Source organism: Microcebus murinus, chromosome 18 (assembly GCF_040939455.1).
Source record: "Microcebus murinus isolate Inina chromosome 18, M.murinus_Inina_mat1.0, whole genome shotgun sequence".
Lineage (NCBI taxonomy): Eukaryota > Metazoa > Chordata > Mammalia > Primates > Cheirogaleidae > Microcebus > Microcebus murinus.
This window is the reverse complement of record NC_134121.1, coordinates 57,326,611-57,464,217: the sequence shown is the minus strand read 5'-3', so window position 1 is coordinate 57,464,217 and position 137,607 is coordinate 57,326,611. Positions and strand designations below refer to the sequence as shown.

The 137,607-nt window shown below is 48.0% G+C and overlaps 8 protein-coding genes, 4 long non-coding RNA genes and 1 pseudogene across 21 annotated transcripts; 6 read left to right on the top strand and 7 right to left on the bottom strand.

Moving 5' to 3' along the window:
* The first annotated feature begins 221 nt into the window (after nt 1-221).
* SUMO2 (small ubiquitin like modifier 2) lies at nt 222-14,044 on the top strand. 2 transcript variants are annotated; one of them, XM_012778794.3, is made up of 4 exons: nt 222-385; nt 2,289-2,420; nt 10,077-10,148; nt 13,800-14,044. In XM_012778794.3, the coding sequence occupies exons 1-4, from the start codon at nt 365-367 to the stop codon at nt 13,860-13,862; spliced, it is 288 nt and encodes a 95-aa protein (XP_012634248.1). In that variant the 5' UTR covers nt 222-364; the 3' UTR covers nt 13,863-14,044. The 2 variants fall into 2 exon arrangements, with proteins under 2 accessions (XP_012634248.1, XP_075850855.1); XM_075994740.1 differs by lacking the exon at nt 10,077-10,148.
* An 11,391-nt stretch (nt 14,045-25,435) lies between these two features.
* Nucleotides 25,436-40,698, top strand: JPT1 (Jupiter microtubule associated homolog 1). 2 transcript variants are annotated; one of them, XM_012778773.3, is made up of 5 exons: nt 25,436-25,631; nt 33,838-33,980; nt 34,305-34,402; nt 35,218-35,236; nt 40,431-40,698. In XM_012778773.3, the coding sequence occupies exons 1-5, from the start codon at nt 25,576-25,578 to the stop codon at nt 40,577-40,579; spliced, it is 465 nt and encodes a 154-aa protein (XP_012634227.1). In that variant the 5' UTR covers nt 25,436-25,575; the 3' UTR covers nt 40,580-40,698. The 2 variants fall into 2 exon arrangements, with proteins under 2 accessions (XP_012634227.1, XP_012634225.1); XM_012778771.3 differs by lacking the exon at nt 25,436-25,631 and adding an exon at nt 25,876-26,218.
* On the bottom strand, nt 35,403-45,153 carry LOC105878928 (uncharacterized). Its single transcript, XR_001157527.2, has 3 exons — nt 44,659-45,153; nt 44,402-44,561; nt 35,403-37,364 (listed from the first exon to the last, which is right to left on the bottom strand). It is a non-coding gene; the product is annotated as an uncharacterized LOC105878928 (long non-coding RNA).
* A 45-nt stretch (nt 45,154-45,198) lies between these two features.
* NT5C (5', 3'-nucleotidase, cytosolic) lies at nt 45,199-46,669 on the top strand. The gene is made up of 5 exons (XM_012778768.2): nt 45,199-45,479; nt 45,656-45,756; nt 45,839-45,899; nt 46,070-46,184; nt 46,290-46,669. The coding sequence occupies exons 1-5, from the start codon at nt 45,303-45,305 to the stop codon at nt 46,469-46,471; spliced, it is 636 nt and encodes a 211-aa protein (XP_012634222.1). The 5' UTR covers nt 45,199-45,302; the 3' UTR covers nt 46,472-46,669.
* ARMC7 (armadillo repeat containing 7) lies at nt 46,665-64,204 on the bottom strand. 5 transcript variants are annotated; one of them, XM_075994739.1, is made up of 4 exons: nt 63,791-64,204; nt 63,555-63,698; nt 63,367-63,376; nt 54,391-58,654 (listed from the first exon to the last, which is right to left on the bottom strand). In XM_075994739.1, exons 1-4 carry the CDS (start codon nt 63,879-63,881, stop codon nt 58,501-58,503), a joined length of 399 nt encoding a protein of 132 aa, XP_075850854.1. In that variant the 5' UTR covers nt 63,882-64,204; the 3' UTR covers nt 54,391-58,500. The 5 variants fall into 5 exon arrangements, 4 of the variants coding, with proteins under 4 accessions (XP_012634223.2, XP_075850853.1, XP_075850854.1 ...); XM_012778769.3 differs by lacking the exons at nt 54,391-58,654; nt 63,367-63,376 and adding an exon at nt 46,665-48,052; XM_075994738.1 differs by lacking the exons at nt 54,391-58,654; nt 63,367-63,376 and adding an exon at nt 47,742-48,052 and having other exon boundaries at nt 63,619-63,698.
* Nucleotides 64,205-67,041: 2,837 nt separating this feature from the next.
* Nucleotides 67,042-80,889, bottom strand: SLC16A5 (solute carrier family 16 member 5). 4 transcript variants are annotated; one of them, XM_012778762.3, is made up of 6 exons: nt 80,701-80,889; nt 79,514-79,687; nt 76,343-76,584; nt 73,314-73,457; nt 70,313-71,122; nt 67,042-68,737 (listed from the first exon to the last, which is right to left on the bottom strand). In XM_012778762.3, exons 3-6 carry the CDS (start codon nt 76,539-76,541, stop codon nt 68,490-68,492), a joined length of 1,401 nt encoding a protein of 466 aa, XP_012634216.2. In that variant the 5' UTR covers nt 76,542-76,584; nt 79,514-79,687; nt 80,701-80,889; the 3' UTR covers nt 67,042-68,489. The 4 variants fall into 4 exon arrangements, with proteins under 4 accessions (XP_012634216.2, XP_012634219.2, XP_075850851.1 ...); XM_012778765.3 differs by having other exon boundaries at nt 79,514-79,666; XM_075994736.1 differs by having other exon boundaries at nt 79,514-80,889.
* On the top strand, nt 73,415-77,436 carry LOC105878929 (uncharacterized). The gene is made up of 5 exons (XR_001157528.3): nt 73,415-73,500; nt 73,685-73,783; nt 76,131-76,206; nt 76,335-76,446; nt 77,013-77,436. It is a non-coding gene; the product is annotated as an uncharacterized LOC105878929 (long non-coding RNA).
* Nucleotides 80,890-81,020: 131 nt separating the features above from the next.
* On the bottom strand, nt 81,021-85,544 carry LOC142861875 (uncharacterized). Its single transcript, XR_012912983.1, has 3 exons — nt 85,456-85,544; nt 85,102-85,283; nt 81,021-82,237 (listed from the first exon to the last, which is right to left on the bottom strand). It is a non-coding gene; the product is annotated as an uncharacterized LOC142861875 (long non-coding RNA).
* A 9,553-nt stretch (nt 85,545-95,097) lies between these two features.
* LOC105878919 (E3 ubiquitin-protein ligase TRIM65-like) lies at nt 95,098-101,205 on the bottom strand. Its single transcript, XM_020280884.2, has 8 exons — nt 101,078-101,205; nt 100,911-100,954; nt 99,988-100,658; nt 98,817-98,912; nt 98,402-98,635; nt 97,325-97,487; nt 97,045-97,107; nt 95,098-95,703 (listed from the first exon to the last, which is right to left on the bottom strand). Coding segments are annotated over exons 1-8 (1,830 nt in total). The 5' UTR covers nt 101,080-101,205; the 3' UTR covers nt 95,098-95,146.
* Nucleotides 101,206-101,527: 322 nt separating this feature from the next.
* LOC105878923 (uncharacterized) lies at nt 101,528-109,767 on the top strand. The gene is made up of 3 exons (XR_012913106.1): nt 101,528-101,645; nt 108,825-108,989; nt 109,098-109,767. It is a non-coding gene; the product is annotated as an uncharacterized LOC105878923 (long non-coding RNA).
* Nucleotides 109,768-111,877: 2,110 nt separating this feature from the next.
* KCTD2 (potassium channel tetramerization domain containing 2) lies at nt 111,878-127,171 on the bottom strand. Its single transcript, XM_012778760.2, has 6 exons — nt 126,796-127,171; nt 124,698-124,806; nt 122,046-122,137; nt 117,999-118,094; nt 115,436-115,561; nt 111,878-114,722 (listed from the first exon to the last, which is right to left on the bottom strand). Exons 1-6 carry the CDS (start codon nt 127,132-127,134, stop codon nt 114,693-114,695), a joined length of 792 nt encoding a protein of 263 aa, XP_012634214.1. The 5' UTR covers nt 127,135-127,171; the 3' UTR covers nt 111,878-114,692.
* Nucleotides 127,172-127,316: 145 nt separating this feature from the next.
* Nucleotides 127,317-133,762, top strand: ATP5PD (ATP synthase peripheral stalk subunit d). Its single transcript, XM_075994734.1, has 6 exons — nt 127,317-127,464; nt 129,755-129,885; nt 130,488-130,584; nt 132,052-132,123; nt 133,349-133,411; nt 133,561-133,762. Exons 2-6 carry the CDS (start codon nt 129,764-129,766, stop codon nt 133,690-133,692), a joined length of 486 nt encoding a protein of 161 aa, XP_075850849.1. The 5' UTR covers nt 127,317-127,464; nt 129,755-129,763; the 3' UTR covers nt 133,693-133,762.
* On the bottom strand, nt 128,740-129,141 carry LOC105878921 (large ribosomal subunit protein eL22 pseudogene; annotated as a pseudogene).
* Nucleotides 133,763-137,607: the final 3,845 nt, after the last annotated feature.

Genomic DNA, 137,607 nt, shown 5'->3' with positions numbered 1-137,607 from the left:
GGACAATACAGCCCCGCCCAGAGCAAGGCGCGCCCCCGCGGAAGGCCGGGTGCGCGTGTCCGCGCCTCTTCCCGCCGGCCCGGAGGACGCCCGGCCCAGGCCGCGGTGGCGCGGGGCGGGGGATGGGGGTGGTTATGTAAGCGTTGCGCGCTCCCGCGAGGCTGCAACCAATCGGAGGCCCCGGCGGCTCGTGCTCGCGCACGCAGGGTGGGGGGAGGGAGCGCACGACGTGCGCGCTCCCTCTCCCTCGTCCACCGCTGCCGCCTCCTTCTTCTGCCGCTCCTGGTGGTGCTTGTGTGCTCGTTCGGTGCGGACCTGGTACCTCTTTTGTGAAGCGGCAGCTGAGGAGACTCCGGCGCTCGCCATGGCCGACGAAAAGCCTAAGGTGAGTTCGGCGCCGGCCTCCTTGCCTCGCCTTGCTGCCGGGGTCACAGCGCGGGCCGGGGTCCGGCCCCAGCCACCGCGGGCTGCCCGCGCCTTCCCGGGCCCCCCATGGGGCGGCCGCGGCTCAGGCCCGGGCGCTCCGCGCCATTTTCCTCCCTCCCTCTCTTCCTCCCTCCCGCGCCGGAGGAGGCCCCGCCGCCCTCCCCCGCCCCCAGCGGCCTCCGAGTGCGCGCGGAGCGTGAGTTGGGCGGGCGGATCGCAGACGCCTGCGGGCCCGGAGCGGGGCTTCTCGGCCCTGCCGGCCGGGCGCGCGTGAAGAGGCGTTAGGGCGCGCGGGGTCCGCATCCTCCTTGGACCCCGCGCCGGGTGCTGCCGCCTCCGCGGTGGCGGGGAGTCCCCTCAGCCTGGCGGCTCACTCCTCAGGGTGGGGGCCGCGGATGTCTGGGGACCCCTGTCCCGGCCTCGGCCGGCCGTGTGAGGGCTCGGGGCAAATCAGTGGGCTGCTGATGGTTGGGAGCCGGGTGCCTGCGGGCCGTCCTCGGGCCTGGAGGTCCGGGGATTCCCGGGGAGTATTTCCCACTTTAATGGCCTCAGGGGGACGAGGGGGGAGGGGCGGCGGCGGCTTTTGCCTGGGTGCCAACGAACCCCCTAACCTGCGAAGACTGTGGATTCGTGAAGTTGGAGGCACAGGTACGAGCAGAGAGACTTTGTAGAGCTTAACTTTTGGATGCGGCTTAGGAGGGAGACTTGCAGTGAGGATTAGGGGACACATCATCAGGACACATGAGACTTGCTTCTTTTGGTTTGTTTAGTGACATCCCCCCCCACCTCCGGGCCTTTATTTTCTGAAATGAGTTAGGGGCTACATAATTCCTTCCTTCTACACTTGATTTTGGAGAACTTCGGGTTGGGTTGAAATCTACTAGGAAGACTTACAATGAAACTGTGTATTTGATCCCTGACAACAAAGGGGAGGGGAGAATGAGAGCTCTTCGCTGAAAATAAACAAAAATGAAGCTGTTAATAGAGGCAAACGTTAATCGTGGTTCTTTTATTACCACTGCTCCAGAGAGAATCAGAGGATATTCCTCAATTGAAATTTAAAAAAAAAAATGGGGATTGGGTTTAAGTCATTAATCTGAGTTTAGTAAGTTTTTAACAAGAGAATAGTAATGAGTTTTGAATTGCAAGCTCTAGATTTATTTTTATTTTCTTGCATTCTCATTTATCACTTGTACTTAGTGCTTTGGATAAAGAAAGGATGCTCTTAACTTTCTGGGGAGAAATATATTTTAGAAGTGATATAAAATATGACATTTTAGAAAATTCAGCTTTAATGAGAATGTAATAAATTGAGTGAGACCTATCTTTAAAAATCTGGCCGGGCATGGTGGTTCACGCCTGTAATCCTAGCACTTTGAGAGGCTGAGGTTGGGAGGATTGCTTGAGGCAAGAAGTTCGAGGCCAGCCTGGGCAAAAGCTGGCCTCTACAAAAAACAAACAAAAATTAGCCAGGCTTGGCAACACACCTGTAGTCTCATCTACTCTGAAGGTTGAGGTACAAGGATAACTTTAACCCAGGAGTTTGAGTTTGCAGTGAGCTATGATCACTCCAGGCTGGGCAATGGAGGGAGGACTTGTCTCAAAGAAAAAAAAATATATTGCTAGGATAGTATTGCACATAATCTTTTCTGTTTCTGTGACAGCTATCTAATACTGTTGCTGCAGGATTTCTCATCTTCCAGATTGATTTCAGCAGCTGAAAACAGCTGTACACTGTTTTTATCATACAGAATGAGAAACCTGTTGATTTCTGAAGCAACTTGGGCTGTTGCTTTAAATGGTGTTTTTTTTTTTTTTTCCTTCACATTTTCCAAATTATATTTTTATTTTTCTTTCAACAGGAAGGAGTCAAGACTGAGAACAACGATCACATTAATTTGAAGGTGGCGGGACAGGATGGCTCTGTGGTGCAGTTTAAGATTAAGAGGCATACACCACTTAGTAAACTAATGAAAGCTTATTGTGAACGACAGGTGAGGAATTGATGCGGGCAGCAACTGAATAAAACTATTTTTAAAAAATCTTATTTTCTTGACAACAAACTAGACTAGCACAATATTACGATGACTATTTTTGGTAGGATGAATGTGCACTTGGCATGTAAGTTTTATCATTACTTGGTATGTTGATTCTTTATGAGAACTCTTAGTATGGCGTTTGCTTAGTATTCCATATGATTCTAGACCTGTGCTAGAAATGCATCAAATTATATTTCCAACACTTGTTTTTTTTCCTCCAAGGGAATGTAAATTTATGTTTACAAGAAAATGAGTGAACTTGGTAAAATTTCTCCTCAGGTTCTTTTTTTATTCATTTACAATTTTTCTTGGCTGGAGGTGGTGGCTCATGCCTGTAATCCTAGCACTCTGGGAGGCCAAGGTGGGAGGATCGCTCAAGGTCAGGAGTTCAAAACCAGCCTGAGCAAAACCCCATCTCTACGAAAAATAGAAATAAATTAATTGGCCAACTAAAAATACATATAGAAAATTAGCCAGGCATGGTGGCGCATGCCTGTAGTTCCAGGTACTCTGGGAGGCTAAGGCAGAAGGATTGCTTGAGCTCAGGAGTTTGAAGTTCCTGTGAGCTAGGCTGATGCCAGGACACTTTAGCCCACGACCCAAGAGAGTGAGACTGTCTCAAAAATAAACAAATAAATAAATAAATAAGATTTTTCAGGCTGGGCACGGTGGCTCACGCCTGTAATCCTAGCACTCTGGGAAGCCAAGGCAGGCAGATTGCTCGAGGTCAGGAGTTCAAAACCAGCCTGAGCAAAAGTGAGAGCCTGTCTCTACTATAAAAATAGAAATTCATTGGCCAAGTAATATATATAGAAAAACTTAGCCGGGCATGGTGGTGCATGCCTGTAGTCCCAGCTACTTGGGAGGCTGAGGCAGGAGGATTGCTTGAGCCCAGGAGTTTGAGGTTGCTGTGAGTTAGGCTGATGCCATGGCACTCACTCTAGCCTGGGCAACAAAGCGAGACTCTGTCTCAAAATTAAAAATAAAATTTTTCTTGTGTAAGAACATTTGAGTATTTTAATCAATTTGGAAATAAAATTAAATGTGAGTTTAAGGACATTGCAATTTTCCTGAAGTGTATACATTGTGATACTTGGTTTTTTACACTAATTGAATAGTGGAGGTCAGAAAAATTAACCCCACTCAGCCAAGCATAAATATTACTATATTATATGACATTTGCATTTTACCCAGAAAAATAGTGTATAGACATCAAGAAGAGGAAGTAGAAAATTCTGCTCTCTTGATTTGAACAGATGTTGGGAGGTAAATGCAAGCTTTTACTAAGACAAAGGAGATTCTTTTTGTGATATTGGATCTGTAACCAGACAAAAGGGCAGCTTTAAAGATGACTTTACAAGTAAAACAAAACTGATACCTAGATCAGTTAAAATAACAATAACCTAGCAGCAGAAGTATTTTTCTTATTCTACAGTGAATGTATAATATAATAGTTGAGGAAATCATTTGTTTAGGCTAGAAGAACTTACCTACATTGTAAATTGTCCTAAAATATAGGCTCAAACTGAACAAGGTTTGAACCTATACAAGTTGGAAAATTGAGTTTGAGCTGTTACATGTGTTTTCTACATGACACCTAAGGGTGTTTGAAAGAAACAGTGAAGTCATAAATTTCTCTTTGTAATTTTATGCCTAATTTATTTATAACATAGTATCACAATATAGTACTCATAATTCTTTTTCTTTATATGTAAGCCTTAACAGTTCCTTATAAAGACACTACCTTTAATATCCTCTTCTTTGAAGCATTTGGTGAAATCCCATAAGAGTAAATACAAACTTTTAAATTGCGCTAAAAAAATGTGTGCACAGGCTTCTTTCATATATGAACACTAGTGCCCCTTCAGGTTACAGGGGAATTTCAAAAGGTGATCATTTTATAGAACTTAATTTAGCAAAACCTCATAAAAAGTAGAAATTCATGCTTCAATTTGGTGGTTTTGAACAATACTCTCTGCATCTTATGTAACTTTTCTATAGTTACTACAAAATTTTAGCTTTTAAATGGTCATATTTTTTAACACTTACTATGAAAACTTTCAAATATGGAGCAAAGTGGAAAGAATTTTATGGTGAATACCCATATGCCTACCACCTATTTTAAACCATTTACATTTTATTATACATACCTGTTGATATCCCTTATCCATCCTAAAATGGTCTTTTTTTTTTTTTTTTTTAAGACTTCCCATGTTAATCGTAGGGGTCCCAAAGGAGCGTTTTATTTATCTGATATTTACCAGATGCCTATCATGTGCTGGGGGATTATACTAGGTGCCAGAAAAACAACACATAGCATATTCTTTGTATTCCAGATTATCTTTAGAGGAGATTTTCCTATGAGGTTGAAAGTTACCAGGTCAGTCAAATGTTTGCATTTTCCTGCTGTGTTAAAATCAAGTTAGTGTATTATCTAGGGTAAATAAAATTTTCCTTGAATTTTCCTAGTTGTTAGGTTTAAGATTGGGATAATATTTGACTAAGCTTGTTAGAGTCACTCTTTAATTTGGACTGAAGGAAACAGAAACACTGGTAGACTGTAAAAAAATTAAATTCTACTTATGTGTTTGTACGTAAATAGGATTTGAAGATCAGTTATAGGAAGAGCTTGGAAAGATACTCCCATCTCTTTTAAGTTGGGAATAACCTGAGAGTTCTGAGTAATAAGATCCCTGTTTGCTTTTCAAATGATTTCTCTCAATCTAAGGAAGAGGGAATTCAAGTGTCATAATTGGGCTGTGATTGCCTGCTTCTTAAGAGTAGGTACAGGCTATCAAAAGACTAACATATTTATCTCATCTAATTTTCATAGTTATGGGGGGGTGCAGTTGAAAATTTCTGACCAAGGATTTCCTGTCAAGATTAATTGAATGTACATATTTACTTTCTGATGCATTTGACATCATATCTCTGGGGGTGTTTTAGTGGACTGTGCATGTAAAAGAGGACTTGATTTTTATCCCTAGAAATCTATTTTTTCTCTGGTATTCCCCCCCCCCCATAAATGGTACCATTCTACATCTAGTTATTGAATTCAAAACCTCGGGTGTCATCCTTGATGCTCTTATAACTCATAAAATCTGTCAGTAAATTTTGTTCTCTGCTTAAATCTGTGATGTCGAATACTGCTAAACCAGACATTCACATATCCTGCAACCATTTTATTCTGTCATGTTCAGTTACTATCTCAGAACCATGTCTGACTATCCTATCTTTTTTTTTTTTTTTTTGAGACAGAGTCTCCCTTTACCCAGGCTAGAGTGAGTGCCGTGGCATCAGCCTAGTTCACAGCAACCTCAAACTCCTGGGCTCAAGCGATCTTCCTGCCTCAGCCTCCCAAGTAGCTGGGACTACAGGCATGTGCCACCATGCCCAGCTAATTTTTTCTATATATATTAGTTGTCTAATTAATTTCTTTCTATTTATGGTAGAGATGGGGTCTCGCTCTTGGTCAGGCTGGTTTCAAACTCCTGACCTCAAGCAATCCGCCTGCCTTGGCACTCCCAGAGTGCTAAGATTACAGGCGTGAGCCACCGCGCCCGGCCTGACTCTATCTATCCTATCTTAATTTGAAGTGGCCCTGTTCTTAGTTCCTGTCATTCAATCCTCTTACCTTTTTTTTTTTTTTTTTTGCTTTATGAGGATAGGAACTTTTTCATTGTTTTCTAGAGCCAATATTCTATACATAGAACATGTTCAATAAATGTACAATGTAAAGAACATTCAAGTTGATGACTCCAGAGGTTGGCTTGTAAATAAGTTTTTCAACTATGTGAAGTAGAGTTTGCCACATAGCCTTCTGCTGAGAGCATGCAGTTCCATTCTGGTGTGCATTTACCCCAACAGATTATATCGTGGTTTCAGAAAATAGAGTCACTGATTTAGTCTAATTCATTTTTGTAAACTGGAGAAACAGGGACCCAAAGAGAGATCTCATATAACTCTCTTGGGACATACCTAGCTCAGGGATGAGATTGATACAGAAGGGGGGAGTCCAAATAAATACTGGCTTATGGAATGTTAAAGGCAAGTTACTTTTGGACTTGTATTCTAGCGAATACAGAAGTGAAGGTTTAAAGAGCTTTTATTGATAAGGAAAAACGAGCAGAAGTTGAATTGTCCAAGAAAACAAAGATGTAGGAAATTGGTGGTGATAAGGGGCTTAATAGGAATATATTTCATGTGGGGACATCCAGAATTCTCAGTGTATCTTTTCTAGTCATTCTGTGTACATTTGTATCCTCCAAAATACAGGTGGGAATAAAAGAATACAATTTGCTTATATTCTGTAATTCTGACTCTGCCTCCCCGACCCCAACCACCCACCTCCTACTGGCCTTTGCATGGCCACATCATGGACTTTACCATTGGATGTAGCCAAGAAAACCCAGCATATAGAAGGTGTTTGGTTGAAGTAAGAGTCTTCAGTGGAGCGTTTGCAAATATATAATACTTAGCAATTAATGGCTTGGTATTGAATTCTTTTGGTTGCTTTGTGTAGTTACAAATTAAGTTTCAATGTCATTGTGAACAACATATTAAGGTTATGGGTATCACCTGCCTGGTGGTGTATTGTTTGTATTCCTCAAGCAAGACAAAGCATACTGTGAAAGTGGTATGTGTCAAACACTGGACTAGCATTTTTTTAATTAATTAATTAATTTGGAGACAGGGTCTCACTTTGTTGCCCAGGCTAGAGTAAGTGCAGTGGCATCAGCCTAGCTCACAGCAACCTCAAAATCCTGGACTCAAGCAGTCCTCCTGCCTCAGCCTCCCGAGTAGCTGGGACTACAGGCATGTGCCACCATGCCCAGCTAGTTTTTTCTATGTATATTAGTTGGCCAATTTCTTTCTATTTATAGTAGAGACTGGGTCTCGCTCTTGCCCAGGTTGGTTTCGAACTCCTGAACTCAAACGATCCATCCGCCTTGGCCTCCCAAAGAGCTAGGATTATAGGCGTGAACCACTACACCCGGCCTTCCTTAATTAATTAATTAATTTAGAGACAGAGTCTCGCTTTGTTTCCCAGGCTAGAGTGAGTGCCTTGGTGTCAGCCAGCTCACAGCAACCTCAAACTCCTGGGCTCAAGTGATCCTCATGCCTCAGCCTCCCGAGTAGCTGGGACTACAGGCATGCGCCACCATGCCCAGCTAATTTTTTTTATATATATTAGTTGGCCAATTAATTTCTTTCTATTTATAGTAGAGATGGGGTCTCGTTCTTGCTCAGGCTGGTTTTGAAGTCCTGACCTTGAGCAATCCGCCTGCCTCGGCCTCCCATAGTGCTAGGATTACAGGCGTGAGCCACCAGGCCCGGCCAATAGTTTTTGTTTTGTTTTGTTTTTGAGACAGAGTCTCTTGACAGGGCTGGAGTGCCGAGGCATCAGCCTAGCTTACAGCAGCCTCAAACTCCCGGGCTTAAGAGATCTTCCTGCCTCAGCCTCCCGAGTAATTGGGGACTACCGGCATGCTGCCACCATGTCTGGCTAATTTATATATATATATATATATATATATTTTTTTTTTTAAGTTGTCCAGCTAATTTCTTTCTATTTTTTTTTTTTAGTAGAGATGGGGTCTCACTCTTGCTCAGGCTGATCTCAAACTCCTGAGCTCAAATGATCCTCCAGCCTCCCAGAGTGCTAGAAATATAGGCGTGAGCCACTATACCCGGCCTATGTGAATAGTTTAAAACAGATTGAGGGAATACTTGTTAAATAAAGGAATACTGGTTTTATACAAGTGTTTGTTGAATACTTTGTTTCAATATTTTTAGTCCTGGGAACTCAATTTAATTTTGTCTTAAATATCAATTGATATTTAAGGAAGTTTATGTAACAATTATAGCTTGTAATGTGGGCATGATACAGGAGTGAATTTTTATTAGATGTTTCTTAGACAGCTATTTTTTTAGTTAATAGATTCGCAACATAACTCAAAAGATACTTTATTTTCCTGTCTTGTCTTCCTTTGGCTATTGTTACCCATAGCTTTGTTTCTGTGCTTCTCTCCCCCTTTCCTCACCCCTTTGTCAGGTAAGTGATGCTTGATAAGTATGAAACACTGCAATCAGTTTTGCAGAAGGGGCACGTTTAGGCTGATTTATCTTCTTACATGCATATAGAAATATCTTGACGCTAAACTCTAATACAGTTTTAAATTTTGTTGTAATAAAACTTCATAGCTTCTGGCTGGATGTGGTGGCTCATGTCTGTAATCCTAGCACTCTGGGAGGCTGGGGTGGGAGGATCATTTGAGCTCAGGAGTTCAAGATCAGCTTGAGCAAGTGCAAGACGCCATCTCTACCAAAAATAGAAAGAAATTAGCTGGACAACTAAAAAAAAAAGTGTATATATATATAAAATTAGCTGAGCATGGTGGCACATGCCTATAGTACCAGCTGCTTGGAGGGCTGAGGCAGAAGAATTGCTTGAGCCCAGGAGTTTGAGGTTGCGGTGACACCACGGCACTCTATCCAGGGCAACAAAGTGAGACTATGTCTCAAAAAAAAAAAAAAAAACACTTCCCAGCTCTTAGTAGTTTTTGATTTATTTATAGAAACAAAGTATGGTTTAATAGATACTGTTTTTCATGTATTTTATTCCATCTATTCTTGTTGAATAGCATCTACCATGCCCAAGAAATGCAGTGTAACCAGGACAGTATAGATTCCTATTACTCCTGGAGCTTGTTTTCTAGTGAGGCATTGACAAATAATTATAGGTTTGGGTAAGTACTAAGAAGGAAATTAAAAAGCAGGTGCTTTTGAGCTATTCTACGAATTTCATGAGTTTAGATTTTGGCCTTGTGGGTGATTTTAAGGACTGTTGTTACTGCCTGTTTTCTGGTGGAAATGTCTTCACAGCTCAAGGATAAGAACTTGTTCAGTGTCTGTGGTATGCCTAGCATTGTGCTGTGTGGGGGGCATTTGTTTGCATAGTGGTAGGAACTACTTGGGTAGAAATAAAGGTAAGATACTTTTAAGCAAAGTAATCATTAACACCTTTCTAGGTTACTTCCAATTTTCTTTCTTTTTTTTTTAGAGATAGAGTCTTGCTCTGTTGCCCAAGCTTGGGTGCAGTGGTGCAATCATAGTCCACTGCAGCCTGGAACTCCTGGGCTCAAGTAATCCTCCTGCCTCAGGCTCCCAAGTAGCTGGGACTATAGGCACATGCCACTTTGTCCAGCTAATTAAAAATTTTTTAGAGACGGGGTCTCACTCTGTTGCCCAGTTGGTCTCCAACCCCTGGACTCAAGCAGTCCTCCCTCCTTGGTTTAAGTGCTGGGATTAGAGGTGTGAGCTACCGTGCTTGGCCCAGCTTTCATTATTAAGCATGATTGTGTTGTCCCTCCCCCCCATTTTAGAGCTCTTAAATGTGTATCTATTACAGACTCTCAATAGTATGACATAATATGGTTTAAAGAAAGAATCACCCCAGATCTTTTTTCCTGTATGGAAATATTGGCATGTCGATGATTGTTTATTTGGGTATCTTTTAATATGTTCATGACTAAATATGCATATAATTTTATCTCAATGGAATGCTTACTGTTTCTTTACATGCTGCTTATTTTAAACTCTCTTGTTTAGGGTTTGTCAATGAGGCAGATCAGATTCCGATTTGATGGGCAGCCAATCAATGAAACAGACACACCTGCACAGGTAAAAATCTCTGCTAATTGGAAAAATTACTATGTTTTGTAATCTTTTCAACAGCTTTGTTTATGAATTTGTGAACTTTAGACATTGGAATATAGAGTTCAAAGCTATGTGAGATATGGCCAAAGGGGAATAAAAATGAAAAAATAGGAATAGATTCAGGAAATGCCTTTTTTCTTTTTTTCTTTTTTTTTTTTTTTTGAGAGTCTCACTTTGTTGCCTGGGCTAGAGTGCCATGGCCTTTGCCTAGTTCACAGCAACCTCAAACTCCTAGGCTCAAGCAATCCTTCTGCCTCAGCCTCCTGGATAGCTGGGACTACTGGCATGTGCCACCATGCCCGGCTAATTTCTTTTTTCTATATATTTTTAGTTGGCCAATTAATTTCTTTCTATTTTTAGTGGAGACGGGGTCTGGCTCTTGCTCAGGCTGGTAGAGAACCCCTGTCCTTGAGCTATCCTCCCGCATCGGCCTCCTAGAGTGCTAGGATTATAGGAGGCGTGAGCCACTGCGCCCAGCTGCCAGTGGTTTTTAAATATTGAGTTACCACTCAGTAAAGGAAATAGGTCATTTAGTTACTTCAATAAATCTCATTTTTTCTTATTTACTGGCATTATTTGGAGAAAACAATAAAAATTCTTATTTCTTCAGAACGTATTTTTTCCACTTATTTTTGTTGCTGTAACCCTTTGGGGTTGGGGAACCTGCAGTCTTCTGATTATAAGATTTTTTTTTTTTAAAGCACCAAAGGAGGCAAGAAAAGTTTCATCTTTCTCTGCTAATTCTCTTTTTTTTTTTTTTTTTTTTTTTGAGACAGAGTCTCACTTTGTTGCCCAGGCTAGAGTGAGTGCCGTGGCGTCAGCCTGGCTCACAGCAACCTCAATCTCCGGGGCTCAGCGATCCTACTGCCTCAGCCTCCCGAGTAGCTGGGACTACAGGCATGCGCCACCATGCCCGGCTAATTTTTTGTATATATATTTTTAGTTGGTCAATTAATTTATTTCTATTTTTGGTAGAGACAGGGTCTCGCTCAGGCTGGTTTCGAACTCCTGACCTCGAGCAATCTGCCCGCCTCGGCCTCCCAAAGTGCTAGGATTACAGGCGTGAGCCACCGTGCCCGGCCTGCTAATTCTCTTTTAATGAAAGGATTTGTTTTATTACAATTTGAATTCTGTCAAAAGGCCATACTTAAAGACCTAAAAGGCCACATGTGGCCTTAAGACCACAGGTTCCCCACCCCTGTATGCTAGATTGAATTCTCTTTCACCTTGTGATAGGTGAAATATTTGTTAAATAGGAGAGTTGTTATCAATTAAAACTAATAAGTTAGAAGTTATGACTTTAACTGCCAAGTCTCTTTTTTTTTTTTTTTTTTTTTTTTTTTGAGACAGAGTCTTGCTTTGTTGCCCCGGCTAGAGTGCCGTGGCATCAGCCTAGCTCACAGCAACCTCAAACTCCTGGGCTCTAGCAATCCTGCTGCCTCAGCCTCCCGAGTAGCTGGGACTACAGGCATGTGCCACCATGCCCGGCTAATTTTTTCTATAGATATTATTTGGCCAATTAATTTATTTCTATTTATAGTAGAGTAGTCTTCCTCTTGCTCAGGCTGGTTTTAAATGCCTGACCTCAAGCAGTCCTCCCGCCTCAGCCTCCCAGAGTGCTAGGATTACAGGCGTGAGTCACCGCGCCTGGCCACTGCCAAGTCTCTTGATAGCTAAGTTTGACAGGGAGAGTTCCTGATAATAGGTGACTTCCAGACCCTTACTACAAAAAGTGATGCTCTCCGATCCCTTGATCTCTTTGCATATCAGTTCCCTTTATTCTGTCAGTTTATGAGATCAGCTTGAATGTCTCCTGGCAGAAGCTCTCTTTGTCTTTATTTCTGTTTACCCTATCAAACTTTAACAAAGACTTCCAATCTTAGAAAAAAGTATTTTAAAATATTATGATAGCAGACATTTAAATTTGATCCTTGTAACTTGAATTTCCATTTTATCTATCACTGAGTTAAAACTAGAAAGTGACAAATGTTGCATGAGTAAAGTAGCATATCCAGACTGTAGTTTTGTTGATAATCTTCAGAAATTTGAGATGTCTGAGTTGTACTTCAGGGAAGACTACCATATTTTGAATTTCCACAGGTCAGTCTCTAAGAAGCAATTGTAGTATGCAGCCACAAGGAGGAGCTAAATTCTCTATTGCCTTTATTATTGAAGGCATCTGAAGTTTCATTATAAAATTTTATATTACAAAAATAGCTTTATTTTAGTAGATAGGCTGATGAGGCCTGTTGTGATTAAAATAAATACTCGATTAAAATGACCTGTTGTTCCAAGTTCTCAGGTAATAAGCATGTATTTTCTGTCTTTAACTTCTCCTTACGCCCCACCAATACTGGAGCATTGTCTACTACACTTGCTGCAGATAGTAGACTGGGACGTGTATTTGTTCAAAACTGTGACCTTGAGGCATTATAAATTGAAATTGAATTTGGAATTCACTTTAGAATTTGGAATTGAATTCATTTTAGAATTGTTCTCCCAATATTTGTTATATAGCAGAATTGTGATAAATTAGAACATCTTAGCCTATTTGTTGATTGATTGATTGAAACAGAGTCTTGCTCTGTTGCCTGGGCTAAAGTGCAGTGGTGTCAGCCTAGCTCACAGTAACCTGAAACTCCTGGGCTCGGCTCAAGCGATCCTCTTGCCTCAGCCTCCCGAGTAGCTGGGACTATAGGCACGTGCCACCATACCTGGCTAATTTGTTTCTATTTTTAGTAGAGATGGGGTCTCGCTTTTGCTCAGACTGGTCTCAAACTCCTGAGCTCATGCCATCCTTCCACCTCATCCACTCAGAATGCTAGGATTAAAGGCGTGAGCCACTGTGCCTGGCCTTTTTTTTTTTTTTTTTTTTTGAGGCAAGGTCTTGCTCCATACCCTGGGCTGGAGTGTAGTGGTGTCAATCATAGCTTGCTGCAACCTCAAAGTGTTGGGCTCAAGCTATATCCTCCTCCCTCAGCCTCCAAGGTATAAACACTTAAACCACCACACCCAGCTAATTCTAATTTTAAAATTTTGTTGTGGAGATGGGGTCTCACTGTTGCCAAGATTGGTCTTGAACTCCTGGGCTCAAGCAATCCTCCCACCTTGCCCTCTCAAAGTGTTAAGATTACGCACATCAAGCCAGCCCTGCAGCTTTTTTGTTTTTGTTTTTAGGCTGATGTACAGATATTTCCATTTCAACACATGTAAATCTCACAGCTACATGCTATTTCATATGTGAGTGTGTTGTGTTTTATTTCTTTGTGTTTTATTGATATTTCTAGTCTTTTGCTAATCTAAACAATTCTACAGTGGGATCCATTAAGCACGTCATCCTCTTATGGACGCTCATGGACATATTCAGCTTTTTAACTTAAAAACTAAGTTTTCTGTAGCACTCATAAAAAAAAAAGGAATCCAAATGAAAAATTACTTAAACCAAGTTTGATGCTACTTTAAGCTATTAGACATCTAAAGTAATGAACCCTGGAACTGAGTGGAACTTGTGCATTTTTTCCCAGGATATTTAAATCTGAAAATTATAAATTAATTTATAATTTTATATTAATTTGATAACCTGTCATTAAATTCGTTTTTTCTGTTTTATACTAGTTGGAAATGGAGGACGAAGATACAATTGATGTGTTCCAACAGCAGACAGGAGGTGTCTACTAAAAAGGGAACCTGCTACTATACTCCAGAACTCTGTTGTTACAGACCAAGATTACATTCTCAATTAGAAAACTGCAATTTGGTTCCACCACATCCTGACTACTACAGTATAGTTTTCTCTATTCTTTCATTTTCCCCTTCCCCATTCCTTTATTGTACATAAAGTAACTGGTGTATGTGCACAAGCATATTGCATTTTTTTTTTTAACTAAATGGCCAATGGTATGTTTTGATTGACATCAAGTGGAGATGGGATGGGGAAAAATACTGGTTCTGTGAAAATACCCCCTTTCTCCATTAGTGGCATGCTCATTCAGCTCTTATCTTTATATTCCAGTAAGTTATTTTGCTCTCATTGTTTTAACAAAAAACAACAACATAAAAATCCTTGCATACCTTGTTCAATTGGAGAATTTTAATGTTTTTCATTTATCATTGTAAAACCAAGGACAATTTTATAACTTTTTTGTACGTAGCTGTTACATGTAGGGCAATCTGTCTTTAAGTAGGGATAAATTACTCTAAAAAGAAAATGAATCCTAGATAGTTTTCCCTTCAAGTCAAGCGTCTTGTTGTTTAAATAAACTTCTTGTTTAAAATGAGCTGTTTTCTTTATTCTGATAAGTACTAAATAGAAAATTGAAGCATAGAAAAAACATGAATAAGTCTGCTAAAGGAGGAATGAATAAAGCATTGGCATTTGTGACAGACTAATGTAAAACAATAGCAAAGTTATATAAATGACTGGCAATAGAAGTTTTAGCCTCTACTTTGTTCAAAATGCTTTAAATATACAACTTTACTAGTAAGAACATCGGGTCATAATGTTGTCGATTTACCCCCAAGTATTTTCTGTAACACCTATGGGAGGCAGAGTAGGGTATAGGGTAGTACATGCAGACAGGAAAAAGTTCTTTGCCTTTTCTGCTGATAAGTCACTTAGGGGATCTAGCCCTTACTTTGTCTGATGAGTAAATACTGCCTAACCTAAAATAAAGTTTTTGTTCCTTACTCTAGGATGTTGAGGAACAGAAAATATCTACACATATCCATTCTTAGAAACCTTAAGTATGCAGGGAACAATAGATTTTAAATTCAGATGAATGGGGAATGAGCATAGCTGTATTATGATGGATTAACCCGTTTTAGACATGAGGAAGCCAACATCCAGAAGAGTTGTCATGTAGCTAGATGGTGACCAAACTACAAAATTGGGAGTGGAGATTATGTTTCTTCATGCCCATTTATTGATTTTTCCAATATTGATTCTCCACCGATCAAGTCCTCACATTATTAATCACTTAATCCACTCTGTCTCTGTTGTACTTTATGTTACCCATTTTATAGCAAGTGAACCTTGCTATAAAAGAGCAGGAATTTTAGCTTTGTATGTGTTTGAATCTTAATCTTGAATCAACTGGATTTTTATTTATATGTATAGTACTACCATCCTATTTTCTAAAAATTTGTATAGTGAATGTGGGAAGTTTGCCTGCAAGAATTCTTAATATGAAGAGATCAGGTAAGGATAATTCTCTTGATTTGTTGCTCAAGGTATTAAATTTTACAGTGTCCTACAAATTAGGATTGAAATTCAAATCAAAGAACTTTATTATTGAAGGTGTCTTGAATTGGTTCTTGTTTAATCCTAATCTACAAGTCACTAATACTGTGTCTGAGCTTTTGAGGAAGATAAACTTTAAATTCTTTCCTGGTAGAAAAATTTTTGGTAGAGTTTTTTTTTTTAACTCAACTGATAACCAGAGAACTTTTGGTAGAATATAAAAACCCAGAGAGAAATATATGGAAAGGGCACTATTTCATGATATAGTATGTTGTAGCTTATTTCTATTTGGGTTAGTGTCTACTTAAGATTTCTGTTCTCGAGTTAGCTTTTTTTGATTGTTGCTTTTACTGTATTTCACATAAGTAGCTACCAAGAAAAATATTCTGTAGTAAAATGTATGGAGCATTTATTAGAAACACCTTGAATATGAGTGAATTATAGAAAATACTGACAGAAGTTTTTGTCTTTTTATTATTTAGCTTGATAAAAGATTCAATTATACTATTTTGTTCCAACTTCTTTTGTTCACATTAATACCTTACATGTTTATAAATTAAAAGTGGCCAATAATATCTAGGTAATCACAGTGCTGTATAGGAAGATGAGAGAATTTTAACTGCAGCACTTTTCATAGAAGCTGTTTGAAGCCAAAACCAAAGGTATTAACTAACAACTTTTCAGAAATAAGAGTATCAAGTTATTTGGTTCAGTGGTTTTGTTATTCATGTTTTCATGGGAATTACTTTAACATGATGATCAAATTGCATTCTGCCTAAAGGTCATGAGGTTGAATGGAAAATGGGAAGGAGTGAACCCAACTTGAAGTAAAAGACTTGAGTCAAAGTGTGTAATTGTGTAGGGGATTGTGATACCATGAGGTCAGTGGGCAGTAGAATTCCAGGATTTGAGTGGAATTCCAGGATAGAGGCTCTAGTTTATTGGAGAGGGCCATCTGTGCTGCTGAGGGTTTTTTTTGAGTTAGGATGCTGCTGCTTTTAAATATGACTAATTGATTTTGGTTTGGAGTTTTGTGTTAGAATCCTGGCAAGCTTTTAAAAAGTACTAATGCCTGGGCTCTTGGAATTCAGAAGCAGCTCTGGGTGGCATCCTCACAACTCTTGAGTTAAAGCACATTATGATGAAGATTAACACATTGTCACAGTAGAAACAAAATTTTTTCCCTTGGGCCCACAGTGTTTTATTACAAAAATAGAATAAAAACTTCAAAAACAATGATCCTTTCTAGTTTAATGAAAAATTTATTTTTTTGTTGTTTTCTGTGTATGAGTTATATGCAACTTGAAAAATAGTTCTTATGGATCCCGAGGTGAAGGAGACATGTGAATTACATATGCTTCATGAAGCCCTGGGCTCAAAACTATCCTGAGTTAAATACAACTCATGTGGCAGTCAGTGTGTTAAATGAGGTATTTTTTTTTTTTTTTTTTGACATAGAGTCTCACTTTGTTGCCCAGGCTAGAGTGAGTGCCATGGCGTCAGCCTAGCTCACAGCAACCTCAAACTCCTGGGCTCAAGCGATCCTGCCTCAGCCTCCCAAGTAGCTAGGACTACAGGCATGTGCCACCATGCTCGGCTAATTTTTTCTGTGTATATTAGTTGGCCGATTAATTTCTTTGTATTTATAGTAGAGACGGGTCTCACTCTTGCCCAGGCTGGTTTTGAACTCCTGCCCTTGAGCAATCCGCCTGCCTTGGCTTCCCAGAGTGCTAGGATTATAGGCGTGAGCCACCGCGCCCGGCCGAAGTATGTTTTGGATACCTAGCACAGTGTCTCCCATGTAAAAGTTGTTACTTTCAGTGACAAGGTCTCTGTGGTAGGTTGCTGAATCTTCAACTGAATACAATAATCTACTGATTGTCTTACATTCCATGTGAATGAGAAACTAGGGGCCAGGCCTAGAGCTTTCTGTTCATTTTAAACACTTAGTAAAACATTTTTTGAGGTCTTAAATGTTCCTCAGAATTCTAATGGTTCTTTGAAACCTTAAGAAACAAAGGACCCATCCTCAGGATGCTTTAAGCATTCTGATTATCTTAAGTCAGGGGTGGGGAACCTGCAGCCTTAAGGCCACATATGGCCTTGAATCCTGCACTTAAGGTTCTGTTGTGTGTGGCCCTAAGGCCACAGGTCCCCACCCCTTATTTAAGTGATCACTTGAAGGTTAGTACTAGGTGTAGTAAGAAATACAGGCATACCTTGGGAGATTGTGGGTTCTGTTTTGGACTTATATACCACAATAAAGTGAATAATAGCAATAAAGTGAGTCACAGATTTTTTGGTTTATCAGTGCATATAAAAGTTACGTTTATATTGTAGTTTATTGAGTGTGCAATAGCATTATGTCTAAAAAAATGTATATGCCTTAATTAAATATACTTTATTGCTAAAATATCATAATGATCATCTGATCCTTCAGCGAGTCATAATCTGTTGGCTGGTATGGAGAGTCTTGCTTTGATGTTGATGGCTGCTGAGGGTTGGGATGGCTGTGGACATTTCTTAAAGTAGGACAATGAAGTTTGTACATGGATTTCTTTTCACAAAAGATTTCTCTGTAGCATGTGATGCTATTTGATAGCATTTTATGAACTTTCAGAATTGGTGTCCTCTCAAATCCTGCTGCTGCTTTCTCAACTAAGTTTATGTAATATTCTTACGTCTTTTGTTGTCATTTCAAAAATGTTCACAGCATCTTCACCAGTAGCTTACCTCTCAAGAAAGCACTTTATAGCTGGGTATGGTGTGAGCGCCTATAGTCACAGCTATTCAGAAGGCTGAGGTGGGCTATGATGACACCACTGCACTCCAGCCTGGGCAACAGAGTGAGACCCCATCTCAAAAAAGAATAAGGAAGAAACCACTTTCTTTGTTCACCTCTAAGAGGTAACTTCGCATCTATTCAAGTTTCTGTGGTGAGATTAGAGCAGTTCAGTCACATCTTTAAGCTCTACTTCTAGTCCTCTTGCTATTTCCACCACATCTGCAGTTACTTCCTCCACTGAAGTCTTGAACCCCTCAGAGTCATCCATGAGGGAATCAACTTCCAAATTCTTGATATTTTGACTTTGTTCTGTGAGTCACGAATTTTATTTTTGAGGCACAGTCTCACTCTGTTGCCCTCACTCTGAGTGCAGTGGCAGTGTCAGCTCAAGAGACAGGGTCTTGCTCTGCTGCCCAAGATGGAGTATAGTAGCGCAATCATAGTCTCTGTAGCCTCAAACTTCTTGGCTCAAGTGATCCTCCTGAGGTGCTGGGGTTACAGGTGTGAGTCAAAAGGTCAGGTAGGAAATGTATTTCTTAAATAATAAGACTTGAAAGAGTTATTCCTTGATTTATGAGCTGCAGAATGAATGTTGTCTTAGCAGGTATGAAAACTTTATTCTTATGTAGCTAGCTTTGCCACAAGTTATAGACTTTGGAATATTAAGGGAAGAATTTTCCCACACTTTTAAGTTATGAATTTGTTTTTTTTTTTTTTTTTTTTTTTTTTTTTGAGACAGAGTCTCACTTTGTTGCCCAGGCTAGAGTGAGTGCCGTGGCGTCAGCCTAGCTCACAGCAACCTCAAACTCCTGGGCTCGAGTGATCCTTCTGCCTCAGCCTCCCGGGTAGCTGGGACTACAGGCATGCGCCACCATGCCCGGCTAATTTTTTATATATATATATCAGTTGGCCAATTAATTTCTTTCTATTTTTTATAGTAGAGACGGGGTCTCGCTCTTGCTCAGGCTGGTTTTGAACTCCTGACCTTGAGCAATCCGCCCGCCTCGGCCTCCCAAGAGCTAGGATTACAGGCGTGAGCCACAGCGCCCGGCCTGAATTTGTAATTTTAATTTTTTTTTTTTGAGACAGAGTCTCACTCTGTTGCCCGGGCTAGAGTGCCATGGCATCGGCCTAGCTCACAGCATCCTCAATCTCCTAGGCTCAGGCGATCCTTCTGCCTCAGCCTCCCAAGTAGTTGGGACTACAGGCATGCCCGGCTAATTTTTTCTATATATTTTTAGTTGGCCAATTAATTTCTTTCTATTTTTAGTAGAGACGGGGTCTCGCTGTTGCCCAGGCTGTTTTCGGACTCCTGACCTTGAGCAATCCGCCCCGCCCTCCCAGAGTGCTATGATTACAGGTGTGAGCCACCACACCCGGCCTCAAATTTAATTATTTTTGCAAAGGAGGTTAAATTCATATGTAGGAGAGCATACCAGAGGGGTAGGGAAGTTTTTTTTGTTTTTAAATACAGAATTAGCCAGGCACGGTGGCTCCTGCCTGTAATCCTAGCACTCTGAGAGGCTGAGGCACATGGATCATTCAAGGTTAGGAGTTCGAGACCAGCCTGAGCAAGAGTGAGACCCTGTCTCCACTAAAAATAGAAAGAATTTAATTGGCCAACTAAAAATATATAGAAAAAAATGAGCCAGGCATGGTAGCGCATGCCTATAGTCCCAGCTACTTGGGAGGCTGAGGCAGGATTGCTTGAGCCCAGGAGTTTGAGGTTGCTGTGAGCTAGGCTGACACCTGGGTACTCTAGCCTGGGCAACAGAGTGAGACTCTGTCTCAAAAAAGAAAAAAAAAAGAAATAGCATAGTATGGGAATAAACAGGACAAATAAAAACCACATAATCTTTTTCAGCTCTCACTCTGAGGAGGAGTAAATAAGACTTAAGAAGATATGAATCATGCTCTCCATGTCAATTCAGAATCGTTAAAAAGGACTTGAGAAGAGCATGTCAGACCTTAGGAGAGTGTGTCATACTGTTTAGATAAAGAGAAATCATGAACATGACAAAGCTATTTTGCATATTTGAGACCTCTGTTTAATGGCAAATGAGTTTTAAGAGGAAATAAACTCCTTTTGCACTCTCCCAGTGGCGGTGATCTGCCTTTTTTTTTTAAAATAAGGATACAGCTAAGAAAAGAATGGACAGATGTATACTAAATTTGGCATTAGGAGTGATGGATACAGAATGTATTTGTGAAGATGTGTGGTTAAAATCACAGCGATACATTTAGGGGATGATTGGGATTGAGAAGTAATGCCTGTGAGAAATACTAGTTTGTAGATGATTTATTTAATTTAGTTTTTGAGAGGTCTTACTTTGTCACCTGGGCTAGAGTGCAATGGTATCATCATAGCTCACTGCAACCTCAAACTCCTGGGCTCAAACGAGCCTTCTGCCTCAACCTTTTAAGTAGCTGGGATTATAGGCACACACCACCATGCCCGACTAATTTTTCTATTTTTTTGTAGAGATAGGGTTTCACTGTTGTTCAGGCTGGTCTGGAACTGCTGGCCTCAAGGGATCCTCCCACCTTGGCCTCCCAAAGTGCTAGGATTACAGGTGTGAGCCACTGTGCCAGGACATTACATTTATTCTTTTTTTTTTTTTTTTTTTTTTGAGACATAGTCTCACTTTGTTGTGCAGGCTAGAAACCTAGCTCACAGCAACCTCAAACTCCTGGGCTCAAGCAATCCTCCTGCCTCAGCCTCCCAAGTAGCTGGGATTACGGGCATGCACCACCATGCCCAGCTAATTTTATCTCTATATATATTAGTTGGCCAATTAATTTCTTTGTATTTATAGTAGAGATGGGGTCTCGCTCTTGCTCAGGCTGGTTTCGAATTCCTGACCTTGAGCGATCCTCCCGCCTAGGCCTCCCAGAGTGCTAGGATTACAGGTGTGAACCAAGGCGCCCGGCCTACATTTATTCTTGAGTAAATCTCTCCACATACCCAGCAACAAATTTTAAAAAACAACAGGATTCTTGTCCATATTAAAGTAAATTTATTAGGGCTTTAAATATTTAAACATTTTCTGACACTTTTTAGATAGTGAAGATGTATTGCCACTTGCTTCAGAATAATATAAGTTCTGAGGAAATACTGAGAATAAAAACCTAGGGAAAGCTGATTACTAGGCTTTCTGAATTACAATTGGAAGACTAATACCTTGAATATAATCTGGAAATGGCATTATGGGTCTAAGGGAAGTTGAAGAGGACTTCCTGCTTAAAGACATGAAAAGTTAGGAAGGTGAGCAACTGCTCATTCTCTTCATCTTATCTGTTATTTTATTTTATTTTTAAAGGCTGGTCAAGTTTTCTTAGAGATGGGCTGAAGCAGTGGGAGTGGAGACTTATCTGTGTTTTTAAAGTGTTTTTATTTTTTTAAGACAGAGTCTGACTTTGTTGCCTAGGCTAGAGTGAGTGCCGTGGCATCAGCCTGACTCACAGCAACCTCAAACTCCTGGCTCAAGCAATCCTGCCTCAGCCTCCCGAGTAGCTGGGACTACAGGCATGCGCCGCCATGCCCGGCTAATTTTTTTCTATATATATTAGTTGGCCAATTACTTTCTTTCTATTTATAGTAGAGACGGGTCTCACTCTTGCTCAGGCTGGTTTCGACCTGACCTCGAGCAATCCGCCCCCCTCGGCCTCCCAGAGTGCTAGGATTACAGGTGTGAGCCACCACACTGGGCCTAAATTTGGTTTTTGCTTCTTGAAAGTTTGAGAAACACTGGTATAGGTCATAAAATAGCTGTTAGAGCATTCTTTATAAGATTTCATCTGTCATATATTTCCTTAGATTTTTAGGTTAAGAACTTAAATGGTTTTTATATTGATTGTTATAGAACCCTTGATATGTTTTTTTCAAAATCATAATGATGGATCTCATTTATTTTCTTAGAGATGGGCTGGAGTGCAGTGGCCTGATCATGGCTCACTGTAACCTCGAACTCCTGGGGTTAAACTATCCTGCCACCTCAGCCTCCTAAAGCACAGGGGGATTATAGGCTTGAGCCACCACTCCCTGCACTCAGTTATTTTTAAAGCAAATGTTCACATTGCCCCACCCCCCATTCCTAGCATCTTTTGATCGTGATGTGTATTGATCTTTGCAGACAACATGTAATTTTATTATTCCACTTTAAACTGAGTTGGTCATCTAGAGCAATGGTTATTATAGCAGAGTTACATATTTCATATTTGCTTTATCCCAATGTTCATCTTGTCACAAAAAGTGGAATACAGTGATTTTAATCAAAACTGTTAGAGTACATGAAAAGGTAAATGATGAAAGCTAGATATTGTAGAAATTTCTGGCAATTTTCTTTTCTTTTTTTTTGAGACAGAGTCTCGCTCTGTTGCCCAGGCTAGAGTGCCATAGCATTAGCCTAGTTCATAGCAACCTCAAACTCTGGAGCTCGTGATCTTTCTGCCTCAGCCTCCCTAGTAGCTGGGACTACAGGCATGCACCACCATGCCTGGCTAGTTTTTTCTATATAGTTGTCCAGCTAATTTCTTCCTATTTTTAGTAGAGAACGGGTTCTTGCTATTACTCAGGCTGGTCTTGAACTCTTGAGTTCAAATGATCCTCCTGCCTCGGCCTCCCAGAGTGCTAGGATTGAGCCACTGCTCCCTGCCTGGCAGTTTTAAGATAAATATGCCAAACAGGCCAACAGCCTTATTTTCATTTTTTCATTATTTTTTTCTTTTTTTTATGCTGGTATGGAGGCAGTGGCCAACAGCCTTAGTCAGATGTCTGTTGTACGTAAGTTTGCTTTGCTCTTATGCATACATCAGATTAGATATTTATTTATTTAATGTATTTATATATAGTGGTCTTTAGTGGTACAGATTAGATTAAAAGGGTTCTCCTGGAACTGATTTCTTACTTTTGTAGCAAAGATTGTCAGCCCAAACTATATGTGATAATCTGTTTAACTTCTTAAAGATATCTATGACTGAATCCTAGCCCCTCAAATTCTCCAATTCAGTAGATCTTAGTGGGATCTGGCATTCATTTGTATTCCTGAAATGCTCATAGGTGGTTCAGATGTGCAGCCAGGATGGGGCATCTCTAATAGAAAGTTTTAGTTTAGCATGCACAACATTCTTTTTTGTTATGTTTTTGTTTTTCAGAGTATTATGGTGGTACAAACATTTTGGTTACACGAGTTGATTTTGTGTCATTTGAGTCATACTTACAAGTGTTCCCGTCACTGAGATGGCATGCATTGTACCTGTTAGGTGTGAATGCACCCGTCCCCTCTGCCCCCCCCTCCCACATGCTTGGTTCCCACTGAGTTTTACTACCATATGTGCACATGAGTGTCGATCAATTAGTTCCAGTTTAATAGTAAGTACATGTGGTGACATTCTTGCATGTATCTCATTCCAATCCTCACAACTCAGAATAAGTGCTGTTAATCCCATTTTACACATCAGGAAACCGAGGCTCAAGGGCATAAATGACCTACCAGTGTTCTACATTGGGAAAGGGCAACACCAGAATTTAGGCCTTTTGACTGCTAATCTAGTGCAGCATTGCCACACAAGCTATCTTCCACTAGACTGCAAGGGATAGAGGAAGGAAGACAACTACAAACTCAAATGTATAGGGCAATTAAATGGGTCCAAACAGTCAAGTCCAGTCCCCTCATTTAACATACAAACAAGTATATGATTACTTTCTAAATAAGTCTGGTAATAAAAATGTCACTTTGATGACATATTGGGCCAACCACTTTATATCTATCACCTCACTCATTCCTCAAAACACTAAGGAGTCCAGTTACTATTTCATATTTATTTTAGAAATGAGGAAACTAGTGCTCAGAAAGGATAAGGGTTGAGATTCAAACACAGATTTCATTTCTCACATCAATCAGAGCCTGAGCTAGCAACTACTATACTATACTATACTATACTATACTATACTATACTATACTATACTATACTACCTACTAGTCAATAATTTATGTGATTTCTGAGGAGGACGTGCTCACTGGCTAGATTGGTCTATTTTTTTTTTTTTTTAAGGTTTTGGAAATTTAGGCTCAGCCTTTTAAGAATCGGAAGATTCTAACCCAAACAAGTGGTGTGCTTCATGCTGTTGTGGTGAGCACATAAATGCATGGCCCAGGCATTCTAGTGGAGAAGAGCTTCTCTTTGGCTTTTCATGAATGCCCAAGGGGAGAGTGGCTAACCAGATTGCTGAGAATACAAACTTCCAACTGCCTGGACAGAGGCCATGTAAGGAGGAACGTAGTTCAACCTTTATGAAAATACTGAGACAAGGAAAGACATTTGCCTTGAGGAAATATGCATGACATAATAAGGGGTTATCTATCAACTGTGCACTAGTTTGCACAAGACTTTCCAATTATGATCTTGTGAACCATCATTCTCCAGTCCTCCAAGTGTGCCTACATTTGTTGCAGGGATAGATTTACCCAGACAGGTGGAAAAGTCATGACTTAAGGGTTATAAACAGCTGCAGAGGCCTGTGCTGCTCTCATAGTCTTGGAGGCAGGGAAAGAGGACATTCCCTGTCGCCAGGCATTAACCGGCTTTAGAACAGCCCCCCCCCCATATGGGAGCGACTGTAATTTTGGTCCAGTGCATGCACCACCCATTGCAGCTAAATAGTAACATTAAAATGTAAAGAATTTCCAGTCGGTTTAAAGGGAAACATCTTGGCGTGTTCTCTTGCTGACTCATAGTGGTGCTTGCTTTGGGACTGTTAAGTTTTCAAATGGGACACACAGTAGGTATTCAGTAAAAAAATGTCAACTTGTAGCAGTACTTTTCATCCCTTAAGGAGGATGCCCTTACTATCCCACCATAAGTAAGGCAAATGAGTGAATAGTAGCAATGACAAATCTGCCCTCAGTTTGCTGAGATTCTAACTACCCCAGCGTGAGTTTTTTCTTCTGTCAGGTAACTTTTTTAAATGACAGCCAGCACAACTTGTACCCAGCGCGAGGCAGATTCGCCTTCTGTCCAATCATCTCCGAGATTTTGGGGTGGGGGAGGGGAGAACGTCCCTGGACTTTCCCTGTCCAGGAAGGGGGCGGGCTTAGGCTGAGCTGCGGCCGCCGAAGCCCGTGCTGTCGCCGCACGTTGCTTGGCACTCTAGGGAACCAATAGGAACAAAGAGAACCATTTGAATCGGCCAATGCCGACTGGGTGGGGGCGGGGTTTGTGAGCCATATAAAAGCTGGGGTCGACCGGCCAGGCTGTGGCGGAGGCTTCTGCAGCGGTGGCCTTGTGTGTGGTGTGGAGCTTCTCCGCGACGCTTGAGTCCACCCCTTTCAGCGTTCTGCTCCCGCGCCAGCTCGCTCCTCGGCGCCATGACCACCACCACCACCTTCAAGGGTGTCGACCCCAACAGCAGGAATAGCTCCCGGTGAGGCGATGGGGCCGCGCCCCAGCCGCGCGGGGCTGAGGGGCCGGGAGGGCCGCTGCCGGCGGGGCCGCGCGGGCCGGGCGCCGGTCGTTGGCGGTACCGTGCCCCGTGCGCTGCGCTCGCGCTGGGGCGGGCGGCGGGCTCTGCCGCCGGCGCTGCCTTTGTGCCGCCCGGCGAGTCGGGCGCGCGGCCCCGCCCGGATTCCTGCCGCTCTCCATTCATTCCTCCCACGGCGCGAGGGACCGGGACGCCCGGGCCGGCCGCCCCTCGGAGCGCGGCGGGTTTTCGTTAATCCTAACGTGCGGGGAGGGTTCGCTTTCTCCCCTCTGCGGCGAGCCTGGCCCGCCCCAGGGTGGTGGTCTTGGTCCGGGGAGCGTCCAGGTGTCCGGGGAGCGTCCAGGGCGCCTTGGTTCAGACCCCATTGTCCCACCGCCCGGCCACGCGCTCCTGCCTCTGGCCTGGGGCATGTGGCCGGCCCCACGCTCGGGCGCAGCGATCAGACCCCGAGACCGGATCGATCGGGTTCGGCGAGCTTCTACCCTCGCCGGGCCACCACTCCCCACGCCCTACAGCGACCCGCCCGGCAGGTGCATTTGTGGTCGGGCGGGGCTGGTCATCGTGACCCTTCACCTCCGTTCAGGAACCAACTGTTCATCTCCTCTTCGAACTGCCTCCCCTCTCCTAACAAAGGAAAGACCCCTTCTCCTCCCCCTCCCCGCGCCCAGCTCCAAGCGGGAGGGGAACGAGCCAGCCCGAGTGGGTTTTCTGCGCTCAAACCTTCGGACCACGGTCTTTGCATCCCACCTTCCTCGCTTCCCCCTTTGACGTCTGCCGAATGAGTTCGTCTCTGGCCCTGGTTCCCTGGCTGGAGGAGGTTTCCTGTTCTTGGGCGGGGCCGGAGACATCCATTGTCTCTTCCGTAGTATCTCCACCTGGGAACCCAGGCCTTTCTTGCCATTGATCCCACTACATTTTGGGGAGGGGGCACTGGGTACAGTGTTTGGACTGGGACCCTTTTCCAAGTCCTTGCTTAACTTGGTGGAGGGTTTGGGTTTTATGGAAGGTGTCCACATTATCTCAGCTAATTGCACACTGTTCTTTAAGGTGGGTTGCAGGCATCTCTGGGATCTTCCTCAAGGCTTGGAGAAAGCTTAGATTCCACTTTTTCTGGGGCATCTATTTTCCATTGATCATGACCTGCAGTCATGTGTGGCCAGCCTTGGGGTCCTGGCCAAGTGGCACAAAGGGAGCCATTTTGTTGGGCTAAGAAGGCACGTGAAATAGCAATATCTCACAGGGGTTAGAGAACTTGGGAACAAAAAGCACGCCTCAGTAAATGAGTCTTAGGAGGAAGCATTGGAAATGACATCCCTTTTGAACTCATTTCTTTCAGTTTTACAATGTAGAAAATAATGAATAAGACTGAAAAAATGAAATTAGTGGTTACTGGAAGCAAGGGGGACTTGAGTAGCATGGACCTAAGAAAATACGGGTCACTCCCTTTCTGTTGTCATCCTTCCAATGAGGTAATTTTTCAGAGGACCCTGGAACAAATTGAGCCTTGGTTTTTAATTTTGTGTTATGAGGTCAACTTTTTGCTGGTGAGACTTCAGTTGCTGGAATGATAATGTGTGATCTGGGGTTTATCCTTTGGGGTTGAGTTCAGTGTAGTGCTTTGTAAAGAATTTTAGTAACCAGGTCAAATGAATCCTCACACTAGTTTTTTCATATTTGTATTTGAAATGTGAGACAAATGATTTTTGGTCCTGCCAAAAAGGTTGTAATTCACCTTTGTTATCAATTTTCCTCCAACATTGTGATCTAGAAATGTAATAGCATTGTCATTTTATTTACTTCTCACATTTCCTTTTTCTGTAATTAAACCTAATTCTCATCAACTACTTTTCTCCAGTAGCATTCTCCTGGTTCCATAAACTCGTTATAAATTTAGTCTGGTAGGGAATAATCTACAAAGATCATATGGACATTCTGGGATTTAAAGAGAGAAGAAAGAAAAGGATTAGTTTCTAAAAAATTGCTATCTACAGTACATAGGCACATTTTTTGTTGAGTTTTAAATATGCAATCCTGATTTAGTTAGCGTGTGTGGTTCAGAAAGAATAGTAGGATCTTTAAAAAATAAAATTGGAATACTTTCTGTCTTATGATCCAAATCCTTTGTTTGGGGATGTCTCCCTATTACAAATGGTCTCTATAACACTGACGTCATCGGAGTAGGTTATTACCTGCTATTGCAAGAGGAACACAGACCTTTAAAAAGTTGGACTGGTCAGAGCTCTGACTTGCTTTTAAGTTGGTGTTTGGGTACTAGTGTCTTATTGTTTCTTTTTGTTTTTTCAAGGCTAAAAATACTTTGACCCTACTAGGGTTCTGAAGGTTTTCATCTGGCCAAAATAATTAATGAGGTTTTAATTATGATTAGTAAAGGAAATCATTCTAATCTCTAGGGAATGAAGAAGATGACAATGAAGCAAGTTAATTTAGATTATAATCTGTAAAGTGTCTTTGTTGATTTGGGGCACAGGTGATAAAAACCTAATGGCTTCAAACTTTAACATGAGAAAGCCTATTAAGAATTTAATTGTGGCCGGGCGCTGTGGCTCACGCCTGTAATCCTAGCTCTTGGGAGGCCGAGGCGGGCGGATTGCTCAAGGTCAGGAGTTCAAAACCAGCCTGAGCAAGAGCGAGACCCCGTCTCTACTACAAATAGAAAGAAATTAATTGGCCAACTGATATATATATATAAAATTAGCCGGGCATGGTGGCACATGCCTGTAGTCCCAGCTACCCGGGAGGCTGAGGCAGAAGGATCACTCGAGCCCAGGAGTTTGAGGTTGCTGTGAGCTAGGCTGACGCCACGGCACTCACTCTAGCCTGGGCAACAAAGCGAGACTCTGTCTCAAAAAAAAAAAAAAAAAAAAAAAAAAAAAGAATTTAATTGTGATTTAAACAATTAAACCTAAAATTATCATCTTAATAAAATCTATGCCTATACACATTTATCTTAATTCATGTAATTAATTTAATATATCTAATATCTGAGACTTTTTTTTTAAACAGTTGGGTTTTGAATGTTTAACATGTTATAAAGAATGCAGTGTGGTTTTCCCCCTGAGGCTGGGAGGAATAATGAAATCTTTTTTTTTTTGAGACAGAGTCTCATTTTGTTGCCCAGGCTAGAGTGAGTGCTGTGGCACGAGTGAGTGCTGTGAGCCTAGCTCACAGCAACCTCAAACTCCTAGGCTCAAGCAATCCTTCTGCCTCAGCCTCCCAAGTAGCTGGGACTACAGGCATGTGCCACTATGCCCGGCTAATTTTTTCTATATATTTTTAGTTGGCCAATTAATTTCTTTTTATTTTTAGTAGAGACAGGGTCTTGCACTTGCTCAGGCTGGTTTCAAACTCCTAACCTTAAGCGATCCACCCACCACAGCCTCCCAGAGTGCTAGGATTACAGGTGTGAGCCACTGCGCCCGGTCAGGAATAATGAAATCTTTACTGGCCCTTTTACTGGCTGGCACGGTGGCTCACGCCTTTAATCCTAGCACTTTGGGAGGCCAAGGCTGGAGGATCGCTTGAGCTCAGAAGTTCAAGACCAGCCTGAGCAAGAGTGAGACCCCATCTCTACTAAAAATAGAAAAATTAACAGGGTATGGTAGTGTATGCCTATAGTCCTAGCTGCTTGGGAGGCTGAGGCAGGAGGATCGCTTGAGCCCAAGAGTTTGAGGTTGCTGTGAGCTAGGCTGACACCATGGCGCTTGCCCCAGCAACAGAGTGAGACTCTGTAAAAAAAAAAAAAAAAAGAAATCTTATTGTGGATTGAATATTGCATTTTACTACAGACAGAAACTAATATTACATTTAAGGGAGGAAGCCAGAGGGACTGCCTAAGAAATATAAGACAGTTCATGGTTAGAAAACAAGGAAACTTTAATTAAAGCACCAACTCTACAGATTTGTAGTTTAAAGACAAAAATGCTGTATGGTTCTCCCATTTAATCACTTTGAGAACTTGTTATGTGCCTGCCAGGTGCATGGTTGAGGAAAACAATATTTCATAACTTATGAAAATTACATAAAAATCAAATTTCAGTGTCTATTATAAAGTTTTTTGTTTGTTTATTTATCTTTTTTTTTTTTTTTTTGAGACAGAGTCTCGCTTGTTGCCCAGGCTAGAGTGAGTGCCGTGGCGTCAGCCTAGCTCACAGCTCAAACTCCTGGGCTCAAGCGATCCTCCTGCCTCAGCCTCCCAAGTAGCTGGGACTACAGGCATGCGCCACCATGCCCGGCTAATTTTATATATATATTAGTTGGCCAATTAATTTCTTTCTATTTATAGTAGAGACAGGGTCTCGCTCTTGCTCAGGCTGGTTTCGAACTCCTGACCTTGAGCAATCCGCCCGCCTCAGCCTCCCAGAGTGCTAGGATTACAGGCGTGAGCCACCGCGCCCGGCTTCGGTTAACTTTTTCTATATATTTTTAGTTGGCCAATTAATTTCTTTCTATTTATAGTAGAGACGGGGTCTCACTCTTGCTCAGGCTTGTTTGGAACTCCTGACCTCGAGCAATCTGCCCGCCTTTGCCTCCCAGAGTGCTAGGATTACAGGCGTGAGCCACTGCGCCCAGCCTTTTGTTTGTTTATTTTTTGGACAGGGTCTTGCTCTGTCACCCAGGCTTGAGTGCAGTGGTGTCATCATAACTCATTGTAACCTCAAACTCCTGAGCTCAAGCAGTCCTCCCATCTCAGCCTCCCAAAGTGCTAGAATTATAGATAGGCGTGAGCCACCTCACTGGGCTCATAAGTAAGGTTTTGTTGGAACAGTGCCACACTTGTTTTCATATTGCCTGTGGTGGCCTTTGGGCAACATGGCAGTGAATTACTGTTCAGAAAGACCTGGTCCACAAAGCCAAAGGTGTTTACTATTTGGCCCTTTACAGAAAGAGTTGGTGACTCCCAAAGAAGAGGATCTCAAATATCCATTTTCTCTCTGGTATTCTCGCTGTTATTCTTTGAGATCACGGAGGATTACCAGACTTTTTCCTGGAGGAGGTAGAGGTTTAAGTGGTGGACTGGGTCTTGAGTAGGCACTGAGGCAAGAATAGTGCTCTAGGCAAGAAGAAATGTGCCAGTAAAAACTCTGAGATGGAGACAATCAGAACTATTTGCAGAAAGTGAAGAAGGTGGCCTTTAGCTGGACATGGAGGCTGAGGTAGGAGGATAGCTTGAGGCCAGCCTGGGCAGCATAGCAAGACCCCATCTCTTAAAAAAAAAAAGATAATGCTAAGAACTATCTTGAAACCATTTTGATATCTTGATATGTTTGAGAGGATGCCATATCTATAGTAGGCAGTTTGTCAGATTTCCTTCATTCCTGCCTGACTAGACTTTGCCTCTGCTGAACGGTGGAACTCTCAGGAAAGGACACAAGGCCGGGTGGGGGTCACTATGAGTGCTATAGGGGGCAGTGTTGGGGTGCTGAGGCCAGGGTACCAGCCTACACTCAAGGGAAGCCAGGAGCCAAGATTTCTGTCGAGAGAGCTAGAGTAGACATAGGTACTCACAGATAAACAAGTGATCACATTCACTTATAATGGACAGTGGGAAAAGTAGTATTATCAAAAGAAAATTCTGGAACCCAGAAGCAGTCTTTATTTATTTATTTATTTTTTGAGACAGTCTCACTTTGTTGCCCAGGCTAGAGTGAGTGCCGTGGCGTCAGCCTAGCTCACAGCAACCTCAAACTCCTGGGCTCAAGCATTCCTCCTGCCTCAGCCTCCCAAGTAGCTGGGACTACAGGCATGCGCTACCATTCCTGGCTAATTTTTTCTCTCTATATATATTAGTTGGCCAATTAATTTCTATTTATAGTAGAGACGGGGTCTAGCTCTTGCTCAGGCTGGTTTGGAACTCCTGACCTTGAGCAATCTGCCTGCCTTGGCCTCCCAGAGTGCTAGGAATTACAGGCGTGAGCCACCGCGCCCGGCCCAGAAGCAGTCTTTAAACGAATTTAGATTAATAACAATACAGAGAACTTTGATGTATTAAAAAAAGACATTAAAATTCACCTGAAATCCCATCTGTGAGAGGGAACCCTGGATAACAATTGTGGTGACATTTATGGCTAGTTATGCTTATAATAATAGTTAATATGAATGATCGACATATCCCAGGTACTTTCTAAGCACAGGATATACGATATCCTTATAATAAATGGTCTTACAAGGCAGATACTATTCCTGTTTTATAGAGGAGAAAACCAAGGAATAGAGAAGTTAAGCAGCTTAACCCTAGGTCACACAGCTGTGTCTCCACATACATAACTTTATATGGCATGTAATTGGGCTCATATTTGCCTTCTAACGTTCTTCATTTGCTGTGTGTTGGGTAACTTTTAATATCCACTAATAAAAGTAAATCTTACTCTACAGTATATATAGTTTTGTAGTTAAGGACATACTTTGTTAACCAACCCCCTACTAACCCTATTAATGGAAGGTTGGGGTATTTCCAATTTTTTTTTACAGATTAACATTTAGGAGTTTCCTTGTGTATATGTCTGGTTATGTATAAATTTCTGGAAGTAGAAATGCTGGTTCAGATAAAATGCAAATTTGAACTTTTGACACATATTATCAAAATGTCCTCTAGAAAGTCTGTACAAATTTATACTCTCAGTAATGCTGGGAGTTGGCATTTTCTCATCTTTCCCAGTCTAATAAGCAAATAATATATCATTTATTTTAAATTGTATGTTTGCTAGTAAGATTGAATTTTTAACGTTGAGAGGCTATCCATATTATTTATTTATTTTGAGCCTGTCACCTAGACTAGAGTGTAGTGCTGCAATCATAGCTCACAGCAACCTCGAACACCTGGGCTAAAGGGATTCTCCCACCTCAGCCTCTCTAGTAGCTGGGACCACAGGCTTGTGCTACCATGCCCAGCTCATTTTTTAATATTTTGTAGGGTCTTGCTATGCTGTCCAAGCTGATCTTGAACTCCTGGCCTCAAGTGATCCTCCCAAAGTGCCGGGATTATAGTGAGCCACCACAGAGAGCCCTTTTAATTATTTTTAAGAGCATTGCTTGTATACTAGTGATATTAGCATGTAGTTTTGCCATGTTTCATCTGTCGAACTTTTCGTCATTTCTGGCTTTCATCTTGTGCTTTTTAGTCCTTTAACACTAGGACCATATACATATGTTTTTCCAGTAGTTTTTTATTCTTTAAATTCCAATATTTGACCTAGTTAGGATTTGTCTGGGTAAAAGAAGTGATGCAGGAATATATATTTTATTTGTTTAATCAAAATGGCCAGCAAGTTGACCCTATGCAATTTTCCCTACTGATCTAAAATATACCACAGTGTTTTGAGGGAGAACTCCTTCCTTATCTTGACAAAATTCTGAGGAGAAATTGACAGACCTACCACGGGAGTAGAAATTGTTAATAGATTCTCTTAGTAAGTGATAAAACATACTTAAAAATCAGAAGATTTGAACAACTCAGTTGACAAGCTTGGGTCTGGTACCTACGTGGTGAACAGTGGCAAATATACATTCTTTTCAAGCACACAGAAAATTTACAGAATTTAAGGCAGGCTAATTGACTCACACCTTAGTCCCAGCTGCTCTGGAGACTGAGCTGGGAAGATCGCTTGAGGCCAGGAGTTTGAGATTTACAGAATTGACTGCATATTAGGCCATAAAGCAGATCTCATCAAATTTCCAAGGATTCATTTCATACAGACTCTGTTGTCTATCTGCATTGTAATTTATACCTAGATATCAATAAACTAGAAAGACCTCTATTTTTAGCAACTTAAAAATGTACCTTTCTTTTTCTTTTTTTGAGACAGAGCCTTGCTCTATTGCCCAAGGCTGTTGGGCCAAGCCAAACTCTATTGCTCCGGAGGCTGAGGCAAAAGGATTGCTTGAGCCCAGGAGTTGCTGTGAGCTAAGCTGATGCCATGGCACTCTAGCCCGGGCAATAAAGTGAGACTCTGTCTTAAAAACAAAAAATCAAATCCAGCGTTGAATTTATACCATGATGGTATAAATTCTTTCCCATTAGCTGCCCTCATTTATGGGGAGTGAGGGAAATGAAAAGAAAGGTGTTTGAAAATATATATGCCAAGAAATATTTTGGTATGCTCTGAAATTGGTGTTTTGCCATTATTTCTAGGGTTTTGCGGCCTCCAGGTGGTGGATCCAATTTTTCATTAGGCTTTGATGAACCAACAGAACAACCTGTGAGGAAGAACAAAATGGCCTCTAACATCTTCGGGACACCTGAAGAAAATCCCCCGTCTTGGGCCAAATCGGCAGGTACTGGTTTCCTCTGTGGTCAGTGTCAAAGACATGGACGCAGCACCAACAACCACAGCTGGTTTTGTACAGACGAGCAAAATCTAGCTTAATGTCAATGAAACAAACCAGGGTTCAAGCTTAGCATGCGAGGAAAGAAGTGGGAAACACCGGGAGTCTGTGGGGATGGGTCAGAATAAGGACTGAAGTCAGATTGGGTTTTGGGGTCTCTCAGCTTAACTTCCTTAAGACTGTTTCCTCATTTTGTCATATGAGATGAACACATAATGTCAGTTGCTAAAAAAGTGTTTTGCTTTAGATCTTTCTACTGTATTTAAATTTTAGGTGCCAAGTCTAGTGGTGGCAGAGAAGACTTGGAGTCATCTGGGCCGCAGAGAAGGAACTCTTCTGAAGCAAACTCTGGAGACTTCTTAGATCTGAAGGTCAGTGTGACATGAGGAAGGAAAGGCTTTGAGGTCAATATGATTCTGAAATTAAATTTCCTATTTTTTACTTAAGAGTTTCAGTTCTGCCACTGGAGTTTAACATAGAGGTAATTAGGAAAGGGACTGGGCCATGTTGGGGATGGAAGATTGATAAGTCAGAAAAGTGAGTTAGCATTGATCTAGATCTGTTCACATGTCTCTTTTACTATTGGGATTAGTGTTTCATCCTTCAGTATTGGTTTTTGGAACTTCTAGATCACACTCACTTCCTGTGTATCTCATACACTGTAGTCTTCCTGAGTTCAAGGACTGTTTTAGTTTGCAAATGTTGCTTTGAGTTGAACTCCAGGAGACTGTAGTGTTGGCGTGACTGCTGGGTGTGTCTGCAGATGAGTACTGCCACCAAGCCCCAGGGTTTGAGTCTGGAAAGACCTTGTCTGGTAGGAAGTCCTCCTGACTAGTTTATCTCAGAGCACATTGACTGAGGGGCGAAAGGATAGATTTACCTATTTTCCATTCTGATAAAAGATCCCCTGAAATGCTAATTGGTATTAGGTCATCAAAGTAGATGGTTTTTTCTTTTGGTGTTTTAGGTGTTACTGGCATTGAGGCAATTTATCATGCAGAATTTTTCTGTAGCATTGTCCCAAGTTAAATAAAGGTTGCAGACCAACCCTGTACTTGATTGCATTAAGAAGGAAATTTCACATTTGGTTTCATATAGATGTTAGCTGCTGTGAACTATGGCTGTTTTGTTTGTGTGTTCCAAAATTAAAATAGGAAGTAAGTTAAATTTTTTTTTTCTCTTCCAGGGAGAAGGTGACATTCATGGTGAGTACTTCTAAAGACTGAATTTCTGGCCCTGTAAGTGGTTTTAGGACAGATCTGAATTTTGATTCAGATCATGTCTTAGGGAAAGAGACAGGAGTAAAGCCTGGCCATGCTCCAAGTGCCAACATACTCTGGGTGGAGAGGAAAGGAAAATGAAACTAGGAAGTTAGCAAACACAGCCACATTATAATCTGCCAGTAATGGGATGAGTGCTAGAAATGTGCTAGAAAGGACACCAAGAGCCCTTCACAAATATACACGTTAGGTCGGTATTTATTACACTTAATGAGAGCTTTTTACTTTGTAATAAGAGGCTCTGGCATTTCATGCTCAGCTCACAGCATTCAATTTACAAAGTTCATTTGATTTTATACTGAGGTGCTTATTCAGCAACACATTGGTTACCCGCCTGGTGATTTTGTAAATGGTGATTTGGGGTGGGGCATTGCCAATTATAGGTAGAAACGAGCTGTGATTGTTGATATAATTAATTCAAATCTTTGAAGTATTTATTGGCACTTCTTTAACAAGTGCTGGAGAATTGCTGATGAGTGTGATGCGGGTTTGGGAGTGTCAGGCAGGGTGCGGTGAAGTGCAGCAGTCACAGGCCCTTAGGTCCACAAGGAAGACGCTGCTTGCGCTTAGCCTTTTCCTGCCATTGCACTTCATGGCGCCATTTTCACCAGGAAACAGAAATGTTGACGAACCAAATTCCTCTTCTGCCCTCTCAAAAAGTACTGGTTGATGGGGCTCGGTGGGAGGACAAGCCTGAGCCTTTGTAAACACTGCCTGGGTTCTTCCTTATAGGACCTTTTTCATTGGACTGAAGATGTGTCAGTTACTGGTTGTGTCCATTTTGCGCCACTTAAAAAGACTGTTCTGGAGGCAGAGTCTTCTAGGCTTTTCTTTTTTAAGAGACGGAGTCTCTCACTATGGGCTGGGCTCAGTGGCTCATACCCATAATCCCAGCACATTGGGAGGCCAAGGCGGGAGGATTGCTTGGGGCCAGGAGTTCAAGACCAGCCTTGGCAACATAGTAAGACCTCATCTCTACAAAAAAACAAATTAACCAGATGTGACATACACCTGTAGTCCCAGCTACTTGTTCATTCTTACAGTGAACCAGGATTGCTTGAGCCCAGGAGTTTGAGTTTGCAGTGAGCTATGATCCTCCTGCTATACTCTAGCCTTGGCAACAGAGCAAGACCCTGTCTAATAAAAGAAAAAGAAAGACGGAGTCTTGTTATATTGCCCAGGCTGGTCTCCACCTCCTGGCCTTCAGCATTTTTCTCACCTCAGTGTCCTGAGTTACTGGGACCATAGGCGTCAGCTACATCATTGATCCTACTGCTTTTCATATTATGAATGCTTTTTACTGTCAGGCCTTATTTAGTAAGAATCAGCTAATCTTTATTCACTGATTTTGGCCAATGAGTATAATTAGGGAGCCTAGAAAAGTGCTCAAGAGCCCTGATGAAGTTGTGGACAATGTGTCATTAGTCCTACCGAATAATTAATAATTCCCTTCGCTGGACCTCCTGCCCCCCCCCATCCCCTGCCCTCCCCTCCCTGCCCATTCAGTTTGTTAGAGATTCTTCAGGTAAATAGCACACTGAATTATTTGCTATGACAAGTCTTTCCTTCCTTTGATTTTTTAGTGGTTGCTTGGTTTTTTTCTTCTTCAGTTTTGTCACCTGATTACTTTGTGTTCCTGACTGCTACAACTTTTAGCTCATTTGTCATAAAATGTCAAGGGGCACAGTAATTCATGGTACACATCTAGGGGGGTGAAAGGTCAACTCCAATTCTGTTGCAAAGTTTACTTCAAAGGAGGATACTCGAATCAGTTTAAATAAGACAGATTTTGTTTAGATATAAGGGAAATTGCCTTGGCCTTTTGAGAGATTAAACACGGGAGTGGCTATGGGAGGACTCTGGAGTTGGTGTCCCAGGGAATCTTCTAGACAGGAGGAGAAGCTTCCTTCGGAGTCTCGGAGTCGAGGCAGGAGTCTTTCCTTGCCTTCAGGCAAGTTGAATGGTTGGTTACGTTTCTTCCTGTTCTGATGCTTTGATCCTTACAATGAATCATTTTTTTTCTATTCAGACAGAGATGTCTTTGTTCAGTTACCTTATTGATGTGCCAAAAAAGAAAGACAAGTCAGGAATATATAAACTGTATAGTTTTATGAAGTATTTTCATTTAAATTCCTTTTTTCAAAAAATTATATTCAACAGACAAAAGCTTTCTCTGTCAAATTGCTATAAAAGTTTCTAAACACTTCCAATTCCTGTACTTATCTCATTACAGACTAGTAACAAACAAACCTCCCCTTTCTCTGGTCAGGGTATTTCTAACCCGACAAATATTAAATTAAGGCCTGCTGCTGCTTGTTTAGTGTTATGGGTGCTTCTTTCCCTTCTTTTCTTTTTTGGTGTGTTGTTGTCTATTTGTGAAAAACAAAACAGTTACATTAATAATGTAAGACAAATGTAAGATTAGTGGGATTGAGCTTGATTCATCTGAAGAGCAATTTTTTTTTTTTTTTTTTTTTTTGAGACAGCGTCTCACTCTATCGCCCTGGCTAGAGTGAGGGCCACGTCTGGCCCATAAAATGAAATGTTAAAGCGGTTGCGGCACGGTGGCTCACGCCTGTAATCCTAGCACTCTGGGAGGCCCAGGCAGGAGGATCCCTCAAGGTCAGGAGTTTGAGACCACCCTGAGCAAGAGTGAGACCCCATCACTACTATAAATAGAAAGAAATTAATTGGCCAACTAAAAATACATAGAAAAAATTAGCTAGACATGGTGGCTCATGCCTGTAGTCCCAGCTACTCGGGAGGCTGAGGCAGAAGGATTGCTTGAGCCCAGGAGTTTGAGGTTGCTGTGAGCCAGGCTGATGCCACAGCACTCTAGCCCGGGCAACAGAGTGAGACTCTGTCTCAAAAAAAAAAAGCAAAGCTGTTTGCAGACTATTTGCAGTAGTTCACACCTGTAATCCTAGCACTTTGGGAGGTAGGAGGATCACTTGAAGCCAGGAGCTGAAGACCAGCCTGGGCAACAGACCAAGACCCCTTCTCTACAAAAAAAATGGAAAAATTAGCCAGGTGTGGTAGCATGTGCCGGCAGTCCTAGCTATTCAGGAGGCTGAGGCAGGATCGCTTGAGCCCAAGAGTTTGAGGTTGCTGTGAGCTATGATGGCATCCACTGCATTCTATCTAGTCCAGGCAACAGATTTGAAACCCTGTCTCAAAAAATAAATAATAAATAAAAATTCAGTTGCACTTGGCACATTTCAAGTGTTCCATAGCCACATGTGGCTAGTGGCTATTGTGTTGAACAGCACAGATATTGAATATTGATGTAAGAGTAGTTCTATTGGATAGAAGTGCTGACTTTGAATTTCATTATAATTCCATCATAAGTCTCTAGTAAATTTGGCCAAGCAGATAAGTATTAACACTTGTCTCAGTTGTGCAACTGCAGGCATTACCTATATATACTAGATCTAATACAGGAAATTTTTATCTCTTTCAGGGTAATTCTATCAAAACAGGGCTTCTATAGAACATCTTTTAAAAATATCTATATACTTAGAATATGCAACTCAATTTAATTCATGGGCTTAACACTGAAATGAACCAGCCATTTTATAAAAACTAAAAATAAGTCTAACATGCCTTAAAGGATTAAACTGTTAGTAAAAATTTCCTGTCACAGAAAATAGAGGGTTTTTTTTACAATCATTCTAACTTTGAATCAGTGATATTTATAGGTTGGGAAACTACCCGATAATAAGAAACAATTTATTTTAAAATATGTTTGTTGGAAACTTCACAAATCAGTGACTCAATCAAGCGATATTTAGGATATTAATGATAATACAATAATGCCTATGACGTTAACGTGGGAAGTGCCCAGTTAGTTTAAATAGGAATGACCTGATTAATGGAGAAGTTAAGCCAATTCAGTAGGGGAAAGCTGGACTCTAGTAACATCAGGGCAATTGGATATCTGTGTGGAAAAAAAACAAAAAAACCACCTCATCGAAGTAATCATGGAAATGCAACAGGAAACAGGAATGAAATAACATTTTTCACCCATCAGTTTGGCAAATATTGAAATGAGGCGGTTATCAAGTGGTGGCAAAGATATAAAGAAAGGATATCCATACACACTGTTGTGTGGCAGCACTTGGCAGGACATTGTGTGCTGTCTCTTCACACTGAAGACAGCCTTGGATGTGTCCCCGTGTGCACACATGCCAGCATATATGCGTTACAGCTTTGTTTAGAATGGTTGGGTTCTAGTTTTTGCCATCAGAGGATTGGACAAATAGACTGTATCATATGGTAAAATACCATAAAGCAATTAAGGTGAATTATGACCCTGTGTATAAATATGGATAAATTTCCAAAAGAGTGGAAAAAACGAAGTTGATACCATTTATGTTAAATGTAACCAAAATAATATTATATGCTGTCTGTGGCTGCACATACATGTCCATGAGGCAGACATGGGCTGGAAGGATACACACAGCTTATAGGAGGACCTCTGGGAACAGGGCGAGCGAGAGCCACCTGGAGGTGGATGGGGGGTCCTATCGTTCCCCGTAATGTTCTTTTTTTTTTTTTTGAGACAGAGTCTCGCTTGTTGACCAGGCTAGAGTGAGTGCCGTGGTGTCAGCCTAGCTCACAGCAACCTCAAACTCCTGGGCTCAAGCGATCCTTCTGCCTCAGCCTCCCGAGTAGCTGGGACTACAGGCATGTGCCACCATGCCCAGCTAATTTTCTATATATATTAGTTGGCCAATTAATTTCTTTCTATTTATAGTAGAGACGGGGTCTCGATCTTGCTCAGGCTGGTTTTGAACTCCTGACCTCGAGCAATCCGCCCGCCTCAGCCTCCCAGAGTGCTAGGATTACAGGCGTGAGCCACCGCGCCCGGCCCCCGTAATGTTCATATTTAAAATCTTGTGTCTTGATATATTTGTGTCATTTAGAAGAGAACATGGAACAAATATGGCAAAACATGAACAGTAGTTAATTCTGGGTGGTAGGAGTGTGGTAACTGTTGTTTTTTCTGTACTATTAGATATGTTTCCCACCGTCCTCTAACCAAAAAGAAAAAATTTAGACTTACTCTTAACAGGAAATATCTGTAATTATTAGCACCATTTCCATTCTGTTTTCCTAGAAAATGTGGACACAGACTTGCAAGCCAGCCTGGGGCAGAGTGACGAGAAGCCTGTGCCCGCTGCTCCAGTGCCCAGCCCGGTGGCCCCGGCCCCGGTGCCATCCAGAAGAAATCCCCCTGGCGGCAAGTCCAGCCTCGTCTTGGGTTAACTCCGACTGTTCTGAACTCTGTCGTTTTGTTTGTTTGTTTCCTCTATGCTTGTGAACTGCACAACTTGAGCCTGACTGTACATCTTTTGGATTTGTTTCATTAAAAAAGAAGCACTTTATGTACTGCTGGTTTTTTTTCCCCTCTTCTTTTTGAAGAACAGGTTTCTCTTTATCTGTCCTGACTCCTCTGGGTCTGTGGACCATGGCATGAGTGTTTTCTAGTAGTAGATTGGAGGGAAAGCTTTGTGACACTTAGTACCGTGTGTTTAAGAACAAATAATTGGGTTCCAAATGTGTTAGAGGATCTTTTGTACTGAGGTTTTTAACACGTTACTTGGGTTTACCAAGCCTTGATTGGACAGACCATAAACAGTCCACAGGCACCACCTGTCAGGCCCCGACGCACAAGGCTGTCTCACGCAGAGCCTTCTCCTTGGTGTTCCCTAACTTGCCAGTGCCCTTTGCTAAAAGCATCTTACTGTGCCAAACGGAACAATAAAGAGGCCTGTGCCTCATGCCTTGCTGCCTGCAGAGCAGAGAAACTGCCTTTTATTTTTTAACCTTCAGAAATCAGATACTAATGTGCCCGGCTGGCTGGCGAGCACAGCCCGCTGCTCTCACGCAGAGGAAGGCTCGGACGCGCAATCAGACTGGCTGCGACTGAAAGCCGTGGAGCAAGCGAGGGAGGCCGTCACCGAAGCGGGTCTTCGTCCGGGAATGGACCCCACAGGGGCATTGCTATTAAATAACGACGCTATGTGCATGACGCTGGTGCTTGACCGTGAAACGAAAGCCTCATCCTTAAAATGTGTGTTGTACTTCACAATCCTGGACTGTTGCTTCAAGTAAACAATATCCACATTTTGAAACATTGTGTCCTGTGTCATCTTTTTGAGATTGTTTCAACATTCTCTGCTTTTTAGGTGCTTTCTTTCCTTTGTTACTACAACTCTTGCTGAATGATTTGATGAGTCATTTAAAGTTAAAAGGGACGAATGAAGAAGACCAGGGAAGTGGGTTTCTCTCTAAAGAAGATAGACTTTTCTACCATCTACCCTTTGTGCTGGACAGTAACATTTTAAATTTTAAGTCTTCTCCATACTGGTGAGGTCTGTCTCAATGGTGAGGTTGAAGAAGAGGGCAAGAAAGGAAGAGTCCACATAAGTAGATGGGGGTGAGGACCTCTGAGTCCCCTCAAGTGATGTGGGAACCAGAAGACTGGAGAAAGGTCTGAGTTCTAGGCAGAAAGTTGCAGGTCAACAATGCACATTCAGGCGGGGTGCGGTGGCTCACACCTCTAATCCTAGCACTCTGGGAGACTAAGGTGGGCAGATTGCTCGAGGTCAGGAGTTCAAAACCAGCCTGAGCAAGATCGAGACCCCGTCTCTACTATAAATAGAAAGAAATTAATTGGCCAACTAAAAATATATACAAAAAATTAGCCGGGCATGGTGGCGCATGCCTGTAGTCCCAGCTACTCGGGAGGCTGAGGCAGGAAGATCACTTGAGCCCAGGAGTTTGAGGTTGCTGTGAGCTAGGCTGACGCCACGGCACTCACTCTAGCCTGGGCAACAAAGCAAGACTCTGTCTCAAAAAAAAAACCACATTCAGTGTCCAAATCTGTGAAGACCTGGCTTTAGGTGTGTCTGAGCTACTGACCAGCTAGCTGCGGCTTGTCACTTGGGCCTCAATTTCCTAACTTACAAAGTGAGAACTTTGAACTAAATTTAAACTTTGAAAAATTGAGAGCTTTTCTTTAGAAAGAATAGGGGATTTATAGGTTGTGAGGTATTACGTTTTCTTCCCTTACTGTGTTTATAAAGCATTTGCAGAGTGGAGAATCAACAGCTGGACATAGGACCCTTCCAATGTAATGAAAGCCTTACACATACTAACGTGGGGTTCACTGGCCTGTGTTATGGTTTCTACTATGAATCCAACAAGGTGGAGAACCTACACCTTTCTCAGCCTCTGTTGGTAAGGGTGGGGCTTCTGGAAAAGAAACGTCCCTGCCTTGTCACAACTTTCAATTTGGCTTTACTTTTTTCCTTCTATGAAGATAAGTGCCTAATCAAAATGAAAGGTGTTCCGAAGGACAGTTTAACCATTTTAGTACTGTCAACAGATTTTAGGAAATTCTATGTAAGCATGTTTGTTAAAAGGTGGTTCAATTTTTCAGTTAGAAAACAGGGTCAAGGGACCAAGTGTTTGAGTGTGGGACCCAGACCAGGAACCTGAGTGAGGTCAAAGATGCCTGGGCCAGGTGCCCATCGCAGATACACCCAACCTGAGATGCGGTAGGAGCAGAGTGCTTGAGAAGCCCCATCCTTGGCGCCACGAACCTGTTACCCAGCCCATGGTGAACCCCAGCCTGGGGCTGCTGCTGGTGCTGGGTCTGCTAGGGTGGAGCCTGGGGACACATCCAAACATCCACTAGGCCCTCTACCAATGGGAAGAGCACTAATACGTCCACCAGCCTCAGCTCCAGCAGGGCCCTGTCTCAGGAGGCCATCACAGCCACCATCATGGCTGCCGTGCTCCTGGCTGTGGGGCCAGCACTACTGGTGTGGGAACTTTGGGAGATGTGGCAGATGGAGGGCACCTACCGGAGCAGCATCCAGGAGCAGTTCTCCCACGCAGCCAAGGCCCGGTCTCCCCAGGACTCCAAGGAGATAGTGCAGGGCTTCCTGCCAATCTAGACCCCTTCCCTAGACCCCTGTCCCCCCAAGGGAGTTCCTTGCTATGTGACCTTGGGGGAAGGCAGAGCTCTCTCTGGGTAGTTTCACCTACCCAGTGCTTAAGAACAGAAGGGAAGGCTGGGCGAGGTGGCTCAAGCCTGTAATCCTAGCACTCTGGGAGGCCGACGTGGGAGGATCGCTCAAGGTCAGGAGTTCAAAACCAGCCTGAGCAAGAGTGAGACCCCCATCTCTGCCAAAAATAGAAATTAACTGGCAAACTAAAAATATATATAGAAAATATTATCCAGCCACGGCACTCTAGCCTGGGCAACAGAGTGAGACTCTGTCATAAAAAAAAACAGAAGGGAAGAAGGTGCTTTGAAAACTTTGTCCCTGAGGCAAGGGAAGATAGAACTGTTCCCTTTTCACATATTTACATAAAATTGGTAGTGAAATATAAAATATTTTGAGCTGGAAAAAAAGAAAACATAGAGTTTAGAAACTAAAGTTGATCTCAAAATGATGATGAGGACTACTAACACCCATCTTGTTACATGAATGAATTGAAATCTAATAAAAAAAGGCTGGGCATGGTGGCTCATGCCTGTAACCCTAGCACTCTGGGAGACAGAGGTGGGAGGATTGCTCGAGATCAGGAGTTCGAGACCAGCCTGAGCAAGAGTGAGAACCCCATCTCTACTAAAAATAGAAATAAATTAGCTGGACAACTAAAAATATACAGAAAAAATTAGCTGGGCATGGTGGCACATGCCTGTAGTTCCAGCTACTCTGGAGGCTGAGGCAGGAGGATCGCTTGAGCCCAGGAGTTTGAGGTTGCTGTGAGCTAGGCTGACACCACGGCCGGGGCAACAGCGTGAGGCTCTGCCTCAAGAAAAAGAAAAGAAAAGAAAAATCTAATAAAAAAAGAAAAAAACAGTTATCCAAGAGCAGCAGATTCATAGACAGCTGGACCTTTCACCCAGTTTGTGTGATTCCAGTGCCTTGGTGAATGAGGGAGAAAAGACAGTCCATCCTACCTTTTTTTTTTTAATAAATATTTTAACATTTAATTTCATTTTTTCCCCCCACCGTTGACTTTTCAGGTCTAAGACTCTACCTCTTAAGCGTTTTGAAATTAGCTCACCTGAGGAGCAGGCTTCCCTTTGTGAGGTTTCTGTTGCAGTGGTACAGAAGCAGTGGGGTCCTCACGTGGGGAACAGCAGCCAGAGGGGCCACTTACTCGAATCTGCGCTTATGGTTTGTTGGTAAATAGACTCCGCTGTATTCAGGAAATTTCGTGAAATCTATAAAAAGGGGAGTAAAAAAGTTTAGCAATGCTCAGCGTTTTCTGGGGATGGGGTGGGGCAGAGACTGAACAGAAAGGAGGGCCGTCCTGACTACCTGTGCTCGATCAAAGTTGTCTTTCCAGGTAAAATCGGAGGTTCGAAGTACAAGCTCCTCTGTTTCAGGCCAACTTTGGTTCATGAATTCGTTTCCTACTTAGGCCCTTGACTCAGGCGAACCAGCCGTCTTCAACAGATTCGCTTCCCCACACATCAACTGCAGCGCCCCCGCGCCCCGGCGGGCCTTGGCCGGTGCAGCCTGCAAGCCGCAGGAGCTCTGCTCCCCGCGCGCCCCGTCCCCGTGCAGCCCCCGCGAGCAGGGGCAGGACCCCGGCGGCCCCGGACTCAGGGTTCGGCCCCTGCGGAGAGACGTGGCGCCCGCCCCGCGGCTCGGGTTAGAAAATGCTGCCCCGCACTTTGGATCCCCCTTTGTGGGGCCCCTGGAAGGCCTGTCCCCCAGAAACGCGGGCGAGCGGGCCCGTCTGCTCTCAGGGGACGGCCAACGGGACGCAGACCGGATGCCGGGGAAGCGGAGGCTCAGAGACGGGTCCCGGGGCCGGGCCTCCCGGGCGCCCTATGCAAATCAGCCCGCAGGCCCCGCCCGCGCCCGCGGCTCCGGAAGCGCAGGGTCCCCGCGCCGCGCCCGTGCCCCGCGCTCGCCGCGCTTCCGGCCGGGCCCCGCGCCCCCGCGCCCCCGCGGCCATGGCGGCGCGGCCCGTGCGCGTGCTGGTGGACATGGACGGCGTGCTGGCCGACTTCGAGGCCGGCCTCCTGCGGGGCTTCCGCCGCCGCTTCCCCGGGGAGCCGCACGTGCCGCTGGAGCAGCGCCGCGGCTTCCTGGCGCGCGAGCAGTACCGAGCCCTGCGGCCCGACCTGGCGGTGGGGACCGTCCCGGCTCGTTTCCGAGCCCGCGGGGGCAGGAATGTTGGGAGAGTGCCCCCTCTAGCTGAAGCTGCCTTGGGGACCAGGACCCCCGGGAGCGTTGTTGGGGGAGTCCTCGGGGAGCTGGATCTGCTGGAGGCCGACGCCAGGACCGAGAACTCTGTATCTTTCAGGAGAAGGTGGCCAGTGTGTACGAAGCCCCGGGCTTTTTCCTAGACTTGGAGCCCATCCCGGGGGCCCTGGAAGCCATGCGGGAGATGAATGACATGCAAGAGTAAGGCGGGCCGGGAGGCCAGGGCGGGGCCTTGGCGGCGGGAGGGCGCGCGGACACCGCTAACTTGCCTCCTCCTCTGCAGCACCGAGGTCTTCATCTGCACCAGCCCCCTGCTGAAGTATGAGCACTGTGTGGGTGAGAAGGTGCGGCTGCCTGACGCCTCCGGGCACATTAGCTAAGTCCTGATTGTAAACTCACAGCGGGGTTCGGGGAGAGTGGGCCTGTGGCTCTCAGGGCTCCGACCCCGCCCACACCTCCTCACCGCTCCTGAGTTCAGGGTCCCATCAGGCCCTACTGACTGTCTCCCACACAGTACCGCTGGGTGGAGCAGCACCTGGGGCCCCAGTTTGTGGAGCGAATTATCCTGACAAGGGACAAGACAGTGGTCTTGGGGGACCTGCTCATTGATGACAAGGACGCCATTCAAGGTTGGATCCATTATCCTTGGCAACCTCCAGGCATCTGGCCTGCCCGGATTACAGAGAGCGAGTAAAAATAACCAGATTACGTGCTTGCTGCCTTTCCTGTCCTAGGTCAAGAGGAGACCCCAAGCTGGGAGCACATCTTGTTCACCTGCTGCCACAACCAGCACCTTGTCCTGCCCCCCACCAGGAGGCGGCTGCTCTCCTGGAGTGACAACTGGAGAGAGATCATAGACAGCAAGCGGGAAGCTGCGCAGCCGGAGAGAACGGGCCCTGCGGTGGGCAGAAGCTGAAGCGGGAGGGCAAGGTGGGCCAGCAGGGAGGCCCTGCAGAGCCGGGTGAGGGGGCAGCACCGCGGAGCAGGCAGACACTGGTACCTCTGTGCTGGCACAGGCCTGGCCACCTGGCTTTTCCTGAGATGGCTGCTCCTGGAGCACACTGGCATGGAAATAGTCAGGACCCTTTTAATAAAAAACTTTGGCTCTCTGGTCTTTAGAGATCTTTTATTTGGCAAAGTAAAGGGACAGGGGCTGATGAGGCGGCCATCCCTTCTTTCTCCTTAGGCCAGTGGCCTGAGAATCTGCCCCATTCCAGACGCACCTGGATACTGTTCCTCTAGCACCCGCCTCTCCCTGACCATCTGAGGGGTCAACCTTAAGGAAGCACAGGAGGGAGGCAGGGACGCCTCCACTTTTCCCACGTTCCTCCTTCTGTTGACCAGCGCAAACACACACTTTATGTCGCATCTCTTCCTCTGTCTCCATCACTCTTTCACCTGTATCCCCAATTCCCTAACGAGCCTGAGGTACACTTCTAGGGGAAGGGACTCCCCCTCACTGTGACAGCAGAGGGGGAGGGCTTCAGGTGGGAGGGGAGAAGACGCAGCTGCAAGGGCTGCTGCCTTTACTCTGGCCTGTGGACAGTTAACCTGGGCCGCAGCGGCGTCACTCACGTGGGCATCCACTGGGACCCTGCTGCTCAGCCTGGAGAGCTTGAGACGGAGGGCGTGACGCCTTCCCAGGGCCCAGATCCTTTCACCTCGAAGCTTCTCCCTTCCATCCCTCAAATTGCTCCAGGACGTTTCTAGAAGTGGTAGTCCCTTATTTCATCAGGCCCAGGCAACTCTCCTAAGCCTCAGTCCCAGCTGCTCCTCTCGAGAGTGCCCTTCTGCAAAGCCTCTGGATCCAGGGACCCAGCTGCTTCTTGCCCGAGGGCACGAGCCTGGCAGTGGGGTGGCGCAGGAGGCAGGGCCCTTACCCCCAGTTGGCTGACAGTGCCAGCCTATGAAGATGGCACCGCTCTGACTTCGTTCTCCATGTGTCTCAATGTCTCAAAAGGTGGCTTCTTCACTTGCCTTTTCAACACAGTATAAATCCCTGTCGTCCTAGAAAAACTCATCTTTAAAATGGCTGAAAAGGCGCCACTGGGGCAGAATGTGCTCCAGGGAGCTGCGCCACCTGCTTCCTGCGCCCCCACTAGGACCGAGTTCTCGGGCCTTGGGGTCTCCTTGGGTCAGCACTGTTCTGGGGCTGCAGTCCTCGGCAGAGGGATGCCCAGGGCAGAGTGAGCCTGCCTGCTGCGGGCTTCGGCCACCTGGCTTGGGGAACAGAGGTCCTCTAGGAAGATCTGAGCCAGGTTCCGGAGCCTTGTGTTGGTGGAGAGAGAGAAGCGCAGCATGCACTGGACCAAGGGCAGGGCGGTCAGCTCGGGGTGGCAGCCTGGGCCTGCTGAACCCAGGTATATGAGAGTGGTGACAGCAGACAGTACCGTCTCCTCGTTGGGACTGGACAGGCAGTTGGTGATGAGCGGGATGCCTCCTGCCTGCAGGATGTGCTCCTTGTTGGTCCTGTCTGGGCACAGGTTGCAGAGGCCTCCTGGGGAAGAGTGAGGATGAGTCAGGATGCTGCAGCCCAGGGCTTCCTCCCCTCTCCCTCCCAGCTACTCTGTCCGGTTGAGTCCCAGGGAAGGGGCTGTGAGAAGCTGGTCCAGGGACAAAGGATCTAAAGTCCATCTTGGTCTTCAGCATTCTCTCTCAAGGTTCCAGGAAGGTCTGCAGGCTGCTACTGCTCACCACAGCCTAGACCTTCCAGAACTGGGCTCAAATCTCCTTCCCTCTTGGTTCAGCCAGTTCAATGGCTGATATGCTTTCCTTTCTTAAAAGTAAAAAACAAGCTAGGCATGGTGGCTCGTGCCTGTAATTCCAGCACTCTGGGAAACTGAGGCGGGAGAAGTGCTTGGGGCCAGGAGTTTAAGACCAGCTTGAGCAAGAGTGAGACCCCGTCTCCACAAAAAATAGAAAAATTAGCCAGGCATAGTGGCACATGCCTGTAGTTCCAGCTACTTGGGAGGATCCCTTGAGCCTAGGAGTTCGAGGCTGCAGTGAGCTATGATCAAGCCACTACACTCCAGCCTGGGTGACAAAGCAAGATCAGGTAAGGTGATGGTTTCAAGGATACATACATACGTTAAAACTTATTTATACCCTTTAAATATGTATAATTTGTTATGTCATTCATATCTCAACAAAGCTGTTAATATTAGAAAGGAGCTAAAATGTAAACCATCTTTATCCTACCACTCAGACATTTAACATTTTTCATCTCACAATTTTTTTTTTTTTGAGACTGAGTATTGCTCTGTCGCCCAGGCTGGAGTGCAGTGACACGATCATAGCTCACTGTACCCTCCAAATCCCGGGCTCAAGCAATCCTCCTGGCTCAGCCTCCCATGTAGCTAGGACTACAGGAACATGATACCATACTCGGCAAATCTGTAAATTTTTTGTAGACTTGGAGTCTTGCTATGTTGCCCAGGCTTGTCTTGAACTCCTGGCCTCAAGTGATCCTCTTCCCTAAGCCCCAAAGTGCTGGGATTACAGGCATGAGCCACTGCACTTGGCCTCCACAATTTTAAATATTTGAATACACATATTTAATAAAAATGGGATACTCTCCTTGCTGCTTTGTAACAATGTATTGTGAACATCTTTCCATGCCAATAAATCCACAGTCATGGCTATGCAGCCATTGTGGTTAATGGCATATAATTTATTAAGAGGTTAGCGTATATTTTGAAATGTGGTGTGACTAAAAAAAAAAAAAATTAAAAGGGGTTAGAGGGCACTTTAATGTTCTTTCCATGTCACTGTTACTGATCCTGGGGGCAAGAAGAAAAGGCCAGAGTAAGAAACCTGTGGTTCTGGATCAAAGAACCCATGTGCTCAGGCAGTATGGTCAAACCCCCCTCGCCCCCCATTTTCTCAGGTCAGGCCTCCTCAATGTAATGACTTCTTGGCCTTGGGGACAGATGCTACCTTGTCTCGGAGACCAACTCTGCTTAGCACTGGTTGCTCACTGCGGGAAGACGACTTCCTGTGCATCCTGACTCAGCTTCCTGCCATCATGGTGCCCTCTCCCTTAGGTTCCTGCTTAGTGGGAGGAAGCCAGCTTCTTAGCTCATATGCATAACATGCCTGATGGGTCCTGCATGACCAATCAGGAGAGAGAGTCACAGCCGTCCCACTTCCCCTGTTCCTCTCAAAACTAGCAAAGAGAAGAGGGCCCACCCGAGCCTGACACCCAACTAAGACATCTTCCCCAGCAAAAGGGCATAGGCGCCATAGTGCCCAAGCGAGGAAACCTCATCCTCCGCCAGGGGCAGGTGTCAACTAAGGTTTGGTTCTGCTGTCCCCTCCCGAGCATCACCTCAGTCAGGTTGGGTCCTGCTTTCTGGAAACATTTTTAAAGGTTTCCACTGCATTTGGGATAAAATCCAGATTCCCTGTGTGCGTTTCAACCCTGCGCCACCCGATTTTCCCTCTCTCTGGCACCTACTGCAGTTGCCAACCTGAGTCCACTCCTGGGACCTTTCGGCCCAGATTCCCACATGCTGACACCCTCTTGCTGGCAACAGGCACCCCACTGCCTGCCTTCTGAGGGGTTCCCTACAATACCCTAACTAGCTGCTCTGCCATGTTCAAGACGGCCCCTCATCACCTGATGTCATTTTCTCCATATACTTAGAACTCTAAGAAATCATCTTCAAGATTCGTTTTCTGGCTCATTGATCACCGTGCCCCACTAGAAGGTAAGTGCCCTGAGGTCACAAGACCTCGCCTGTCTTATTCCCACCATATCCACTGTGCCTGGCACAAGAGGTGTTCCACAAAGATCTGCTGAAAGCCTTCTACAGCAGTGGGCAGGAGGAGAGGGGTGAGAGAACCTCGGAGGATTGGGGGCCTGGACAGGACGGCTCCCCAAGATCCCACCCTGGACTTCTGCCACTCTGGGTTCCCGACTGCGGCTCACAGGCAGGGCCAGTCTGAGGGAGGGAAGAGGCCCAGTGGCTTCCCTGGAGTCCTGAGGAAGAGGACCAGCAGCAGAGGGTGACAAGGCATTCTGAGCAAGAGGACCCTCTCCATGGTGCCCCCAGAGCCTTCCCTGCCAATCTCTACCTCAACACCTGCTCGACTGCAGAGCAGCCTTCAGCACTAGCTGGGGGCATCTTGTGGACTGCTTTCTGTCCTTGCTGTCTGTCCCCTGCACCAGAGGACATGAGGCAGGCCCCTGCTCACTGGTTTAGCGCCGCAGCCCAGGCGCCTGGAACCGTGGCTACTCACTGCACACATGCTGGGCACATGCCTGAACCCTACGAGGCAGTGTTCTTTTTTTTTTTTTTTTGAGACAGAGTCTTGCTTTGTTGCCCAGGCTAGAGTGAGTGCCATGGCGTCAGCCTAGCTCACAGCAACCTCAAACTCCTGGGCTCAAGCAATCCTCCTGCCTCAGCCTCCCGAGTAGCTGGGACTATAGGCATGTGCCACCATGCCCGCCTAATTTTTTCTATATATATTAGTTGGCCAATTAATTTCTTTCTATTTATAGTAGAGATGGGGTCTCGCTCTTGCTCAGGGTGGTTTCGAACTCCTGACCTTGAGCAATCCGCCCACCTCAGCCTCCCAGAGTGCTAGGATTACAGGCGTGAGCCACTGCGCCCGGCCTGAGGCAGTGTTCTTTTTTTTTTTTTTTTTTGAGACAGAGTCTCGCTTTGTTGCCCAGGCTAGAGTGAGTGCCGTGGCATCAGCCTAGCTCACAGCAACCTCAAACTCCTGGGCTCAAGCGATCCTTCTGTCTCAGCCTCCCAAGTAGCTGGGACTACAGGCATGCGCCACCATGCCCGGCTAATTTTTTCTATATATATTAGTTGGCCAATTAGTTTCTTTCTATTTATAGTAGAGACGGGGTCTCGCTCTTGCTCAGGCTGGTTTCGAACTCCTGACCTCGAGCAATCCGCCCGCCTCGGCCTCCCAGAGAGCTAGGATTACAGGCGTGAGCCACCGCGCCCGGCCTGAGGCAGTGTTCTTATCACTGCATCTTAGAGGAAGAAGTCACAGCTGTGAGAGGTTGAGGGACTTGTCCAAAGTCTCAAAGCCATGACGACAACTTAATTCTGACTTAGGCACCTGCTAGGCTCAGCCTGGAGCAGGGACAATGTTCTGGAAGGCCTCTGCTTCTCAGACACACCTATACCATTTCATCTGAGCTGAGGGTGGTGAGCCCAGCTATACCCGCACTGTGGGCTTGGGGTGGGGCAGGGGCGTGGCAATGGGATTTATCTCTGCTCCAAAGTGTGATATGATGAAGCCTGAGTCACTGCCTGGCTGGTGAGTCATCATCACACCCAGGTGTGCCTGGGCAGGGCACTGTCCCCCAGGCCAGGGGATAATCAGATGGCATCTGCTGGAGGGTGGGGACAGGAGGAAGCCTCAGGACAGCCAGCCCCACTGCCTCTCCAAGCAGAGGCCTGGGACGCCTCCAAGATGGATCATGTGCCTACCAGGGCTCACCAGCTGCCTGGGCCCCCCCTGCAGGGGCGGTGAACTCTTTAAGCCCCTCTGCCTGGCTGGCAGCACCCGTCAGAGATGAAAAGGTGAGTGAGGGCCTGGAAGGAAAAGGGCAGAGGGCTTCAGGGGCAGCAAGATGAGCCAAGATGGCACCAGAAGACCCATGAGAGGCCACAGCTACAGTCACTTGGAGCTTCCCTCCAGGCCACCTCTGTGAGCCTGCCCTAAAGAAATGAGGCAAGCCATGGAAAAAGCAATGCAGAAACCAGAAGCTCCCTTTAATTCTCAACAATAGCAAAGTGGCTAAATAAATTATGGTACATCTATATGATAGACAATTATATAGCTCCTAAAAATAATGTCTTCAAAGAATATTTAATGTGGAAAAATGCTTCCAATGTAAGGAGGTAAAAAGGACACCAAAAGGTATATACAATACAATAGGTCCACTAAGATGTCACTTTTGAGCGCCTCCATGAGTACCCTAATCAGCCCTTCCCAGCACGCCGCCCCTCACCTGGCTTCAGTTTTTCCTTCACGCTTCCTGACGTTCCACAAGAGCTGTTTGAAGTGCTTATTGGCTGTTGCCCCACTAAACATAAACTCCAAAAGAACAGGGACTTTGTTTGATCTTATTCTGTACCTATAGCCTGGCCTGTAGCAGGTACTCAATAATGGCTGCAAAATGAAAAAAAAAAAAAAAATACACACACACACACACAAAGACAGGCTGAGGCCTGGTATGGGGGCTCACACCTGTAATCCCAACACTCTGGGAGGCTGCGGTGGGTGGATTGCTTGAGGCCAGGAGTTTAAGACCAGCCTAGGCAACAGAGCAAGACCCCTATCTCTACAAAAAGTAGAAAAATTAGATGGGTATGGTGGCACATGCCTGTATTTCCAGCTACTCAGGATGCTGAGGCAGGAGGATCGCATGAGCCCAGGAGTTGGAAGCTGCAGTGAGCTATTGATCAGCTTATACTGATCATGAAATGTAAGCCAGAACTGTTGCAGCCAAGAGGGGTCTAAGGAGACGTGATGGGATCTCTGAAGGAATGAATGGATGATGCTGTAACAATTTGGATGAATCTCAAAAACATCATGTTGAGTGAAAAAATCAAATATAAGAGCATATCCTAGGCTGGGTGTGGTGGTTGACACCTATAATCCTAGCACCATGGAGGCTATGGCGGGTGGATTGTTTGAGCTCAGGAGTTTGCAACCAGCCTGAGCAAGAGTGAGACCCTGTCTCTACTAAAAAAAAATAGAAAGAAATTAGCTGGACAACTAAAACTCTGTGTGTGTATGTATGTGTATTTATATACATATGTATATATAAATTAGCAGGACACAGTGGCGCATGCCTGTAGAACAGCTACTCGGGATGCTGAGGCAGGAGGATTGCTTGAGCCCAGGAGTTTGAGGTTGCTGTGAGCTATGCTGATGCCATGGCACTCTAGCCTGGGCAACAGAGTGAGACTCTGTCTCAAAAAATAATAATAATAAAAAGAAAAGAAAAGAGCATATCCTGCATGCTTCTATTTATGAACTTCAAAGACAGGCAAAATTAGCCCATGGGAAATGGTAGAACAGTGGTTACCTCGAGGTAGGAGATACTATTGACGAGGAGTTGTGAGGGAAGTTTCAGGGGAGATGGAAGCATTCTACAACTTTTAGGAGCTGGTTAAATGAATTTAAAAATTCATCAAACTGGCACTAAGATATGTGTACTTTACTATCTGTTGCTCATACTGCAATTTTATAAAATGACTACAAAACAAAAAGGAGAACGAGTTCAAACTGGCTGATGAACATGCTTCAGACAAGAGGCATGAGATAGATAGAACCAGAGGCAAAGACGCCTTCTAGACGTCTGGAACCACAGGAGCCCCAGGAGAGACAAAAGAGGAAACCTCAAATGCAGCCAGGGATGAGAGAGCCAAAGACTCGGAGAGCTCAGGTAGGTGACCTCAGGTCACCCGGCAAAGAGGGTGTTGGTGCTGGGAGGGACAACCTGGCCCACAAGGTCAGTGTCTAAGCACCATCCCAGGGATTAAATGAGGTGATGTAGACAAGTGCTTAGCCAGCACTTGGCATCTGGTGGCTGGGTGAGCCCAAGACGTAACTCCATCCGAGGTCTCACCCACTCTGGGGCACTGGGCTGATGCAACCCAGGGTCAAAATCTTCACTGGGGGAGAAGCCTGACAAGAAGATTGTGGACATGAATTTTCAATCTCTGTTGGATGAGGATAAAGCTCCTCCTTCCTCCATTTTAGTTCATAAACTTATTTTCCAGTACATTAAAGAACAGGAATCTTAAAAAAAAAAAGAAAAAAATAAAAAAAAAAAAAAAAGAAAAAAAAAAAAAAATCTTCACTGGGGGCTGGGCACAGTGGCTCATGCCTATAATCCTAATAGTCAGGGAGGCTGAAGTGGGAGGATTAGCTGAGCTCAGGAGCTTGAGACCAGCCTGAGCAAGAACAAGACCCCACCTCTACTGAAAAATAGAAAAATTAGCCGGGTTTTGTGGCGAGATCCTGTAGTCCCAGCTACTTGGGAGGCTGAGGCAGGAGGATCGCTTGAGCCCAGGAGTTTGAGGTTGCAGTGAGTGCCATTGCACTCTACCTGGGGCAACAAAGCAAGACTGTCTCAAAAAAAGAAAAAGCAAAAGAAAAGAAATCACTATGGCTTTTCATACTTTTAATCTAGATATTTTACTTCTAGAAATTTATTTTACAGCTATATTCCCAACAAATGTGAAAAGACATACAAATAAGGTCATCTACTGCCGCACTGCTATAAGAGTGAAATGGAACCACCTCAGTGTCCCTCCCTAAGGGGCTGGCTGGACACTGGTACCTCCATGCCATGGACTATCATTTAAATAGAATGAGGCAGCTCTTTACAGACTTACAGGGCAGGTGTGCCAAAATGTGTTGCCAAGTTACAAACAAGTGCCAGTGGCTGCATCTAGAAAGGGCCACTAAGGGAGAGCTACTGTTCACTATATGTCCTTTTGAATTTTGTACCATGTGAACCAATTATATATTCACATAAACCAAACACACACACACACACACATCTTGATTGTGCCTAGAACTCAGGGCAGGGCAAACTGGTCCCTGCAAGTCTGGGAGGGATGGGGAGGCTGCCCTGACCCAAGTGAGGGCAGTCTAGAGCCCGCCTGCTGAGCTGGTGAAGTGGGAGGAATTAGTGGAGCCAGAATCACAACATTACCTGCTTCCTGTGAAAAGAATCCTGCCACAGGCGGATGCCTGGAGAATTTCTTCTTAAGTAGAAAGATGTGTGACCCCAGGAGTCTAACCGATCAGTAAGAGGCACAGGGGAGGCTGGGTACAGTGGCTTATGCCTGTAACCCCTATACTCTGGGAGGCTCAGGCAGAAGGATCACTTGAGCCCAGGAGTTCGAGGCTGCACTAAGCTATGATTGCACCACTGCACTCCAGGCCTGAGAGACAAGAGTAAGATCTCATCTCTGAAAAAATAAATAAAAAAGAGGAGGTACAGGGGAGCCACCAAATATGGCGCTGGAGCAAGGGCTGTGTATCAGACAGATCCAGTCAGAACCCCAGTTCTGCGACTGAAGCCCTAGGTGACCACAGCAAGCCACTCAATTTCTCTAAGCCATGGTGTCTTCACCAGTAAAATGGGCAGAGAGAATGAAATGACGTGATCAGGGCACCTTGCTGGCTCACGGTAGATGTGGACTGAGCATGTGCCTGTTTATAGCTCAGAGGCTGGCTCGGTGCCACTCCTGCAGCCCACACATACAGAAAAGTGCCGGCACAATCCAAGAGCAGCTAAATATTTAAAAAAAAAAAAAAAAGTGCCGGCACATACAGGTAGAGTAGAACGGTAAGAAGGCAAATGTCTATGTCACCAGCACCAAGGTGATCCATAAGCCTCTGTGTGTCCCTTTCTGATCCAATCCCCTCCCTCCCTGAGAGGTGCATACCTTCCTGATCACTCTGTAAGTATTACTAGGTGTCCAGCATCATTTGCTTAATATTATTGCATGTAATTGTAGATTTCATTTTCACTGCTAAATAGTATGAACAACCATGATGTCAGTATCCATTCTGGTTCCAGTTTGGGATTGTTACAGACAATGCTGCTAGTGACATTTTTGTGCATGTGTCTGGATGTACATGTTATAAACATAATTGCTGGGTAATGGGGTGTGCTTATCTTCAATTTTACTAAACACTGTTTTCCAAAGAGACGCAATTGAGGATTTTTAATATTTACCAGCCTTCGTCTGAGCACCGCTACCATCTGGTGGCAGCTACATGTATTGCAGGACACAGAAAAGAGTGATTTCACTGCATTCTGGGAGGTCACCTTCTTGAACCCTGTTTAGGTAACAAAACCACCAAGTACTCTATGATATTCTAGGATTCAACCAGTTTTCATGGAAGCAGAGAATTGTCTACTGATTCTATATACCACCATACAGCGTCTAGGTTTCCTGATGTGTAGAGGGGTGCGGTGGGTGATTAAGAGGTCCTGCAGGGTGGGCATGTGGTGGTCATGGGGTAGGTGTCCAGAAAAGGTAGCTTTTATCATAGTAGCACACAACCAGAAGCCTGGATCCTGGGGTGAGAACAGGCAGCCAGCAGCACAGCCAAAGGGTAAATAAAATGTTCAAAAATCCTTCTAAATGGGCAAGCCCACAAAAGAACAGGCCAAGGGGCAGAAGGCCTGAGAACCCTGTGTGTTCCCTGCAATCACTGTAACCAGATCCTTTCTCAGGGCTGGGTGGGGGCAAGTGAAAGAAGGTCACAGGAGAATAACCCCCACACAGAGACAGTAGTCAGCGAGGCCAGGCTGCAACTGGTGAGTGACCACCCAGCTTTCAGGCCCACTGCCACAACAATCAGGAACACTGTGACCAGACTGAAGCCCCGACATCAGGCTTCCAGCCCTCAGACAGGGGACAGCTCCTCTGGGCAAAGAGCAGACTTCAGTCAGAGCCACCACAGAGGAACCTGCATGGAGGGATGAGAGCGATCGTCGGGGGCTGCAGGGATGGACGGAAGGAACCCTGCACTGTGACCCCACCGGCTGTAACCAGATGAGGGGTAGTTGTCTGCACCTCGGTTTATCAATAAAATGAGGGTGTTTTTATTTTTGAAACAGAGTCTCACTCTGTTGCCTGGGCCAGAGCATCAGCCTAGCTTACAGCAACCTCAAACTCCTGGGCTCAGGCAAGGGATCCTTCTGCCTCAGCCTCCTGAGTAGCTGGGACTACACGTTTTTCTTTTAATTTTTATTTTTTAGAGACAGTGTCTTGCTCTGTCACCAGCCTGGAGGTGCAATGGCAAAATCATAGCTCACTGTAGCCTTGAACTCCTGAGCTCAAGCGATCCTCCTTCCTCAGCCTCCTAAGTAGCTGGGACTACAGGCGCACACTACCATGCCCAGCTAATTTTTAAATTTTTTGTAGAGACAGGGTCTTACTATGTTGCCCTGGCTGGTCTCAAGCAATCCTCTTGCCATTGTGCCTGGCCTAAAATGAGGGATCTGGAATAAGTTTCTTTCTAGCATCCATTCCACAACCCTAGGAATTAGGAACTCCTCTAAGGGCAGGAAAGTTATCAAGGGAATAGCTTCTAGAATCTGACTACTTTGGGCTGATGTCCCAGGCCTGGCACTCTTTAAACCTTTGACCAGCCCGCTGAACATCCCTAAGCCTCAGATTCCTTAGTGGAAAGTGGGTGTTATAAACACCCTGTTACTATTTCCTCCTATCCTTCAGTGATGTTTTTCCAGAAGGCAAGAATCCCTGGAGCAGATCTGTGGTTCCCTTGATGGGACATCATCCCATTCCACCTCGCCTCTCTGGGAGGAGGGGGAACTGCTTACCCTCAGAGGGATCTGGGTCCCAGGTCCCTGAGTCGAGGATGTGACTGCAGACACCCTAAAAGAGCACCATTGCTTAATTCTCTCAACTGATGCGAGGCAGCTACTGATGCTGCCCGTCTGACAGGTGATGGGAGGTGGGAAATCACACACCCTGCTGGAAAGTGGTGGAGCAAGAACTTGAACCCAGGCCTGCCTGATCCCAAAGCCCAGCTCTTATGCAATGCAACTCACTCACTAGCGATGCTTACCAAAAGACACTGGTTTTGGTTCTGTGAGCCATAGCCATGGGCAATCTGACTCAGCTCTCCTCTCCGCCCATTATTCCAGAACCAAGCCTGCTCAGGGCTGTGCGAAGTCATGGCCAAGATTCCATTCATGACCAAAATTCCCCCTTCAGATCTACCTGGCCCTCCCTCCCCTTTCCACCTCCACTGCAGGCCTGGACACTAAGACATGCAGGGATAAGCAAGGCAGGCCCTGTCCTCAGGGAGATCACAGTGTCAGGGCTGCCACGACTCAAAGCTCCAGAGCACAGCTCAGGGCCTTTTATTGTGGAGTAAGTGCCTGCCAGGGTTTCCCATTTAGCTACAGAGACATTAAGAGAAAGGGAAATGACAGCAGTAACAAAATATGCTTGTAAGTACCACTGGGACTCTCCTGTTAAGTGATGCACAACAAATACAGGAGAAATTTAATCTGCACAGGATCCCAGGGAGGGAGTCGATGCTGAGAAAGCTACTGTGCTTGCGACTGGGGACCTTGCTCTGGCAGAAGAAGGAAGAGGAAAACAGTAGGAAAAAGTGGCTGGGAAAAGTAAAACTGGTGATAATAATGCTAACAATTCTAGTCAAAATATGTGCACAGAGACACAGACATATGCACACACTTCCGCTCCCACACAGCCCTGAGGGAGGCAAGGCACAGGTGAGAAAATGAGGCACAGAGAAGGGAAAGGACGGGGTCGCAGAATCAGCTAAGAAGTGGAAGGTGGGACCAGGGCTTGGTCACCCGCTCTGGGAAGCTGCCCAGGAGAGCAAGAGCCCAGGCTGGGCCCAAGCTTCCCCCACAGCCTCTGGCTCAGTAGGATACGAACTCAGCGCGCTCCTACTGGGGGATGGTTTCTCCCGCATACCGAGGGAATGCCAGCAGAACAGACTCCACTTAGTAAAAACTTTTCTTAGCTGACTGATTTTTGACTTCATGCAATTGTTCTCCAGGGTTAGTGGCTTAATTTTGAGGAGCTCTAGCATTCCAGGTGGAAGTTTAGCCACATGCTTCTGCAGGGGCCACTGTCCCCTTTCAAATGGCAGCAGCTGTGGAGCAGAGGTATAAAAAAGAGGGCATGGAGGACCAACTTCAGAGCACATCTTAGAGACCAACTTTTTAGAATATTTATTTGGCATAATGATCTTCCAAGGGGCCAGACACATGAGCTAGCACTGTTCTTAGACCTGGGCAACTAGGGCTCCTGGCCTGGCCAGTTTTAGCGGGCTCCACTCGCCCTCTCCACAGGGTGAGGAGGGCCAGGGGTCCACCCAAAGCCCACCCACTTCCCCTGCACCTGGAGCTCCAGGCCCTACCCCTGCTCCCATGAGCCTCTCTCCTGGATCCTGACTCCCAGAAGTGAGCTCCACTGTTGGTGTGTGCACTCCGAAGCCCAAGGAGTGGCCAAGGGGCAGTTGTTTGACAGAGCTGGGATGGCCACACACATGTGCCTGAGTCCCTTCATGGTGAGAAGAGGAAGGGTGACTCCCTTCATTTGTACTCTAGCCCCTGGAGCCATAAACATTTACCAGGAAAATAGTTTTTTGTAGTTGTTTTAGTTTTTGTTTTGAGATGGGGTCTCACTGTTGCCTAGGCTGGTCTCTAACTCCCAGGCTCAAGTGATCCTCATTTGCAGACCTGGTCTGGAAACTTCATCAATCAGTGTTATGAAGGTCTATAAAGGGTTAAAAGAGATTTAAGATAATTTATATAGTGACTTTCTTCCAAAAGTTATAATACAGAAAGGGGGGAAAGAAAGAGTCATTTTAGAGTGGAGAAACCTGACAAACAAAGACCTCAGCCAGGTGATAAATGTACTCTTTTTCTTTTTTAAGTTGCTTTTTTTTTTTTTTTTTGAGAACTCTGTTACCCGGACTAGAGTGCCGTGGTGTCAACCTAGCTCACAGCAACCTCAAACTCCTCCTGCCTCAGCCTCCCGAGTAGCTGGGACTACAGGCATCCACCACCATGCCCGGCTAATTTTCTGTATATATATTTTTAGTTGGCCAATTAATTTCTTTCTATTTATAGTAGAGATGGGGTCTCGCTCTTGTTCAGGCTGGTTTCGAACTCCTGACCTCGAGCAATCCGCCCGCCTCGGCCTCCCAGAGTGCTAGGATTATAGGCGTGAGCCACCGCACCCGGCCTAAATGTACTTTTGATGATGTTATGAAAATGGCACTTTACCTTGCTGGTCTCCTTCTGAAAAACCATGAACCGGTCTAATCGTAAAAAAAAAAATCAGACAAATCCCAACTGAAGCATAGTCTACAAATTACCTGACCAATACTCCTGAAAATTGTCAAGGCCACAAAAAAACAAGGAAAGTCTGAGAAACTAGCAAAGGCCAAAAGAGATCTAAGATGATTAAATGTAATGTGGGATCCTGGACCAGAAAAAGGACATTAGGAAAAAAACAAAGGAAATTTGAATAAACTATGGACTTTAGTTAATGATAATATATGAATGCTGGTTCATTAATGATGACAAATGTACCATGCTCATGTAAGAAGTTAATAATAGGGAAAACTGAGTGTGGGATGTATGGGAATTCTTATTATCTTTGTAATTTTTCTAAAACTATTCTAAAATATGGCCAAGTGCAGTGGCTCACACCTGTAATCCTAGCACTCTGAGAGGCTAAGGCATGGGGTTCCCCGGCTGGGGAAAGCAAAAGTTTTTTTTCTTTATATTTAAGAAAGGAAAAGAGAGAGAGAGACAGATAGACAGACAGGCAGGCAGGCAGGCAGGCTAAGGTGGGGATATCGCTTGAGGCCATGAGTTTGAGACCAGCCTGAGCAAGAGTGAGACCTTATCTTTACAAAAATAGAAAAATCAGCCAGGTGTGGTGGTGTGCACCTGTAGTCCCAGCTACTTGGGAGGCTGAGGCAGGAGGATCACTTGAGCCCAGTAGTTTGAGGCTGTAGTGAGCTATGATGATACCATGACACTCTAGCCCAGGAAACAGAGCAAGAACCTGTCTCTAAAACAAAACAAGAAAACTATTTTAAAATAAAAATTTTACTTAAAAAGAGAGAGATCTGGCCGGGAGCGGTGGCTCATGCCTGTAATCCTAGCTCTCTGGGAGGCTGAGGCGGGCGGATTGCTCAAGGTCAGGAGTTCAAAACCAGCCTGAGCAAGAGCCAGACCCCGTCTCTACTATAAATAGAAAGAAATTAATTGGCCAACTGATATATATATAAAAAAATTAGCCGGGCATGGTGGCACATGCCTGTAGTCCCAGCTACTCGGGACGCTGAGGCAGAAGGATCGCTCGAGCCCAGGAGATTGAGGTTGCTGTGAGCTAGGCTAATGCCATGGCACTCACTCTAGCCTGGACAACAAAGTGAGACTCTGTCTCAAAAAAAAAAATAAAAAAAAAAAGAGAGAGATCTAAGGAACATAACAACCAGGTGAAATACACAGATCCCAGTTTATACAAACCAACACAAAAATGTCCTTTTAACAGGTATATACATACATAATGAGTGAGATCTGCACCATCTGGGGGATGGTCATGCTGGAAACTCAGACTTTTGGGGGTGGGGGGGAAAGGGCATTTATTGAAACCTTAAAATTTGTATCCCCATAATATGCCAAAACAAACAAACAAACAAATTTTTTTAAAAAATGTCCTTTTGGGAACTATTAGAAAAATTTGCATAACTATTAGGTGATATTGTAATTATTAAAGATTTCTTTGCCTAAGTAAGGTTTCTTACATTATGTAGAAAAATATTATTTTTAAAAGATGTATACTGGAAAAAAAATTTTTTTAAGAGACAGGGTCTTGCTATGTTGCCCAGGCTGAAGTGCAGGTGCTATGTGCAGCCTAGGTCATAGCTCACTGCAGCCTCAAACTCCTGGGCTCAAAGCGATCCTTCCACCTCAGCCTCCTGAGTAGCTGGAACTACAGGTAGGCGCCATGCATTGCTTGAATAAAGAATTTCTATATGCTCTCAGAATAAATTCCAAACTCCTTCCATCCACTTCCCATCAAGCTAAGCCTTTGTAAGCTCTGATGTAACCGACCTCTCTAACCTATTTTTGTGCCATTCTCCACTTCACTACCACAATCCTGCCACACCAGCCTTCCTTCTGGCTCATGCCTGCTTTTAGGGCCTTTGCCCAGGTTGCACCTCCGCTAGAATGTCCTTCCTATGATTGCCAAAACTTAAGTAGCCCCCATCTATTGCGCTTTCTCATCATCCTATTTACTTCCTTCTGAGCAGCATCTTGTTTGCTCTCTGCCTCCCCCTACTGGAATGTAAGCTCCTTGAGGGCAAAGACCCTTTCCCAATTTGTTGACCATCTACCTCCCCAGCATTTACAACAGTAGCTCATACAGTACATGCCTAATAAGTATCTGTCCAATGAGCAATTCAATAGGTCCTAAGATCATAACAACTGCGAGAGCTATAAGCTACAGATTCCAAGTCATCTCTAATTCTCTTAATTAAAACATTAAGTGGGCCAGGTGTGGTGGCTCACTCCTGTAATCCTAGTACTCTGGGAGGCTAAGGCGGATGGATTGCTCGAGGTCAGGAGTTCAAAACCAGCCTGAGCAAGAGCGAGATCCATCTCTACTATAAATAGAAAGAAATTAATTGGCCAACTAATATATATAGAAAAAATTAGCCAGGCGTGGCGGTGCATGCCTATAGTCCCAGCTATTCGGGAGGCTGAAGCAGGAGGATTGCTTGAGCCCAGGAGATTGAGGTTGCTGTGAGCTAGGCTGACACCACGGCACTCACTCTAGCCTGGACAACAAAGTGAGACTCTGTCTCAAAAAAAAAAAAAAAAAAAAATTAAAGTGTTTTTTTTGTTTGTTTGTTTAAAGGCAGAGTCTAGCTCTGTCGTCACAGCTAGAGTGCAGTGGCGTCATCATAGCTCACTGCAACCTCCCACTCCCAGGCTCAAGCGATCCTTTTGCCTCATCCGTCCAAGTATCTGGGATTACAGGCGCGTGCCACCACGCCAGGCTAACTTTTCTATTTTTAGTAGAGATAGGGCCTCGCTCTTGCTCAGGCTGGCCTAGAGCTTCCAACCTCAAGCAATCCTCCCACCTCATCCTCCCCCAGAGTGCTCCGATTACAGGTGTGGAAAAATGTTTTTGAAAAAACTTACAAACTTTCTTACTTCCAAGTGACTTCAATCCATATTCTTGTTTATGATGAGGGAGGGCAGACATGCAGAACGGGTCGCGGGCTTGAGTTCCAGACCTGTCTCAAGGTAGCTATGACCTGGACAACGTGTGAACGGCGGAGGTGGCACAGACATCGCGAAGGTCTGCTTTTACGGCTGAGGGACTGCCTGAGACATTCCTTTCCCAACTCACTTATCTCACCAGTCCATCAGGTACCTGGGGAACCGGCCCTACCCTTACCAATAGCAAACTCCACCAGGGTCTCATTCTCCTCCGACAGTGAATCGAGAAATAAGTCCAGGACTTGCAGCTGCCGCAGATACTGGTAATTGTTGGGGTCATAGGCGAAGTTGGCGAGGTTGGCAAGGACTTGCTCCTTGGCGTCTGCAACGGGAAGGCGGCACTAGAGCCAGGTCCGGGCGGCAGTCGCGGCCAGACCCTGTCCGGTCCCCCGGTCCCCACCCCGCGGCTCTCACCTTGGCTCTCTGTCTCCTGGAATTCCGTGACCAGCGCCTGCAGGTATCCCAGGCGCCCGACGTGGGGGTCTACCTTCGGCTTCTGGGCCATAATCCGGTCGGTGGAGGACCGGGGGACGGGAGGGAGAGTGGGAAAAGCGAAGCCGGAAGGCTGGGCGAGAACTTCCCCCAGCCCGGGCAGGGCGGACGGGCGCGGCAAATGGGGGCCTTTTCTGGGTTCAGAGTCTGCAGTAATTGCAGCTGGAAATGGGATGTGGGAAAGGGAGTGGGGTCTCAAGACCCTGTAAGAATCGGGTTTGAAAATCGAAAGAGACGCGGGAGCCAGTCGCAGCGGGAGGACGACGTAGCGGCCGCCAAATCTCCACTCCCGGGATGGGTTCCCAGCCTCCGGCGGAAGCTGCGCTAGCCCCGCCCCCAGAGGGCGGAAGGTGCGAGACCCAGCAGGCGAGGGGCGGGGCCGCCGCTGAGGTCCTTGGTGCGCGTGCGCGGCGCGCCACAGGCCCTAAGCCTGGGGCCTGCGGGAGCTGCTCGGCTGAGGCTGCTGCGGGAATGGGTATGCCTGGAGGGGCACCTCTGGGGCTCTTAGGAGCACAGGGAAATCGGAGGGCGCCTGTGTCGAGGGACGTCGAGGCAGAAGCACCTCCAGAATCTCCACACCTGGCGGGGTGCAGCCCGGCCTCCTCCACCGGGGATGTCCCTTTGGAGCGTGGGTGTTAGCAACCTGCTCCCACATCGGTCCTTTGCCCCTATGGTTGGGTGTGCTTTTCCAGAAAGCCTATTGAACCCAACCCTCTCCTCCTCACCCCACCCCCCTGCAGCCCGGAGCTGGGTCCATCACCTCTGGACAGAAATCAGGAGACCTGTGTAAGGTCCTAAGGCTTTTTGTCAGCCAGGCGGACGGAGAGCGCCCCGGGCAGCACCGACTAGCTCTAGAAGGAGCCTTGGATGCCTCGAGCTTGGATGTACCGCTCTGGCACCTTTCTGGGTTGTGGAGCCCTAGATGCTTAAATCCTTTGGCCGATTCCTTCTAGGGGCTTCTCAGAAAGGTGGTGTGTGACTGAGACCTCGTGGTCACAGGGAACAGAGGACCAGGAAGGGAGGTGGCCTTGCAACACGTCCATTGTGCTTGAAAATGTGGGACTTAGGCTGTGAGCTTCCTGAGAGTGTGAAAGTTGCCAGAATCAAAACGAGGGTCAAGTGCTTAAAAAACCCTGACAAATAGTGCCACGTGGCCCGCACCTATGGTCCCAGCTACTCAGAAGGCTGAGAAGCAGAATGGCTTGAGCCCTGAGTTTGAGGCTACAGTGTGGCAGGACAGTGCCTGTGAATAGCCACTGCACTCCAGCCTGGGCAATATAGCACGACCCCCCTCTCCAAAAAATAAAAAGAGGCCAGTTCTGTGGCGGGTGCACCTGTAGTCCCAGCTACTGGGGAGGCTGAAGCAGGAGGATCACTTGAGCCTAGGAGTTTGAGGTTGCAGTGAGCTATGATGACACCACTGTACTCTGGCCTGGGCAACAGAGTGAGACTCTGTCTAAAAAAAAAGAAAAAACTGTCACAAAAGATTCTGCAAAAAACCATAACCTTGCACAAAAGACCATTGCAACTTTACACAAAAAATACTTCTGGAAGGACATCTGCCCAGCCTATCCAACCTCAGACTAAACTCACCCTTGTTATTAGTTCTTGTAGCTAATGATAATTATTGCAAAACAATTATGTAATTCTCCTCATTTTTCCTTTAAGAACCTTGTCTTCCTTTACATCCTGAATATGCACATGGTTTACTGTGGCATGTGTATTCCCATGGCAATGCCCTATTGCCAGATAAGTATTTTATTTTATTTTTTTTGACAAAATACCCTCAGATTCTATAGATAAGTATTTTAGAGAGCCTCTGTTACTTAGGTTAACAAGAGCAAGGACTGTCCTTGTGCTGGGCCTGGATTAAGGGTAGAGTGGCCACCACACTCCAACCTGCTACAGCCGCATTGAAAGCAGCCCCCACCTCTGAGGTTTCAGGTTCCTGTGGTCAGCCCCTGCCCTATGCACACCTGTGGGGCAGGAGTTTTGATCTTAGTCTGGCTGCTCTTGGTGAGGGTGGTGGCCTCAGGCCTCTATGTCCTTTGGCTTCTGTGGGAAATCTGTGTGGCCTGGGGAAGTGCATCTCAGCCCAAAGTGGCCAGGGGCCTTCTGTGCCTTTCCCTGGACAGGACGGCAAAGGGCAGCCCAGGGCTCGGGAGACACGATGGAAATCAGCTCTGCTACTCTCTGGCCAGGAACTGTCCCAGGCCCTTTCTAGAAGATTCCCAGGAAATCAGCTCAGTGTGGGTTCTGGAATCAGATGGGCCACGCCATCCTCCCTGGTGTCTGGTCTGAAGCTACGGCTTCAGAGCCATTCATTGAGGAAGAATTCTAGCCCTTGGTTTTGTGCTGAGGGCAGCAGCCAGGACTTACACCCCTCGGCCCAGTCCCTGGCACACAGTAGATGCTCAGTATTTATTGAAGGAATTCTGCCCAGAGATTATTGTCATTCTTGCCTAGGGGCAGATGAGGTCAAAGTTCCCTATTTACTGATAGCTTCTTTCCTTAAATGTTTTCAGGAAGGGGGCTGATTAGGGGATGCACAAGATATCAAAGTCTGGTCAATACTGGCACCATAAGCACCTACCTACCAGCCCCAACTCCCTCCTTCTCCACGCAGTTGAGATGGGGAAGCGGACAGGACCTGGTGACATGTGTCCAGGTGTTCTTTCTTCACAGCATGCGCTACGGATGGTGGCCAAGTACAAGCCTGGGTAGGGAGCTGGCGGAAGGCTGTGAGCATCTCTGGACATTCAGAATCAGACTTCTCAAACTGGAAGAGCCTTTAGCTCATCCAGGCTAACTTCCTACTTTTTCAAGGCCCAGAGATGGTCAACAATTTGCCCAAAGTGACATGGCAAACTGTGGCAGAGTCAAACACAAACTCAGGTCTCTACCCCAGTCTAGAGCCCTTTGCCCCAGCTCTGCGGTACCCAGTGTGGCCATAAGGGGGCACTCGTGGCAGGGTCCTGGAGGACACGGGACATCCCCAAGGATGCTTATTCTCGCCAGCTGGACATGTGGAGGAGGAAGATTGGCATCCGTTCATGAAAATAAAATTGATTCTCCCGATCAGGTTTTCTCTCTGGAGCCTTGGTGAGCCTGAATCAACAGTGTCCTGAGCTGCCCGGGAGAAAGGAAGGGGGAGGGAAACACTCACTCCAGGCCTGTTTTCCAGCTTTATTAGTTCACAGAGTTTATGACCTGCTACAGGGAACATTTTTGTGTTTAATTCAAACACACTCTGTTTTCCCATTCCCTTGGTACCCTGCTGGGACAGGCCTGGGCTGATGACAGCCAGTCCCTGGGTGATGACCTGTACTGGGGGAGCTCTGACCTCCAGGCCCCAGGCTCAGGCCGACAGGAAGCAGGCTGGACTGGCAGCTGGCCCAGCCTGCAACTTACCCCAGGGCTGATACCTCTACCAGGGCAGGGAGAGGGGGGCCTCGGGAGGACAGGACGGGGAGCACATGGGCTTCTGTTGCAGAAGCAGCCTCATTTCACAGCAGTCTTCAAGCTGCCTAGCAAGCCTTCTTGCCCTGGTCAGTCAAATGTCTGGCTTCCCCTCACCCCAGCATTAACCTTCCCCACCAAGGTTCCAGGGTACCTTGGTATCTGAGAACAGTCAGGAGGGCTGCTCCTGGATCCTGCTGGCTGGAGGAACCCTGAGTGTTTAGAGGCTGCCTCTATGGTCCCAGCTCCTAGCTGAGTCCCAACTTGTAGAACCTGGACAGCCTAAGATCCAGGCTTCCTGGGCCACCCTTCACCCCAGCCCCTGGTGAAGCAGCTGGAGGTCCCATTCCTGGGCTGAGACAGTGGTCACTCACTGACCTCTGGGCTCAGACACTGGCCACATACACAATCTCAGGGCACAGCCACTTCTTGGGGCTGTCTTTTGCCTTCCAAAGAGGCAGAGGAAGGAAGAAGCCCCTGAGCAGGCCTTGCTGAGACTACAGAGGACCCTTCATACTTCACCGATTCCAGGACCCAAGCCAGGGGCTCCCCTCCTGCGCTCTGTGCAGGTGCCAGGATGGGCACTCCACTCGACCTTGAATCTGCCCCAATCCGGCATCCAGGCCAACCCCTCAGCCTGGCCCTCCACCACCGCCTCTCACAGTCAGCGTGAGGCCCTGTGACCTGTGTGGGGCAGCCACGCCACCAGCCTTGGCTGCCTTAAAGGTAAGGGCTGGGTCACTTGGGAAGAGGTGGGCAAGAGGGCCCTGGAGGAAGCTGAGCTCTTCAGACCTGTCTGCAGGCCAGAGAAGGACAAAGAGGAATGATGTCGGAGGCATCCCAGCTGCGCTGGAATGTGTAGTGTGTTGAGTCGTAGGAGCAACAATGAGCAGCCAGCTGAACTGAGCTGGCCATGGCAGACCCAGGTCCCTTGCTGTCTGAGAAGAGTCGGGAAGACTGCTCCTGGATTCTGCTGGCTGGAAGGAATCCTGAATGTTTAGAGGCCGCCTTCGTGGTCCCAGCTCTATCTGAGTCCCAGCTTGTGGAGTGTGGACAGCCTAAGTTCCAGGCTTCCTGGGCCCCCCTTTACCCCAGCCCCTGGTGAAGCAGCCAGAGGTCTCATTCGTGGGCTGAGACTGTGGTCACTCACTGACCCCTGAGCTCAGACGCTGGTCACATACATGATCTCAGGGCACAGCTGCTTCTCGGGACTGTCTTTGCCTTCCAAGGTATGACCCCACTCTGGGGCAGCCTCCACTCTGGCTCCTTCCTCCTTAGCATGCCTGCCTTGCTGCTCCTTCTTCTGCAGGGAGTAGAAGCTGCCACCCATGAAGAGGGCAGCCGAAATGAGGAAGAAGCTTGACATGTAGAAAATGTAGCTGAAGTTGTTGGTGGTGTCCAGGAGGAACCCTGTGGGACAGAGAGTAAGTTAGTAGGCCACCGCCTGGGGCTACCAGGTCTCCCCCAGCTAAAGTGTACTCCCTGAGAGCAGGGGTTTCATTTTTGTCTCTGCTGTACTAGGAATCGTGGCTGGCACCCCTAGGCACTTGGTGGATGTTTATAGAATGAACAGGCGGAAAGAAACAGTAAACCTACTCTGGCCTGGGCAGAAAGGGTCTGCAGGCTGGGAAAGAAGGCAAAGGCATGATGCCCTTACCCTTGGCGACAGGGAGTTAGAGTCACCCACACCTCCTGGATAGCTCTCTCCACTTGTTTGCCTGGAGAACTCCCTTGGAAACTGGGACTTCCAATGCCACGCTTGGAGGAAGTGTCCCCACTGGGCTGGAGTCAGTCTCCTGGGTTTTACTGTAATCACCACCAGCACATGTCATGTGTTGGCTGCTCCAGCACCAAGGGCTTTGCGGACCTTCCCTCATTTGCTAGGATGTCATGCTCTCACGTGGGTCTCTACTACTTCTTTTTTTTTTAGACCGGGTTTCACTCTGTCACCCTAGGTAGAGTGCCATGGCATCGTCATATCTCAATGCAGCCTCCAACTCCTGGGCTGAAGCGATCCTCCCACCTCAGCCTCCCATGTCTACAGGCACATGTCACCACACCCGCTGAACATTTAAATTTTTTGTAGAGATTGAGTCTCACTGTATTGCCAGGGCTGGTCTCTCTCTATATTCTGTTTGTTTCCCTCCAAGCATAAATCATTGAATGGTCACAAATATGTCTCTTTGCTTTAGTTCCCAACTCCTCCACCAGAAGGTAGGCCCCCCCAGAGGGTGGGGACCTTAGTATTCAGCCATGAGCACCCAGCAACTGGCACAGGTAAATGGTTAGGGCAGGTATTCTTTTTATTCTTGAGAGAGAGTCGCTTTGTTGCCCAGGCTAGAGTGAGTGCCATGGCGTCAGCCTAGCTCACAGCAACCTCAAACTCCTGAGCTCAAGCAATCCTCCTGCCTCAGCCTCCCGAGTAGCTGGGACTACAGGCATGCGCCACCATGCCCAGCTAATTTTTTGTATATATATTTTTAGTTGGTCGATTAATTTCTTTCTATTTTTGGTAGAGACGGGGTCTCGCTCTTGCTCAGGCTGGTTTTGAACTCCTGACCTTGAGCGATCCGCCCGCCTTGGCATCCCCGAGTGCTAGGATTACAGGCGTGAGCCACCGCGCCTGGCCAGGGCAGGTATTCTTGTCTGCATTTTGTAGGTGACACTGTGTCCCAGAGAATGACTTGCCCAGGTCCTGCAGGCAGGAAGTAGAACTATGATGTTCATAACAGCAAAAACTGGCACGGCACTGACTACGCACCAAAGACTCTCTACTAAGCCCTGTGCCATGTGACTCGGACCCTCACAAAAAGCCTGTGAGGAGATTCCACCTATCCCCACTTTACTGATGGGAAGACAGAGGCACAGGAGGAAGACGAAGCACTCGGGTTGGTCTGGCACACAAGCCCATGTTTTTCGCTGTCCATACCCCCCAGGCCACACCTGGCACATCTGGCTTCTCCCCCCACCCCCCCAGGGCCTCACCAGCCAGCGGCGGGGAGATGAGGACAGCGACGCCTTCCAGGGTGGTGAAGAGGCCCAGGGCACTGGGGAATCGATGCATGGGGACAAGGTCCATGAGGACCTGGAAGATGAGGGCACCGATGCAGCTCATGGACACGCTGTACACCAGGCAGTAGCCCACTAGCACCCGGAAGTCGGCCGACACTGCGCACACCAGGTTGGTGAGTCCGTTGAGCAGGACTGCCAGGCAGAACAGGTACTTGCGGTGGCTGGCAAAGGCCCGCTGGCTTGCCACCAGCCCGGCCATGGGCCGCAGGAAGATGTTGCTAAGGCCAATGATGGAGATGAGCAGGGCTGCCCGCTGCTCGTCCACGCCATGCCACATGGCATATGGCACCAGGAAGACATGTGGCAGCGGGAAGCCCACGATCATCCACGTCACACCCAGCGTGTAGACGCAGTAGCGCACGTTGTGCTGCAGGATGTCAAAGGCCAGGTGCCGCTGGATGGTCCGGCCACATACTGCCAGACAGCCCAGGACAGGCGTCTTGGGAGGTAGAAGGGGAACATCTCTGGTCTCAAGGGCCCTGTTAGTGGCCACAGGCCTCAGGATGGCCCCACAGACGCAGCAGTGGAGAAGGACCCCGCCGAAGACAAGGAAGGCTCCCCTCCAGCCCAGGCCTTCGAGCAGGTAGAGCGACAGCAAGGGCCAGAGCGTGATGCCGAGGGAGACACCCGCTGAGGCCAGTGCGTTGGCCAGCGCCCGCCGGCGGATGAAGTAGAGTCCCAGCACCGTGATGCTGGACTGGAAGCTGAAGCACATGCCCAGGCCTGCGATGGGAGAGAGGAAACTGGCTTGGGGAAGGTTCTAGAGCCTTCCACCTGCTCCCAGAGCGGGGTCAGGGGTCATTGCACAAGTGTCCCCCCCCCACTCCTTCACTTCTAGCCCAGACCCACCTCCAAGTCCCCAGGGAATGAAGACAGAATCAGCCTGCCTCGCCACCTCCCTGTAAGTGTCCCACCCCAGATCTGCCCTCCCCTTGCACCAGAGGGATCTTGTAAAAACCTAAATTGAACTAAGTCTCTCCCTGCTTAACACCTTCCAAAGACTTCCCATCACACTTGAAGAATATCCAAAGCATCTACTATGCCCTGGAAGGCCTGTGCCAGTTGGCCCTGGGCCACCTCTGAGATGTCAGCTGAGGCCACTCCCTGTCACTTACTGGGATCAAGCTTCTTTCTGGATGCTTCCTCCTGACTTCTCACCTCTCCTCTCAGCTCAGACGCCACCTGCCCAGAGGGGCCTTCCCAGACCCCCACCCGCTCCATGCCTGCACCTGCACAGCTGAGCATGCTGGAGGGAAAGCTCAAGACCACATGTGACCACTGGCCTTGGGGCTGGAGCTGCACGTGATGTCGCTGTGGCTCCCTCGGTCATGCCCTCGTGGGCTCCCTTGGCTCCAAGACCACGTGGGCCTCTTCTTCTTGTGTGGATGCCAATACTGCCTCCCCGGCACCCGCGGTGACTTGGCCACCCACGCCCCCAGCGGCTGTCCCTCTTCTGCCTGTGTCCTGTCTACTCAGAGGCATCCTCCAGCAAGTCCCCCTCTCCTTTATCTATCGTCTCCTCTGTGCTAGATCACTATCCCTCACTGGTACTTTTCCCATTAAAAATCCCCCCAAAAAACCTCTCTTAACTCCACAACACCTTGTGGGTTCTGGCCCGTTTCTCTGGTCCCTTCTCATCAAAATCCCGTGGGGCAGCATTGTTTACCTCTGCTGTCTCCTCCCCTGATTCCCCTCCTGTTCGCTTTTGAACCTGTTCCAAGCCCACCTTCACCGTCACCTCCGACCAGACGGCTCCTACAGAGGTCTGCAGCTCCACGTGGCCCAATCCCACGGTCGAGTCTGGGCCTCACCTTATGTGACTCATCGGTGGCTTGACACACTTTACTCGCTGTCCTGAGAAACTCTCCTGTACTCCTCTACCTCTCCGGTCACTTCTTCCTGCCCAGGCCTCTACACACTGGCGGGGCTCAGGGCTCAGCCCTCGGTCCCTTTCAGCTGTCCACCCTCGCTCTGGCGGCAGGGCACCAGCTCAGCTCAAGGCCAGCGCCACCGTCTCACCACACCTGTGCTGCTGGCACCAGCTCAGGGGCTCTGCTTGAACTCCAGGCTGGCTGTGTCGCACCTGAGGCTCCCCTGGTGTCCCCATCATAGTTAATGGCTACTCTGTCCTCGCAGGGGCTGGGGAGAGCAAACCTTGGTGTCACCCTTCTGGACTCTTCTTCCCACAGCTCGCATGCAATGCCCGAGCCTTACTTCTTCTCATCACTACCATTGCACCAGCGGGTTTGAGCTGCCGCCATTTCATTCCTGGCCTGTGACCATGCCCCAGTGCGTTCTCAACACCACCCCAGAGCAATGCCTCACAAATATCACCCCCATGCAGAACCCCTCAGATGGCTTCCTCGTCACTCCAGAACCTTCCAGCCCCCACCACACCTCTTCAACTGCCTTGTTCATGCCGCTCTAACCTACTGGCCTCCTCACCGCTCCTGAACTTCCTGAACTTTGCACTTGCTGTTCCCTCCACCTGGAATGCTCTTCCCCAGAGAGCTTGTGTCGGATTCCCTCAGGTCTCTGCTCAAAGGTCACCTTCTCTTTGTCACCTTCTCTTCTAGGCCCTCCCCTGCCCCACACTGTTGACAACAGCACCCTCCTGCCCAGCCCTGCTTCACTGTCTGCATTGGGTGTCCTGGTTTTTCACCTCCTGACTTGCTTAATTGTCAACCCACCCCCACCCCCACCCCCACCCCGGGCCAGGATGCTATTGCTTCACCTGTCCTGCGCTTTCATGCATTGCCATGGGCAGAGTGTTTAGACACTCTCGTGTATCTCATCGTTGCCTGTCTCCCTCACTAGACTGTAAGCAGTTCCAGGAGATCAAGAGGCTTGCCTGCCCCGTCCACTCATGCCTGGCACTTTTTAGCAGGTTTTCTGGAGCTGGAACGACAGTCACCTGTGATGAGTCCAGCCGTGAGGTAGAGCTGGCTGAGGGTGCGGGAGAAGGAGCCGGCCACCATGCCCAGGCTGGCCAGCACGCCCCCCAGCATCGCAGTCACTCGGCAGCCAAAGCGCTCCACCAGGACGCTGCACAGGGGCCCTGTGGGGAGGACACAGCCGGCGGGCGGCAGCTGAATGAGCAGGTCAGGAGGGAGGAGGGCAGCAGGGCTGGGGGAGGGCAGTTCCAGCAGGAACTAGCCAGGTGGCTTCAAGGGCAGGAGCCCTGGAGCCTGCAGGCCTGGGTTCCAGTCCCTACCCTGCCACGACTGGCTGTGTGGCCGGAGCAAGGCCCGATACCTCTCTATGCCTCGGTTTCTTCCCCTACAGGGTGAGGGGTCAGATTGGGTGATGTCTGACGCTGATAAGGATCCCCAGGGGGCAGACCAAGGCCCTGCACTGCACCAGCCTGAGGCGGACTCCATCCAGGTGAAACAGGATGGGTTCGTGACTTGAGTGGACAGCCCTCGCTTGGAGTCTGTCGGGGGTGGGTCATCCCCGGGCATCTAGATCGTGGTGCACACTTCTAGCCCCTGTTCTACCTGCCCCCATCCCCAGGAAGGCTGGCTAGAGCCACCTTCCAACCTGTACAGTTGCAGGGGGGGACTGGCCTCTGGAGTGTTCTAGAGAAAATCAGGCAGGGTACACTGTCCCCTCCTCCACTACCTTCAGCCACCACCAACGTCTGTACCTACAGGTGTAGCTCCATGTGGACAGAGGTCCGTTCCCCACCCCCGCCAGCTTTCTCACCTGCCCACATCCCAATGAGTAGAAAAGAGCCAACGGCTGCTCCTGGACACCTCGCAGGGGCCCCGTTCACCGAGTGCCCTGCCGGGAGCACACCTAGTGGAGCGGCGTCTCCGAGTTACTCTCCCAGAGCGTGGCCAAGGGGACAAGGAAAGTGTGTGTGTGCAGCGTGTGTGTGCTTTAGGTGGGGAAGGAATGTGTGGTGTGAGCCAGTGTCAGTATGAGTGACAGAGAGAGTGAGCAGCCCGTGCTCAGAGATAATCAAGCAAGGGCTGGCTCTGCCATTGTATACGGAGAGGCGAGGCTCTGACCCAGACATCTTCCCCATTCCTGAGACATTCCCTGGGAAAGGAAGGTGACATTGGAGAAAGCCCTGAGTCACTCAGTGGTGGGTAGGGGCTGGGACGTGGGCCAGCTGCATAGCTGAGGGTAGTGGGGCGCCCAAGGAGACGGGGTGTTTCCCCCGTGGGGCGTTGCTTCTACAGAGAACTTGCCGCGCAACCTTGGCCGTGCACTTTGTGCTTGCCTGCTTTCCTCACTGTGGGGGCAGGGGAGCTGGGAAGGATGGATGATTCATTCAAGTTTACAATTTCTACAATACTCTGGATGAGCATAGGGTCAAGATTGTGCACGTGAGGCAGAGGCATGAACGGACACACGTGCCCGCAAGGCGTGAGCCCAAAGCTGGCTGGGGCTGGGGTCCCCACCGGATGCCTGGTTCTCAGCCCCTGGCCCGGGATCCTCTCTGCCTGCGTGAGATGGCAGGCTCTGAGGTTCCCACTCCCTGCCACAACTTTGCAGGCCAAAAGGCCATGCGGTCTGGGCCAGGCCTGGCCTTTCCCCTTCCTCTGAGCCCAAGCCCCACGAGGCTCCTGTGGGGTTCATCCAGGAACACGGCAGTCTCCCTCAGTCCAAGCTCCCTCCCAGTTTGAGGAAAGGATCTGGAGTAACAGGGGGGCTGCTGGTAGCAGCTGGAGGGAGGGGCAAGGAGGTCGCCAGGGAGATGGGGTCAGCTGAAGCCAGCAAACACAGGCATAGGGAGAGCCCTGGGGGCGTCGGGTGGGGCTCCCGCTGCCCAGGCCCCTGTGCAGTCTCCCTGGAGAGCTCCCAGGAGCCGGGGCAGGTCCCTGCATCCAGTGCTACTGTGGAGAAGCCTCCTGGGCAGCTCCTGCCCTGTCCCCGTTGCTGGCGTCAGGGTTAGGTGGTCCCATTCCTGGAGAAGCCAGCCAGGGAACAGGGGCCTCTGAGGCGAGTGGTGCGAGGAGAGGGGCAGAGAGGGACTGCACTCCCTCCGTCACCCCAGCCGTGGCAACCTCCCTTTGCAGGGAGCCCCAGGCTGCAGTGGGGCACTTGCCTTGCCCCCTCTTATTCCTGGTATCTTCCTTGTGTCCCCTTTCTCATCCTGAAGCCCCCAGTGAGAGTCTCCAAAATACTAATAATTCAGGCCAGGCGCGGTGGCTCACGCCTGTAATCCTAGCACTCTGGGAGGCTAAGGCGGGAGGATCGCTCGAGGTCAGGAGTTCGAAACCAGCCTGAGCAAGAGCGAGACCTCGTCTCTACTATAAATACAAAGAAATTAATTGGCCAACGAATATATATATATATAGAAAAAATTAGCTGGGCATAGTGGCGCATGCCTGTAGTCCCAGCTACTCGGGAGGCTGAGGCAGGAGGATGGATCGCTTGAGCCCAGGGGTTTGAGGTTGCTGTGAGCTAGGCTGACGCCACAGCACTCACTCTAGCCTGGGCAACAAAGTGAGACTCTGTCTCAAAAAACAAAAACAAAAACACACACACACACAAAATACTAATAATTCAGCTGCATATATCTCCTGACACCAGCACCTCGGCACCCACTGGTCTTCCCTACCACCTCCTGTGGGAGATGGGCAGGATGCTGGAGAAAGCAACTGAAGTTCCGACAGATCACCCAGCTGCAGAACGGTAGCGTATGGGTGTGCTGGCTCCTCCTAGTCTGGCTATGCCTACGACGTCTGGATCAACCCCACCACCTGTCTTTGCCTCTTAGGCCCCTTCCCGCCCAGCCTCCTGGGGACACAGCCCCACCCAGCCGAATTCCAGCCAGGGGGCCCCACGGAAATCAGGTGAAATATTAGGAATTCACCCGGGGACAAATACTGTGGCCTCAGAGAGAGGGACCCGGAGGCCATGGAGGTGTGGCTTTCCCCGCCACCCCAGGCCCTCCTTCACCCCTCCCTCGGCCCTGCCCCAGCTGCTCACCGCCAGCGTGGAGCACAGCCAGGAGCACGGAGGGGAACCAGGAGGTCTCGCTGTTGCTGGCCTGGAAGTCATGCTGCAGTTCCGTGAAGAAGACGCCAATGCAGGTGGGGAAGCCCAGGGTGAGGCCCTGGGTCACCAGCGTGGCCAGCAGTACCACCCAGGCCCAGCCGCCGTCTGCCTGCTCCAGGGCCTGGGGCATCCTGTGCGACCCACCACAGCCTCACCGCCACTGTGACCGCTGCCTGGGGAGGGTACAGAACACAGCCCGGTTGATGGCAGGCCGCCAGCCTTCCCGGCCTACCTGCCTCCTTCCTGGGTGGCTGTGACCATCCCTTCCTCGTGCCCCGGCACCAGGTGTCACAGAGGAGCACCACCCCTGGGAGGTGGCCAGAGGCCCACGCGTTGCTTTTGGCGTCTCCTTTCACCCACTTCCCAGAGCCAGCCTGGCAGGAGGCGGTGGGAAGGACAGGAGGTGCAGGGCAGGGCGGGCGGCAGTTGGCGGCAGGAGGCAAGGGGGTGGGATTCTTTCCAGTTGTGACATCACTCGCCATCGGCAGGTGGGTCACCTCACCCACTCAGTAACTGCTTGTAGCACAGAGCAGGCTCTGGGGCCAGTGTGGTCCCAGTGCCCCAAAGGCACACACGACTCATTTCAAGCACTCATGAGCAGGCTTCCTGCACACCAACGGACTTTCGCAACGGCTCACGACCAGCAAAGTTCACTGTCGGCGCTGTTGTGAAGGCCGGGAGCCAGCCGGCGCTCGGTGGCTCCAGGAGTGTACACACAACAGCTCCGCAAGCCGGCGCCTACCAGCACCTTTGAGAAGGCACCAGTCTCACCTGAGGAACTTCGAAATCACACTACGAGGCTCCTTTCGCAAGGAGCTCAAGGCCAAGACTCAAGTTCCACAACCATGCTGAATAAAGATCTACCACCTGCAAGGGTTCTCCACCACACAGACACACACACACACAGAGGCACACATGGGCTCACGCCTGTAATCCTAGCACTCTGGGAGGCCGAGGCGGGAGGATTGCTTGAGGTCAGGAGTTTGAAACCAGCCTGAGCAAGAGCGAGACCCCGTCTCTACTATAAATAGAAACAAATTAATTGGCCAACTAATATATACAAAAAATTAGCCGGGCATGGTGGCGCATGCCTGTAGTCCCAGCTACTTGGGAGGCTGAGGCAGGAGGATCGCTTGAGCCCAGGAGTTTGAGGTTGCTGTGAGCTAAACTGACGCCACGGCGCTCACTCTAGCCTGGGCAACAAAGCAAGTCTCAAAAAGAAAAAAAAAAAATCAAAGGCACACACGGACACAGGGTGCACACTCCCAAAGACAAGCACAGACACACACATACACACACACACACACACAAATGCACACAGACACACATGCATACACAGTCACTCGCACATAGACAAGCACAGAGACACACAGACACACACACAGCAAAGTCTAGAGACATGTACGACAGACATACAGATACGCAAGTTTACACATGAAGATACATACAGTCACACACTAGGCAGGCATTCAGACTCACACACACACAGGCCCACGAACACACACAGTCGCATACTGTGCGCACACACACTCCCTGACATCTCTGGCTCAGAAGGGCGCAGCCAGTCCTGTCTCAGTTCAGCGCCACTGCCCCAGTGCTTCAGGCCACGGCCCCCATCACAGGAGCTGCCATAACCAGGCCTCCAAAGTCCCAGGGCCCCTCCCCAAATTCAGAGCCTTTTTCTAATCCCCTTCCCACCCTCCCCTTCTGTCCCCAGCTCCCTGGTCCCCCTACAAGCCCTCACCACGCCAGGCTCCAGGCTCCCCAGGCTGCAGCAGGCGGTGGGAGGGAGCAGCCTTCACCTTCACCGCAGTTAAGCAAACTGATCCCTGCGCTGCTTTCCTACCGCATCCCTCCCTTTCGCCCCCAGTCCCGAGAAGGTCCAGGGAAACTTTGGAAACTCCCAGAAATATGAACCCCCTCTTCCTGCCAAGCCCAGCACCCCACCCCTCCCCCAGGGCTAGGAGTTTTAAAAGAGCACCCAAGCTGGATCCACCCTCAACTGCCTCCTCAGGGCCTCCCTCCCACCTCCCAGGGAACCCCAGGAGCCCTGCCAAGGTGGGCGTCCCATTTGTCACAACCTCAGGTGTGTGTGAGCGAGTGTGTGTGATCCTGCATGCAGGGCAGGGAGCACCTCCTGGCGCTAGAGCCCCTTGCAGCCCTGACCCGCCGTCCTGCTCGGGGCAATACCTCAGACGTGGGCTTCTCCAGCAAACTGGCTCTCGCCTCTTCCAGGATTTCTGTTCCCTCAGCAAATGCAAAGGCCACAGGTGCCACTTGATCCTCTCAGCGCTGCCCTGAATGTCAGGTTTCCACTCCCTTCTCCGTAGCTCGTCCCTCCTCCTGGCCCTCCCACCTGCCACCTTCCCCTCTCTGTCTCAGAAGGGCCCACCAGCCCTCCTGCTCCCTCCTGCCCTTCCCCACTCCCTGTCGCCCTGCCCTGCTCTGGTCTCGTCCTGCCCCTCTCTGGAGAAGCATGCACTTTTCTAGGCAGTCTTTTTGGGGACTTTGCCCAGGCTCCTGTGACCTTCACTCAGTACCCCACCATCCCAATGGAACCTTTCAGGGGGGCTGGCTCTTCTGAGCATCTCCTTTCTCCTGGCCTCTCCTGGGTCCGGGCTGCAGGCCAATCAGAGCCGAGGAAAGCCTGTGCACCTTCGCTCTGTCTGTGCACTCTGGGACCCCAGTCTCCCTCCCTCTGGGAGCACCCCCGCAGACTCAGCCTTCCACGAGAGGGCCATCCCCTCTTCCAGTGACTCCCGGGTCATGTGCATAGTGTTTATGTCCACTTGGTCCTCCAGCCCCTCCCCCATCAAGCTGGCCCCTCCTCACGGCCTTGGCTGCTGTGGGTCCAAAATTCCTAGCCAGAGATGTCCAACTGATCTTTCAAGATTCAGCCCTTGCAGCACCTTTAGGAAGCTGCCCTGATCCTCACCCAGGCTGAGCTAGGCCCCTTCCTGTTTTCTCTCTACTGAAGTGGACACTCCCTTGTTTGTCATCACCCCCACCCCTCCTACCCTCTTCCACACCATGAGCCCAGACCTGCTCGTGCAGACACCCAGCCTCCAGCCGCGCACAAATGAGAATATTAGTGGGACCCACCTGTGTTCCCCAGAGGGCAGACAAGCCCAGGACCAAGGGTGATCTGGCTTCCTGGCAGGCAGGTCCATTCCAGAAGACTCAGCAGGGCAAAGAGACGGGGCTGGGGCTCTGGCCTGGCCTCTGCCCCGGTAGCGAGGTGGTCTTTTCTTTGCACTGTGAACCATGAGTCACTGCCTGGTGTGTGTGGGGGCCAGGAGGGAGACAGGGCCAAGACACTTGGCTCTCACTTCCTGGGACTAGGGGTGAGGCTGGGCCACAGAAGCTGCCAACCTCAGCTCTCAGAGCCTCCCAGGCCCAGTGAGACCAACTTCATGGCCAGGTGGCAAGAAGTTGGTTTGTGGGCAGGGCAAAAGTTTAGATGATGGTTCTGGTCCTTCTCCCATCTCACACCCCCCCCCCAGGCTATGCTTTTAGGGCCCTTGTCTGGTAACAGGGGCCTCGACAGGCCTTCAGAATCCTTTCCCCGACCTTTGGAGCTTCCAGGCATGGTCACAGGAGTGAGCCGATGCTCTCGTACAGGGGTTTGCGGTTAGGGGGCTGGCGTCCAGAGTGGAGGGGTGGCCTCCCCTCCCTCTTCCCTGCTCTTCTGCCATGGTAGAAGAGGCCCAGGAACCAACCCCCAGCCCTGGAAGCTGCCTAAGAATGGGCAGCCCCAGGCAGGCCTTGGCGACCCCTGTGTCCCCAGATGCTGTATCAAGGAGGCTCCCCAGCCGGGAGCCCAGGGCATAGTGGGCAACAGGAGGGGTCAGCCCAGAGCTTGGGGACCATCTCAGTGCCTGGCCAGAAGGGGAAGGGGAGAGGTGGCTCCAGAGGTGGTGAGCTGGGGCAAGTCACCCTCTTCCTTTCTCAGGTCCCCAATCGGGCCTCCCCACATTCCCCGCAAGGGCAGGGGCCCACAGAGCACAGCTTGGAAGGGGGATGGGCTAGACAACAGGGACTTCGTGACCTCCTCTCACCCCGGCCCCCTCCTCGCTGGTTTCTACTCTGCTTTCGCGCCCTTCCCAGCACCCAGCTCCTCTAGGTGGGGCTTCTGGGACGCCCAAACGGCGCCCGGCCCCCCAAACCCAGGCTGTAGAGGACAAGGAGCCCCTCTGGAAAGCCCCCCTCAGAGCTCAGTCACCCCAGGCTCGGAAAGCCAGCCTGGGGCAACTCAGGACTGGGACAGGAAGACTTTTCCGGATCCTCACCCCCACTGAGCCCGCCACCGGCGGGAAGGGATCCGGAGGCCCACGCGGGGGGACTGCGACTGCGCCAGCGGGGACCCAGGCGGGAGGGACGCCCTGGCGGCCGTGGGGGCCCGGGAGCCCGCTCACCGCCTCGCACGGCCGGCGGAGAGGCGGCTCCACTCCCGCCGAGCGTGGCGTCCGCAGACTCGCCAAGCCCGCGGCGGGGGAGGCGGGGGAGGTGGGTCCCGCGGAGGCTGGGCGGGGACTGGGCCGGAGCCGCGGCGCGGGGGCGGGGACCGCGCGCGAATCCTCCCGGGGTGGGGGTTAGGGGAAGGGGCCGGCGGCGGGACGGCCGCCCGTGCTTAGCATGCCAGACGCACGCTTTGCGGAGTCTCCATTCCCGGCCCCGGGTGCAGGGTCCCTGGAGTGGGCGGGAGAAAGCGCCGCAAAGGGGCTCGACCTCCTGGCGGAAGTAAGGTGGGGAGGAGGCAAAGGCCAAGGTCGAGGATGTGGGCTTTAGCCGCCCAGGGGTCCTGCCAGTGGAAGCCTAGAGCTTTGAAGGCTGCACCTGCGGGGGCCCAGACAGACCCCTCAAGTCCTGGAAACATGTCTGGGGACCCTCACCACGTCCACGCGCAGCCCTCAGAGCTGTTGGCCCTTTTCGAGCTTCTCCCCTACCTGGATGGCCCTTGAAGTGAGTCATTTAAAATTCATTAAATTACTACAGAGTTACAAGAATCAAGACATGTGTGCCTGCCGAGGGTGGTGGCTCACGCCTGTAACCCCAGCACTTTGGGAGGCTGAGGTGGAAGGATTGCTTGAGACCAGGAGTTCAAGACTAGCGTGGACAGCACAGGGAGACCCGCCCCCCACCTACAATAATAATAATAATAATAATAATAAAAATCAGCCGGAAGCATGCAGCTACTCGGGAGCCTTAGGCGTAGGATCAATTGAGAAGAAGCCAATATGCTGAATCAGCAGGTTTTAGGGCTGAGAAAGTCTTTGTCAGAAAGTCTTTGTTCCGCAGAGTGCTAAGTGGGGAGATGGAGAAATTTCTCAGATCTCCCTTCCGGGGAATTTGGGAGAAGAGTTTTTAAGGGTAGTTTGACAGGCAAGGGATTAGGCCATTAATTTGAGGTTCGTTAATTGGGGCAAAATTATAGGGATGTAGAAAGCATCTTCTTGTGTTGTTTCAGTCCCTGGGATCACAATTCCAGTTGAGTCGGTTTCTTGGTATGGGCCACTGGTCTGGGTGGGTCAGTTCATCCACTGGAATGTGAGTTCTGGAAGATATCTTAGAAACTACCTTTAGGTTTGGAAAAGGTGATGCTATCTATGGGGAAAGTTAAGAATCTTTATGGACACCAGCTTTGAGGAGAAGTTAAGAATGTTAATTGTTACGGGATGCCTTGCTCTAGAGTGGCAATTACAAGGAGACAGTTACTAATTATTATTTTTAGCTAGGCCCTTACCACAGTTCTCGCCTTGTACCCCGTTTTTGAAGGGCAGTTTCAATGACACCACAGCCCTCTAGCCTGGGTGACAGAGGGAGATCCTGTAAAAAAAAAAAAAAAGTGGAACTGGCAGAAAGATAGACATATAGATCAGTGGAATAGAACTGAGACTAGCCCTTTACATTTATGGTCAATTGATTTTCCTTAAGGATGCTGAGGCCAATCAGTGTAGAAAGAAGGGTCTTTTTCAGCAAAACTGTGCTGGAACCACTGGACATCCACATAAAAGAGTGAGGTTGGACCTCTACCTCTCAACATCCACAAAATCTAATTCAAAATGGATTACAGACCACAACCTACCATGTTTCCCCGAAAATAAGACAGGGTCTTATATTTATTTTTCCTCAAGAAGACACCCTAGGGCTTATTTTCAGGGCATTTTTTTTTAAGTACGGTACAACAATCTACATTTACTCAAATATAGTTAAGTCGTCTTCTTCTGGAACATTATCATAACCCTCCAAACCCCGAATTCCATCCTGAATTTCTTGCAACTCTATTTCCTTTAGAACCATTGGCCCCAATCTCTCCTGTCGATCAATGGAGCTCTCATGGGGCAGACGAGAAGGGCTGCTCATCTTCTTTTCCTGCTCCGAGATGAAATGCATGGGTTGTGCAGATGCACTGCGTAGCCACACCCATCACTAGGTCTTATTTTTGGGGTAGGGCTTATATTGCACAAATGCTTAGAAATCCTGCTAGGGCTTATTTTATGGGTAGGTCTTATTTTCAGGGAAATATGGTAAGACCTAAAACTTTAAATCTCTTAGAAGAACACATAGGAGTAAGTCTTCATGAATGTGACTCGGCAATGGATTCTTTTATTTTTTTAAGACCGAGTCTTGCTCTGTTGCTCAGGCTAGAACACAGTGGCATCAAACTAGCTCACAGCAACCTCAAACTCCTGGTCTCAAGCAATCCTCCTGTCTCAGCCTCCTAAGTAGCTGGGACTACAGGCACGTGCCACTATGCCCGGCTAATTTTTTCTATTTTTAGTAGAGACAGGGTCTCACTCTTGCTCAGGCTGGTCTCAAACTCCTGGCCTCAAGTAATCCTCCAGCCTCGGCCTCCTCCCAGAGTGCTGGGATTACAGGCATGAGCCACCAGCCAGTCAACCATATTTGTCATGAAGGAAATACAAATCAAAAAGCACAGTAAGATACTGTTTCACACCCACTGGGATGGCTTAATTTCTGGGTGACTTACCAGGAGAAACTTGTGTCAGGTTGAAATGATGTTTTTGTTTTTTAAAATTTTTTTAGCACCAAAGTTGATGCAGCAGAAAGGAATATGTAGACAGAAATCATTACCATTCCTGATAGTCTCTGATAGTATCCTTTTTTTTGAGACAGAATCTCACTCTGTTGCCTGGGCTAGAGTGCCGTGGTATCAGCCTAGCTCATAGCAACCTCAAACTCCTGGTCTCAAGAAATCCTCTTGCCTCAGCCTCCTGAGTAGCTGGGACTACAGGCATGAGCCACCATGCCTGGCTAATTTTTTTAATATATTTTTTAGTTGTCCAGCTAATTTGTTTCTATTTTTAGTAGAGATGGGATCTCGCTCTTGCTTAGGCTGGTCTCGAACTCCTGAGCTCAAACATTCCTCCCGCCTTGGCCTCCCAGAGTGCCTGGCCTCTGATAGTATCTTGATACTATCAAGATAGATGTCATTACCATTCTTGCGGTTCATTATCTTGCTGATAGTCCCAGGGTTGGTATTGCTGCCCCTGGTCTTTAACTGCCAGGGAAAGGGTGGCTTTGACATGGGGGACATTCAGCTTAGCAAACATTGGGAAGAGGGGATGGAACCTAGTAAAGTTTGCCCCCTGGGTTTATAAGTACGGTCCCAGGCCTGTCCTGGGGGACAGAGGGGGTCATAATTGCACCATCTCAGTACCCCTTATCTCACCTGGCCTAGTCCTGAAAGTGGCAGTCCCTTTAGAACAGGCTGGATACAGCCACCTCCCTCCCTATCCCTGGGTACTCTGGCAGGACCCGAGGACTCACAACCCGGAAGCTCCTTCCCCTTTATGAAGAAAAGTAAACTTTGACCTTTACTTCATAAGGTGAAACTGATAGAGTTCTGGAAACACCCCCTCCACCATCCTGGACTCTGGACTCTGGGTGCCTCTCCAGGGTGAGGTTCCCAGTGGGCTGAGGGCATGGTCACTGTGGCTGCAGTGCCCAGAGCCAGGGTCCCTCAGCCTTGCCCAGGCCTCCTCTGTGACTCTGTTGCCTAAGTGTGGGGCTGAGCTCACATCCCAGTCACCAGGCCCAGTTTTGCTAGGGCTGATGACCACTGTCAATGAGGGGTGGGTGACCGGGGACTCTGAGTTGGGAGGGTTGTCATCCTATAGATAAAGAAACAGGGGTCGAGTGCAGCGGCTCACACCTGTAATCCTAGCACTCTGGGAGGCCAAGGCAAGAGCATCGCTTGAGTCCAGGAGACAAGCCTGGGCAACACAGTGAGGCCCTGTCCCTACGAAACAAACAAACAAACAATTAGCCTGGCGTGGTGGCACGTGTGTGTAGTCATAGCTACTTGGGAGGCTGAGTCTGAGCCAGGAGGATCACTTGAGCCCAGGAGTCTGGGGTTATAGTGAGCTACGGTGAGCTATGATCACGCCACTGCGCTCTAGCCTGGGTAACAGAGTGAGATCCTGTCTCAAAATAAATAAATAAAAAGAAACTGAGGCATTTGCTCAAAGAGAGAGGTAGGCGCCTGCTCAAAATCATAAATCTTTAGGAATTAATAGCAAGTAATTAGTAATTAATAGCACAATAACATCAGTAATAACAGCCACCACCACTTTCCATTGCTGGTCTGCGCAAGACATTGAGCTCTTTGCAGGTGCATGGGTGTTCCCTTTCCCTGCGACCATTTGCCCCAGTGATCCTTCTCTTACCTGATTGGCCTTCAGGTGTCAGCTTAGAAGGCCCTTCCTCCAGGAAGGCCTCCCAGACTTCCCAAGTTGAGGCATGAATCCTACTGTGTGTTGTGTGTCTCCGCACTAAGCTTCCTGAGGCGCAGGAGCTTTCTTGTGCTTTCCCGGCACTTGGCATCTCTCCCAGCACAGGGCGATAACAGCTGTAATAGTAACAGGAGCGTCAGCATGTTGGGCGCTGCTCAAAGTGCTGCCCACGACTGACTCATCGGCTGAATGAAGGAGTGGAGTATTGTCACCCAAGTCCCTCCCCCATTTCTGGATCTTCATACCCCAAACCCAGGGCCTGGTATCCTTTAAAAATATTTTAATTACTTGAAAGCTCCGGATGGGCTCCTTGTCCCTGGGGTCCTTTCCCCTGCTCTTGGCCTCTGGCTGCGAGCCTGCGGTGTTCTTGCAGGGTACCCTCTGCCGGGGCGGGGGGGGGGGGGGGACATGGTCTGTCTGGGCTCTCCTGGGTGCTGCTGAGGGCTGAGGCTCCTTTCCTCCCCCACCAGCTCCAGGGACAGCTCCTCTGTTCTCCACTTCAGCCCCTGCCTGTTTGCCCTACTCAGCCCAGGCAGGCCATGTGGCAGCCTGTCAGCTGGCCCCAGAGGACTAGGCAGTCTCTCCAAAGATGTGATGGGCACAGTCTGTCCCAGGGCTGGCCATGACCCCCACTTCCAGTCCAACAGCAGCCGTCACCCGCCCAAGGAGAGATGTCTAGCTTCCCTCCCAGGCAAGGGCAGCAGATTGCCTAACGCTGGGGACTGGACAGGGCTGGGCAGCGGGACAAGAGAAACCACAGGGCGACCTCACACAGGCTTTGATTTGGCATTGTCCCTGGGCTGCACCCCGCCCCAATGCCATAAATCAGGCAGGCACTCCTAGAACTCCAGCCTGGCACAGCGCTCGCTCCACGGACCCTCTCTGCCCCTTCTAGCCGAGGAAGGAGCTGTTATAGTGGGGCTCCCATGGCTTTGGGGTTCCTCCTGGGTCCTCCTCCTTCCTGCCTTCCTCACCTGGACTCTCAGCCCACCCGCTTTCTCTGGAGCTCCAAGCCTATCTCCTTTTGTTTTTCTCACTGTCCCGCAACTGAGCCTGTCCCCTCTGCCACCATCTTCTGCTTCAGACCAGGTCCCGTCCCCACTTGCCATTGACAGCGTCTCCACCGCCCCCTCTGCTAACCCCAGGCTTTCGTACCTGCTCCTTCCTTCCTTCCTTCCTTCCTTCCTTCCTTCCTTCCTTCCTTCCTTCCTTCCTTCCTTCCTCCCTCCCTCCCTCCCTCCTTCCTTCCTTCCTCTCTCCCTCCCTCCCTCCCTCCCTCCCTCCCTCCCTCCCTCCTTCCTTCCTTCCTTCCTTCCTTCCTTCCTTCCTTCCTTCCTTCCTTCCTTCCTTCCTTCCTCCCTCCCTCCCTCCCTCCCTCCCTCCCTCCCTCCCTCCCTCCTTCCTTCCTTCCTTCCTTCCTTCCTTCCTTCCTTCCTTCCTTCCCAGGCTAGAGTGAGTGCAGTGGCGTCAGCCTAGCTTACAGCAACCTCAAACTCCTGGGCTCAAGCGATCCTCCTGCCTCAACCTCCCGAGTAGCTGGGACTACAGGCATGCGCCAACATGCCCGGCTCATTTTTCCGCCCAAGCCCGTACCTGCTGTTTCTGTAACGGCAGCGCCAGCATCCGTTTAGAGGCCTGAGCCAAATCCCATGCGTTTCCTTGACCTTCTGTCTCTCACGCCCCATATCCAACCCACAACCCAGTCCTGCTCCCTTTACCTCCTCCTTGTTTCTCCCATCTGCCCGTTACCCTCACCTCCACCCTCCCAGACCACCCACCACCACCGCTTGTCCCGCTCAGACCTCAAATCCCTTTGCAACGCTGCGGCTGGACTGACCTTTCCCACACGTGCATCTGACCTTGCCTTCTCGCCAGCCCTGCTTAAAGCCTGCGGTGGCTTCCCAGGACTTGCGGGTGAAGATGAGCCCTGGGGTGGACACAGGGCCCTTCAAAGGCTGGCCCTTGCCCACCCCTCCAGCCTCAGATCATTCTCCATCACCCCCACCTCCCTGCCTGCCACACTCCCCACCCTGGCCATGGAGTCCTTGCCCCTGCAGACTCCCCTGCTTGGAGCACCGTCCTGTTCTCTGGGGAACTCTTGTCATCCCAGACAACAGCTCAAGCATCACTTCCTCCAGGAAGCTTTCCCTGACCTCCCCGGCCAGGTCGAGTCTCCACATCATTCCTCCTCCTGGCACCACCCACCTCCCCTTCCCACAATTGTGCCTTGGCATCAATTGAATCAGGAGTTGGAAAACTTTTTCTGTAAAGGGCCAGATAGGAAATGTTTTAGGCTCTGTGGGCAAAAACTACAAAAAACGGTCGGAACTACTCAACTCTCTGTTGTAGTTCAAAAGTACCCACAGGTGATACAAAAATGAATGAACAGGCCGGGCGTGGTGGCTCACGCCTGTAACCCTTGCACTTTGGGAGGCCAAGGCGGGAGGATCACTCAAGGTCAGGAGTTCGAAACCAGCCTGAGCAAGAGCGAGACCCCGTCTCTACTAAAAATAGAAAGAAATTAATTGGCCAACTAAAAATATAGAAAAAATTAGAAAAATATTAGAAAAAATATAGAAAAAATTAGAAAAATAGAAAAAATATAGAAAAAATTAGAAAAAATATAGAAAAAATTAGCTAGGCATGGTGGCACATGCCTGTAGTCCCAGCTACTCAGGAGGCTGAGGCAGGAGGATTGCTTGAGCCCAGGAGTTTGAGGTTGCTGTGAGCTAGGCTGACGCCACGGCACTCTAGCCCAGGTAAGAGACTGAGACTCTGTCTCGAAAAAATAAATAAAAGAAAACAACAAAAACCCAAAAATGAATGAACAGACTTGTGTTCCAAAAAAATTTTACTTATGGATAGTGAGATTTTGATTATTATATGGATTCATGTAATTCTTATGTATCACAAAATAGTCTTCTTTTGTTTTTTCTCCCAACTGTTAAAAAGATATAAAAATCATTATTAGCTTGCAAGCTGAATAAAAACAAGTGGTGGGCTGGAGTTTGCTGACACCTGATTGAAATAATTCTATGATGAGTCTATCTTGCCATCACTAGATCATAAGCTCTATGAGGGAAGAGCCTGAGTCTGTCTTAGCACACCAGTGTGTCCCTACTGCCCGGCATGTGGTATCAAAATATATTCTTCCCCTTTTCCTTCCACGCTCCCCCACCCCCAGCTCAATGAACATTCGTTAAATGAGTAAAAATAGATAGGTACATAGGTCAGCCCACTCAATCTTCTGTGAGGTGGGTACTATTGTTATTTTGCTTTTTTTCGGATGAGATATCTAAGGCACAGAGAGGTTAAGTAACTTGCCCAAGTTCACATAGGTTCTTTTTTTTTTTTTAGACAGTCTTACTTTGTTGCCCGGGATAGAGTGCCGTGGCATCAGCCTAGCTCACAGCAACCTCAAATTCCTGGGCTCAAGTGATTCTTCTGCCTCAGCCTCCCGAGTAGCTGGGACTACAGGCATGCACCACCATGTCCGGCTAATTTTTCTCTATATTTTTTTAGTTGTCCAGATAATTTCTTTCTATTTTTAGTAGAGACGGGGTTTCCCTCTTGCTCAGTCTGTTCTCGAACTCCTGAGCTCAAACAATCCACCCACCTCAGCCTCCCAGAGTGCTAGGATTACAGGTGTGAGCCATCATGGCTGGCCCAGGTTCTTTTATTTCTTTATTTTTATTTGTTTGTCTTGGAAGGCAGTGGCTAGTCACAGGCACAATCAGCTCACTGTAGCCTTGAACCCCTGATCTCATGCCATTCTCACGCCTCACCCTCCCAAGTAGCTGGGGCTACAGGTATAGTCCCACCCTAGCCAGGCTTGATTTTATTTATTTATTTATTAATATGTCAAGGTCACACAGTTTTAAGTGGCAGAGAGCCATGATTCGATCCCAGGCAGTCTGGATCTGGAGCCATGTGGTTAGCATCACATAGTGTTTGCTGGGGATTGTCACGATGACAAACTCAGCACGATGTGGCAAAACAACGTGGCCCATGGCCGGGCGCGGTGGCTCACACCTGTAATCCTAGCACTCTGGGAGGCCGAGGTGGGTGGATTGCTCGAGGTCAGAAGTTCGAAACCAGCCTGAGTGAGACGCCGTCTCTACTAAAAATAGAAAGAAATTAATTGACCAACTAAAAATATATGTACAAAAAATTATCCAGGCCTGGTGGCGCATGCCTGTATTACCAGCTACTCAGGAGGCTGAGGCAGTAGGATCACTTGAGCCCAGGAGTTTGAGGTTGCTGTGAGCTAGGCTGGCGCCATGGCACTCTAGCCTGGGTAACAAAGTGAGACTGTCTCAAAAAAAAAAAAAACAATGTGTTCCTACCCCTCTGTCAGCCACCTCCTGTCCTGTCCAGCTGACATATCCTCCATGTCTCAGGTCAACTTCAGTCCTTTAGGGAAGCCCTCCGTGCTGTGGGACTGCTCCTTGGTCACCTTGAATGTTTACCTCAGGGTGTAGCTTGGTGTTGTCACCACTGTGACCAACATAGGGGTCTGTCCCCCAACCTGTAAGCTGTACCGGGCGGGGACTGGGTCTCTCTTGCTCCTCACTATATCCTCTGTATGGAGCCTTGTGCCTGGCCCACAGGAGCTGCTCAGGGGACATTTATGGGACACTGGAGCAAACTGGGCATAAATATAACTATCAGCGTCATCTCCAGCTGTGTGGTTTGCTGTGTGAGACACAAAAGCAGTAAGGCTCCTGTCCTCCGGGCAGGAAGAGTAAATGCAAGTTCTAGAAACACTGGGCAGGGAACCAAAAGCATTTTAACCTGTGCCCTTGGGCTTCTGACTCTGTGATTATTATTTATTTTGGCAAGGGTGAGTGGCTAGATGATGTTATTTAACTTTTCATTGGCCGTGCACATACGCATGACTAACAACGAGGGTGCTGTTGGGGACTGGTGCGTGACTTCTGAGCATTGCCAGACTTTTGGCTTCCCTGACACCTCCCCCTCGTCCAGCTACTAACCTCCCAGAGCCCCCTCCAGACCTGTGACACCCTCAACTAAGCGGAGGCGACTGAGCCACTCGCCTATGGCTCACAATTAAGGGGGTGCTAAAAAAGCGCAGTAACCTTGATAAAAATTTAACACAATATTTAAAGAAAATCAGATCAGCAAACTATGGTCCCTGGGACAGTTACCTGGTTTCATGAATAGAATTTCACTGGAACCAGGGTGGGAATTTCTGTGAAGAGAGTGAGCCAGGGAGCACTAGCGCTGGCTCAGACCTGTTCTTTATTTACAATTTCGATATTCTGTTCATGGTGCATTTTTTACATTAATTTGATTTTGTAAAATGTTGCGTTAAAATATTATTTATCTTGATTACTAGAACTTCCCTTAAATTTTGCACCCAGGTGATTGTTTCACTTTGCTCACCCTGATCCCTGCCCTGCCCCAAACACCCATGGTCCAAGAAGCACTGGGAGTCCTATAACACTTAGCAAATAGGAATGGTGTCCCTATCAGTGCCATTTGAGGTTCGGAAACAAGTTGGGGGAGGTATGGGTCTCTTGTCTCACACACCTGTGCAGGAGGGTCCTAAGCCTCAGAGAATCTTCAGGCTACAGGGGAGGTCGAGTGGAGACAGAGGAGAGAGAGGTGGAGCTTTTGCTCCTCCTAGATGCTGTGGCACAGGGACTCGGCTTCCGGAGGGAGAGAGGTGATGGCCAAGGAGGGGATGGAAAGAGGGAAGCAGCCAGGCTTGGGCCACTCACACCAGCCTGGCCTGACCCAGGAGGGGATCTGAGTGGTTCCCACCCTCCAACCTCTGGAGGGGTTCCTTCAGTGCTTGGGTCCACCTTTGTTAAGCACTTGCTGTGTGTCAGGCATGTGTTAAGAATTGGAGACATAGAGATGAAATAGCCAGGGGCCCCCTAAGCCTGAGAGGGTGGCAGGAGGAACACAGGCAGAGGGTGGTACTGTAGCAGACAGCAGGGGAACTCTCTGCTCTGGTTTAGGGAGAGTTTGAGACTTCCTGGAACACAGCACATCTTAGCTGAATGTTAGGAAATGAGTAGGGCAAAGACAAGTAAGGGGGTGGGTATGAAGAGTGCTTCAGGTAGGGGGACAGCATGAGCAGAGGCCAGGAGGTGACATGCTTTGGAGGTAGCACGGAGTGGGGTGAGAGTGGGGTGAGTGTGGGTCAGTGATGAAGCCCATGACAGCTGCTGGAGACAGGTGTTCATTCATGGCAGGGAGCTGGGGGTGTGGCCCCTCAGCCAACTGCGTGGACCCTCTCTTGGCCAAGGGGACTCCAGAAAAACCTTAAAGCTGAGTTGCTGGCCATGTCTGACGGGAAGGTCAGACAGGCCTACTTGTGTCCCTGTCCCTTTTGGAGTTACTCTTTGTAACAATAAGATACTAAACCATTAACAGGCCTGAGGCCACGCAAGACAAAAGTTAAACCACACCTGCAGGCCATCAATTTACTTGACAGGTGGCTGAATCTTGGTGTATGTCCAGTGGCTGGTCTCTGGTTAACAGACTTCCTTATCTTCACTTAAAATGTTCCAAGCCTTTAGACAAAGCTTCATTTCTTTAGCCAATTGCAAATCAAAGAATCTTTAAACCCACCTGTAACCTGTAAACCCCTGCTGTGAGATGTCCTGCCTTTTCAGACCAAACGCATATACGCCCTCCAGGTATTGATTTATGATTTTATGTGTAATTCCTGTCTCCCTAAAATGTATAAAACCAAACTGTAACCCAACCACGGTGGTACCATTTTCTCAAGGCTTCTTGAGTGTGGCTCTCTGGACCATGGTCACACATATTTTGGCTAGAATAAACCTCTTTAAGTTATTTTACAGAGTTTGGGTTCTTTTCCATTGACAGGTTGTTATGAGGATTAAATGAGTTTATATTTGTTAGGGACATTCCATTTGAACAGTGGCTGGCACATAGTGAGCGCTATGTCAATGTGTTAAATGAAAGCAAAATTACTTATATAGTCAGAAATTGCAAGGTGACTTCATTAATTTTTAAATTATGCAATCCTTTTGCTGTATGGGGAAATGAGAAAAGAAAGACAGACAGACAGACAGAAAGAAAGAAAGAAAGAAAGAAAGAAAGAAAGAAAGAAAGAAAGAGAGAAAATCACCCAAGTAAGACATTAATACAATCTTTTAATAAAATAACAGAAACTTTAAAAAATCCTAATAATCCTTGGAGACAGATTTGTGTACAGCCTGTTCCGATTAATATTAAAAAACACTTCGCTGAGTGCTAAAGCAGGAGGACGGGAGAGGTGAGTGGGTGGTATTCGAGGGAGTGGGAGAAGAGGAAGTCAGATTTCACTGATGTGGATTATCCAGGTGCACTGGCTGACCCTACCACCTCCGCAGGTCCCCTCTGACAACTGAAAATAAATGACTGAGGCAAAGATCCCAATCAATGGAGGTTCATTCAGCCGAAGTCTGAGGACATGCCTGGGAAAAGTACAAGCCACAGAGGCATCTGTGGCCTGTGCTCTCCAAAGAGGGGTCTGGGGAAAGAAAATGGAGGAGAGGGTTGGGCAGTGAGGCAACTGGTCACAATCTCATGAGACTTTGGTTAATGCCCAGGAAATCTACATTTTACATCAGGGGAATGTTTGAAGTGAAAAAGGAAGTAAAGGAAGACTCAATCATGTAGATGTTCCTGCGGAGGTGGAAGAATGATTGATCTTGTTTCCGTTCTGCACCTGGGAAGATAAACGGGTAATCAACAGTAGCAGTGTGGAGTTGAACAGACTTTAGTTTTAGGCGCTAGACTCGGCTGGCAGACCTAAAGTTACGATTTCCATGTCCTTGTTTAGGGGAAGCTAGCAAGGAATCTGCTCCCAAATGAAGCAGGGGCCGTCTATAAGGATGCCTGAGGACTTATACCTTTCCAGAAGGATCTGGCTAATGCATAATGTTAGTAACAGCTATTCATTGGAAAGAGTGTTGCATGACTCAGCCTCCAGGCTTGACCTTCCCTTTTATATAAGGAGCTGGGGGGTAGGTCTTGAGGTTTTTATTTTCCTTTATACGTCTATGATATTTGCCCCCAGGAAGTGCACGCTGCACTGTAACCGCCATGACCGCTGAGCCATGACTGCAGATCCTGACATTTGGGTTTGCTCCCTGCCCTTGCAGAAAGGCAGGCCTGCCTGCCGTTTGGCTTTTGGGAATTCTAATAAAAGAGTTTGAGGAGCCCCCAGGACGACCACCGTGGACCCCTAGGGGCCCAGGACCCCTAAACAAGGAACAGCTGTTTAAGAGAGCAGATAATACCCCTGGGTGTTGGGATTCAGCCCCACAGACCATCCTGCAACTGAGTATCTTTCAAAGTCAAGAGGACTTGGCAAGGTAGCCCCCCTTGTTCTCAGCTCCCGGTGGGAGAATTGCACAGCCCCTACTGTCTGCTTGGGTCACACTTTCACTGCCTCAGCATTTCCAGACCTGAGTCCTCCTCTACACAACTGGCAGCCATTTGAGCCAGGAAGAATGAAGATTGGAGGGTAGGGAGGCAAGATTTAGGCATGCTGGTGTGAAAGGTCTCTCAATGTGGGAGGGCGGTCTCTATCTCATTCCTTCTCCATGGGGACGGCAGCAAAGCACAAGGCGGCAACCAAGTCTTGCTCAGAGGAGACAAAGGGTACGCCCCACCCAGCCCCGCCAGACCTTCAGAGCACACCCCCTCACTGTGCTCCTCCTGTGCCATCTCTCCTGGAAGGAGAGACTCAGGTCACTAATTTCTCTGGGAACAGGTCAGGCGGGGATGGAATTCAGGAACACCCCTGTGGGGCACCGTGTGGCCTCGTTCTGGAATGTGTTGCCCTAGGAATGTTTCCTCCTGTGACTCGTGTCATTTCCTCTTCAGAGCCAATCATTAACCATACCGAGAGCCCTGGAAGAGTGGCTGGTTGAGGCTGGAAATGCAGAGGTGGCTCCATCCTGGGCTGGAACCCTCAGCTTCCCCAGAGGGGCTGAGTCCCCAGTCGTGGCCCTGCCAGGGTCCCCAGGCAGTGGCCTGGCCTGGATCCAGCCTCTCTGGTAGAGGCTTCCGCACACCCCGCCGGGCAGGGCAGATGGCAGACCCCTGGAGGTGGGCAAAGCCCCTCTGGGCACAGGCAGCACTACCCTCTGGGAGCTGAGTGGGTCCCCGGGGGCTGGGGGAGGGGGAGCTTTCAGCAGGGATAAGGAGGCTGGACGGTGGTTTAAGGTTTACCCCCCCATAGCATCCACACCCCCTCCAGGCTATAAAACACCAGTGGTGTGAGAAGCTCTGCTTCTGGGCAGCAGGGACCAGCCCGCACCCCTGTCTGGACCTGGGTCCTCAGCCTATCACTTCTGAGATAGGCCTGGGTTCCTCCAGTTTAGCCTCCCAGCTCCCAGGGAAGCCCCAAATTGAGATGGACCCCCACCCCCGACCCAGTCCTTCAGATACCACCTCTCCCATCTGGCCACCTGCTCAAGCTTTGACCCCTCTCAGGCGACAGGGCCTTTGGGGACAGGCAGGCCCCTGGTGCCTGTCTGGACCAGCCTGGAGAATCAAGGCCAGGGGCCTCTTGGGGTGGGGTGGGGGTGGGGGGCATGCTGTGCACCCCATCAGGAATCCCCCTGGGGGGGTGCAGGGGCAACATACGTAACCTAAACATCTGTATCCCCATAATATGATGAAATTAAAAAAAGAAAAGTATAATATTTAAAGAAAAAAAAGGAATCCCTCTCGGAAGGCTGCGGGACGTCCGGCTGGCCTGGCTAAGTGCTGTCCTGTGGCTGTGGCTCGGCCCGTTTTGGGGATTCTCTGGACCGGCCAGCAGGCGCCGTGGGTGGAGTCCAGGCAGCCGGCCTGCAGGCAGGTGGGCACCCGCCCCTCCGCCCTGGCGACCCCGCAGGGCCGGCGACCCTCCGCGCGCCCCTGGCCAGCCAGTGCTTCGAGTCCAGCTTTATTGGCAGCCGCCCTGAGCCCGCCCAGCCGCCGCCTACGCCTCCGGGCGCTGCTTGAGCGTGACCGAGGCGCCGCTGCTGACCATGACCGCCGGGTACAGCGGCTCCAGGAAGGGGGCGAGGAAGCGGTAGATGAGGCTGGCGCCGCCCGTGAGGCCGTAGAAGGACAGGCAGCCGGTGGCGCAGTCGAGCGCCACGCCCAGCGTGCGGTGGTAGGCGCCGTGCAGCACCGTCTGCGTGTTGTTGTGCCACACCGAGAACTTGAGCGAGTCCCACTCCAGGCACCACGAGTGGGGGTTGCGGCCCAGCAGGTAGATGATGTTGCGGCGCGCGGGGCCGTTGAGCGGCTGGCTGCGGCGGTAGGTGACGCCCAGGCACACCCACGAGTTGGACACCTCGGCCTCCCAGTAGTGGCGGCCCTCCGACAGGCTGCGCGAGCACAGCACCTGCGGCCACTGCTTGAAGCCCGGCAGGGGCCCGCCCGCGCTGGACGGCTCCAGGAGGATGCCCAGGTTCAGCACGGAGTAGGTCTCCTTGAACACGAACAGCTCCTCGTTGGCCGTGGAAGGGTCGAAGTTCAGGTTGCAGTAACCTGGGGGTGAGTGGTGGAGCCAGGGTCAGCGCCCCCCAGGGCACAGTGCCGGAGCCCTGGGGAGGGAGGAGCGTGCTGAGCTGCAATGCATTTGCATAGAAGTCACAGGATACTGCCACCCCAAGCTCCTAGGAGTGGCCCCTCTACCCACCCCCTTTAAGTCCCTCGACTGTCACCTGGTTGCAGCTGACATAGTCTGCAGGAAGGATGAGTTGGGTGCTGTCCAAAGTTCCACCTTGCCGGAGAGCTTGGGGACCAGGAGTGCCCCTCCCCCTACCACCAGATCTTAACATAATCCCCCTTTCTTTTTTTAAAAAATAATTATAAACTTTATTAGTTTTTACTTTTTAAAATTTATTTACTTTTTTTTTTTTTTTGAGACAGAGTCTCACTTTGCTGCCCAGGCTAGAGTGAGTGCCGTGGCGTCAGCCTAGCTCACAGCAACCTCAAACTCCTGGGCTTAAGCGATCCTCCTGCCTCAGCCTCCCGAGTAGCTGGGACTACAGGCATGCGCCACCATGCCCGGCTAATTTTTTCTTTTTGTATATATATTAGTTGGCCAATTAATTTCTTTCTGTTTATAGTAGAGACGGGGTCTCACTCTTGCTCAGGCTGGTTTTGAACTCCTGACCTCACACGATCCGCCCACCTCGGCCTCCCAGAGAGCTAGGATTACAGGCGTGAGCCACTGCGCCCGGCCTTATTTACTATTTTTTTTTTTACTCTTGTCTTAGCTTCTAGATGCTTGTAAATAATCCCCTTTTTCATATATTTATTCAGGACCCAAAGCTGAGTGGGACTGAGGGAGAGCCAAGGGTTCCTGGAGGAGGTCATTCGGGGGACGCCAAAGACAAGACAATCTTGACCCTCAGGATCTCAGAGAGGCCACTGGGATTTGGCCCCATCGCAGCCTGGGAGAGGGGCTGCAAGGACTTCAAATCAGCAGGGAGACCGTGTGGAGGGAGAAATGGAAGAGGCCATGCACGCTGGCTTGGCTAAAGCTCAAGGGAGGTTGGCAGGCACCCAGCTGAGGGCAGAGGTTGTGCCACCCGAGAGCCAGGGAACGTGGCAGAGCTGGCCTCCTGGGGCGTGGGTGTGGCCTTTCCCACCCATGGGGGTAGGATGGGACAGGGTCTTCTCCCCTTCCTACCAGGGTCCTGGGGCCAGGCTGAATCCTTCTGAGGTCCCTAGTCCTGAGTTGGAGGTTGGGGCGAGAGAGACCTGGGATGTCTCTGGAGCCCCTGGCCTGAATGGAGGTGGGGCTGGGGAAGTCGAGGCACCCAAGGGCCCTGCACCTTTCCTTCCCACCCCCGAGGCCAGACCCCAGAACCGAGGACTCACACTTGAGGAGTGTTTTCCGGTCCACAGCTGGGGGCAGCACCTCATAGAAGCTCATCTTGATGCCTGGGGGGGATGGAGAGGCTGTGCTGAGGTCACTCGAGCAGCCTAGCATCTTCGGGAGAGAGGAGGCATGGGCATCCAGGAGGCTCTGACGCCTGGGGAAGGTGCACAGGGGCAGGCAGGGCTCTCCAAGGGCTTGCAGCCTCACCACTGCCCTGCAGGGCAGGCCCCCCTCCCCTCCGCCTCCAGGAATGCAGGCCCCAGGCCTCCAGGGACTGACCCTTCAGAAGGAGCTGGTTGATGAAGCCGAGACCCATGTCCACCAGCTGGGTCCGGAGCTTGGCCAGGGTCTCTGGCAGCTGGAGGAAGCTCTGTGTTTCCTCACAGTGGATGCCCATCAGGGGTTCCATGCAGGCTGGGAATTGCTTCAGCTTGTGGAACTCCTGGCATGCAGGCAGTGGCCATGGGACCATGTGTTAGCCAGGGCCCAGAGGTCCCCAGAGCCAAGAGCAGGTGGAGCAGAAGTGCCCCTTTCAAACCTGGGCCTCTCCCGTCCCTTTTTCCAGCTATTTGGACATCCTAGGTTAGGGCTCTGCCAAAGGCACGGCCACTTTGGCCTAGTCAGTGCATTGAGCAAAGCGGATTTTTAGAAAATGACGGGAGGATTTTGGCTGAGCCTTTAACTGCTCAGTGAGCACCAGTGCCAAAGCTTCCTGTTGCGTGGGGGTGAGAGGGGACAAGGTGGTCAATAGCCCTAGAAGTCAGCCCGGCATGTGGTGACAGCTTAGAAAGGAGATCTGTGCTAGGAGTCCCCAAGCCCCATGCACAGAGAAGGCTGCTGCCACCTTTCCATCCAAGGGCCACCCTGCCTGGTACCCCACTCCCCTGCCTGGTACCCCACTTCCCTGCCTGGTACCCCACTCCCCTTGCAGCAGCACCAGGCCTGGCTGTGGGGCCAGGCCCGGGCTGGGGAAGGAAAAGGGATTTTAATCCAGGCTATGTAGATTGTTCTGGTCTCCCTTCCGGCCATGATCTGGGGAGTCTGGAGAAACTTAGACTGTCAGAGGCCCAGAATCCCAGGGCACACCCCCATATGCTCCAGGGAAACGAAGGCAGGAGAGTTAGGGCAAGGCTGAGCTCTGAGCTGGAGGAGGAAGCCAAGGGTGTTGGTGTAAGCTCAGGATGGGTGACCCAGGACAGGGAGGCTCCCTGAGGCAGGGGGATGGACACAGTGATGCAGCCCCAAGTGCTGGTCACTTCTTCCCGAGCCCAGGCAGGTCTGGTGTGTTTGTGGGTGCAGGGAGGGTGGAGGATGTGATGGGGCCTGGGCCAGAGGCAGGGAGGGCTGGGGCCTCGCCTGCAGAAATTGCTGGTCGCTGCGGTGGCTGAGCAGGTTGTGGAGCCAGACGCTGTCCCCCTCCAGCTTCAGGAGCCGGTTGTGGCTCTGCTGGATGGAGCTGCCCAGCTTCTCCAGGGCGGCTGCCTCCTCTTTCTCCACAAAATCCAAGACCTTTATCTGCAGCTGTTTGATCTCTTTGCTCATCTCCAAGAAGCAGGTGTTCACCTCATCTCGAGCTGTCTGGATCAGTTTCTGGGGTGGGTGCATAGAGAGTTGTTTCTGAGCCCCACTCTGGTACCCCCATTGTCATGGCCCAGAGCCAGCCTCGCCATCCTGTCTCTGTCTGCCTGGCCCCACGCCCCACTCCAAGTCTGGAGAGGTCCCCTCGGCCCGATGCAGGGCACTGGGCAAGGGCTGGGAGGGGCAACCTTACCGAGAGAAAGGCCACCTGCCCCCGGTGCTTCTTGCTGTCCGAGGCGAGGATCAGCATCTGGTTCTCCACGTTGGCCTGGACCTTCCGAACCTCGGCCTGGGGTAAGGGGAAGGGTGGAGGATGAGGGGCCCCGATTCAGAGGGGTGGCTTCAGAGAAGCCCTTTTCCAAAGAGCCCCATGTCAGAACTCAGAAGAGACATGCCCCATGCATTCATCCGCTTGGCTTAAAAGAGAATGAGAGAGACAGACCGAGCTGAGGGGTGATGGCCCACGGCCCACCCTCTGCTCTGGGTCTCTCGCTCCCTGAGAGCCTATCTGCCCATGCGCAGAAATCTCCCCACTACAGGAATCCTGACAGTGGGACTCCAGGGTTTCAGGCCACAGGAAGGGGCTGTGGAGGGTGGAGTGGCTTGAGAGGCTCAGAGGCCATGGGGCAGGCGGGGGACAGCAGGTATGTGGCTGTCTGGGCTCAGCAGGGAAGTGCTGCCAGGCCCGAGGCCCACATAAGCCTTCAGTCACCACCAGTGGCAGCAACGGGCATTTTTATTGTTGTATCATACAGCAGTGCCATCCCAAGTGCCTGTCTGTGAACGGTCGCTGGTCGGTAACACGATAAGAAGCTCACGCCAGACTGCAAATCCAGTGCAGAGCTTCGTTCACCGAGAAGGTCTTGCGATGAGCAACCTGTCAGCTGAGCTAACCGGGGCGATAGTTGGCCTACCTCCCAGCACGAGCTCCTTGGCTTGCCACGGACCACGGACGGTGGCCGTGCTAGAGTAGGACTGTCACAGAACATGCATGACGGGATATCTAAACTAGAAGGATCTCACTACAAAAACGACACAAGCTTCACTAGGGTCTTGATTGCTAAGAAATTAAAAAAAAAAAAAAAGAAGAAAGAAAAAAACGACACAAGCATATTAAAGAAAACTTGGAAATAGGGAAACGGAGGGATTCGCCCAACTGAACGTGGTGTGTATTTTGCTAGCTTGACACGGGCTGCACACGTGCGGTTCTGGATCCTCACTCATTTAACTCGCCAGCACGTTCTCGAGTCACAAGCTGGCCCTGGTGACCCTCGCTCTCACAGCTGCATGATTTTCCTCCAGAGACAGGAGGAAGACTCGGAGACCGGAGAGAGTCCCCGCCTGTCCTCTGGTCTGGGCCTCACCTCCTTGCTGGCGCGCTCCTCCTCCAGCGGGGCGGTGTCGTGGTTCTTGTGCTCCTCCAGCAGGCAGGCCGCGCACACGCAGCAGCCCTCCGTGCGGCAGTACAGCTGCCGCAGCTTGTGGTGCTTCCGGCACAGGCGGGTCTTGAGATCCCACACGGGCTCCAGCAGCTGGTGGTCCTGGTACAGCTGGTCCTCCAAGTGGCTTCGTAGGTGCTTCTCGCACAGGGAGGCACTGCACTGCAGGCACGATTTGACAGATTTGAGCTTCTGGGGGGAACAGAAGTCGCAGGGCACGTCCTGGGGCCCCGCCAGGTTCCACAGGGAGCCTGAGGCCTGGCCCCTGGACTGGGTGAAGCAGGCCACCATCTCCCCCAGGATGACATTCTTGGAGAGGCGGGGCCTGGAGGGGAAGTTCTCTCGGCATTGGGGGCAATAGAGCGTCTCGCCCATGGCAGTCTGGTGGTCCCAAAAACCTTGGAGGCAGGTCATGCAGAAGTTATGGCCGCAGGCGGTGGTGACCGGGCAGTGGAACACCTCCAGGCAAATGGGACAGAGGACTTGCTCCTCAAACATGCGGAGATTGTTGCTGTTACTCTTCAGGAGCTGGCCCTGGGGAGCTCTCGAGGGCTGGGCAGGGGTCTGCAGGGCTGGGACCTGGTCCTGGACTGACCCTGGGAAGGCAGAGCGAAGCCACGTGGAAGCTGGGACAGGAGTGGAGTACACCTGTCCTCTTAGTGGCAGCTGCCTGCCCATGGGATGAGGGACTGTGTCATCAGCTAACCCACGTGGGGGACATAAATTGGAGATTGTGTTCTTGTCCCAGCCCTAATTCCTGGAATAAATCCTGGGCAGGAGGGTTGATAGGCAGAAGGAACTTACTCCTGACAAGGGAAAGGAGGAAGGGTCAGAACGCAGGTGCTTACGTGAAACTCTCTGCATGTCAGAGACAGACAGATGCTTTGCTGCCCTGTTATGGGAGGAGAAAGAACCATGGGCACTGGGCAGGCACAGGAGCCTTGTCTGAGCCCCACCCTGCAGATGGCTGGGAGGGTCCCCTCAGTCCACTGTGCCGCCACCCTCCGTAACTTACATCTCTTGCAAGCTGGTGACCGCCTCCTCACCTTCCCTTTTAGCTGCTGTTTTGCAATCTCCCTGTCGAGGTGGCCCCCTCTTTGAAGACTGCCCAGAGTTTTGCTCCCTGATGTCACAATTCAAGCATGATCAGCCCCAGAATTCTGCTTGTGATGTCAGCAGGGCACAGGTGTGCCACTGGACGTGCCATGGGGCTGAGTCACTCTGCCTCTGCAGGGCTGGATTACTGGCTGCAGAGCCTCCCTGCCAGCGGGCGGGGTAGCTGTTGGCACCTGGGGCGTCTTACAGTGGACTTGAGAGGGAAGATGGCAACTCAGTGACGGCAGGATCGCGGTCAACTCGTTTAATTTCCCTGGACCATGGTTATTGTCCCATGAAATCATCATCGAGGTTGTAGGAGATGAGGTATATAGCTGAAGAGAGGCCCCACTGTGCGTCCTGGCTGCCTGGCGGGCTTCCTTGTTCCCACTCTCCCCCACCCAGCAGGGGAAAAACGCTCTAGAAAGCTCACAGCACCTCACTCTCCTGCTCCCAAGTTCGCTCAGCCCCTCTTGCTGAGTAGAAAGGTGAATAGAAGGCATCCTAGTCTCCTCTCCCCATTGCAGAGAAAACATTTGATGTTTGCTCTGCAGAAGACTGAGGAGATTCCCTTTCATTCCCGGTTTGCTAAGAGTTCTTATCTGGAACGCATGTTGACTTTTACCCACTGTTCTTTCTGCATCTTTTGAGATGATCGTAAGCTTCGTATCTTTTATTCTGTTAACGTGGTGAATTGACACTGATTGATTTTCAGTGATTGAACCAGCTTGCATTCTGCAACGGGCTCTGCTTGGTTTTGACGTGTTATGTTCTTTACATATACTGGATTCAATTAGTAATATTTTCTTAGGAATTTTGCATCATGAGTGAGATTGGCCCATAATTTTCCTTTTATGTAATGTCCTTGTCAAATTTTGGTATTAAGGTCTGCTAGCCTCATAAAATGAGCTGGGAAGTATTTATTCTTTATTACTTATTGATAAGTGTAAGATTGACATTATTTCTCCCTTAAAAGTTGGTAGAATTCACCGGCAAAACCATCTAGGCCTGGAATGCTTTTTTTTTTCTCTTTTGTGGAAAGGTGCTTAATTACATATTCAATTTTATTAAGAGATTTAGAATTATTCATTGTATATTTCTTCTTGTATCAGTTTTGGTAAATGGTGTTTTCCTATGAATTTATCTATTTCATCTAAATTTTCAAACTTTTTCTTTTTAGACAGAGTCTCACTCTGTTGCCTGGGCTAGAGGGCAATGGTGTCAGCCTAGCTCACAGCAACCTCAAACTCCTGGGCTCAAGCGATCCTCCTGCCTCAACCTCCCGAGTAGCTGGGACTACAGGCATGCGCACTATGCCTGGCTAATTTTTTCTATATATATATTAGTTGGCCAATTAATTTCTTTCTATTTATAGTAGAGACGGGGTCTTGCTCTTGCTCAGGCTGGTTTCGAACTCCTGACCTCGAGCAATCCTCCCACCTCGGCCTCTCAGAGTGCTAGGATTATAGGCGTGAGCCACCGCGCCCAGCCCAAGATAATGTTTTTAAAGTTCACCTATGTCATAGCATGTATTAGAATCTAATTCTTCTTCATGGCTAAATAATATTCCATTGCACAGCTATGTCACATTTTGTTTATGTATTCATCAGTTGATGGGCACTTGGACTGCTGGCTATTGTAAGTAATGCTGCAATGAACACAGGCATAGACACATCTGTTCAAGTCCCTGTTTTCAATTCCCCTCCTCTCTCTGAAGCCAGGGCTGACTCTTGTGTCATGAGGCACTTCCACACCATTTAGCCTCTGGGCAATCCTAGCTGGGAGGACTGGGACTGAGCCCCGCAGCCCCCAGCCAGGATGGGAGGAACTGTGGCCTCTCTTTCATAGTCCATTTATTTTGTAAGTATGTTTTTGCATGGAGGAAGTTGTTTGTCGCTTTATTTTTTTAAGGCTCTGGGGTGTTGCATGTGGTTTCTTTTCACATCCCAGCCTCCCCATGGGCACTTCCAAGAAGAGAGGGATTTCCATGAAGAGGAGGGGAATCCCTAGAGCAGGGAAATCAGTGTCAGCCAGCTGTCATTCACCCTCCCAAGAAATAAATATCCTCTAAATTAAAAAAAAAAAGTGCACCTAGGAGTGGCATTTATAATCTTTGTAAAGACAGTATGTTCTATAGTTGTATCTCTGCTTTACATCCTGAAAATATTTGTGTTTTCTTTTTTCTTGATGAGTCTCAGTAGGATTTTATTCATTTTATTAATCTTTTCAAAGAAATGGCAATGGAAAAGAACCTAAACTCTGTAAAATAATTTAAAGAAGTTTATTCTCAGAGAAATATGTGTGATCATGGCTTAACCACTTCGGTTCAGCGCTCACTGGCCTCGAACCCTCGCCCACAGCTGGCACTCACAGTCCGCACGACAGTTTGTGCTGTGCATTAATGACGAGTCCGTTTTGCTCTTGTGTGTTGAGGAAAGCTTGAAAGCACTGAAAGCTTGTTTTACTTTACAGGCAGCTTTACTTGTCATGTAAATCACAATAGGTAACATATACATATATGCTTTCATTACGTTATTTTTAAATGTTCACAATTTTATTTTGATCAATGAAAAATTAGAAAAGTCATATCACGGCTGTTGGCTAAAGTCGCTGTGCATGTTCATCTGTGGCTGTCGACTATAGGTGAAGCTGGTACCGAAGTGGTTAAGAAGCCTTCAGCCAGTGGTCTTGCCATAGTTAGTTTGGTTTTATACATTTTAGGGAGACAGGAATTACACATAAAGTTATAAATCAACACATGGAAAGTGTACATTGGTCTGGCCCGAAAAGACAGGACATCCTGATGCAGGATTACAGGTTACAGGTGGGTTTAAAGATTCTTTTATTTGCAATTGGCTAAAGAAATGAAGCTTTGTTTAAAGGCTTGGAACATTTTAAGTGAAGATAAGGAAGTCTGTTAACCAGAGACCAGCCACTGGACATACACCAAGATTCAGCCACCTGTTAAGTAAGTTGATGGCCTGCAGGTGTGGTTTAACTTTTGTCTTGCGTGGCCTCAGGCCTGTTAATGGTTTAGTATCTTATTGTTACAAAGAGTAACTCCAAAGGGGACAGGGACATAACTAGGTGTGTCTAACCTCCCTTGTTTACATGGCCAGAAATTCAGCTTTAAGATTTTTTTTTTTTGCGGGGGTGGGGGGTGGGGGGGGTTTCCCTTGGCCAAGAAGGGTGAGTAAAAATAAAGAAATATGTGTGTGGGGGAGAATGAGATCGTAGTTTGATTTCTAAAAGAAAGAGAGAATTCTTCTCTCTTAAAAGTAAGTACAGGGCCCGGCGCAGTGACGCACGCCTGTAATCCTAGCACTCTGGGAGGCCGAGATGGGCGGACTGCTCGAGGTCAGGAGTTTGAAACCAGCCTGAGCAAGAGCGAGACCCTGTCTCTACTATAAATAGAAAGAAATTAATTGGACAACTAATATATATAGAAAAAATTAGCCGGGCATGGTGGCGCATGCCTGTAGTCCCAGCTACTTGGGAGGCTGAGGCAGGAGGATTGCTTGAGCCCAGGAGATTGAGGTTGCTGTGAGCTAGGCTGACGCCACGGCACTCACTCTAGCCTGGGCAACAAAGCGAGACTCTGTCTCAAAAAAAAAAAAAAAAAAAGTAAGTACATGTGTATTTGTGGGTGAAAATACGTGTTTGACTTTTTTCCTTTAAGAAACAGTGTCTCAAATTATTTTTTCTATTTCTTCACAATAAAAAGTAAAGTGTACACATTCTTTTATATCAATGTTTAAATGTCTCCAATTGTCACACAAATGGCTTTTTTCTGTTGTTAGAGCCACATAAAGTCCTCATGTTGTATTATATTGTTATGTTTCTAAAATTTCTCTAGATTTGTAAGAGTGCCTTCTCCCACTTTTTCCTTTGCAACTTACTTGTTGAAGAAACAGAAACTTACCCACTATGCTTTCCCCTTTCTGGATGTGGCTGGCTAGGTCTCTGTAGTATCATTTAACATGTTCGGCTATTCCCTGTGAGCCGGTGAGATTCGGGTTCAATTTTTTGGCACGTGTCTTCCATACGTGGTGTCGTGCACTTCTGATCGCTTAACACGAGGAAGCACAGAGCGTCTGGCTGTCTCGCCCGGTTCACGCTCATTGTGTGCTGGACGTTGCGTTTGAGAAACTCGAGTGGTAATCTGAGGCTAAGAATGGTATTACAGTCCTTCAGAACAGATTTATGACAGCTTCTGGCAGGAGGCTAGGGAGACCAGAAATCATAAGTCACCTTAGTCCAATCAGGGACTGGGATGCTTCCCAGCTAGACTCCTGTCCCTTTAGATGCCTGTTGTGTTCTGGCTCTGCCTGCTCCTCGGTGTATGCAGTCCCCCAGGCTCCCAACCCAAGGCACGGGGGCTCCTCCTTGGCACACCCTGATCTCCAATATTTGTTCCATGTCCCTGAGAGCTAAGAATAGCTTTGCTAGCTTCTCAGCTTCCTCTACCAGAATTAGCAAGTTCACCACGGAAAGGAGCCTCTAAACGCTGGGTTCGCTTCTCCGTGTTTCTTTCTTCTCCTGGATCTTGGCCCTGTAATTCTTTTTTTTTTTTGAGACAGAATTTCACTTTGTTGCCCAGGCTAGAGTGAGTGCCGTGGCATCAGCCTAGCTCACAGCAACTTCAATCTCCTGGACTTAAGCCATCCTCCTGCCTCAGCCTCCCCAGTAGCTGGGACTGCAAGCATGTGCCACGATGCCCAGCTAATTTTTTCTATGTATATTAGTTGGCCAATTAATTTCTTTCTATTTATAGTACAGACGGGGTCTCGCTCTTGCTCAGGCTGGTTTTGAACTCCTGACCTCGAGCAATCCGCCCGCCTCGGCCTCCCAGAGTGCTGGGATTACAGGTGTGAGCCACCATGCCCGGCCTGTAATTCTTGACTACCATATACACGCCCACCTGCTCACCTACGTATGTATGTATGTTTCTCTCTATATATATTTTTTCCAGCTATTTTCAGAGAAAATATTGCTCAGAATTATCTGGTCCACCATCATTAGACCCTGAACATCTCCTTGGGTTTTATATTTTTCCTTTTTTAAAAATTTAAATCCCTTTACAGAGCACCTCTCCTGTGCTGCAGCGTGGGTCTGCGTTAGAAGCAGATGGTCCTTCCCCACTGGGAGCCGGACACGCGCTCAGAGGACACGTGGCTCACACGACTTTCAGTTCATCCTCTGGTTCTTTATTTGGATCCCTGACGACTTCTCAGTCCTCTCCCTTGTCTTGTCTTCCTTTCCCCCCGTACGTGTTGCTGCTCTCTGAGTCCTGTCGTAGGAGAGTTCATCCACACTCTCACATTTCCTCCCACAGCTTCCATCCAGATGTGCTAAGTCTGTGATGGGTATGGAGAAGTGGTCGAGGATCTCAAACTCGAACTGCAAACCCCAGGAAGAAAGAATGTTCCCATCCGACCCAGCGCACCCGGCACATGTACATATATGTGCAGAGACGGGTGGTGGTCCCTTAATATCTGTTTTTCCATATTCCTTTAATAATAGAAACTCAAGGGCTGGGTGTGGTGGCTCACGCCTGTAATCCCAGCACTCTGGGAGGCCAAGGCAGGTGGATTGCTCGAGTTCAGGAGTTCGAAACCAGCCTGAGCAAGAGCGAGACCCCGTCTGTACTATAAAGAAATTAATTGGCCAACTAATATACATAGAAAAAACTGGGAACTGGAGCTTATTTTAAATTACAGGATGGAAGCTGTGTTTGAGAATGCCAGAGTGATAAGACAGATCATAAGGCCAGGCACAAGGGCTCATACCTGTAATCTTTGTACTTTGGGAGGCTGAGGCAGGAGGCCAGGAATTTGAGGCTACCCTAGGCAACAAAGCAAGACCCTGTCTCTACAAAAAATAAAATGAAAGATCATGGGCCACCTGTATGGTGGAGCTGCCACATCAAGTCTGGACTGCTACCACGTATGCTTAGATTATTACGAGAGAGGGAGAAATAAACTTCTACTGTATTTCAGTCACTTCGACTTTAGCTTTTATGAAGGCAGTTGAACTGGTATCTTAACTAAATAATAATTGAAGCAAAAGTTTAATAAAGTTAGACTCACCATATGCAGTGGACTGTGATATTTTCCAAACTGTTACGTTTTAGAAATGTCAAAAGGTAGGAGGACTGTTTGGATTAAAAGACAGAAGAGATATAAAATCCAAATGTGATGGGCAAACTTGACTGAATTTTGGCTTGAAAAAAAAAGCACCTACATATTGAGGCAGTTGAGGAAATTTGAATATTAACTAGATATTTAGGTGATATTATAGAATTATTAATTTTCTTAGATGTGATATTGGCAGTAATTGTGGTTATGGGGAAGAATGTCTTTATTCTTAGGTGATATCTGCTGAAGTATGTATGTATGTATTTATTTATTTTTTTGAGACAGAGTCTCGCTTTGTTGCCCAGGCTAGAGTGAGTGCCTTGGCGTCAGCCTAGCTCACAGCAACCTCAAACTCCTGGTCTCAAGCGATCCTCCTGCCTCAGCCTCCAGAGTAGCTGGGACTACAGGCATGCACCACAGTGCCTGGCTAATTTTTTCTATATATATTAGTTGGCCAATTAATTTCTAACTATTTATAGTAGAGACGGGGTCTCGCTCTTGCTCAGGCTGGTTTCAAACTCCTGACCTTGAGCAATCCGCCCGCCTCGGCCTCCCAAGAGCTAGGATTACAGGCATGAGCCATCGTGCCCAGCCTCTGCTGAAGTATTTAAGGTGAAATATCACAATGTCTGCAAATTATCTTTAAATGATTCAGCAAAAACCCAATAATAGGGCGGGCATGGTAGCTCAAGCCTGTAATCCTAGCACTCTGGGAGGCCGAGGGGGGAGGATCGTTTGAGCTCAGGAGTTCGAGACCAGCCTGAGCAAGAGTGAGACCCTGTCTCTACTAAAAACATTAGAAAGAAATTAGCTGGACAACTAAAAAATATACATATAAAAAAATTATCTGGGGCTGGGCGCGGTGGCTCACGCCTATAATCCTAGCACTCTGGGAGGCCGAGGCGGGTGGATTGCTCGAGGACAGGAGTTGGAAACCAGCCTGAGCAAGAGTGAGACCCTGTCTCTACTATAAATAGAAAGAAATTAATTGGCCAACTAATATATATAGAAAAAATTAGCCGGGCATGGTGGCACACGCCTGTAGTCCCAGCTACTTGGGAGGCTGAGGCAGGAGGATCGCTTGAATCCAGGAGTTTGAGGTTGCTGTGAGCTAGGCTGACGCCACGGCACTCACTCTAGCCTGGGCAACAAGGCAAGACTCTGTCTCAAAAAAAAAAAAAAATTAGCTGGGCATGGTGGTGCATGCCTGTAGTTCCAGCTACTTGGGAGGCTGAGGCAGGATTACTTAAGCCCATAAATTTGAGGCTGCTGTGAGCTAGGCTGATGCCATGGCACTCTAGCCAGGGCAGCAGAGTGAGACTCAAAAAACAACAACCCAATAAAACGTATAATTTAAATATAATAGCAGCCTAGATAAAACAAATACCACAAAATGTTAACAATGGATGTATCAAAGTAGATGGTATACAGGTGTTTATTATTTTCTTCAACTTTTCTATATGTGTGGAAATTTTCATAATACAACGTTGGGGGACAGTCTGAGTTACACCTTGATAAACTGCGTTTCAGCCGCGAAGCTTCGTAACACCGGTGTAGCAGCTGAAGAGTATGGGCTCTGGGGCCTGACTACTGGATCTGCCTTGGGGCCAGACCCCTTTGCCTCTGAGCCTCGGTTTCCCCAACCCACCCAAGAGCTTTGTGACCTACGGCAAATTATCTCCCATTTGTGCCCAGGTTCGTCATCTCAAAAATGGGAGTAAAAAGAACTCATAAGGTGGTTGTGATGACTAAGTGTGCTCAGAACTCAGAACTCGGTGCCGACTGCTTTTCTCTATCCCCCAGGTTGCCATGGGGGCTGAGACTATGAATAGAAACACCTCAAGAAGCCAGCACGGAGCACGCTGCTGAGAGCCAGCCTTCTGCTCCAATTAGTCTTCGGGAGACCTTGGCCCCCGCAGCCCGGATTCAACTTGTCTACAGCTGAACTCACTATCTCACTCTAAACTGGCTCTACCCCTGGTTTTCTCAGTCCAAACCTGACCATCCCTCCATTCTCCTCCAGCTCCCTAGTCGCCCTCTCCAAATCCTGTAGCATTTGCTTTCTACGTCTCTGTGTGGGACTTGATCCCACAGTGTGCTGCCACTCCAGTCCCCGCTGCCTCTGCCCAGGTGCAGGTGATTCGATCCTGGCTGTCAGAGCAGCTTCCTGGCCGGCCTCCAGCATTGCCCGCTCCAGTTTTGGGTCCTCAGCGCCCGGTTGGCCCGGCACTCGGGGCTGTGTGGCACATGGCAGTAAGTGGGTATCTGCTGCAGCCCTGTGCGAGCAGGGCCAGGTCTGCTCACTGCGAGGAGGGTGGCAGGCCACCCACGCCTGCCTGCACCGCCCACGCACATCCTTGTCCCCTCTCAGGGTCTAGTTCAAGAACTAGTGGTGCCTTCCAAAGCCCCCTTTTAAAATATGTGTTTGTTAGCTACCCATCACCACTGAGTAAAGCAGGACATATTTTGAGAATGCTTTGCTCTTTCATTTCCAACCGCGTAGACAGTACAATGAGTGCAGTTATTGGAATGAAATGTGAGTAGAAGTAACAGCCCAACTTTGGACACAAAGCAACCAAAGAATATCCGAGTGAAACTGCTCACAATTTCCTTGCAGGACAGCCAAGAAATACAAACTATTAATCTTCTGGCCATCTTGTAAGTTTTTAGTTAGAAATAATTAACAAAAAGCTGACATCAGTTAAAATATACTAATTTAGATTTATAAGACTTAGATTTTGATTTGCAAAATCTGACTTGGGAAAATAAACATGGGGAAGACAATAGCTACAAAAGAAAACCCACAAGGGCGAAAGTCAGAATTGGTTAAATTGAATTAAATTTTCACCATAAAATCTCATGGAAAAAGCAATCTTAATGAAAGTATTTTAAAGTAAATATTAAAACGAAAACAGAAAGAAGCAATTTAATTGCTCTGTATAGGAAACTGATCAAGGAATTAAACTGGCTTAATGAAGTAACAGCTCACTCCAGCGGAATGCTTTACTGATTAAATCTGTGGGGTATGATTCTTATTAAAAATTTATTTTTTTTCTTTTTCTTACAGAGAAAGGAAATAGGCAGTTATTAAAAATTGAGCTGCCACCTGGGCTTTAGGACTGAGCAGACTCCGAGATACAGGAATTATCTGTTGCCAGATGCTGTCTCAGGGCCTCCAGCGGGCCCCAGCTGGACCATCGCGAGGCAGAACTGCAGGGCTCGTGTGGGCCCAGGCCCTCTCGCCTTTGCCTTGCTATGGGCCCAGCAGAGACTGAACACCTAGTTCAGAGGACATCAAGTGACCATGTGGCCTGAGCTGCCCACTACCAACTGAGTGTTCCCACCCACCAAGCCAACTAGGAGTAATTAACTTAGTTCAGAGATAGGTAGTAAATGTCTCTTGGACAGGAGTACCGATTGACACTTTTTGTTCTAAATTGCAGAGAGGGTAGGATAATATTTGCTTGGACAAAGGGTAGTTGTATCTTGTTCCATGGAGACACAAAGTTATTTTTTACCATCGTATGGAAGTTCAAGTATGTGTGTAAGCACGTATGTGTGGGCCAAGCTGGTCCCCTGCATTATTGTCTCAGCAGCAAAGCCACCACCCTCTGAACCCCGGCCTGGGCTGCTGCTGACACTTCTTCAGCAGCTCGTTCCCTACAGGACAGGCTGCAGGGCCAGAGGAGAAAAAGGAGGGATGCCGCCTTCCTGTTTGCTGCTGCTTGGTGAAACCACAGCGACGGGTGACACTGACTGCTGTGCTCCAGCGCTGGTTCGCTTGCAGTCTCTCCACTCCCAGGAGCAGCCTCGCTGAGCCCTCAGAGGCAGCGGCACCAACCAGACAGCATGGCCTTCTCTGCAGGGCCCTCCTGAGTCTCCATCCTACGCTGACCTCTTCCCAGCACTCCGTCCCAGGAGCAATGACTGCACCTGTGATGCCTCAGTGTCCCACCCATTTTCTTTACTATGTGCTTGACAACTCCTGATGGGACCCTGATGGATACACCTACACACCTTGTGCACTAGCCTGTGTTGTGCACCTTGTCTCGCCATCTGTGAGCACCATCTGGGAAGGGACTAACACCTTCTGAGGATCCCACGCCCTGCCTGATGCTTAAGTGATCAATACTTGTTTGTTGCTTATGTGACTGTCACCAAACATTTCTTACTCATCCTCTTTCTTGCAGAGAAAATGCAAGTCACTTTTCCTTTCCTAGTCACTTTTCCTTTCCCGGAGGCTTTTCCCTTAAAAGCCACTTCATACTCCTCCCCTAGTTTCTCGCCAGCTCCCCAAAGGGCAGGCCATCTGTCCCCACTCCTGCTTCTCAGCACTCTCTGGGTCTCTTCAGAGTCAGGGAAATGACAGCAGGGAGGGAGAGGGCCTGCACCCCCGCAGGCAGCATTAGCGGCAGGCCGAGGAGGGCTTTGTGAGATGCAGGGCTAGGAGAGGCTGAGATGCAGGGCCAGGAGAGGTACAGTGAAGCCACCTCCAGAGACTAGTTCGAGGATCAACAGAAAGTGACCAGAAACCAGGGAGCCTGCGTGATGGGACATTCACCAGAGTTCGCAAAATTCATAAGTTTGTTTCATGTCTTTATTGACAAAAAAAGTCACAGCACTTCAGACTTTATTCAGTAAACACACGAACAGTAACAAAGGGCACCCACAAGTGACAGGCCTCGTCCCTAAAGTCTGGATCCAAGGCTGTGCCAGAGGGTGTGGGTGTCCTCTTAGCCCTACTCCCTCAGCATCTTGACGGACCCCCACCTCACTCACACCCCCAAGTGCAGTTAGAACTGTGCAGAAACAAGTTACTCTAGAGGAGCTGGGCCCCACTTCATTGCCAGGGAAAAAGACAGAAACAGTGCTACTTTGTCATCACGCAGGGCATGCCAGGTGCTCCCGGGCCTGGCCAGCATCACCTGTAGTCTCAGAGCTAGGGCAGAGAAAAAGGCAGAAGGACGCTCCCCACTTGGCAGTACTGAGCAGAAGAGTGTGGGTCACTGGTCACAGGGCAGCCCCAAGCCACCGTGCAGACTCCTCTCATCAGCCAGAATCTCCCAGGGGGACAAAGCTTCCAAGAAGGAATACCAGCTTGGTTCACAAAGGGTGTGGGTAAAATTCTCTCCCAGAAATCTTAAACGAATCATCCTCAGACTCCTGGAGTTCTGGAACAATTCTGTCACTGGGTTGCAGCGAGCAGGGAAAGTTGGTGAACACCAGCCCTCCCTCCAGGACAGCAGAAGATCGCTCCCATTTCCCAGAGTGCCTGGCTCGGGGCTCAACTGCAGACTTTCTCTCGCCCAGCTGTGCAATTCTGAGAAGAGCAACGCGGTCACGGTGTACTCGGGAGGCACTTGCCCAATGTCCGCCCTCTAGCCTCCCCCTGCACTTGGTGGCAGAGCTGGGGTTCATGGCCCAGCCCGGAGCCCTGGCCGCGCTGGCTGGCAGGCACGCCCCAGGGAAGCAGGACGGCCTCAATGAAGCCCATCGGGCAAGGCCCCGAGTTAAGCTGCTTTTCCTCCTAGTCAGTCTGACATTGTGCATTCGACTTGGCCAAAGGGCACCACTTCCCAAGTCTTCTGTCCTGCTCTGCTCAGAGCAGCTTTCCCTGCTAGCTCTACGTTACCCTGACTCCACCCAAATCTTTTTTTTCCCTGAAAGATCTGGCAGGATGGATGCCTGGAACCCTTTTGAAGGGGTGGCTGCTTTTACTACAGGTGGGAGTTCCTCTAACATTTTACAGCTGTAAAAATACTGGGCACGCGCCAGACTTCTGAGGCGCTGACATATATACTCACGGCGGTGTGTAGACATAAATGTATCAGCAGAAACCCCTGCACGCACGTGTCTATGTTACTCTACAGATACAGAGAAATAAGGGAAAAAGTGAGAATCCTAGAGAAAAGTTAAGCCATCTGGGCACAGTCAGGTCACAAGCTCAAAAGACACTTGGCACAGTCTACAGTGTTTCTAGAAATCACTGCCCTAGATGCGCCGAGTAAGCACTCAAGCTGCGGAGCACAGAGAACCTCAGCTGCGAAGGCGCCCAGGACGCCTGGCCTTCTCCCTACCACTTGCCGCATCAGGGAAGGTTGTCCGGGGAAAAATAAGGATTCTCTGGCTCTTTTGCATTCCGTGACCACTCCCCAAGACTCAAAACCTCAGAGAGAAAATGCGGACACTAGCTTTGTGGTCACAGCCAAAGGAGGGCTTCGCTACACCCTGGTCACACAAGCACTGGACCCTCAGCAACATGGCATCCACAGAAACAAGTAATGGCGAGGGTGGGTGAGAGACGCAGGGGGTCCCAGACTGCCCAGCAAACACGTATACGCTACTGGGGACACTGCGGAGTCGCTGACACCGCTGTGGGGCGGGTTTGCCAAGGCTAGAAACCAAGAAGAGACACAAATATTGCACATTCAGTCAAGGTATTTCCAAGGGACAGTCACAGAAATTACAGCTCTCTTAAGATATAACAGAATACGTTTGGCAACTTTCAAAAGAACTGTCCTCCCCATCCCAAGCCATAAGAGGGTCCACAAAGTCCCTTTATCTTTGGTCCGGTTTAAAAAGCCAGGGAAGAAAGACAGGATCAATGCTGGGTAAGAAAAGGCTGCAGATGCAGTTATACCAACTACCTCACGCTCCCGTCTGTCTGTCTCTCTGACTCAAACCTCCTCGTGGGGAAAAAGCAAGTTCACCGGAGGGTCCTGGCTGCTGGAGACAACTGAGGCACAGCTCCACACAGTGGCAGCTTGGTACTCTGAATCCAAACTCCAACCACAACAAAGGAGACCTCATCCTCCGTCTCCTCACAGAGGCTCTGTTCATAGGAATATCGGGTACTCCGGCAACCCTACCCTTTATCTAAAACCTCGACTCGACAAGCCGCAGCCGGAACGCTCTGCATCTGCTGTGTGACTCTGAGGGTGCAGAGAAGGAAAGACAGTGTTCCAAAGCAGCTGCCAACGCCCAGTGTGGCACGCTAGGGTGAAACCATGGCACAGCTCAGGGACAATCCTTCCTTTGCTCCAAGCCATTCCAAGGAGCTAGGCCGTCCTCCCCCTTCTCCCAGATCCCCAAAAGGCTCCAGTTGGGATCCTGGTCCAGCTGCTGTTGCAAAGATCTGTTACAATACTGGCTAAGGAAACAAAAGCAAGTTTCTGAAAAAGTACTCTGCAGCCAGAAGTTGCATCTGTCTTCGGAGTCCTACGGGTGGGGGTGGGATTCCTTTGGTTTTGACCAGAACATGTCTCCACTCGGGGGCCAGGCTCAGCTCTGCTTCGCAGTAGCGTGGTTACTGTACAGGAGCGAGATTGAACTTCACAGAGGTGCTCTGCGGGATTGCTCTCTTGACATTTGGGATTCTGGTGTCTCAGATTCTCAGTTTTACATCCGTGATCCTCTCTCCTGAAGAATCTGAAAGTGGGAGACGGGGAGAAGGCCAAGGCTGGTAGGCAGACTGCCAACGGAAAAGGAAGAGACCCGAGGCCGCTCTCTGCTGGACCCTGGCGAGCAGCCCAGCGATTCCGTCACCCCAGGAAGCAAGGCGGCAGCGGACCTCAACCTCACCCAAAGCCCTCAAGTTGTAAAACACGATCTTGCAGAACACAGTTGGGCCTAACGTTTATGTGCTATTAGACCAAAATTTTCCTGTGCTAAAGGACATGGTTCAAGCATACCATATACTGGTGATTTAGAAGTGTGTAAGTGCAGAGGAAAAAATAAGAAAACAGAGTGAAACAATTTTCTAGGAACTTAAGAGGGGAAAAATCACAAAGGCAAGAAAATACCTTTTCTTCTGAGGCAGCCAAAAAGAACAATAGTTTCACAGGATAAATGCAAAATACTTTCCAATTTTGAGTCCAGAATCCTCATCTTATAGTAACTGGTGGCAAGCTTTTCTTCTGCATTGATTTGGCAGAGGCTGGAGAAAGTCTCCCGTTTGCAGGTTCACATTTCCTAGCTAACTAAAAACCCTCACGGCTCCATAAACCCTGATTTAAATTACAACAGACAAAGTAACAAAATGAAGGGGGAATGCAAAGCTGGCTTTAGAAGAGGGAATATATGAGAAGCAACAGTTAAGGCAAAGCCCATAGAGACACAATTCCAGTGAGGTGATTTCTTACCTTTGCCTTTTCACTCGGCTCTATAACGATGCCATTGGTAGAATTATTTAGTTCTCTGGAGACCACACAGAGGAATTCCGCCTGATCCTCATTTCCATAGTTATAGGAAGAGCCAATGCTGATCAGCTGATGAAACAAGGCTGTGGTGAACATTCACTAAATGCTAAAGTGCTACACAAATCACACCCTCCTCCTGACTGACCTTTTGTTGTTTTACTTCTCAAAGGACAAAGAATTCACTGTGAGTATCAAGGCCCTGGGAATAACTGGGCCTGTTACTCATTGGGACATCACCAATGAGGCTTCCCCAAGAAGGAAAGCACGCCTTTCACCACAGCCCTCATGCAAGCCCTGAAGCCACCCAAAGGCAGTGGATTAACATGACCATTCTCCCCCCATCAGAAACTGAGGTGAAACGGAATGTTCTGTGAATGAATGTGGATACCAGCTTCAGCCAAAACGCAGAAGTCCCAGACAGGAGACTGGTGCTCAGAAGGACCTGGAAAGCACCAAGCAAACATCGAGAAGCTCCTGAAAGCCACATGCTGCTGGTGCTTTTAACCCTTCTGGAGAACTGAATTCAGTATTTAATCCTAAATGGGAACTACACATGCAGAGGAAGGAGCTGAGCAGACAGAGGCTGAGGTTGTCCTGAGGCCTCCCGGGGAGACCACGACTGATTCACCATGGGACTGGGCTGGGGGCCCCCCCGTCCTGACTTCCTCATGCATGTAATGGAGGCACTGACAACATACTTCGTCCTTCCAGAAAATAGTCATAAGATGAGAAAAGTAACATCAGAAATTTTTCATTGGTTTCACAAAAAAATTCCTTAAAAAAATAATATTCTTTGCTTAAGACTTTGTATCAAGGGCCGGGTGCAGTGGCTCATGCCTGTAATCCTAGCACTATGGGAGGCCGACGGGGGCAGATCATTTGAGCACAGAAGTTCAAGACCAGCCTGAGCGAGAGCAAGACTCTGTCTCTACTGAAAAATAGAAATAAATTAGCTGGACAACTAAAAAAAAAAAAATATATATATATATATATACATATATATATATTAGCCGGGCATGGTGGTGCATGCCTGTAGTTCCAGCTGAGCAAGAGCGAGAGCCCATCTCTACTAAAAATAGAAAGAAATTAGCTGGACAACTAAAAATATATATAGAAAAAATTAGCCAGGCATGCCTGTAGTCCCAGATACTCGGGAGGCTGAGGCAGGAGGATTGCTTGAACCCAGGGGTTTGAGGTTGCTGTGAGCTAGGTTGACGCCATGGCACTCTAGCCTGGGCAACAGAGTGAGACTCTGTCTCAAAAAAAAAAAAAAGAAAAAAAAAAGAACTTTGTATCAGGGAAAGTACTTAGGAGTAGAGGACAATAAACTCTTGGCAACACTTTGCAACCCACACCCGAATACGAAACTAGGCTGGCACACACAGTGGAAGGTCAGAGTGAGGAATAATCACTGTTGGCTCTAAAGGCAGAGACACATTTGCATTTGATCTGCAACATAATGCTGTAAACATACACTGTAGCTTTTATCTTAGAAGGGAAGATGATGGTGAACAGGTCAGCCGACTTCTTAAATTCTACATATGGCTGGGCTTAGTGGCTTATGGGTATAATCCTAAGACTTGCAGAGGCCAAGGTAGGAGGATTGCTTGGGGCCTGGAGTTTGAGACCAGCCTGGGCAACACAGTGAGACCTCATCTCTACGATAAGAAAATGAGCCGGGCTTGGTCACGTGCATCTATAGTCTCAGCAACTCAGGAGGCTAAGCCAGAAGGATCGCTAGAGGCCAGGACTTTGAGGTTGCTGTGAATTATGATGATGCCACTGCACTCTAGCCTGGGTGACAGAGTGAGACCATGTCTCAAAAAAAACCCCACAACTCAACTCTACATAAAAATAGGCATTAGCCATATAAAATATATTCACTCTTCACTCTCAGCCTTCCTGTGTTTTGAAGGAAACAGAATTGAACAATTCTGCCCTCTAATGGGAGAGAATAGTAAAGCTCTGACTCTCAGTCACAAACTGGAGGCTAAATGAACTGAAGCGGAGAGGACGGTAAAGCACCTTGCCACACTTCCCACTGCACCTGACTCCTCTGTCATATACCTGTCCCCCAAGCTTTTCTTGGTGGATTATACAGACATTAGGAATTATAAAGTCCTGACCCTGGGAGAAGGAAAGGAAGGCTTGTCAAATCCCTGTCTTCTTTAGGGATACATTCTAGAATCCCTCTGAGGGAGGAAAAACCAAAGGGAAGCACTTTCAAGACCAAACAGGCTCACTATTTGACCCCTGCATCCAGTCAAACTGAAGCTCTGGACCTGCAGCTGGGAGACACGGCACTCCTCCCAATTCTCCCCAACGCACCAGGTACTACTGAGCCAACCACCCCCACCAAGCGGCTTTTTCCCCCTGTTTGGGGGTGGGATCATACCTGGCCCTGCTGATCTCCCAGGACTATTAACTGGCTACTGCCAGAGATTGTTTGGAGAGCTGCAGACCCCTAGGATGAGATACTGGGATTGCTGCTCTTTAAGAGATATACCTGTTCGAATTTCCAACCGTCAGACATAGTGGAGACCATCTGTGTGAGCTCTTCCTCCTGACACTGCAAGACTCTGTACACGTGCTTCACGGGGCCCTGCAAAAACCCAGCACAGACTGTGAAGAACAGCAGCAAGGACACCACAGTTTGCAGCTGCCCCAAGGAGGCTCTTCAAAGGCATAAACAATAAAAAGAAATTTGCTTGAAATTTTTTTCTTGGCAGCCACCCACCATCCCCCTTTGCAAACAATACTGTGGTTTTTCAATAAAAACTCATCCCAGGAAAAGAAAAAAAGGGTCTAAGAATATGAATCAATAGGTAAAATGATTCTGAACTTTGGGGCATGAATTACATGAGCAGCTATACTGACAAATATAGATTCTATCCACTTCCCCAAGTAGAAAACAGAGTAAAATTACTCTTCACAAGAGAGCCACATTTTTTTCTGAGATTGTTTATATCTGACAGACATGCTGCAAATGTATACCATATTTTGGTTTATCCAGAGTAATATACGTGATTGTTGGAATAATATATTAAGATATTAAATTAATATATCAAATAGGAATCTCATAATGTTCACATGTTCAAGCTATTTTTTTTTTTTTTTTTTGAGACAGAGTCTGGCTTTGTTGCCCAGGCTAGAGTGAGTGCCATGACATCAGCCTAGCTCACAGCAACCTCAAACTCCTGGGCTCAAGTGATCCTCCTGCCTCAGCCTCCCAAGTAGCTGGGACTACAGAGGCATGCGCCACCATGCCCGGCTAATTTTTTCTATATATATTAGTTGGCCAATTAATTTCTTTCTATTTATAGTAGAGACAGGGTCTCGCTCTTGCTCAGGTTGGTTTTGAACTCCTGACCTGGAGCAATCCGCTCGCCTCGGCCTCCCAGAGTGCTAGGATTACGGGCGTGAGCCACTGCACCTGACATGTTCATGCTATTTTTAACCCTCTGCCGATGCTACCTGAAAGTGTTTCACTGTTAAATGGTAACACTCTTGGCCGGGTGCAGTGGCTCACACCTGTAATCCCAGCACTCTGGGAGGCCAAGGCGGGCGGATTGCTCGAGGTCAGGAGTTCGAAACCAGCCTGAGCAAGAGCGAGACCCCATTTCTACTATAAATAGAAAGAAATTAATTGGCCAACTAATATATATAGAAAAAATCAGCCGGGCATGGTGGCGCATGCCTGTAGTTCCAGCTACATGGGAGGCTGAGGCAGCAGGATTGCTTGAGCCCAGGAGTCTGAGGTTGCTGTGTGCTAGGCTGACGCCACGGCACTCACTCTAGCCTGGGCAACAAAGTGAGAATCTGTCTCAAAAAGAAAAAAATACTATTATTAGAGACAGGAAAGTAGTTAGAATGGTGGCAGCCACTAAAAGAGGTAAGAGGTCATGAAAATGAAGGCAGGTGGGAGTCCACTTTTGGGCTTGGCCCCAGAGCTACACGTGTGAGGCACTGCAGACAAGTTAAAGGAGGTAACATGTTTGGAAATCCACACACAGTTCACTTCATCTTAGAGCCACGTGAGACAAGTACAAAAGAGAGTGCCTTTGAACAACATCAAATCCTTTCTCAGAGTTTCACCAAATAAAAAGAACAGATGGAAAGATCAATTAACATCAAAAAGGTCTTGACATTCCTAGAACAAAAAAGCTTCCAACTGGGTATAAATCTACAAGCCTTCAGAATCTAGAGGATTAACTACCTTAATTGCTATCATCAAATAGAAATCTTATAATGCTCTCTAGGAATTAGCTTATGGCAAAGAAGGGAGAATGTTTAGGTACCATGTTTGAAAGGTTTCGAATTATATAATTTTTGGTACCATCAAAATTTACACTAAACAAATCAAGTTTGTTTTTAGAATGTGGAAAACTGAGGACAAGACTAGATTTCCAAAATGTCTAAGCTATTTAGTATCTACCATAGTGAAAGATGCCATGTAAACATGAGATCGCAAAGAGACTGGCAACGATAGATCACATTTCAAACGGTAATCTGCAAACCACCTACAAATTCATCTTTGAACATCGAAAAGGAGCCTTTCTGCTGTTGGCCACTTGGATGATAACTAAATGAATAAGCTCTTCTTGCCACCTCTGCAAACTGCTGAAGATAAAGTGGTAAGAGAGCTCATTTTTATCGTCAGTGTCAATTATTCATCCAGAGCCAGGAAATTTTGCTACATGAAGTCTAACATAGAAAGAACAAGGGATTGCATTTTACTTTTTTTTCCCCACACTTCATTCAGTATCAGAAATATTTTACTTTTAAAAAGAAACTTATGGCCAGGCGCGGTGGCTCACGCCTGTAATTCTAGCACTCTGGGACGCCGAGGCGGGCGGATTGCTCGAGGTCAGGAGTTCGAAACCAGCCTGAGCAAGAGCGAGACCCCGTCTCTACTAAAAATAGAACAAAATTAATTGGCCAACTAAAGATGTAGCAAAAATTAGCCAGGGCCGGACGTGGTGGCTCACGCCTGTAATCCTAGCACTCTGGGAGGCTGAGGCGGGCGGATTGCTCCAGGTCAGGAGTTCGAAACCAGCCTGAGCCAGACCCCGTCTCTACTAAAAATTTTAAGAAAGAAATTAATTGACCACTATATATAGAAAAAATGAGCTGGGCGTGGTGGCGCATCCCTGTAGTCCCAGCTACTCAGGAGGCTGAGGCAGCAGGATTGCTTGAGCCCAGGAGTTTGAGGTTGCTGTGAGCTAGGCTGATGCCACGGCACTCACTCTAGCCTGGGCAACAAAGTAAGACTCTGTCTCAAAAAAAAAAAAAAAAAAGAAACTTATTAGGCTGTGTGCGGTGGCTCACACCTGTAATCCTAGCACTCTGCGAGGCTGAGGCATGAGGATCGCTTGAGGTCAGGAGCTCTAAAAAGAAACTCATTGCTTTCGTCTTTTTTATTGATTTTTATTGATTTTTTTCCTGTCCCCCTGCCGCCTTCTTTTCTCTTTTTTTTTTTTTTGAGACAGACTCTCACTCTGTTGCCTGGGCTAGAGTGAGTGCTATGGCGTCAGCCTAGCTCACAGCAACCTCAAACTCCTGGGCTCAAGCAATCCTCCTGCCTCAGCCTCCCAAGTAGCTGGGACTACAGGCATGCACTACCATGTCTGGCTAATTTTATATATATATATTAGTTGGCCAATTAATTTCTTTCGGTTTTGATAGTAGAGACAGGGTCTCACTCTTGCTCAGGCTGGTTTTGAACTCCTGACCTCAAGCAATCTGCCTGCTTTGGCCTTCCAGAATGCTAGGATTATAGGCGTGAGCCACTGTGCCCAGCCTGTAGTGTACATTCTTCAAACAGCCTAACACATGTTCCTGCTGGACTTCAAGCTTCTTGAGAGCAAGGACCTTCTATTATTCACAGAATTCCAAGGGCCTAATAGGAGCTATTATGGCCATTCAAACACAAGTGAATGATGTGATGTGAAGTAAGCTAAGGACATCCTCTTGTCTTTCCTTCCCACAAACTAAGTGACATATTTTGTTTCACTTTGTTATTGTATCTACTGAGCTATATAAAGATCAAGACATCATAATAAAGATAAGTTGCCATTATGTTCTCAGAAACATGATTTGCAAGCAGCTTCTGCAACCTATCCCAGGAGACTGGTTTCAAGTCGCTTGCAGGAGCTGGATGTGACATGATCACATGCTAAAGGCTCATCTTAATAAAGAGCGACCAACTGGTTTTCGAAAGCAAGACCTTGTTTGGTTTATGTAGAAGGAGACAGATACTCTGTCAGAGAGAACAGGTTTTGGACCTAAAGTGCCCTGGGCTCCTCCCACTGCCATATGGTGAGCAGCGACAATCTCCTCGCTCTTCTAAAGGGACATGGGGCTGTTCTGTTTTCTGTGATTTCTCTTCTAATTCCTCATTCTGAGCAATTCTGGCTGAACATGGCAGACAGGCAGTGTTCTGCACAGACTGCCGGCTCTAAGCGGAAAGATATCCTTTTCAAATCACATCCCGATGTTCGAATAGAGAAAGCCACTTTAGACATCTCCCCCTTAAAAGTTCCAAACACATTACTTGTGAAGTTCTGTTCTCATTGTCTCGTATCCTTTCCTTAACCAGCCGCACGAGAGACGCGATGTTGTAAAACTCAGCTTCTTCCAGTACACCTAGAATGAAGACCAAACTCTACTCAGAGAGGTGTATGAGTTCACTAGAAAAACACCAAGAAGAGGCTGGAGTTCACATGCTTGCTCACAACTATATTTTTCGTATGCAAATCTAGCCTCTCTCCTTCTGCCTAGGAAATATCTCTTCACTGCTTAGGGTACACCCATGACCTTTTCCCCAGCATAATGCGTCAAAGCAGGGTCTGCTATGTTCGCTCCATTTCATCTCTTGTGTTCCTTACCTGGCACCTGTCCATGAGCTGCAGGATGTCTTTCCCACATGTCACTTAGTTCCTGGAACTAATAGTGTTGGACACCTCCTGAGCTTGCAATTTTTACCTAGTTTGCCCTAAAAGACATTGGGGAATAGGGGATCGAGATGTGTATATAAATGTATGTGGACCAAACTTAATAGGATGCTAATTAAGGATGCTAACTATTTGAACAATATAAAAGGAATCATTGAAAGACCCCCACGATAAACAAAAATCAAAGGACTTATGCATGACCACTATGAGGTGTGTGATCCTATACCAGGAACAAAATTTGCTATAAAGGCCATTATTAAAACAATGGATGCCCAGGCACAGTGGCTCACACGTGTAATCTTAGCACTCTAGAAGGCCAAGGTGGGGGGATTGCCTGAGATCAGGAGTTTGAGACCAGCCTGAGCAAAAGTGAGAACCCATCACTACTAAAAATAGAAAAAATTAGACAAGTGTGATGGCACATGCCTGTAGTCCCAGCTACTCGGAAGGCTGAGGCAGGAGGATTGCTTGAGCCTAGGAGTTTGAGGTTGCCATGAGCTAGGCTAATGCCACAGAACTTTAGCTCAGGAGACAGAGCTAGACTGTCTCAAAAAAAACCCCAAAAAACAAAAACAAAAATGAAAGACAACTAACAAAACTGGAATATAAGCTGTAGATAAGAATATTTATCAATATTAAATTTCCTGAGCTTGATAACTATACTGTCTGTGGTTATATAAAAGAGTATCCTTGTTCTTGAGAAATATACACTGAAATATTAAGGGATGAGATCTGCAATCTATTCTCAAATAGTTCAGAAATAAAAACTGTGGTGGAGGGTAGGCAGGAGGATAAGAGGGAGAGAAGGGAAGAAGGGGCAGAATGAATGATAATGCAAATATGACAAAAATGTTAAAAACTGGTGAATCTAGGCCGGGCGCGGTGGCTCACTCAGTGCTAGTGTAATCCTAGCACTCTGGGAGGCCGAGGTGGGCGGACTGCTTGAGGTCAGGGGTTCGAAACCAGCCTGAGCAAGAGCGAGACCTCGTCTCTACTAAAAATTGAAAGAAATTAATTGGCCAACTAATATATATAGAAAAAATTATATATAGAAAAAATTAGCCAGGCATGGTGGTGCATGCCTGTAGTCCCAGCTACTCGGGAGGCTGAGGCAGGAGTATCGCTTGAGGCCAGGAGTTTGAGGTTGCTGTGAGCTAGGCTGACTCCACGGCACTTACTAGTCTGGGCAACAAAGCGAGACTCTGCCTCAAAAAAAAAAACAAAAAAAAACAAAAAAAAAACAACTGGTGAATCTGGGTAAAGTTCTTTGTACTATTCTTGCTCTTTTGTCTAAGTCTGAAATTATTTCAAAATAAAATTTTTTTCTTTTTTTCTACTATCAGCCCGGTAACAAAATAAAATTTTATTGAAGGCATTAGAAAAGATACTTACTATTCCTCTTTTCACGAAACAAGATTACTCATGGGTTGGGAGTTGCAGCTGGATGGTGGGTGCAAAGAATTCACTGTACTATTTCTATTACTTTTATATGCATTTGAAATTTAAAAAAAAGGAAAAAGGACATAAAAAAAAAAGAGAGGATTCCTCTTTTTATCGAAACAGAATTGTTTTGCAGACACTGCATTAACTAGTACAGCCCTTACAAGCTCCCAGATCAGGGTGCCCTGGATATAAGTACAGTCCCCAATCTTCACCTGAATGTCTCCAATAGGACCAAGCCAAGCTTTGTAGAAAGATGACTAGACCCACTTACAGTCCAAATGCCCTACAAACCAAAAAGATGAGGTAACGATGATACACCTGACAAAGAACTGGAGAATGAATTAGGTCAGCTGCAGAAATTTACAGGGAAGCATGAGACCAAAGTCTTACAAGAAATGAGGCCGAGCCTTTATTATTTTTTTTTATAGCTCCAAGTTCAAACTAAAATTAAACATACAAATACCTAAATGTCAAAGAGATGTTTTGCTTCTTCAGACTACGGACATTCACTGCTAGCACATAAACAAATGTGAAAAAGGACTGTGACAGTTCTGAAGGTTTGGAAAGGCCGCCTAAGCAGCTGGGTTACTTATCTTCCTTCTCACTAAGGAACTGCACAGAGCTCAATGTGGCTTCCTTAAACAAGACTCCCTCAGACAGGACTAGGTAACTGGAGGCTTCCTGCTCAGTTCCATAAACCTTTACTACACTTGCACATGAGCTCGATGAAAACCTCAAACAAAATTCAAATCTGTAAAACAGCTTTAAAGACTTTACTTGCATTTTGAAAATGCAAACAGAGCTCTTACCTTCTTCTGCCAACTCCTTAGTAATGATGAGCTTCCCATGGCGGAGGTAGTTTAGGATAGGACCAAAGTAGGTGGGGTCCCTGTCAATCAGATACGCCCCTGTCTCGTCCTGCCAACCAAACACAAGGGTTATCACTGTGGAGCTTTCAGGAACATTTTAAACAAAGTCAGGGCAGGGTTTCACCCTCTTTGTCAGCACTCTAAGGCAATAATTCATTCCATCAGCTAAAAAAAATTTAGTGATGGCAAGTTTTGCTAGACATTTGCTTATCACAAAGTATTGGCAAGAAACCTATCTTTATGTACCTTGTACTTTAAGGTCATTTCGGGTAGGGTGTTACAGGTACAGTCATAACTTAGTGGCTTGAATTTCTAAAATCATGGCTTGGACAACAATTACCAACATTCTTTTTTTTATTTTTATGTATTTTTTTATTTTTTTTTGAGACAGAGTCTCATTTTGTTGCCCAGGCTAGAGTGAGTGCCGTGGCATCAGCCTAGCTCACAGCAACCTCAACTCTCCTGGGCTCAAGTGATCCTACTGCCTCAGCCTCCTGAGTAGCTGGGACTACAGGCATGCGCCACCATGCCCGGCTAATTTTTTCTATATATATTTTTAGTTGGTCAATTAATTAATTTCTTAAAATTTTTAGTAGAGATGGGGTCTCAAGCTCAGGCTGGTTTTCAACTCCTGACCTCGAGCAATCTACCCACCTCAGACTCCCAGAGTGCTAGGATTACAAGCATGAGCCACCACGAATTACCAACATTCTTATGTGGGATATTTGTTATTTAAGAAAAGAAAGAAAACATCAGAGCTGCATGATTTAAATCTTTGCGTAAGATAAACACTCTGACTTCTCCATTGCCCCTGAACTGCATTCCTAATTCTAAGAAAACCTCTGTTTAGTTGGCAATGCTCCTGAGCTCAAGGCCAACATCAGTGGGAGTCTGCATTGCCAGCTGTAATCTCACACACCCAATTCTGTGCCCAGAGGAAGCTTGGTACTGCCAGGACTTGGCTCTGAGCAGCTTTAATCCTACTCATCTTTACAGTAAAGGGAACAAGAAGAAACTGGCTTACACTGCCACAAGGAAGCTATAAGGTAGATAAAAATAATTTCTTTATAAGCAAGGGTTTTGGAATCTCTTTAAAGTTAGGCCAGGATAGGTTTCCATCAATCTGATATTTATTAGAGGAGAGGTAGGAGAGGAATAAATAAAATCAACAAATGTTTACGCAACCCCAACTGTATTGCAAGGTGACCAGCTGAATGCCATATGGGATATAATAAGATGGTGTGAACTATGCTCAGTACCTTTCATTTGTGTACAAAAAGAAGAAAGAGTAAAGTTAAAAAGAAACTCAAACAGTTCAAACTGGAAATGGCTTAAGTGTCTCATCACCTCTCAACCCTTTGGTTACCAGCCATGCATCTTGCCCAACAGCATTCCTTCGTCTTTAAGTCTTCATTTTCCTTTGCTCTTAACTGGTCAGCCTAGATTTGCACTGGCAAATAGTAACCTCTTTCTGAGGAACGCATTTCATCTCAAATATGGATCTAAAACAGCCACTGTTACCAGATAAAAGTTCTGGGGCCAGAACCTTAAGCAAGCAGTATGATATCACAAGAAGCACTCCCTGCAGCTCTCGAAGCCCAACTTGGCAGAGGGGTCTGAGAGGAAGTCTGAGAAAGCTACAAAGATGCCTTAGCTCTCCCTGACCCAGTTCTAGATGCATCTGGCACCGGCAGCGAGGGGCTGAAGAGGAGCCAGGGAAAGCTCATGCAGATCTGAGGGGCTGGGATGAGAGGAGCAGAGAATATGGAGAAAGGGTGCGGGTGGGCACAGTGCAGGAAAGGAGTCACTGAGAACGAAGGGCGGGGTCAGAGAGAAAGCTGGGGTGTGCCTGAGGATGAGGGTGAAGGGAAAGGAGGGTCCATCTGAGGCCCCCGGGACTAGCGTGAGAGGCCAAGGGGAGGAGGGGTCGCGGCCTGAGGGAGCTGCCTGTGAGGAGCGTGTCCTAGGACTCTGAGGACGAGTCCAGGAGGAACAGGGGGTCCGAAGGCCCGGGGGCGCGCCCGAGGGCGGGGCACACCTTGTCCGAGTCCAGCTCCGGGTCCTCCTGACAGCAGAGGCGGCAGAGGAAAGACTTGGGCTCCCGGCCTAGGGTCTGTCTGGTGGTCACGAAGTAGGTGCCGCCTACGTTCAGCCGGACCCAGCGGGCCGCGCCGCCGCCCCCTGCCCGCTCGGGTGGTCCGGGACCCGGATCCAGAGGCTGCGCGACGGCGGCGGACGGGCGGCCGTGTCCGCGGGGCATCGGGCCAGCCGGGCGTGGGCTGGGGGGCCCGCGGCCTGGGCCACCCCCGTCGCCCACCCCACTCCCGCCACCCCCTCCCAGCCCCGCCATCGCCGGGTCCAGCTGCAGCTCCGCCATCTTGGGCCGCCACCGCCGCCGCCGCCGCTGCCCGCGCGTAGCCGGGCCGGCCCATTTCTCGGCAGGGAGAGCCGGGCCGGCCCATCGGCGGGGGTGGGGCAGGGGGGGAGAGGGAGGGGAGCGCCCCCAACCAGTGCCCGGGGACCCGCGCGGTGGAGGCGCTGTGCCCGCCCCGGGGGTGAGACTTCCGGAACCAGCCCTCATCTCTATTGGTTGATCAGCGAAGCAAGGCCCGCTCCTTTGGCCTTGGGGTTGGCTGAGAGGAGGTCTTCCGGTGACCCACTTCCGTTCTTTGCTGCTGCGGACTCTGGGCGGTCGGGGTCGGTGAAGGTGAGTGGGGTTCAAGGGTGCTGGGCTTGAGTCCCGGTGGGTTTCTCTGCTTTGCTGCCTCAGGCCTCGCGCCGGGCCCTCGGTTGCCCCGCTGGCACAGTGCTCAGGTGTAGCGGCTGCGCTTTGCTGCGCGTTCCCTTCTTCAACCCTCCTGGGAGCGCGAAGTCGGGGGACCGAGCTGTGACCCGGCCGCGGCTGATTTAGATTTAGGTGCTGCCCCCAGCCCTGTCTCGTTCAGTCGTCCGCTTTGGGGACCCGGGAGACGTTACACAGACATAGTGCTACTTGCTGAGGCACACTCAGCAGGCTCTGGAGGCTTCCAGAGCGTGAGCAGTATTCAGGGCTTCTCGGGTGCAGGTTTCATTTACTCATTCAGCGAACATTCATTGAGCATCTCCTGTGCGCATGGCTTGTTCTAGGCACTGGAGGATTAAAGAAAAACATCTGTTTATGACTTCTGCCTTCTACTGGTGCTTGGGAAAGTCTCTGTAAGGTTATTTGTTTCTCTGGTCTCTTTAAAAGTTACCTGCTTAGTGCCTTAACAACTCCTCCCCTCCGCTCCAGGAAACGACTGTCCTGAGAAGGAAAGAAAGGAAGAGGCAGGGGTTTGACAACTTTCTTTAAGATCCTGAGGAAGCTATCTTACACCTCCCTTGAAATCCACGCCAAAGACCTTTGGCTTTACAGTTTTCTAATATCTAATCCAGATCTTTTAAAATTACTATTTCCCTATATTCTGTCTTGGTTTAAAAAAATATGGCTGTAACCATGTTCCATCGTCTTTCTCATTCACATATATAATGGATACCTCTTAAAATGCAGGCAGGGCATGTCCTAGTCCTGTGGGGGTAATCCCACATGAATAAAAGATGAAGGTATGTTACCAATCTAGTAGGAAGGGGGGTAAGAGAGCCCCATAAGTTTGTATAAAATTGTAGAGCAAGTTGATGTGCAGTTTCTTTGATACTTTTAACAGCTGTCTGAGTTAAGCAAGGTTGATATTATCCTCATTTTACAGATAAGGAGATTATAGCCCAAAGTCTGCTCTATGTAAGCCTTGTCAAAACTTAGGTGTGTGTCTGGTTCTGTCTACTGGAGAATCAGTGAATAAAACACAATCTAGGTGGAAATGTATTAAATTATTAACTTTTATGCAATGGATGAACGTTATTTTAGCAGCATTTCCAAAGGAACATGGAGAGCAACAAGTAGAGAGCTGGACTTTTTTTTTTTTTTTACTTCCGATGTTTTATTTAAGAACTTATGCAAAATATTCCAAATAAATGAATTTTAATCCTCATCTTCCTCCTCTTCTTTGTCCTGGTTAATTTGGAAGTAACATAATTCGTAACTCTCTTTGCTGTTAGCAACTACACGCAACCAATCATGTAGATTGTTCTTCTTCAAATATTTTTTGGTGAGATATTTCAAATACCTTTTAGAAAAAGGCACCTCAGAAGTGACAGTGATCTTGCTCTTGCTTCTCTCGATGGTCACAACCCCTCCCCCGAGATTTCCAGCTTTTCCGTTCACTTTGATTCTCTCTTGCAAAAACTGCTCAAAATTAGCAGCATCCAGGATTCCATCTTCCACCGGGTGGGTGCAATCAAGAGTGAACTTCAACACTTGCTTCTTTTTTTTGCCCCCCTTTGCCATAAGCTTTCTTGCGGGTGCCATGGCGGCAGCGGAGGCAGAAAAAGGAGAGCTGGACTTTTGAGGATGAGGAGGAGTTGGGGGCTAGAGGAAAGACAATTTATTTTTAAGTTTTATTTATTCATTAAGAGACAGGGTCTTACTCGGTTGCCGAGGCTTACTCAGTTGGAGGTTACGGTGATCAGAGCTCACCGTAACCTCCAACTCCTGGAGTCAAGCGATCCTCCTGCCTCACTCTCCCAAGTAGCTAGGACTGCAAGCACATGCCACCACACCCAGCTAATTTTCTTTTTTTTTTTGTAAAGATGGGGTCTTGCTCTTTGCCCAGGCTGTTCTCAAACTCCTGGGCTAATGGGATCCTACTGCATTGGCCTCCCAAAGTGGTAGGATTAGGAAGGACAATCTAGTGGGAGAGAGTATATTTTTGTGGCAGATTACACACCTTGAATTTGAAAAGCTAAACTGTTCTCCTTTTCCAATTTAGTAATCTTAGTTCCTCTAGTTGATAAATATACCCACCAAGTGCTCAACAGATGCTGATCTATTTCTTAAAGACTTGCTTATTTCTAAGATGCCCTTTAGAGCATTCTCTCCAAGATCCCTGCTTTGATCTTACTTGACTTACTTTATTTTCCAGGATCCCAAGATGGCTGGGCGAAAACTTGCTCTAAAAACCATTGACTGGGTAGCTTTTGGAGAGATCATACCTCGAAACCAAAAAGCTATTGCTAATAACCTGAAATCTTGGAATGAGACCCTCACCTCCAGGTCAGTATGTTTCTGAGAGGGAGCCCCATACTTGCCACTGAATCTAGAAGCAAACAGTGTTGTGGAATTACATGTGGATTCCTGATGCTTTTCTGACAACATATAAATAATGCATTTTCCTGGCTGGGCGAGGTGGCTCACACCTGTAATCCTAGCACTCTGGGAGGCCGAGGCGGGCGGATTGCTCGAGGTCAAGAGTTCGAAACCAGCCTGAGCAAGAGTGAGACCCCATCTCTACCATAAATAGAAAGAAATTAATTGGCCAACTAATATATATAGAAAAAATTAGCTGAGCATGGTGGGACATGCCTGTCAGGAGGATCGGTTAGCCGAGGAGTTTGAGGTTGCTGTGAGCTAGGCTGACGCCAGGGCACTCACTCTAGCTTGGGCAACAAAATGAGACATGAATGAATGAATGAATGAATGAGCGAATGAGCGAATGAATGAGCGAGCGAGCATTTTCCAAACAGAAGTATATTTTTGCATTTTTGTAATGACCCTACAAGAGAATAGTGTGATAGCACTCCGGGTCAGGAAGTTACTGTGTGAGTTTTCTGTTTGCTCATGGGACAATCCTAACTTTTGCTTTTCCATGTGAGCAGGTTGGCTGTTCTACCTGAGAATCCACCAGCTATTGACTGGGCTTACTATAAGGCCAATGTGGCCAAGGCAGGCTTGGTGGATGACTTTGAAAAGAAGGTGAGACTTCAGACCACTAAAGCACTAAGCTTGTGTGGGTGGGGGAGCAGGAAGGTGAATAATTAATTACATATATAGGCTGGTAGCTAGATCCCTAGGGGAGCTTAGGAAAGATGGATGTAGCCAGAGGCCTAGCAGTAAATAGGTGCAGAGGATCAGGGTCTGTTCCTTCAGCCATTTGGGATAGTGTTAATCTGGGAGCCAGGGGGCTGTCAAATTAAATGTTTGCCCACCTCTTCTTGAGTTTCCTTTTAGCCTCCTACCTATCTCCCTTTGGAACAAACTAGCACCTTTTCTATTCTTTTCCTGTTTTTCTCCTTTTTCTGGTCTTTTTTTTTAATTGCTCCTTACAATTGTAATTTTCATCCACCTATCGTCCTTTGATATTACACGTTAAGTCTCAATATCCAAAGTTATTTGCTTATTCACTTGCAGAGGCTTATTGAGAGCCTACTCTGTGCCAGTCACGGTGTTTAGTGCTAGGGCTAGAACACTAAGCAGGCTTCTGAGGAGACTATCTTCATGTCCATTATGCAAATGTACTTCCACCAATCATATTTCTAGGGTTGTCATGTAAAAGAGAAATCGGAATTTCTTTAGAATTTGGGGTGCCAAGAGGTCATTTTCCTGGTCATAGAGTCCAACTGTCCTATAATAAAGAATTGTCTAGGCCGGGCACGGTGGCTCACGCCTGTAATCCTAGCACTCTGGGAGGCTGAGGCGGGCGGATTGCTCGAGGTCAGGAGTTTGAAACCAGCCTGAGCAAGAGTGAGACCCTGTCTCTACTATAAATAGAAAGAAATTGATTGGCCAACTAATATATATAGAAAAAAATCAGCTGGGCATGGTGGTGCATGCCTGTAGTCCCAGCTACTCACGAGGCTGAGGCAGCAGGATTGCTTGAGCCCAGGAGTTTGAGGTTGCTGTGAGCTAGGCTGACACCACAGCACTCTAGCCTGGGCAACAGAGTGAGAGTCTGTCTCAAAAAAAAAAAAAATTGGGCCGGGCGCTATGGCTCACGCCTGTAATCCTAGCTCTTGGGAGGCCGAGGCGGGCGGATTGCTCAAGGTCAGGAGTTCAAAACCAGCCTGAGCAAGAGCGAGACCCCGTCTCTACTATAAATAGAAAGAAATTAATTGGCCAACTGATATATATATAAAAAAAAAAAATTAGCCGGGCATGGTGGCGCATGCCTGTAGTCCCAGCTACTCGGGAGGCTGAGGCAGAAGGATCACTCAAGCCCAGGAGATTGAGGTTGCTGTGAGCTAGGCTGACGCCACGGCACTCACTCTAGCCTGGACAACAAAGTGAGACTCTGTCTCAAAAAAAAAAAAAAAAAATTGAAATGCATACTGGCTTTCTCTTGGGACAAAAAATATGTTTTAATACGATCTGTAAAGATTAGCAGTTTTGAGCCCTTTGGGCTCCTGAGTATATTGGTGACAACTCACTTTCCTTGTGTTGTAGTTTAATGCCCTGAAGGTTCCTGTACCAGAGGATAAATATACTGCCCTAGTGGATGCTGAAGAAAAGGAGGATGTAAGTAGTTGATGCTCTTACTTGCTCTACAGTTCTCTTAATACTGACAGCTCTGTGTGTGTCTTAGCAGCTAGCTTAAGGTAGAGTGAGTTAAATTGAAAATTTAGGAGTTGACAGCAGGAAAAGAATGAATTGTTAATAAATATAACAAGATGGATGAATTTCAAAATAATTATGCTGAGTGAAAGAAGCCAGCAAGAAAAAAAAGTGCATACCATATGATTCCATTTTTTTTTTTTTTTTTTTTTTTTTTTTTTTTTTTTGAGACAGAGTCTCACTTTGTTTTCCAGGCTAGAGTGAGTGCCGTGGCGTCAGCCTAGCTCACAGCAACCTCAAACTCCTGGGCTCAAGCGATCCTCCTGCCTCAGCCTCCCGAGTAGCTGGGACTACAGGCATACGCCACCATGCCCGGCTAATTTTTTTTTTTTTTATATATATATCAGTTGGCCAATTAATTTCTTTCTATTTATAGTAGAGACGGGGTCTCGCTCTTGCTCAGGCTGGTTTTGAACTCCTGACCTTGAGCAATCCGCCCGCCTCGGCCTCCCAAGAGCTAGGATTACAGGCGTGAGCCACAGCGCCCGGCCATATGATTCCATTTTTATACAACTCTAGAAAATGCAACTAATCTGTTATGACAGAAGGCACATCAGTGGTTGCCTGGGGATAGTTGGGAGGGAGGTGATAAATATATTCACTATTTTGAGTGTGGTGATGGTTTCACAGGTGGATACATATATCAAAACTTATCAAACAGTGCTCTTTAAATATATGCATTTCATTTCAGTTATACCTTAAAGCTGTTGGAAACAATTAAGAAGTTGGAACTAGGTGGAAAAATTATCCAAGTAGTATTCAAATAACTATTTGCTTAAATGCATTGAAGGACAAACATTGGAACCCAGATGGCTTGTGATGTGGCCAGAGAGAAGCCTGGCTAGGTAGTCATGTGGTTTGTCCTGACCATTCAGTGGCCGGTCCCTGTGACACAGGCATTTCTAGGTCCTCTGCATGAGAAACTTGGTGAAGAAACCTGGTCCTAACATCCAAGGTGGTTTTCCCTGGTGGGCTTCTCCGTGGTGTCGGGGAAAGCTGTGGCTCTCCTCCCAGAGTGAGCCTCCCTAGTGGTCACGTGTTCTCCGTAGGGCTCTAAGACTCCTACTGTGGGAGCCTGGGGGAAGAATACAGCTTGGCTTCAGAACCCAATTTCTCCTTTCTCTTAAAGGTGAAAACCTGTGCTGAGTTTGTGTCTCTCTCAAAGGCCAGGATTGAGGAATATGAGAAAGAGGTAAGGATGCACCGTGGCCTTTGCCTGCAATACAGTGTCTCTCTTTCATGGCCATACCTCTTTCACTAGCAGCAGAAACCTACCTGGATTCTTGTTTTGCATCTCGTGGCCCTGTGTACCTTAACCAAGCACATCTCCCCTCTTTGCAGCTGGAGAAGATGAGGAACATAATTCCATTTGATCAGATGACCATTGAGGACTTGAATGAAGCCTTTCCGGAAACCAAATTAGACAAGGAGAAGTATCCCTACTGGCCCCACCAGCCAATCGAGAATTTATAAAAAATTGAGTCTGGGAGGAAGTTCTGGCCCTTATATTACACACTCTGGACATTAAAGATAAAAATAATTATGTAGTTCCGGGTGTGTCTTTTCTGTGGTTGAGATAAACGTCTCCTCTGAGGTGGCCTTACTGAAAGTGGGGTTTTTGTTAAAAGGGAAAGATGAGCCTAAAGGTGTGTATTGGGCCAGTTGTCTGACAGGATATGTAAGAGCAAATTACTGAGGCCCCCAGGGCTGCTGAAATCTTAACACATAACAGTAGGCCTGTGACAGTATTTCTGGGAAAGGGGAAGCATTGTCTACTGATGCCACTGATTGCCTCAACGTCCTTATTGCTTTCAGACTGCTGATTCCTGGGGAATGCTCCCTTTTTCTTGTCCATGGGTAAGTCTTAGGAGTAGCTGGTCCAAATTGCTGGTGTAACACCAGGGATTTATTTTCTGCTTTATTTTCCGTGCTTCAGCTTTTGAACACAAAAGTAGTGTAAAAGGGAACTTTGAAACAAAGTTAACTGTTACAGCTTTTTAAATTTGTTTATTTATTTGAGACAGAGTGTCTGTTGCCTGGGCTAGAGTGCTGTGGTGTCAGCCTAGATCACAGCAACTTCAAACTCCTGGGCTCAGGCGATCCTCCTGCCTCAGCCTCCCGAGTAGCTGGGACTACAGGCATGTGCCACCATGCCCGGCTAATTTTTTTTTCTATATTTTTAGTTGGCCAATTAATTTCTTTCTATTTTTAGTAGTGACAGGGTCTTGCTCTTAATCAGGCTGGGTTTGAACTCCTGACCTTGAGTGATCCACCTGTCTTGGCCACTCAGAATGCTAGGATTACAGGTGTGAGCCACTGGGCCCAGCCTAAATTTATTTTTTGAGACAGGGTCTTACTCTGTCTCCCAGGCTGGAGTGCAGTGACAACAATCATTGCTTACTGCAGCCTTGAACTCCTAGGCTCAAGCAAGGCTCCTGCCTTAGCTGGGACTATAAATATGCACCACAATGCCCGGCTAATTTTTTTATTTTCTGTAGAGTTGCGGTCTTGCTATTGCCCAGGCTCTTTTTGAACTCTTGGCTTCAAGCATTCCTCCCACATCAGCCTCCCAAAAGTGTTGGGATTATAGGTTTGAGCCACTGCCCCTGGCCAGCTTTTTGTATTTGAACATAGAAAATTATTTTAACTGCATCAGCCACCTACTTGCATGTCATCTCGATGTCCGAAAAGAAAAAAAAGTACCTAGTAAACTATTTACAATGGTTAGCAGAACTCGTGAGCAATCTTAGGAAATACAGGTATTAAGGTGAGGTGGTGAGAAGAGTTGCCCTTGAAGTCAGAGGACCCGGTGTGCCTACCACCTAATTGCTGATTTTAGACTGATTGTTTACTGTCTTGGGACTTTACTTTTGTCATTTACAAATGTCAGGATTATAATGAGAGTTAAATGAGATGATTTGTGAAGTTCCTAGAGATTATATATATATATATTCATTCATTTACTTATTATTTTAGTCTTCCTAGCTGCTAGATGATAGAAAATAATCTAAGTAAAGGTATCTGACTTGATATGGCTTAAATCCTGTAGGAAAAGCCTACATAGGAAAAGGGCAGCACGCACAGGCCCAAAACTTCGTAACATTTCTGCCATCTACTGCAGATGGCCTTTACTGGAGAGGAACAACGATGGCTGCCAGCTTTTGAGAAAGTGGTGTAGTCTTAATATAAGCAGAGGAGAGTCTGGTTGCGCTCAGTCCTGATTTATAGGGGTAGGGGCTGGGTGGAAGGTGCAGAAGGATAGCATCTATCCTACATAGAGCTACTTGCAATATAACAATTGCGTTGGTCGAAGATGTTCGGCGGTAGCTGTGCCAGAAGACCTTAATATACCAAACAGAAAAATGAGTATCCCCCTGGCACCCCCTCAGCCTGCCGAATCACTGAAGTGGCACTTAGCCAACCAACTGAAGCTCTAGGGATTCCGACCACAGCCAAATGAAAACTGGAGAATTTGAGAAAAATCCATTCGGCTTACTTTTGGAGCATGGTTAGAATTCATGCTGTCCAAGGAAAGTACCAACATGAGTCCTGCGAGAGTATTGTGTGTGTGTGGGGGCATCCCCAGCATTGGAGGGAACCCTTTGGAAGGTTTCCCATAATAAGCAACGGTAAACTGAGAACATGTGAGGTGGGTAGTGTTTCAGCCTCTGAAGAAGTCTTCTGAGGGGGAATTGTGAGTGATATTTTGCTGTTTTCTACCTAGAAGCCTCTTGTTTTTTATGGTCTTTTTTTTTTTTTTTTTTTGGAGACAGTCTCACTGTGTTGCCTGGGCTAGAGTGCTGTGGCGTCAGTCTAGCTCACAGCAACCTTAAAGTCTTGGGCTTAAGCAATCCTTCTGCCTCAGCCTCAGGACTACAGGCACATGCCAGCATGCCTGGCTAATTTTTTCTATATATTTTTAGTTGGCCAATTAATTTCTTTCTATTTTTAGTAGAGATGGGTCTGGCTGTTGCTCAGGCTGATTTCGAACTCTTGACCTTGAGCCATCTACCTGCCTTGGCCTCCCAGAGTGCTAAGGCTTATAGGCATGAGCCACCACACCAGGCCTCTTATATGATGGTCTTTTTATGTGGTTGGTCTCTTCCCATAATTTAGGGCTGGACCAAATGTCCCTCTTCAAATGTCCCTTCTCTAAATACTTGAGTTTCTTTTAAAAATCATCTTGTTTACTGTCCTCTCTTAGTATAGTGTAAGTCCCATTGAGGCAGGGCCTGAGCGAGGTTTGTGGTTCAGGCATGATGCTGCCCAGTGGCAGGCTCGCAAGCAGAGCTGGCTTAAAAGTAGCACCCCTCAAACTTGGTGCCTGGTTTGGGGTGCAGAGGAGGGGAAGGATTGTGGGTGGCCCTGCAGCAGGGAGAGGAAAAGTCTTCTGCTTGGCTGGTTTGCTTTGTTGTTTCTTTTACAAAAGTATAATACAAGGACTTTTAAAAAAGTGTTTTTAACCTTTTCTGAGTCAAGGATGTCTGAGAATCTGACAAAACAATATCTTCTCCCCGAGTAAATATAGAAAGCCCAAAATGTTGCAATATAATGTGAAGCATTCAACCTGCAAAAGCTACTCATATCCCTCCAGGAGCTAAGGTCTTCAAGTTAAAAAAAAAAATTATCCCTGAATTAATAGTACACTTAAAAAAAACAGAATAGTACACTTTTAAAAACCCCATGCATAGGAAAGTGAGACCATCATAAGTCTACATCTCTGATTTTTCACAAGGGGAACACATCCGTTGGAATAAACAGCTGAACATGAGCAGCTCCCCAAGCCACGCTTCTGGAGCTGCCCCCACCCCGGGTAACACTATTCTGACTTCTAACAGCAGAGATTCGTTCTGCCTACTTCCTCCCCACTTTTCCCTCCTTGCTGCCCCTCCGTCCATCATCCCCCTACCTACCCGCACAGGCCTGTTGGGGGGCTAGGAGCATGTGCAAGTTTTCTTGGGAACTGAATGCCGGGTGGCTCCTTTTGACCCTGCAGACGAGCTCTCCACCGTCCCTGCTGGAGGCAGCAGGCTCCCTGCCCTCCACCGGCAGCAGGCTCCCTGCCCTCCAGCTTCGGCGAGCAGAGGAAACTGCAGGCGGTGTTTATTCCCCCGGCTCCCTCCTGCGATGTCGAGTGGCTGTGGTCTCCGCATCTCTGGACCTAAAGTCCTAGCTCCCCCCACAATCTCGGGTCCAGTGTCCAGGACCTGCCGCCTGCCCTGCATCGCCCGGCCGGGTGCTGGCTCCCCACCCCGGCGCCCCCGCAGGCCCCGTCTCCTTACACCTGCCCTTCCTGAACAGGTGTGCTCGCGCCCCTCGGGTTACCCGGCAGGATTCTGCCATCCTCTCCCTGCCGGACGCTGGCTGGTACAACAGGCCGGCGTTTGT

What these genes read in the sequence shown, in the direction of transcription:
- SUMO2 (XM_012778794.3), top strand. Translation starts at nt 365, where the DNA reads ATGGCCGACGAAAAGCCTAAG. An exon ending in AAGCTTATTGTGAACGACAG is followed by an intron (nt 2,421 to 10,076) that starts GTGAGGAATTGA and finishes TCTCTTGTTTAG; the next exon opens with GGTTTGTCAATGAGGCAGAT. An exon ending in AAACAGACACACCTGCACAG is followed by an intron (nt 10,149 to 13,799) that starts GTAAAAATCTCT and finishes GTTTTATACTAG; the next exon opens with TTGGAAATGGAGGACGAAGA.
- JPT1 (XM_012778771.3), top strand. Translation starts at nt 26,097, where the DNA reads ATGTGGCCGGCCCCACGCTCGGGCGCAGCGATCAGACCCCGAGACCGG. An exon ending in TACAGCGACCCGCCCGGCAG is followed by an intron (nt 26,219 to 33,837) that starts GTGCATTTGTGG and finishes CATTATTTCTAG; the next exon opens with GGTTTTGCGGCCTCCAGGTG. An exon ending in GTCTTGGGCCAAATCGGCAG is followed by an intron (nt 33,981 to 34,304) that starts GTACTGGTTTCC and finishes TTTAAATTTTAG; the next exon opens with GTGCCAAGTCTAGTGGTGGC.
- NT5C (XM_012778768.2), top strand. Translation starts at nt 45,303, where the DNA reads ATGGCGGCGCGGCCCGTGCGCGTGCTGGTGGACATGGACGGCGTGCTG. An exon ending in GAGATGAATGACATGCAAGA is followed by an intron (nt 45,757 to 45,838) that starts GTAAGGCGGGCC and finishes CCTCCTCTGCAG; the next exon opens with CACCGAGGTCTTCATCTGCA. An exon ending in AGCACTGTGTGGGTGAGAAG is followed by an intron (nt 45,900 to 46,069) that starts GTGCGGCTGCCT and finishes TCTCCCACACAG; the next exon opens with TACCGCTGGGTGGAGCAGCA.
- ARMC7 (XM_012778769.3), bottom strand. Translation starts at nt 63,881, where the DNA reads ATGGCCCAGAAGCCGAAGGTAGACCCCCACGTCGGGCGCCTGGGATAC. An exon ending in CCAGGAGACAGAGAGCCAAG is followed by an intron (nt 63,699 to 63,790) that starts GTGAGAGCCGCG and finishes TTCCCGTTGCAG; the next exon opens with ACGCCAAGGAGCAAGTCCTT. An exon ending in CCTGGTGGAGTTTGCTATTG is followed by an intron (nt 48,053 to 63,554) that starts GTAAGGGTAGGG and finishes ACTCTTCCCCAG; the next exon opens with GAGGCCTCTGCAACCTGTGC.
- SLC16A5 (XM_075994736.1), bottom strand. Translation starts at nt 76,541, where the DNA reads ATGCCCCAGGCCCTGGAGCAGGCAGACGGCGGCTGGGCCTGGGTGGTA. An exon ending in GGCTGTGCTCCACGCTGGCG is followed by an intron (nt 73,458 to 76,342) that starts GTGAGCAGCTGG and finishes TCCTCCCCACAG; the next exon opens with GGCCCCTGTGCAGCGTCCTG. An exon ending in CACGGCTGGACTCATCACAG is followed by an intron (nt 71,123 to 73,313) that starts GTGACTGTCGTT and finishes CTCCCATCGCAG; the next exon opens with GCCTGGGCATGTGCTTCAGC.
- LOC105878919 (XM_020280884.2), bottom strand. An exon ending in GCGACCAGCAATTTCTGCAG is followed by an intron (nt 97,488 to 98,401) that starts GCGAGGCCCCAG and finishes CCTGCATGCCAG; the next exon opens with GAGTTCCACAAGCTGAAGCA. An exon ending in CAACCAGCTCCTTCTGAAGG is followed by an intron (nt 97,108 to 97,324) that starts GTCAGTCCCTGG and finishes CATCCCCCCCAG; the next exon opens with GCATCAAGATGAGCTTCTAT.
- KCTD2 (XM_012778760.2), bottom strand. Translation starts at nt 127,134, where the DNA reads ATGGCGGAGCTGCAGCTGGACCCGGCGATGGCGGGGCTGGGAGGGGGT. An exon ending in CGGAGCTGGACTCGGACAAG is followed by an intron (nt 124,807 to 126,795) that starts GTGTGCCCCGCC and finishes TTTGGTTGGCAG; the next exon opens with GACGAGACAGGGGCGTATCT. An exon ending in AGCCGAGTGAAAAGGCAAAG is followed by an intron (nt 114,723 to 115,435) that starts GTAAGAAATCAC and finishes TCCCACTTTCAG; the next exon opens with ATTCTTCAGGAGAGAGGATC.
- ATP5PD (XM_075994734.1), top strand. Translation starts at nt 129,764, where the DNA reads ATGGCTGGGCGAAAACTTGCTCTAAAAACCATTGACTGGGTAGCTTTT. An exon ending in AATGAGACCCTCACCTCCAG is followed by an intron (nt 129,886 to 130,487) that starts GTCAGTATGTTT and finishes CCATGTGAGCAG; the next exon opens with GTTGGCTGTTCTACCTGAGA. An exon ending in TTGAGGAATATGAGAAAGAG is followed by an intron (nt 133,412 to 133,560) that starts GTAAGGATGCAC and finishes CCCTCTTTGCAG; the next exon opens with CTGGAGAAGATGAGGAACAT.